General features: G+C 45.4%; 1 protein-coding gene across 3 annotated transcripts; it reads right to left on the bottom strand.

Annotated features, from left to right (window-relative positions):
• Positions 1–44,657: 44,657 nt before the first annotated feature.
• Positions 44,658–126,741, bottom strand: SPR (G protein-coupled sex peptide receptor). Of its 3 annotated transcripts, none has more exons than XM_089550591.1 (4): positions 126,682–126,741; positions 106,234–106,280; positions 88,838–88,892; positions 44,658–47,459 (listed from the first exon to the last, which is right to left on the bottom strand). In XM_089550591.1, exons 3-4 carry the CDS (start codon positions 88,878–88,880, stop codon positions 46,294–46,296), a joined length of 1,209 nt encoding a protein of 402 aa, XP_089406717.1. In that variant the 5' UTR covers positions 88,881–88,892; positions 106,234–106,280; positions 126,682–126,741; the 3' UTR covers positions 44,658–46,293. The 3 variants fall into 3 exon arrangements, with proteins under 3 accessions (XP_089406717.1, XP_089406720.1, XP_089406718.1); XM_089550592.1 differs by lacking the exon at positions 44,658–47,459 and adding an exon at positions 64,387–65,549; XM_089550594.1 differs by lacking the exons at positions 88,838–88,892; positions 106,234–106,280; positions 126,682–126,741 and adding an exon at positions 76,604–76,740.
• Between the last annotated feature and the right edge of the window lie 17,438 nt (positions 126,742–144,179).

The raw sequence follows: 144,179 nt of genomic DNA, 5'->3' as shown, positions 1-144,179 counted from the left end.
TTCAGCTGACGTGCGGCAGCGAAATGAAAAGGTCGCCGTTGTTCCATATATGCACACAATATCGCATAACCTTAAAAAAATAGGAAAAAAGGCAGGTGTTGATGTCATTTTCATGGCCCCCAAGTGCCTTTCCAGACTGTGCCGGAGAATCAATGCAACAACAAAAATTAACCCCGGTTTTACCACGCGGCACAGAGATTCCTTAGTCACGTGTGCTGAGGGAGTAGTCTAGTCGATCCCTCTTTCTTGTGGGAAGCCGTACATCGGCCAAACAGGCCGATGTATTAATGAAAGATTAATGGAACATCGAAGGGATCTATCTGGTTCATCACCCAGGAACTTGCCAGTGCACTGTAAGAATTGCAAACTTAACAAACGAGGTTCTAATGAACAATGCACCCCTATGTTCGAAAGAACAACCATCCTGAAGAAATGCCCCTACCAGCTGACTCACGAGATAATAGAAGCAGCCAAGATTTCTAACCTCAAGAGTGAATGCGTTAGTACACCTTCCGTTTCACTTTCAAACAAAGAGATTGCGTTCCTGTCTGGTTTTATGTGATTTTGACCTGGTTTTTTCCGGTAGTTCTTCCTTGGTTTTTACTTTTGCTTTTACTTTCCTGTTTTTGTACCTCTCTTTTATCTCTTTTAGTCTTCGTGTTAGCACTTTTGCATCTCATTTGCCACCACTTTTTTATTTAGCCGTGTTAGTTGTTGGCTATCATGCACTATAGATGTTTCGCATCGGTCATCATCATGCTTTGTTACCGCGATTTGTGCTTTTACCACTTTTAAAAACGATTTCTGCCCACTGTTTGTTACACAGGAAAAAAAGGGCAAGTGAAATAATTTCTTCTCGCTGCTTCTTGTAATCTTTCTTCTTTTTTGCGGTCTTGGTCACCTGTCTACTGTAAGCTTAACTCTTGAACATTTTTTCATGCTTGTGGCTTGACACGTGCTGTGATTTTGGTTTTCACCCTAGTGGGCGGTTCCTTGAGGGTATATATGTAGAGGTTGGCGCCTTTCTCAAATAAAGTTGCAGTTCAGCGCTCGTGTGTGTATTTCCTCGTCTTGTGTCCTTGTGTAGGATGCGCTGTTGAAATTATTATTAGTGCTAACTCGACTTACAGCAGCACTCCATCAAGGACGCACGCCTGTGGCTATAGGTAAGATGATGATGAGGATGTCCTCAGGCTTAATGGCCATCGGTAAGACGTTTATGCTAAAGTGCCGAACGACGAAGTGACTAAGAAAGAAATATATTCTTTCGTTGACGTTGGAACGAACACAAACTCCTCTACCAAAATTAACGCGACTTGTAGCAGCTTTAAAAGAACGCACGACAGCAGCCACGGGTAACAGGTGGCAGAAGTACCGAATGACAATAACGCGGGTACGTCATACAGATTTCTTTTTGGGTGGGCTTTTCATGAAATATAAAATTTTTAAGCGGGCGCATGGCATCGTGAAGAAGCCGTGTGCCCACTCATGAAGAAGTCTGTTCTCCGAGGTGAGTATCTATGCAGCAAACCACAAAGGAAAAAAGCGCCGTTTTTGTCAAGCCTTCCCCCGCAATGCACAGCCGCCACGGCTCACGGAACAATTTCTTTAGAGTACTTTTCCGTTGACTGCACTTATGACACTTCGGGGCAACATTGAAAATGAGGCAGACAGGCGGATGCAACAATTACGAAAAAGCTAATTTTATGGACATTTTAGAGAATTTCAAACCTACGTCCCCTCTTAAATCAAATATTCGTTCCACCTGGACGCACATTATCATTATAGGGGACGAGAGGGGAGGTAGAGTCAAAATAATTTTACTCGCAGCCGAACACGACCATTAAGGAGGGGAGGAAAAAATGCAGTACTCTGCTAACAAACAACCACCATTTGATAAAGCGAAATAGGAGGGCAGTATATTAATTAATTTGTCGTCGTAGATATATGATATATTATATGATACGTGCTATATTATATGCATAGGTGATAGTTACTCTTCTGATCAGTAAATCTAACATGTTGCTCAGCTGGGGCGTGCGTTTCGTTTTTTCTTTGTTGCGCATTTTTCCCGGAGAAAACAAAAACAACTTTATAATAGCGGATATTCTAAATTCCGCAAGTGCGCTTTCTCGCACAGCAATGTTGCCCAAGACAAGATGGCTGGCCATACGTTTCCAGCTGAAACACAGCAAGAAGGACTAGTTTTTTGTTTGACTTTTCAAAAATGCGCTTCTTACATTCTATCCACACCCTTAGTGCCTGTCCTCTAATCCTCGCAGTTTTTTTTTTCAGAGCAGTCCGCCATCTTGTCTTTTGCAACATAGTTATGTGAGAAAGCGCATTTGCGGATTTTCGAATATCCCCTATTGTTTTGAAAATTCAGAACGATTTCGTGACAGAAGATTTATTGTGAGCGTCTCCGTATTTTTGCGTAATTTCTTGCGTAGTTCTAAAGAAACAGCTGAACTTGGTAAGAAACAGCACATAAAAATGATGGCCTGAAAGAAGGTTTCGCAGTTCTCGGGCAAATTGGACCGTAATTCGAGACTGAATAGAAAGGACCTAACTGCTGCAAAAACTGCACAAAAAATGCCTATGCGTGAGTCCCTGAGAGGTCTGCGAATTCTATAGCAGCTGACAAAAACAGAACACCTCCAAAAATTTGGCGGCCAGTGCCAGAGCATACCCGGCTAAAATAACTAAAAAAAAATCACTGTGGCCCTTAATGAGCACTGCGCTTCACCTCTGCCCAACAACAAAAAAGGAAATAAACGGACACACTTTGATGCGGCCTTTACAGCCCCGAAAATGGCGATCATTGCTGTGCATGCATAACGACCTTTGGAACAAGCTTGTTGCATTAGACCTCTTGAAGATGCCTCCAACACATGGAAGGTCCTGCTTCTAGTACTTTGCTAGCGTTTGTCTTTTAGCATATTAGGAAAGGGAAAATGAAATGGCACAAAACAGTGCGCAGAAAGATTTATTTTTGTGCCAGCCGACGGAAATAGAACCATGTCTGGTTGCGTACTTTAGATTAAAAAGAACAATAAGATACGCAACCTACAGCGAGAAGGCTGATGCAAAGTCTTTTACATTACTCCTCAAGAGAGAGCGAGAGAGAGAGAGAGAGAGAGAGAGAGAAACAACTTTATTGCCATAGATTGGCGGGATTTACGGCAGGTGTGCTTGGTGTGGCCCCCAGGTGGGGGCGACTTCCTGGGCCCACGAAATGAGTGCCAGTTGGATGCTCTTGTCTGCCTTCTGAGGAGTTGGTTCCATCCGTCTTCGGAGGGAGCTGGCAGTAAGGTTTGAGGAGGCGGATTTCCCGCGCAACCCCAGAGGATGTGAGCCTGGGTGGCGATTTCTCCCTGGTAACAATTTTGGCAGACGGGGTCGTATTCCCCATCCGTGATGAGTGAAAGTCTAGAATGGCTAAGGATGTGGTGTGTGTGCAACCTGCGTAGCAAGGTGGCTTGCGCTCGATTCAAGTCGGGGTGTGGAGGCGGGAACTGGCGTCTCATCTTTCTGTAGAGGTTGGTAATTTCGGCAAAGGTCTGGGGAGCCTCTGCAAGAGCGTCTAGGCCGCCCGGTTGGTTAGTCCTCGGGATAGTCGGTCGACCCCTTCGTTTCCAGAGTTTCCCGCGTGGGCGGGTACCCAGACCAGGTTGATCTTATGGTCGGGAGTGCAGCCGCGAAGGATGCGTGCAGCGGGGTGGCAGATAAAACCTGCCGAGTAATTTTGTATCGCTCTTTTGGAGTCGCTGAGGACTGTGCGCGTACGTGGGTCAGCGATGGCCAGCGCGATGGCGGTTTCTTCTGCCGCTGTCGGAGAGTGAGCTACTACTGTGGCGGCGGTGACGAGAGTAGATTGTGGCGTGGTTGTACTCCTCAACGACTATAGCTAGAGAACGAATTCTCCTCAACGACTATAGCTAGAGAACGAATTCTTTGGCCCTGTCGTTCTACTAGCGACAGCCAGTTAAAGGGACCTCAGTTCAGATAGAAAAGTATTGGTTGTTTCGGTTAGCGTCGACAGTCTGCGTAGGAAGGAGAGGGAAGGGGTGGCCTTCATGACATGAAAGGCATGCCAGCAATCGGGCGCACGAGGTCGCTTTTGCGGAAAGCAGGAAGCTGTTACTAGAATACAGGGGTACGCAGGAGCGGCGTCCAGCAAAAACTTGTGCAACATATGAGTTCACCTTAAGAGTATGACGCGAAAGCATTGAGGGGCCCCTATATACTGTAGCATGAGGGTCCCCTGGCGCACACTTTTGCTGACACCGGCACGCTTTTGCCATCGCAAACTGCTTTAGGACACATCATCGTCCTCATCAGTTGGCTGTGCTGATTAGTAATCCTAATTAAACAAGTGCACCTCTAATATAATTCACCTACTGTGCTATGTGAGATGCTGGTACAAGGCTTCCATTAATCCCGCTAAACAAACGTTCCTCAGTGGTGTAGAGGTTAGCGTGCCCAGCTCCCGACCCAAAGCATGACGATTCGCTTCAGTTTTACCACTATTTCTTTTCAGTAAGACTCCTTTTCTGCGTCACTAGCCTTTCGACGAACCAGAATTTTGTAGTCAGGGCAACGCTGAACTTTAACCTGATCAGTACCTTCAATGCTATGCGTTAAAACATCATGTGCCCTCAATGAGTGTTGTATCGCGAGGCGCTCAGAGACAGGCGATGAACTTTGAGCAACACCGTGTCAAACGCACAGGCCTAGCTATCACCAGTGCACTCATTCTCATGTAGGTCTGGTAGTGTAGATTTTATTGGATACGTGATAATTACTCGATTGTTTAGCGAACAAAAACCAGGAGCAAACAGAAGGCAACAAAAGAGAAAGTGAGAAGCTTTGTTAGGCTCAACAAGAGGAGCGCCAGAAATTTAAAATATTTATTTGTGCATTCCTTACAAAAAAAATTCAGGGCATAGGACAAAAATCCTGTCAGAAGACAGCTTGACGGGGCCCCTGCGCCCTCAACAATTGTTTGCATACAGCGCAACAAAAATGAATGGCGAAGTCATGTACTGAAACATAGTGACGTGATTGTCACAATCAAAACAAATGAGGCACACAAAAGAAAAGAGACTGCTACAAAGATAAACCAGTTTCGACCTTGAGCAGTAAGTTCAGCACATGCGTCTTTAGTTTGGCTTGTTTCATGCCGGATAGATGTGTATCTTTTGACATTAATTCATTCAAAAGCCTGCTCATACGATTGCCAATGCTATTCCATTCATTGCCCGTCTCTGAAAACGGAACTAACCATGATTCCTCGTTGCGAAGAGAGTATTGTATTCGTACGGCAGGAGGTCGTTTCATATTACACAGCGATAAAAACGCCTTGTTAATGAACTTCGATTAGGCATGTCTTGTTCCGGTGTTACCAACCGGTACTGTATAATTTAACAAACGGTTAAATCTTGTAGATTTGAAAAGGAGGCATTGAAGGGGCATCCCAAAAAAGTTCCGGCAACTTGACGGATTTTTCGCTATATATGAACTCTATTAATATTTACCTCTGATGCTGCACTCCAGACTAAATAACAGTAGTCTATTTGGGAAGAAAAAAGGCAGTTATATATCTGAAGTCTTGCAGGTAAGACATGCCGCAGTTACATAGCACTCAAACTTCTTTCGGCAGTTTTGCAAGAATATATTTCACATGAGAGTTCCATATCAGACGTTTGTTAAACATGTCAATTAGCACCTTACTAATAAGGAAGTAATTTCTCATTGACATCCACCCGAGCGCAGCCATACGGCTACAAAGGAAAGCTATGCGGCTTTTTTAGACACTTCGTAGTAAAACAAAATTTCGTCCTGGAGCGCAGCCGTATGCCTGCCGTATGGCTGCGCTCGGGTGGATGTCAATGGGTAATTACTCCCTTATTACAAATATACTTTAAATTGGGGGATTCCCCTAAAGATGGGACCATTAGCACCTTAGTCTCTACAGTCTGTCTGTACCAGTCTGTCTGTACCGATGTACAAGTTTTTGGGCCGCAGTAAAAAAGATTGCTTTAGTTTTTTTTACTACTAATATACAGTGAGTTCGCTTGGCTCCACTGTGTAACTTCTGAATAGCGACGCAGGCTGCATTGTAGAGATTATAAATTCAGCCACACCGAATGAAAACGCTCGTGTCGTCTGCATAGATACTGAAAGAAGCGCGGTTTGCGATGTTGCAGTGTTTTTTGTATATTCAAATTAACAACCTTGTGGAACACCGGCTTTCAGGAATTCAGATGTAGACCAGTTCTTATTACAACAAGGCAAGCAAGTGCGAGGGCACAGCCGTGCTTCCAACACCACTGGCGTTCATGGTCCTGAATGTTCATCATTTGCTCCTTCGCAGCGAACATTGTAGGTTAGCTCACTGCTTGAACGAAGAAAAATATACTCAGACGCATAGTCAAGGCTTCCTGCTCTCTGCTTCCGCGCGTGGTTGTGGCTGGTTCCATACCTTCTTTCCTGCTGCTAGCGTTACTACAGCCGCCGAAGAAGTGGCATATGGGAGAATTCCCGGCCATTTTTAGAACTGCATAATCTGAGCTACTTAAACAAACAAACGTGAATATGATTGCGATTACAAGTTCATACCAGGGTAGACAAAATAATACCTAACGTTATTAAGCTTGTGCGCAGGCAAGGGATGGAAAAAGAGGGGCTGGTTACGATATATATGACAGAAGACAAAAATCACTGAAACCGAGGAGGATAGGGGAGTTGTTTTGTTCATAATTTTAGTGTTTTTATCAATGAGAGTTTAATACGGCGCTTATTTTGTATTATTCTTTCAAATATAACTGATTATAAAGCAGAAGAAAAAACAACCTCTTGCCGCCGGTGGCATCCGAACTCACGATCGACCTACGAATTTCTCGTCCGGCGCTCTACCAACTGAGCTGCGGCGTCGGCTGCTCAATCTTCTGCTTTCGGGTATATTTATGTGCAGTGCAACTGAACCTCAAAAGTGTTCACCAGCGCCATGCTGGCGGCAAAGCTTGGTTAAGCTTGGCCACAAACGCCTGTCCATAAGAACATTTGAAATACTTATAAAATGCTATTTTATTAAACATAATCCTTCTGCCTATCACCTTTTTAAGTGAAAGGAGCACCTTCGTATTTGATCGTTCTTTAAAAAACACTCTATCTAAACATGTCATTGTCTTTCTCGGCTTTTTCGTGAGAGTGTCTTTATTGCGCCATTTTTTCTCTCAAAAAAATTTATGCGCTATCACGCCCTTATACAAGTTTCGTTGAACAGCACAGTTCACAAATGAATGTTTTGGCGCTTCATAAATGTCAGGTTAGTGCAAGGTAAAGCAACCTCCCGTGAAGATTCCTGTTCAAGCTGTTAATGTTTCATGGCTTATGAAGACTGTATTTCAGTAAAGAAGCATCGAATGAATGGAACAAGGCTTACTATTATAATATGCGAGAGCCTTGAGCAGTGTTGCCCAGTGTCACTTGACATTACATTCTTGCATGTCCCTAGCTTTCTTGTGGGAAGAGTGGTTTGTCTGCGCCTTCCCTTGACGGAAAGATAATCAGTGCATGCAGCCATACTCGTGAGAATTGCAAAGAAGAGAGGGAAAAAGGGATATTCAGCAGCGGAAAGAAAGAAGCTCTTCAGGTGCCGCCGTAATAACGCTGGTCCCGGGCGTTAATTGCAGCTCGAGACAGCCTTCCCCGCCTTCGTAGCTCCGCATTCATGCGCTCCCCTCGGACTAAGGCACCATGAAAACTTATTGTCGACGTGTTTGCCATACGAGGCCGCGCACCCCCGAGTCTTTCTGACAGGTCCCGCCTCTGAGGAAGCACGCGCTCAATTAAGGCGCCCCCTTTTTGCCGCGGGCGCGAAAGGGCTGCCTCCCGTTGCCAGCGGAGACACTTTTCACAGTCGTCTGTTATTTTCGTGTTCTTTTTCAGTATGCGTCCCTCTGCGTGGTTCTCCGGGCGACCACCGAATTACACATATGTGGTGGACTCAAAAGGGCCCCAGAAACATTCCCTGTTCTTTTTCCTGGCTGCTCCCTGCGAAGAGGCACCTGCGTGTCCTGAGTAGCATTTTTCCTAATGTGACGTTTTACCATGCGTTCACCAAGGCAGCACTAGGGCACAAACTGGCGGAGAAGAACGACATGGAGTAATTAGAATCCGGATGATGTTTTATTGCTTACTCGGAATAATATAAGCCTAGCGTTACACAGACTGAGTTCTCGAAAGCAGAATTTCCACTGGGACTTCGTATAATAATTACGAAAAAAAAGATAGTACTTTTACATACACAGCGGGTATAATAGTAATCAAGAGACAATTGTATGTTTTGTGTGTCGGCAATAGCGTAATTAAAACAAACTACTACGCACATACACAAAATCTTACACTGGTATATGTCCGAGGCGCTTCGTTTTCCAGGAAAACACGGTTGTGCCCCACTCTTGCACCATGAATATACAGTATTTCTTAGCAAAAGGGTTAAACTTCATTTCAACTCGAAAATGCGCCTAGGTGGTTGCAGCTCACGAGACGGGAGACATCGCACGTAAATTAGCAGATCTCATACTTTTTCTAAAGCGGAGTCTTAAGATCTTCATTTTAAACTGATTTTATCACTTGTTATCCAGGACGGGCTTAACGATAAAGGTGGGAAGTGCGTTTGAAAGTGTCAGGACAAAACACAGGCCTCTTTGCTACTATTGTAGCATGAAACTCAAGGTAACGGAACCTTGCTCGAAACTTGCTGTGGGCTTAAAGGTTGCTGGAATGTTAAACGAATGCTTTCGCTAGGTACCAAGGCAGGCAGTTGACTGCGGCAAATATTACTAACTTTGCATAAGTATTTCGTGTCAAATGGAAAATATTGGTGCTCGAGTAGTTTGCACCTAGAACTTTACTAAAAAGATGGCGCCACAGTGTTTCCATTTGATATTTCACATATTTTAAATCGCCGATGGATTTTCTTGGGCATACTGCGGACGGAGATAAGCCTTTTTATTTGTTTATTTATTTATGCAAAATACCTACAGCGGCCCCACTGGGGCATTGTTGAAAGGGGGGAAAGCAACAGATGAAATACAGCAATTGCGGCAAATGATGCAGCATAGACAACATTATCTTCCAATATACTGATGCAATATAGGCTGTAAAAGACTCCGATATATAATTTTTTGGTGAATTAGTGACTATGGGGGCCATTATAAAAGCACTTTCCGCCTCCGAGCAACTTACGTCGTGTTTAATTTTTGGGAACGCTATACTAAAATTCTTATTGCGAATAAGTTGCTTAAAGCACGCTAATGTAATTTTCCTTAGCTCCGCTGTGGCGCTAACGTTATACTCAAACCCTCTATTACATCTGGGCACGTACTACACACATTTCGTATTCGCTTTATAAGTTTCCTGTTGCCGAATTCGTGCTTCTTGTCTCCATCCTGTCACGGCGAGCTTCCAGTGTCGCTGCGGGTGGCGCCCGGCGACTGAAGCGGAGGAGTGGCGTGTCCAGACTTGTTTACTTTGCGAATGCAGTGGGGGTTCGCCGATGGGAGCACTTCGTCTGCCGTCGTGTCATGACCTGGGCACAGCTGGCGGCTGAATGCTTTCGTCTTGTCCAGCTCATTCATGTGCGCTCCCTGTACTTACGTGCCGCGACCCTTCCTACTTCCTTTTGTGTGCACGCTGCCCTCTCCCCTCCTCGCCCGTGTCGCATGCAGGCCTCACTTGAAGACCCTTCACCTTTCAGCAGTCTCGGTCTATAGTGTGACTCCTCTGAGTGCGTTCAATTTTGTATTGAACACAAACCAAATAAAGAAAACAGACGCCTCACAGTTGGGAGGTCCTGAAGCTGAGTGCTTTGCTCGCAGTTTGACTTTGCCCAATCTTATATTTAACGTCTAGGGCAACTGAAAAGAGTGACAAAGACGCTGTGTGCAACTCAGGAGATCCATGCACTCAATAAGAAAACAAAGACATGCGTCTAGATGCACTGGACGCAGGATGACACTGAGAACGCTGAACAGAGAAAGGTAGAAAGCCTTACACACCAAGCTAGAAAACATAATGCATCCCTCGCCAAGTTTCCTTCTGATGCCCGCTCCGCTCTCCCCACCTCAGCATCCTCTTTAAGGAAAAGTACACATGCCATCATTTCCCCGAGCATTTTTCCTCTCCCTCATAACTTCTCATTTCCTCTCCCCCGTAACCGAGCCTTCGAGCACCGAGCCGAGCCACGGTGCTTTAGTGGTCATCCACAGACATTGACATTGCGCCGACGTAACTTCATGGCAGTCAGTGCCGAGAAGCCGCTTCATCACCTTCACGTCGCCGCGTCACGGAACTGAACCGACGAACCACCAAACCACCCAAACGCGGAGAAATTGAGAGACGCGTCCAGGGACTATGGATTGCGTGTACCTACACATCACCGTTTCACCTCCGTGTCCATTCGTCGCTGTGTCAGACACCAACTGGCACTAATGCCTCCAAAAGCATGCTTTAAAACAGTACGTTTTCGTAAAGTTAGGGCTGAGTAAGTCAACACACGGGCGGTTTCATACTTGGAGGAAACAGGGGGCTCGTGACCGCAGCGCTTGCCGGCAGCCAGGGAGAATGGTGCATGCGCAACAAGCAAGACCACCTGCTTTTTCCGCGCATGGGCCTGGTACCACCCATTCTCACCAGCTTCCTGCCCTAGCGGGGACACGCCCTCCCAGTTTCCTACCAAGTGTGAAACGGCTTGTGCGTATAGCCTTCATCCTTTACCATCTTATGCGGTACGGCTTCGCGAATGTGACATTCAGCAGCTGCGAACTGGTACTGGTTGGTATCGTCTGTTGGATGCCGTGAGCGCAGTGTTCGGGTAGCCAGGCGGTTACTCGCATTTGAGACCTCGTCGCGACTGTTATGTATGCTGAATGTTACGATCGCCGCGGACATGGCGAAAACATGCTGTTTACATCGTGCGCCCAGCGGGACTACCGCGATAAATATGGCGATAAGGTGAGCAGCGAATGTTTGCAATATTTGCTGCTCCGCAAAGGGTTGAAAACATGTTTCTGTCAAACGGAAAAACCGAGACGCCAGAGCAGCTCGTGGTATGTCCATCGCCGTCACCGTAGTGCTTCCAAGGCTCTTAATTGGCCTAGTTGGTTGCTTTAATTCGACATAGTGGCTAGCGCACAAAGAAGAAGCACCCAGAAGGAATCCCGACAGGACAAACGCTAGACTTGCAACTGAACTTTACTTCGGAAAGGACGTATCTATACAACATTTTATCTTCCACTCTCCTTTACTTGCGCCGCTCGTGCCGCCTACAATTGCAGTCGCGTCAGAGTGTGATAATGGAACCTAAAAAGTGTTACAAAAAGCCACGGCCGTTTATAAAAGTGATAAGGCCGGAATGCAGAAGTGAAGAAATCATGAAAGAAGTATATACGATGTAAACCCGAGGGAAAATATAAAAGGTTAGCACAAAATAAACAACGAAAACGCAACTGAGATGGTGAACGAAGTTTGCAAAAGGCAAGGCAGAGGCTAAAACAGACCTGTGTGTAGGCAGGCCAGGGCAAAACAGAGAATTGAAACAAAATCGCGAAAACCAAGAAACAATTAAACCAAAAACAACTAAAACCACCCCAACCCGTGGAACGAATTTGAAAACAACAAAAGTGAAAAGGACACACGAAGATACGAGACTACTGCCGCAAATACACAGGTGCAGGCCAGAAGGCAGACGAGAATATTGCTCTTGGAGGCAGGGGTATTTAAACCCGCCAAAAACCTAAGGAAGGCTAAGTGGAGCAAAACATTAAACACCAGCTGACTGGTCACGAGCAAAAGGAGTGGAAGTTCATAACCCATGGGGGGCTGCGTACTGTTCCAGGAATTTTGTTTCTTTATTGGAGAGCGTGACGGAGGGCCTGCTCACGCCCTCATTTCCAGCCTATTTAATGTAAAGGGAAACTTTTTAAACCATCTTTTAACTAAACAAAAACCTTCGGGTTGTAGCCGTTTTTGTTATATTTTGTCACATTTTTCTCACCTCGGATTGTGCTAGTCGTGAAGCGAGATCGCATTTCTTTCTTTTTTTCTCAAGATGACAGCAAAAAGAAAAAAAAAGCTATCGTAGGTTAAGGAGAACAGACTGCATTTCGTCCCCTATTTTTAAACAATGTGAATTCACTCGTATGCAGGGAGACAGAAGTGGTGCTCACAGGCATGTCGCCTCTCGCCTTTATCAAAAAAGGCTTCCGATATTTCCCGGGCTAATCTATCTCTGCGTCCCGTCAGAATTTTGATTTTGTCAAGCCGTTGTTCACAGTTCTGATCGTTTTCATCCTTGCCGGAGCGGCAATGGGCGGGTGGATTCATGCATGAGTCTGATGCGTTTTCCAACGTTTTCAGCGCCCGTCCTTCTCATCTCGACTTTGTCCGCGTCTTTTGTACGCTCATTGTTCTGGAAAATATGCACCAACACACCCAACTCGCCGCATTATCCAACGTTCCTTCATGTTCTCTGGCACTTTCATTACGCCCACTTTGGCCAACCTACGTACACTTTGCCACAAGAAAGGAGATCTCATAGACGACACCCGTGGCGCACCGAACGAAGGGGTTAGCGTGTTTTTTTCCAGAGCCGGTAGTTGCAGGCCCACTACTGCTTACCTTAGGGCACATTTTGGCCATTTTACATGGCGCAGAGAACACCATCGGGACGCCATACTTGTTGCCCACCGTTTTTAGGTAGTGGGACACCTTTCGTTTTCCGGCACCTTTGGCGTTCCCGAGTCTTTCTGGTCTCCAAACCTTCTTTTGCCTTCCCTTGAATTTCTGTAGCAGTTCCTCGGTCACAGCTGTCAACATGTGGCCAGGGAACCTTGCTTAGCGCAGTCTAGATACCTCGCCCCGAAAGCTCTCTAGGATCATGTGAGTACATGACTTGCCAAGTGCGGATTCAAAAGAAAGGGTCGCAATAGCCCTCTTAACATTTTTTGATTGGGCTGAATCAAAAGGGAAAAATTCTTCCTTGGCTCTAGGGCGGTAGCACCAGCACACACACCATTCTCAGAGCATGAAGTTCTTCAGGCCTAAAAATTGGAGGCAGTTAAGCACAGGTAACTCGTAGTTAAAGAGAGCGCATTTCGATGTTGTCCAGAATTCAAAAATATTCATCGCAATTTCTTCATAAAGGCCTTGGTCACTTTTTATGCGAAGCATATTACTAGAGCTACACTACAGCCCGTCGAGCGCGGCGGTGGAGCTACCATTGACCTTTAGCGTGACCACGTGACACCACGTGACAACATGACGTCACAGCAGAGGAGAGATGGGCTGCCGGCTCGCGCGGTCGGCCGCGGCGGTGGAGGCTCCACATCAGAGGCGCGGCGGCTGACCACGTGACAACATGACGTCACAGCAGAGGAGAGATGGGCTGCCGGCTCGCCCGGTCGGCCGCGGCGGTGGAGGCTCCACATCAGAGGCGCTGCAGCTGACCACGTGACGCTACAGCAGCGGTGTAAAGCTGAGCTTGCCTCGCTCTCCGGGCACTTACGAGGCGGCCAGGTGTTGGGATGCCGCCTAGAAGCAGGGCTGATTTGAACGAGAAGCGAAAGCTTCAGCGTGCCACAGAGACCGATGATCCCGTATATAGCTGCCACGGCAATCCTTGCTACACTTCTAGTGGTTGTATAAAATGACCAAGTATTCAACCAAGGAAAGCCATGTATTACCAAGCCTAGCCATCAATTTGCTTCGCATCTGACTGGGCTTAACCTTAGCTAAGCCTCAGCCATATTTTTTTAAAATATTACTAAAAAAACTATGTACATATCTAAAAATCTTCAAAACAGTGGCTTTGTCGGTTTGTGAAGCCAAAATGTTGCCAAATGAGGCAAGCAAAATATTACTCAAAACTGGAGCGACACATGATCCGATGCAAATGCCCTGACGCTGTAGAAAGCACCGGTTGTGAAGCTGGATGAAAATAGCTATGATATAAAATTGTAAAAGTGACATAAAAATGTCTACAAGTAAGCCGGCCGTATCTTTGAAGGCGATTGTACCATTCGTTTCTATGCACTCTCTGACAGCAATAAACAGGCCATTATGTGGCATAGAATGAAACAGATGTTCAACATGTATAGAAAAGGCATATCCAATCTCTGTGTTTTGGACATACTGGTTACATCTAATGAATTCTTGGTGGCAAATGGATCATAAACAGCCAGATTATTTAAGTGCCTAAGCATGAGCCGACTTATATGTTGCTTCCAGGTCCCTTTCTTCCTAACAATCATCCTGAAAAGTGCATCGGGTTTATGAGTTTTCACCGCGAAAATCAAGAAACAGGCTATTGTGGACTCAAGAGTTCACAATAGCTCTTGCAATGTTCTGGAGCTCCAAGGATTTATATAAGACCACTGCCTTGGTCTTTAAACGAGTTGCGGACGCTTTAACTGCCACAAAGTTCTTCTACATTGCTTGCATCGCCTTCTCGGTGTAAATATCGGATGGTACAACGACGAAGCAACCTTCTTTGCTTGTAGGAAGGACAGTCCGCTGTTCTGGAATACGCCACTACTTTGTCTATCAGTGCTTTCCCTTTCGTGGTGGGTTTCTTCAGTGTGGTCCTCACCAAGCTGTCAACACCGCCAATGACGCACCTGTCTTCATTATCTTTTTCCGCTTTCTTTGCTACGCGGCGGTTAAAGGACAACAGCCCGTGAATCGGAAGTTAGGCTCAAAGTAGTATTTCGGTCCCTTTTCAAGTACGTCCGTGATGCCTTTTGGTAGTGTAACATTGCCGAGAACTATACCGGCCCCTTCCTAGCATCCTCTCTTCCAGAAGGCTTCACACCAGTGTGGAGGGATTGTTTTAACATGCACGCCCATAACAACTCAGTGGACCTAGCTGCTTGCCGCCGTAGGGACTGCAGCTTCCTCTAGCTTCCTACTCTAGCTTGAGAGCCCAGAACCCACCAGAAGCCAACGCAGCACCGCAACGAGAAATCAATGGAGCCACCATCAACCTTTTAAGCACAGCCATCCTCAAGAAGCCTCCACCCACCAAAAGTTCACACAGCTGGGGAATTAAAAAGCGTCGGGAAAATCAATTTCAAATGCGCAATGGGAACAGATTGTTCTGAAATGAGAAATGGAAGAGAGAATTGTAAAACTTGTTTGTCTAACGCAGATTTTTCGCATCTCATTTTATGATCGCCTGCCAATATTTTTCGTTTCTCCGTACTTTTATAAAGATGTTCCACTCTTCGCTCCCATTCTCGGCCATTCCTTTGGTCAGCAGGTTCAGTAGAGGTAAACTAGAGCACTAATAAACTTACTGCTCTTATTGACAGATTCATATTCGTGATCAGTATACCATGCTCTAACAGGGCGCCTTGGTTTAATCGGCACCTACTTCACTTAAACTGTAAAAAAAAGCGGCTTTACACACGGGCTGGCAAAAACAGGCACTTCGGTTCCTGGAAACGATACAAAGCATGCGATAACGAATATTAGTCGGCGTTGATATCTGCTCGCCGCCATTACATCCACTATTTACATCAGTGCTAACAAATAACCCTCGGAAGTTCTGGCAGACAATAAGCTCCTCGAATCACCTTGATGTAACCAAGCAGTGTTGAGGGAGGCACTGCTCCTGTAGTTAAATGCGCCGATTTTCTCAATAACGCATTCACATGAGTTTTTACCATCTCTTTAGCTCATATTACTATGAATAATTCTAATACCTCATGTCCGAAATGTTTATAAGCCAGACTGGTATGTTCACTAGGGAAACTTAAAAGCACATCAGCGTGTGATCACCTCGGTTTTTACTACAAAATACTCACGGATTCGTCTGAAGGTATTGATCGTATCTTGTTCGCTATTTTTTCACATTCTCTTTGATTTCATTTCATTCTACGCGACTGGCGGTTAGCCAAGGTTGTGCCCATTTTGAAATCAGGTGGACGTTAATCTCCTCTCAGTTATCGATCCAATTCATTAAGCAGAACAGCCTGCAAACTCCTTGAACATGTAATTCATTCGCACGTAATTAGCTATTTAAAATAACATATCATCATTAAGTACCAACATTGCTTCTGTAAAGGCTGTTCGTGCAAAACGCAACTTGCTGGATTCATCCATGAACTACAGTGAGCTGTTGATGCTGGTATTCAAGTCGACTCCATATTCCCAGGTTTTTCTGAAACCTTTTACAGGGTGCCTGAGAACCCGCTATTAACCAAGTTAACATTGCTTAATATTCACCATGTCGTTATAGCGTGGATTAAACATTTCCTCTCTTCCAGGTAACGGTTTACCGCTGCAAATAACTATAATTCGTCTTTCAGCCAAGTATATTCCGGCGTTCCACAAAGAAGCGTGCTTGGCCCCTTACTTTTCCTGATATTTATTAACGATTTACCTAACTCGATTTCTTCCCAAATTCGACTTTTCGTTGGTGATTGTGTAATTTATCGTAAAATTTATTCCAAGGATGATCGCCTAGCCTGACCTCGACTCAGTGACAGCGTTTCTACCTGGCTCATGCAACTTAACCTTTCGAAAACAAAATTTCTGTCTTTTAATTACCGAAAGTCGTGAATTCAAACAGCGTATTCTTAAATAATACTCCAGTCGAGTTGGTAAACGCAGACAGCTAACTCGATCTTCACCTTCCTTCAAACCTAACCTGGAATCACGATATTTACCTTATTCTTGCATCCGCTAATTGGTCATCAAGTTTTCTAAAACACAAAGCATGCTTATTCCTACCTTCGAGCACATGCTTATACCAAACTAATTAGACATAAAATTGAGTATGCCTCGGCTATTATGGACCCTTATCAAGCTTATTTCATAAAGAACATCGAATCTTTGTAGAATCGCGCAGTTCAATTTATTTACAATGATTATTCACGTCATACCTGCATCACAACCTTGAAGAAGTGCGCAGGTGTTCGTGAATTGTTTCCGCCGTAAAGTTGCACGTTTGTCAGATTTTCAGAAACTGTATGATCCCGCAGCACTTGATAAGGACTTCTTTTGTTTTCCTTCTTCCCTTTTGACTGACGCGATCATCATTTTAAAGGTAAGCGCGTGTCATTTCGTACATCTACCTATGCCCATTCATTTATACCACGCATTGTAGCTGACTGTACCGCATCTGTCGCGACTGCCACTGATCCGGATAAGGTCAACTTTCTTGCGTTCAATATTTTATACCAATGCATTCACAAAATGAACAAGGGAGGGGAAAACCTCAGTTTGCTAGAGCCAACGTTTCGACAAGGGGACTTGTCTTCGTCTGGGCAAAGCGTTCATCATTGGCAGGGATTATATAGGGCCTTCGCTCCGAGGAGGAAGGCCCCGGGGGTGGGGAAGGAAAGTGGTGTGGGAGGGGATGCGTGTCAGGAAGGGGAGGGAGGTGAATCATCATTCGCTAGGCTACAATAGTGCAACAACCTATATCCGGGTGGTATGCAATGAACAAAAGGCTTTGAAGGGGCTGCGACGGGAGGGGGGGGGGGGGAAGCGCTGGGTGAACCTGCAAAACTCAGATAAAAGGATTAGTCAGTGTGGTACAGGGACATGATAAGAAGGGGAAAAAAAAAAAAAAAAAAAAGGGGGGGGGGGGGGGCTGGCACTGGAAGGAGAAAGGAAGGGGGGCATTTCCCAGGAAGGACTAGGCAGGGGGGCGGGGGAATGGCTCGTGTTCAGAGAAAGCCAAAAAGTGGGGGCAGAGGGGGTAACAGGAGTGTCTTGGTTTCCGAGAACTGGTAGCAGGGGATTAGGAGAAAAAGAAAAAAAAAAGAAAAAAAAAAAAGGTGAACAAAGGAAGAGGGTGACAAGGCCGGAAATGGGGTGGAAGATATGACTTGGGAAGGGTGCAAGGAGCGACAATATACTTATGTGAGGTTCTAGGAAATAGTCTGACCACGTGCAAGACATTTGTTAATTTAAAATTATGCTGAACCTGGAATGTACCTGAGAGATTCCAGGTTTCCTCTGGACATGTTGATCCCTGTTGGTTGCAGTGTTTTAAATTTGTGGATTAGGAATGCTTCTCTGTATTTTCTGTCCCTAGTCGATTTGAAGCCTGACTGAAGAATGAACAATTTGAGTTCGTCGAATTTGTGATGGCGTTGATTAAAATGGGTCGACACTGCCTTCTGTTCATTCCGTGTTGTGTCAGCCCGGTGCCCGTTTAATCTGGCACTCATTGTTTGTCCGGTTTCTCCGATATATTGTTTCTGGCAGTAGGAGCACTGGAGCATGTAGATAATATTGGACGATGTGCAGTCAAAACTGGTCTTTATATCGAAACTGAAATCGCTTGCCGTACTTTTAATCGTAGTGTCCCTTTGTAAATGTTTGCATGTCTTGCATCTGGGTCGAGAGCATGAAGTTACTGTCGGTGGTGGTTTCTTACCGAGCCTAGCATGCACCAGGATGTCCCTCAGGTTTGTGTTGCGTCTGTATGTTACCCTTGGTGCGTCGGGAAATATTTTCTTGAGACGGTCGTTACCAGTTAAAATGGGGTGGTATTTCCGCAGGATATTGTTTATGTTTGGAAGCGCGTTTGAGTATTTCGTTATAAGTGCAGGAGGTCGTTGACTGTTAGCTTTTGTTCGTTTTTTAAGAACTACATCTCGTTTCAAAGTGGTTGCTCGTTGGAACGCATTATTAAGGGTTGTCTGTGGATGGTTTCTGGTGATTAGTGTGTTTTTTAGCGAGTGGAGGTGTTTCAGGTAGTCATCGTCGTCGCTACATATTCTTCTTAGTCTCGTTGCCTGTCCTACGAATATACCTTGTTTGCAGTGTCTTGGATGATGGCTAGTGAAATCTAAGTATTGTTGTCGGTCAGTAGGCTTCCTGTAAAGTGTGGTTTTGAGCTTGCTATTTTCTAAATGGACAGTGGTGTCAAGGAAATTGACTTGCGTTTTCGAGGAGTTGAAGGTGAATTTAATGCTGGGGTGGAATGAATTGAAATGTGTGACGAATGCCTTCAGGGTCTCAGCCCCGTGCTCCCATATCATGAAAATATCGTCTATGTACCGCAGGTATATGAGTGGTTTTTTTAGAAATGAATTTAGAAGTTTAGATTCTAGTAGCCCCAGGGTAGTCAACTTGCACCACAGACACATGCCACAATTCCGCCAACTCGCAGCTCACGCACAGGACTCGTTTAAGCTCAACAATTTTTTGCTGGACATGGAACATTACCAAAAAGACGTTGAAATCATCCACCACGCTCAGATCCATCATGACCCCGAGGCACTCCTGGCCAGAGATGGACTTCACCCTAACTTTTTTGGCGTCCAAGTAATGGCAGACAACATAAAGTACCGGCTGAGAAACACATTTAGGCGGACGCTACAGACCACTCATGCTCCCTCTCCCACTCTGGCCAACACTCAACAACAGACCACCCACAAAAGAGACAACACCCCTGAACGAACACAGCCTGCCCCCGCTAGGACCCAGGACACCTCCACACAGTTCACCCCAGAGACTCGCGACGCTGGCACACAGACGGTAACCGTGGATCCCACACCAGCGGAACAGCACGTAGGAATCACACCGAAAGTAGCCACTAAACAACAAAGCGACCACTTCACACAGACACCTAAGCGATTAGTGACGCACACTAGCACCCAGATTGTCACCGACGCGGACCTCGACACCGATACGACCCCCAAACAGAAGTCCCCTAAACACACAACACCCGTCAAGAGGTCCACTCGGCACAAGCGCAGATGACTCACATCTGGCAGCACCAATCGCCCCGAACCCAAAAGACGAAATTTCCTGGTCGCCAGAAAAATAGCCACTAAACAAACTAACTACCGATTCCACCTACACACTTACAAATCCTACTCGCAGAGCAGGACAATACCCAAAGGACTTCGAGTTAATGTTAGGTGCTCCCTCGGTGCGCTCAGGCCTGAACTCCTCGCTCGATGGGAAAAGGTTTCAAATGACGCATCCCTTTCATTCATAGCTATTTTAAAAGAACATTGTCAAGAGCAGTTAAATTCCCTTGATGATCAACTTAGTAAGATAGAACTAAATTCGGGCGAAAGCCAGGCACTAGCAGATTTTGTAGCCAGAAAGGAACGCAAGCTGCGCGATAAACAGCAGCATAAACAAATTAGAGATAAATTTCCGCTAGATACGAATACATCTGGACAGTTTAACAACCGCCCTCCAATTTCGATACAGACAAAAGATGCGTATTTTCCGCCGCAGGACACTGACAGCAACATTGTCGATATTTCCAATTCCCTAAGTGATGGCGACAAACGGATTCTGAAGCATGGCCTTACATTTTGTCCAACTAACAATAATTTTAACGAGTATGAACTTCACAGAGACCTCACAGAATTTGCGCGAAGATTGCGAATTAAGGAATTCTTTGCCGAAAAAGCAAACACCCCAATTACTAACCTAGCTCTTTCCTGTAACACGTGGTCAACACGTGCTCACCCTACTGCAGTAACCAGCCTTAATCCCATCCCTCTCAAAGCCGAAAGCACGTGGACGCCGGAAGCGCAGCAGAGTCCCGAATTAGACTTGTACATTAAATCTGTCTCGAAAGAAATTATAGACCAAACAAAGCAAGCTCGAAAACGCAGAAACGTTACCCCAACGGAACAGGCTACTCTGAACCACTTAGCTTCTAGAACCGATATAGTCATTAAACCTGCAGACAAAGGAGGTAGCATAGTTATCCTGCCAGCCGAAAAATACAAAAAAGAAGCTTTTAGGCAACTTAACAACCCTTGTCATTATAGGAAATTAGATTCAGATCCCACTTCAGAGTTCTGCAAATTGATTCTGAACAAACTGGCAAACTTACTATCAAGAGAACTAATCACGCAGTCCGATTACCACTTCTTAAATCCGCTAAACAAACAGGCAGGACGCTTTTACCTACTTCCCAAAATCCATAAGGTTTCCGCAGAAGACTTGTTTACCGCAGATATCCCCGGCAGACCTATCGTTTCAAACAATAACACGCCCACAGAGAACTTATCAATTTTCCTGAACAACTATCTTGCAGATATTCCCACCCACCTCCCTTCCTTTGTCGAGGATACACCGCACTTTCTCCGCATAATAGAGTCTCTGAATGACGCTTCCATTATCCCAGCAGATAGCATACTTGTCACACTTGACGTCGCCGCTTTGTACACAAATATTCCCATTAATGAAGGTGTCGACGCACTCTTAAAAACTCTAACTCAAAGTCCTCACCCGCACGAAACTGAAGTGTACCTCACGCTACTTGAATTGGTACTAACACTCAACTACTTTGAATTCAATTCTTCTTACTACCTTCAAGTATTTGGAACAAGCATGGGCACTCCCTTCGCACCCACCTACGCGAACATTTTCATGGGGCTACTAGAATCTAAACTTCTAAATTCATTTCTAAAAAAACCACTCATATACCTGCGGTACATAGACGATATTTTCATGATATGGGAGCACGGGGCTGAGACCCTGAAGGCATTCGTCACACATTTCAATTCATTCCACCCCAGCATTAAATTCACCTTCAACTCCTCGAAAACGCAAGTCAATTTCCTTGACACCACTGTCCATTTAGAAAATAGCAAGCTCAAAACCACACTTTACAGGAAGCCTACTGACCGACAACAATACTTAGATTTCACTAGCCATCATCCAAGACACTGCAAACAAGGTATATTCGTAGGACAGGCAACGAGACTAAGAAGAATATGTAGCGACGACGATGACTACCTGAAACACCTCCACTCGCTAAAAAACACACTAATCACCAGAAACCATCCACAGACAACCCTTAATAATGCGTTCCAACGAGCAACCACTTTGAAACGAGATGTAGTTCTTAAAAAACGAACAAAAGCTAACAGTCAACGACCTCCTGCACTTATAACGAAATACTCAAACGCGCTTCCAAACATAAACAATATCCTGCGGAAATACCACCCCATTTTAACTGGTAACGACCGTCTCAAGAAAATATTTCCCGACGCACCAAGGGTAACATACAGACGCAACACAAACCTGAGGGACATCCTGGTGCATGCTAGGCTCGGTAAGAAACCACCACCGACAGTAACTTCATGCTCTCGACCCAGATGCAAGACATGCAAACATTTACAAAGGGACACTACGATTAAAAGTACGGCAAGCGATTTCAGTTTCGATATAAAGACCAGTTTTGACTGCACATCGTCCAATATTATCTACATGCTCCAGTGCTCCTACTGCCAGAAACAATATATCGGAGAAACCGGACAAACAATGAGTGCCAGATTAAACGGGCACCGGGCTGACACAACACGGAATGAACAGAAGGCAGTGTCGACCCATTTTAATCAACGCCATCACAAATTCGACGAACTCAAATTGTTCATTCTTCAGTCAGGCTTCAAATCGACTAGGGACAGAAAATACAGAGAAGCATTCCTAATCCACAAATTTAAAACACTGCAACCAACAGGGATCAACATGTCCAGAGGAAACCTGGAATCTCTCAGGTACATTCCAGGTTCAGCATAATTTTAAATTAACAAATGTCTTGCACGTGGTCAGACTATTTCCTAGAACCTCACATAAGTATATTGTCGCTCCTTGCACCCTTCCCAAGTCATATCTTCCACCCCATTTCCGGCCTTGTCACCCTCTTCCTTTGTTCACCTTTTTTTTTTTTCTTTTTTTTTTTTCTTTTTCTCCTAATCCCCTGCTACCAGTTCTCGGAAACCAAGACACTCCTGTTACCCCCTCTGCCCCCACTTTTTGGCTTTCTCTGAACACGAGCCATTCCCCCGCCCCCCTGCCTAGTCCTTCCTGGGAAATGCCCCCCTTCCTTTCTCCTTCCAGTGCCAGCCCCCCCCCCCCCTTTTTTTTTTTTTTTTTTTTCCCCTTCTTATCATGTCCCTGTACCACACTGACTAATCCTTTTATCTGAGTTTTGCAGGTTCACCCAGCGCTTCCCCCCCCCCCCCCCTCCCGTCGCAGCCCCTTCAAAGCCTTTTGTTCATTGCATACCACCCGGATATAGGTTGTTGCACTATTGTAGCCTAGCGAATGATGATTCACCTCCCTCCCCTTCCTGACACGCATCCCCTCCCACACCACTTTCCTTCCCCACCCCCGGGGCCTTCCTCCTCGGAGCGAAGGCCCTATATAATCCCTGCCAATGATGAACGCTTTGCCCAGACGAAGACAAGTCCCCTTGTCGAAACGTTGGCTCTAGCAAACTGAGGTTTTCCCCTCCCTTGTTCATTTTGTGATCGCCAAGGACCATCTACCGCACCCTCTCTCTACCATGGATACCAATGCATTGAGTCTTTTTGCCTTGTATTTTATTAATGATGATTCACGTTGTTTCACTTTAGTGCTGTGGTTGCAGTCAAGTTGTATCGGCTGTTTAGCTGGGAATAATTTTTCACTGCGCGCTGCTCTGCTCATTTTTCTTATTTTTTTCGCTTATTTTGTTTTCATTTTCGATCAAATGATGATTTATTAGTACTGCGTATTTTATTACAAGGTCCTATAATGCGTTTTTGTTTGTTTCTCTTCTTTATTTTTGGTTTATTCTCTATTTTTGATCAACTGCTTGTAACCCCCTCCAATGTAATACCGTCCGCCATGAGGGCATTTAGGGGCATTTGGTGTAAATTAATAAATCAAATAAATTCAGGTGAGCAGCATCCAAAAACTGCGACGAAACTAAGCGGAGATGAGCGAAACATTTCCGAAAAACTACAAACTTTACTCTCTTTATTGCGATAGCCTGAAACCCGCTAGTCCTGCGTCTACTCTGTCATAGCTGCTGAGCATGAGGAGCCGCCGATATTCCATCTGTAGCAATATATACTTCCGTGGGAGCCCCTTTCACTTGCGGGGTTTATCCCCTACGGTGCACACGCGCGTCGTTCATTCTGGCTGCATTTAAACTTAATGCTTGGAGCTATATAAACAAGTCTGCACAAACCAGCTCATGAGGTTACGCGCACCTTGCACCACTCAGTCGATACCTTAATGACAGTCGATGCTGGACGACTCTGTACGGCATCGGCTCTTTCCTCTGATGAGGCTTTTAATGTCACCGCATTACAAACTTGAACCCCGAGTGGGATTAAAACCTCCGCCTGCGCAAATGCAGGTGCTTCACATCCCGATGGCTTAGACCACGCGGCGTTCGCCGCAGCCTCTCGCGCTGAGAGTTCCAAATGACATTTAGAAGTACAGAAAGGTGGGCAAGTTGGTTATTACTATCCATGGTAAAACAGCGCGGAAAAAACACGAGGACGGAACACTCGTGTTGTCGTGTTTGTTCCGTCCTCGTGTTTTTTCCGCGCTGTTTTACCATGGATAGTTCCAAATGGTACGCTGCTGTTGCAAATCGTCGCCTTCGTCAGCTTTCACTCTTACCTCCGTGTTTCCAGATGCTCGGTATAGTGCGGCCACGGTAGCCGCGAAATGGAGCCGGTTGAGCCAAGAGCTAGAAAGGCTCGCGTATGTCTCCAACGGCAGCACTATAGTATATAGCCGCTGGGCGGCATATACTATAGTGCTGTGAAGCTGTGAAGGCGGCATCTGCGTCTTAACGCATCGCTAAGGCCGAAGAAGACCAAGCATATCCTGTGGCACCTCAAGCAGCCAGGCAGTCATTCGCGCCACCTGGATAGAAGAACCGACGTGGCTGACATTTGAGTGCGGCTACCCTCTTTCCTGGAATGCATTTCAAGCTGACGGTTAATCTCCAGGACGAGGTGGAGTACAAGTATTCCCATCATGCATATCGTGCAGCAAGGATTTAAATGTACTTGGGAGGAAGGTATTGACAGTGGACATAGAGCACTTTCACTATTTTGGCAATCAGAAAAGAATACTCGAGCATGAATATTGCTTCGAGAAAAAAAAAAAGCGAAGCCTGCAGAACGTCACTAGGTAGAACATAACACATAGTTTCATCTGCATTGTGTTTTGCGTCATGTATTCTTCGTCGGGCTCTGTTTTTATTTATGTATAAAATACTTGGCACGAAAAACGCTTCTCACTATGCTCCTTTGAGTTAACGGGTATATTTATTTTGAGCATAAGTTTTCTTAGCTCTCTTAGATTTCTTCAATAAATTTACAAACGAAGCTTTTTGCGGAATATCGCTAATGTCAAAAAGTAAGCACTAGTCCTTGAGCACAACAGATTGATGTGTACAGCAGTAGTTTACTCTTAAGAGTGTGAACAAATGCTAAAGACAAATCTGAGGTGCCTTTCAAGGCTAATATAAATCACCTAAGGCGCAAAACGCACTTAATTTCGGTATTCACTTTGTTTCTTACCCTCTACAAATGCACAATACATACATCTATAAAAATATAGCTGAACCCGCCGCCTGAAGGTGCCAGCTTCACACACTGAAAGGGTGCCTTGAATTTTTGGTGGACAGCCAAAAGACAGGAATATAAGAAAACAAGAAAGAAATAATCTTAAACGTTCGAATAGGTATAAAAAGTCAGAGCTTCCACAAAGAACAGCAACAACAGACGTTAAAAATGAAACTCCATCAAGTAAGTTACAGAAACAAAACCAAGAAAAAACAAAAATTAGAAACAACCAGGGTTTTATAGCAAACCAAGCATGGTACAAAATAAGAACTAAAATACTTACGAAAAGGGGCCATGAGAATTGAAAATTCGGCTCATTACGAAAAAAAACTAAGGGAAATTTTTGAATTTCACAAGGATCAAAATTTATCCAGTATAGTTTGGTTTAGGGTTGGTTTAAGGGGTTTAACGTCCCAAAGCGACTCATGCTCTGAGGGACGCCCTAGTGAAGGGCTCCGGAAATTTCTACCACCTGGGGTTCTTTAACCTGCACTGACATCGCACAGTACACGAGCCTCTGGAATTTCGCCTCCATCGAAATTCGACCGCCGCGGCCGGAATTGAGGCAGCGTCTTTCGTGTCAGCAGCCGAGCACTATAACCACTGAGCCACCGCGGCGGCCGTATCATGTATGTAATTCAATTCATTCGATACTGGTATGGCAACAAGTGAGGAATTCATTCCTATAGTGAGTTTTCTTCAGTCTACATGAGGCGATAAAACAAATGCATTCATAGAAGCACTTCCTTTTGTTGCACGAATAGGCGAGCACATATTCAACACTAACAGTCCACCGAATGACAGTAAATAATTGTTGAATTGTGGCTGATTGGTGTCGAAGAGCACGCGTTCAATAAAATTGCACCGAAGCTCTGTACTGCGCAGATCTCATAGAAGAGGGCAGTGCTGGCGTCATTCTGTAGATCACACTCCAAAAATCTGCCTCCATTCTTCCGTCTTTTTTGCTGTCTCGCCACGCTGGTCTAGCCCATCGCCTCAGTGCGTGGCCCCGTTTGTTGCCCATTAGTTTCGTACACCGGAATGCGCTGCTAGACGCAGCTTATTTCGTCCGCTCGCTTGGGCCCGGACAGCGAAAAAGAAAACACTCTTCTGAAGGGCACAACAAACCAGCGTGGTCCTTATTGCCGAACCGGAATGTATTGTGGCAAACCTCCAGCGTGTCCCGGAGCTGAATGCCCTGGAGGCGTCCGCGGGAACGCACTCGTGTCTAGACGTGTAATCTTTCTCGGCCAGCCGGACTCAGCGCCATTGCTGCACGCCTGGATGGAATGGCTCCACGAGCGACGCGCACAACGAAGCCCAGCCCGACAAAGATGCCGAGCCGTGTTTCTGTAGCAGCAGCGACGGGAGCAGCCCATACTGGGCAAGCGGCTAGCTGTACGCGCTTCGACTGCGTAGCTGCAATGTGCCGCGTTGTGTACGAAGAAGGCGGACTCAGCTATATCTCTTGTGTGCGTATCCTTCACTATTTTTTAGTTCACTGTCACACGCACGCACTCGGAATTTCAGCCATGGATTGTGCCGGAAAAGTGCGCTCTCAGCGGACCCTCACTATTCGTGAATGCTTCAATTCAAGCGACAAGCAGGTCAAGAGTCATTTCGGGGAAGCTTCTGCAGTGGAGTGCGGCTGTCTTTCTCCATCAATCGTTTTCATTTCGTAATAATATTTATTTTTTATTTGTGCGAGAGAAAGGTCCTATTGGCTGCCAGGGGCTTGTGATAAATACACCGCAGGAAATATGAGAAGTTTTTTAGAGCGATAGCTCTTGTCAGCTGGTTCCCCAATATCGCGCCGCGTCGCCATCGTCGTCGGCGTCCGCAACGAAACCTGCCTCTTGCGAGAGTATTTATTTATTTATTTGAAATACCTTACAGGCCCATTGGGCATTGTGTAAGGGGCGCGAAAAAAAATATAATACAGTGCATTAATAACCAAAGAAAACAAAAGGAAACGTACGATCATGATAAAAAAAGAAATAAATCTATACAGTGCATTAATAACCAGAGGAAACAAAAGAGAAACATAGAGTCATGATAAACAATATATCAACAAATTAGTAGAGAAGAAGAAACGACGTGGAAATAACAACAGGAAAAGAGAGAAAAAAAGAATACGCGACACAAAATAAAGCCCTACAATAAAGGATAATGTGCTCACCGAACGTGGGAACAATGAGTAAAATAGCGCGATTAAGGCAAACACGGAAACATGGCAGGCAAACATAAGTAAGAAAACATCCGAATGGCACGAGTGTAGCAGCAAAGCAAAGAACAAAAAATAAAAATAATAATAGTCTTGAACGTAGGTGTGCTAAATGACAGTTTCAGTGAAATGTGGGATGAGTTGAGAATGGAAAGTTTCTAGATTAGACGCGGAAGCGATGTTGTCTGGCAGATCATTCCATAATCTGATGGCTCGTGGTAGTGCAGATGAATTGAAAGCCAATGTTCCACCATATATTCTTGCAAACCTAAACTGATTATATAATCTTTTCGACGTGCGGGATGAGACATCGAGTTGAAATGAACTAGAGACCTCGGAGGAAAGCGAGAGTGTAGGATGGTCTCGTTGTTTGGGCGTCCGCAGTGCGCCTCGACGGCGGGAGGCGGCGCGTTCGAAGCCCACCGGCTCACACCACCGCAATCCACTGCAGAATATCACTATAGTCCCGCAATGTCACCTGCCCTGCCATTTGCCACCTGCCTCGATTCGCAGGTGTCAAAGTGGAAAGGAAAACCTCCTCGCCATATTTCGGCGATGTGAAGAAAGTAGCTATGTGGGTGTGTGGAAGGCAAGCGGTGGCAAAATTCAGACAGGGGAGATCCCCCTCTTCACATTACAAAAGAGAGGAAGGGAAATGGAAAAGAGGCTCAAAGACAATGTGTGGCCTACAGGCTTGGGCATTCGCCTCGGCTGCGGGAGGTTTTGGTTCGAAACCCACCGGAATCAGTGAAGAATATCACAGCAGTGCTACGAAGTCCATATTCACATTCAGAAGAAAGTAACTAACACGTCTGTGACAAATTCTTCGCAATCACAACACAGCTAACGCTCAAACTTTTCCGTTACACACTCGTAGTCGTCGTGTTAATTTTTTTATGCTGATAAATTTGATTGATTTTATTTGAAAATTATGTGCTGTGTGCATCAAGAATCCGAGCAACAAAACTGTGTTAGATGAGTGTACTATGATATATCACAATATTTAAATGACAACATAAGGCACAAATGTGATACTTCATTTATCGTTGTAAGACGTGTTTATTCAAAGGAGCTAGGATGCGAACAATAATGATGACAACAAAAACCCGGCACTACGAACCTGATCGCATATTCCATTAAAACTCGAGCGGTACACGCTGCGGAAGGCTTGACGTGATGAGCGCTGGCCGTGCGCAGCGATAATCCAGCAATTTGCGTCTTTGGCGTCCTCAACTGGCGACAAAGCCCTGCTTCCAATGCTGAAATCGCAGTACCGGCGTCCACAAGCGCCATGACACAAACGCCCTCGACAAAAACTGCAGTAAGATTAGCATCTGATATAGGAGGCCTTGAAAGTTCGACGGAAGCGCACTTCCCGCCTCATGAACTGCGGCGCCTAGTTTTCCACTTGAGTAGTTTTGGGGTGACGTCCCATGGGAGAGATAAAGCGGCGTAACAACGAGCGTGAACGGCGGCTAGAGAGGGCAGATGGCCAGAAGAAAAAAGACGATTTGATGGCGGCTCTACACAAGAGCTCTGCACAAATATATACAGTAGCAAAAGTAATCAGAACGTTAATGAGAGAAGAAATAGAGCACAGGTATGGGACATCTCGCCTGCAAAGAAAGAATGGTTGGTTTATTGAGGTTTAACGTCCCAAAGCGACTCAGGCTATGAGGAACGCCGTAGTGAAGGGCTCCGGAAATTTTGACCACATGAGGTTCTTTAACGTGCACTGACATCGCACGGTACACAGGCCTGTAGAATTTCGCCTGCATCAAAATTCTACCGCCGCGGCCGGAATTGAGGCCCCGTCTTTCGGGTCAGCAGCCGGGCGCATTAACCACTGAGCCACCGCGGCGACCAGAAAAGAAAGAGAAAGTGAACAAAGGCTTAGGAGCAATGCAAATGGGAAAGCAGCTGGGGAGGATCAGGTAACAGCAGATCTCTTGAAGGATGGAGGGGAGATTGTGCTAAGAAAACTAGCCACTCTATGTTGCAATGCCTTGTGACCTCGAGCGTACCAGAAGCTTTCAACAATGCTAATATTATCTAAATTCAAGGACTTCAAAAATTACAGATCGATCAGCTTACTGCCCGTTGCCTACAACGTAATCACAAATAGAATCAGGTCCTCCGTAGACTTCAAACAACCAATTGAGCAGGCAGGCTTTCGTAGAGGATACTCGACTATAGACCATATTCACACTACCAATTAGGTGATAGGGCAATGCGCAGAATATAACCAGTCCCTATATATAGCGTTCATTCATAACGAGAAAGCATTCGACTCAGCGGAAACCTCAGCAGTCATACAGACATTGCGTAATTTAGGAGTAGAATAGTCTTATGAGAAAATACTGGAAGATATCTATAACGACTGCACAGCTGCCATAGTCTTTCATAAAGTGAGCAATACAATTCCAGTAATGAAGGGTGTAAGGCAGGGAGGGAGACATGATCTCGCCAATGCTATTCACCGCATGTTTACAGGAGGTATTCCGAGGCCTGCATAGGGAACAGTTGAGGATAAGAGTTAATGGAGAATACCTAATTTGCGATGAGCTGATGACACTGTCTTGCTAATTCACTCTGGAGATGAGCTGCAAAGCAAGATAAATGAGCTAGAAATGCAGAATAGGACAGTAGGTCTTCAAAACAAAAATAGCGGCAGCTTTTTTTTTTTCTTCTTAGAGGCAGTCATTCCCAAAAGCTTCTTCAGCTCTGGGCATAAGTGCTCGCTGATGTCTTTGGGTGAAGCCAAGATCGATCATCAAGACTTGCTTTTTGCGCGCTTTTACCAGTACAGCATTGTGCTTTGCTGTGCACTGCGAAGCTGTATTGTAATATTCGACTGCTGTGGACCTTTTGTCGAGGCGCAGTGATGCACCTCAACATCACTGCTTCCAATAGGTTCTCGAATCTTAGTGCCTATCTGTTCAATGGTCGTGGGAAGATTTTGATTCTGAGATGTTGGTACCCGTTTAGTTTCTACGTTTTTCTTTCTTGAATACTGCTCGAGTTGATTCTTCTCGTTTTCAGGCACTTTCGTCCTCAGCAATGCAGATTCCGCACTGAGGAACAAATTTTCTGCTTTTATTTCCGCATTCTCTTTCTCAACAGCTGTGACTTTGGCGATCATCTCTTCAAAACAATATTCAAATAAATCAAGGCTGCTATTTACATCCCTGTACTCCTTTCCTCTGGTTTCTTTCAAAATCTTCTGGTTTCTTTCAACATCTTAACTACTTCAGGTTCCATAGCAGCGAGCAATACAAAATCAAAATTGAGGGGGCACTTTGACTGTCTAAAGTGCATAGAGGCGAAAGCGTTTTCCGCACCACTTTGACTGCCTATGTGGAAATGGTGACGCCTCACCTAATTAATGACTAATTACTAAGTAATGACAAAATACTAATTAATGGCTAATTACTGGTCAATGACTGAATACTAATTAACTGCTAATTAATGACGCTTCAGCTTCGCCTCTAGGAGTGGAACGCGACAGCGTGTTGTAGCGCTGCCAGGGACTCCACGGAATCCCACCACCCGTTCAGCGTGATGCCTTGTCTTTGAACGCGACGCTTTTTGAGGAAAGAAAATGGTGCAGTAATTCTCTGTCATCTCGGTGGACATCACCGTACAGAGAGGGAGGAATTGTGAGTGAAAGAAGAAAGAGAAAGATGGTCCGTAATGGAGAAAATGAAAATTTTATCTGAGGAAAGAAAATTACGCAGCACCTGCCTCACACATCTCGGTGGACACCCGTTAAAAGCGTGAAACCTCTGCTGACAAGCTTCTGCTGACCGCCTTGTGTCGACAACGCTGAGACATTAAAGGTTTTCGCCTCAAAACAATGTAAGAGACTGCAAGACACTCTGGCAGCAGCAAACAGCGTGACAGAACAAGAGTGGAAGTACCGAGAATTCACTGCCCACCTGCAATGCGAGGAATGGATGCACGTCTTCAGCTACCCAGTTCCGTTGGTTGCTGCCGGGGCTTCCAAGTAAAAGGGTTCGGTGTTTGCTTCATGTATATGCCCGGATGCGCCTGCACCCGGTTGGAAAAGCCAGGTGACGCAAGCCGTGATGTACTGTCGGAGCCAAGTTCACGTGGTGAGCTGTCGATTATAGGCTAGATGACAATCGGAGGTGATAACAGCAGGCTAAAGTAACCTGCAAGGTGAGGAAGGGATGCAGATCTGCACTGCACAATTCCGTCGGTTGATGCTGCCGCTGCCAAAGAGCAACTGTTTTGACGCGTGTGGATTGCAGATTAGGCCTATGAAACACATCTTAGACATTATTGCATCTGTACTAGAACATACGTTTAATCTAATCGTCAGTAACGGTACCTTCCCAATGAAACTCAAGTCTGCGAAAGCCACTGTTTTGCCCAAAAGGCGGAGGAATAAATGAGTCTGCCGATTATAGGCCGATCTCATCACTACCGGTCTTCTCGAAAGGCTTAGAAAAACTAATACACTGCCGGATCATATCTTTCGTGACAAAACATAATATCATTACTTGCGTTCAATTCTTTCATAAAAATCGTGTCGACTGAAACTGCTCTACTAACAGAAAAAGGAAATTATTCTTGAGTTTTTCGAACGAGTGTTATGCCCATTAGGCATATTCATTGATTACTGTGAAGCGTTTGATCATATGATCGCATCACTCTACTGGAAAAACTAGGCCACTATGGCTTTCGTGGCACTTTCCTTCAATCTTTAAAGTCCTATCTCGAGTACTAGCAGCAGAGGGGGGTTGTAAATAATAAATATTCTGACATGAAATTAATTAGCGCAGGTGTACCACAAGGAAGTATCTTGGGGCCTGTGTTATTCTGTCTTCAAAATAATGCCCCATTACTATTAGCAGTAAACTTCGTCATCTATGCTGATGACACTACCAAGCTCCTTAGTGGCTCGAAACCGGCCATTAAGGACGCAAATAAAGTAGTCATAGAATTATCATCCTTGAGTTCCGCAAATTCACTAAATATAAGTACAAAAAAAATAAAAGCCGTTCTTTTTCGACCAGAAAACGTAGGCTAAGCCAATTACCTGCTCCAAAATTAAACGATCAGTGATTGACATTTTACCTGTAGTTAAGTGCCTTGGTATGTTCTTCGATGAAGACATGTCATGAAACTCGCAAGTAGAGTCAGTAACAAGAAGGGTATCTGGCGCGTCTGGTATTCTTTCAAAATTAAGATCACATTTCTCAACAAGCATTAACCTTCTAAAATATAAATCATTCTTTCTGTCCAGTCTAGACGATTGCTAATTAGTTTGGTGTTCAATTACTGTTCCTTTATAAAATTTATATTCCACAAAAGAAGGCAATTCGCGCCACCGTAAACACATGATTTGACAGACACAGACAACCACTTTTTACTGAACTAAACTTACTTCCCATTTCAGACATCTAGAAAGCGAAATTGCTCAGGTGCTATGAAACCGGTGTGAGAGGTAATAATAACACGTTAGCTAACACCACTAACCTAAAGCTTAAAACAAATAATACTACCTGACATGCCGAAACTTGCGAAATTCCAAAATCACCAACAAATTACGGACTTAAAACGCTGCGTGATCTCCTGCAATCATTCTTAGGTATAGGTAGAATTTAAAAGAAAATTTTTACTTATGTATCCTCGTCTAATTTGTAATCTTGCATCCTGTATTTTTATTAAAAGACATGCTGTTGGTGTTTCATATTTTTCACATCCCCTGTTATAAACCCTCATGTAACGAAGTTTTACACAAATATAGATGTATTTACACTAATTCTGTGAAAAATCATTTCTATCTATATTTTTAGTTTACAGTTCTGTTGCAACTGATAAAAAATTTATTTGTTAAATTTTGTTGTATGCCATGCTGCCATGCATCGAAAGGGCCAGGGGCCTAGTCAAGCCCATGCAGAGGCTTTTTGTACACGGCCCTCAGCATTTTTCGATGCGGAAATGATTTGATTTGATTTGTTTGATTTGCAGTAAAATTAAATAGGAGAGGCTTGTATTGATGAGTTGTGCGCATGAACACTGTTTTATCGTAATTAACAGACATCTGCATCCGTCGCACCGAGATAATGCCTTCCTAAAATTGTTATTTAACCTAACGTTATCCTCAGTGCCTCACTTGATCCTCTAGAGCAAATATCTTGAAATATTTTAATTTCATAACGGCAAGAACTGGGCAGTGTCTCTTTATAACCCTCTAGAAACCTCAGTGAGAGTATATATAGTATTTACGCGATTCCTTGAACAGTACTTTTCTTTTCTTGCAGCCTCATGGCAGGGCTGCTTATTTTCACTGCGGACTTATTTAAACGCATAATATCGGCTTTCATAAGAATAGGGACGACACCAGGATTTTAGACCGTAATGAGGCCGACATGTTAGGCAAGAAATTTTGCTGGGATTTGACTCTGCTTAGACCGATATGTGGCGTGCGGGAACAGCGGTGACGTAAATTTTGACGCCACAAGCGACCCCACAACCACAAGACGGCACAAATCTGTAAGCTATGAACTACAGTTTCGGGATGGCCGGGACCATATTTTTAGAAATGATCCTGTCACATTTCCAGGCTGCTGTCGTGTGGGGTATGGTAAATTATGGTTGGGCATAGATTTTGGTGCAAATAGATGACCTGGACAAATTTTGGCAATGGCCCGTGCGAAATTTAGAAGTGGGCAATGTGTCGGGCACGCTCAATTATGGTTGTGCATCGATTTTGGTCCACATAGTTCAAGGTAAAATTCTGAGGGTCACTGGGCGAAATTTTTGGATGTGACCCAGGCCAAATTTGGATGTCGCCACCATGTCGGGTACGATCAGTTATGATTGGAGACAGATTTTTGTCCAAACCGGTCAGGGTCTAATTTATGGGGTGGGCCGTGCTAAATTTTGGAAATGACCGAGGCCAAATTGGAAGTTTCCATCATTTCGGGTACACTCACTTGTGACTGGACAGTGATTTTAGTTCAAATCAACCAAGGCCAAATTTCGGAGATGGGCCGGAAGAAATTTTTGCATTGGTCCGTGCCAAATCTGGAGGTCGATATCGTGTCGGGATTACCCAATTATGGTTGGACATCGATTTTATTCCAAATCATTCAAGGTCTAATTTCAGGGATGGCACGGCCCAAATTCTGGAAATGACCCACCAAAAATTTGGAGGCCACCACCATGTCGGACATGATTAATTATGAGTCGACATTGATTTTGGTCCAAATCGTCCAGCATTAGATTTCGGAGGTGGTGCGGGCCATATTTTTGGAAATGACCCTGACCTAATTTAGAGACAGTGCCATCATTTCGGCAAATGTAAATGATGATTGCACATTGATTTCTGTCCAAATCGGCCAAGGTCAGATCTCAGGGATGGGCCAGGTCAAATTCTTGCCGCTTGGCGTCACAGTTGCTATGGCAACATGCGATGCAGAAGCAAGATGCAAGATGTACAAGCAAGATTTCTGCTCCGCTCTGATGGTCGTATGAGTGCTTTTGCATTAATATCTGACCGCCACCATACGAAATATTGTCACGCAGCGCAGACAGTAGTCAGGAAAATATGAGAAAGCTTCCTCAAATAACTTTATTTTGCTAAACCTACGCCCACTTCTAGAGAACAAGTTGGTGGCGGAGATAGCAGCAAGTCGGCCATTGAAGTAAGAACGGTCGTCGCTTTCGGTCGAACTCATTTTATAGACCCCGGCGCGAGCTTTCGGGATAACGAAATTAAGACGCAGACCACAACCTGGAGCGTCGTAGAAAAAGCTTCATGTGATCGTGAAAATTCCAGAGCGTTTTGTTGCGTCGCAAGCAATAATGAACGTGATAAGCTGGGCCCTGTGAAAACACAAAAAGAGGTAAGAAGTCCTAGAAAGCTGTTTCGTCATTACAGCACTTAATACTGGGTAACAAGTACTAAAAAGATAGTTTGTCTGGTGCTCTCTGTCATGTTAGTGACTTTCTAAAACTAAAGATTTAATGTAGAGAGAGGGTGTGGTAGATGGTCCTTGGCGATCACAAAATGAACAAGGGAGGGGAAAACCTCAGGTTGCTAGAGCCAACGTTTCGACAAGGGGACTTGTCTTCGTCTGGTTAATATGTTATATGTGTTATATGTATCCATTTTGTCGAAATAATGTATTTTCCTGATTTATGAGGTATGAAGACATCAATTCTGCCCGTGGCATAGAAGGAACTATAACGATTGAAACTAATGCTCATATTGCTCGCAGCATGTCAACAGACAATGCTTTTCAATTTTAATGCGGAAAGGGGCCGCCGCTTTCTAGAATTAGAGGCAACGTACAAATTGAGCTTTAGGGTTCAGTTCAGTTACATACAGCTAAAGAACGAAGCGGAAGAGCTCCCTCAATAGATGCGGCTGTTTCTCTTGATGTTGTGGTTGATTTGTTAATCGATGGCTAAGCCCCTTCTTCCCGCCTTCCCTCTGCGATGTCACGCCTCCAGGTTAAAAGGGACTAGCCACAAGGCCGGGAGACCACATTGGCTGCACGGCCTCCATTGAGGTGCATTCGTCTCTCTTTGTTACAAGGTTGCATCCTACCGCACTGCTATGTGAACCGACCATCCATCTCCTTCAGGGTTTCGAATTGCTTTTCGCCCATTTTTCAACGTCCGAAAGACGTTACATATCAGTTAGAAAGATTGCAACATCCCGGGCCTTTTTTTGTTTTAAGTCTCTCAACTGAGCTTTATTAATATCCCGTGTAAGAAACTGTTAGGCTGTATTTTAGAACACCGAAAGCAGAGAAACAAATTGCACATGTTCTGGACAGCATTTTCGCAGATGTGCTTACGGCCACGCTCTCATTCACTAGCATCATTAGGTGGAAATTTTAAACCCGCTATTGCCAAGCAGCAGAGCGGCAGCTGCGGTAATTACAAGCTCGCGAGGAAGCATTAATGAAGGAAACGATTGCAGCCAAAATGGGTTTCATTCATGAAAGCCGAAGGAAAATTTTGAAAACCGATCGGTGTGTGGGTTCTAGCAGCTGTGTGCCGCAACATACAGCAGTTGTTTCTCTTTGCTTAGTATATGCAACCTTTGCTCGTTAACGCCCAAATCAATCGTTAAGCTGGTGGCGAGAGCTATCTGTTTCAGTCTGCAAACTGCTTAGCCTACTGAGCACTTTCGCTTTGAAAAATACGCGTAATTTCGTGAGACTATTGCAGGAGTCTCTTGAATCAAAACGCCACTAAAATGGGGTGTAACGGATGTATGCTCATCTTTCTTTTTTTTCGTGGCTTCCCATTTTTCTCACAAGTCGGTTGCATCGCGGTCCCTTACTCCTGTACCTTTCATCCTACTATATTCCTAGACTTAGAGTGACCTATACGCTATGCAGGATGTTTTATTTCCCCGACTTTGTGGTGTTATTGCTCTTTCTCCACCTTCACGATCTGTTGCTTGCTAAAGGAAAACTCCCTTCAAAAATATTTATGACGTCATAAGATGTGACAGTAGAATCTATAACGCTGTTATGAATAGCCCATTTCCTCTGTCGAGGCTGTGTACGTAAACATTTCCTAGCGCTTTCGTCTTTGTCAATTGATTACGGGACCTGATCACTTGCAGTGTGTCGTCTAAATGTAACAGACTTACTCGTGTCTGCGTATTTATTTGCATGCTTCCCTGCCCGGCCGTGTTCCTCCCAAAATATTCTACCGCTACAGCGTTAACGCTCCAGTTCAGCAGAAAAATCCGGAATCGGGCGAAAAATCCTCATTGGTCGAAAAGCTGGCTACGGCACACGTGGATCGGCAAGCTTGAAATGTGATTAAAATACCAAAGAACTGCTCATTAAAAGCTGGCCACATTACACAAACGTCACAAGGTGTATAAAAGAAATAAATTGCACGCAAGAAAGAATCGGGGTAATTACTAATGATCCTGTAGTGTACCACGGCCCCTACCGTGTCGTCTGCCAGTCCTCTCCAGTCAACTACATTATTGAACCGCTTTCGCCGCCCCAAGATGCGCGCCGTCGTGGCCGTGAAACAGTGCACGTTGACCGTCTCAAGCCGTACTACGATCCGCCTACCGTCTGTGCGCCCTAAGTCGGCAGGATGCCTCCTTTTTCGCCGGGGGATAATTGTAGTGAAGCAGCCGCGCTCGCTCACTGTGATGAACGGTGGTAGTGAAAGACGACGACGATCCTTAGGTGTGAAGCTCGCTCGCAGCCCGAACGTTTGGCTGAACCTTTGCTGAACGTTGCAGAACGACCTAGGTTCTGCTGAGTCACAACCCCCATCCTACAATCCGAACATCTGAGCCTTCGGTCGCGAGGCAGACACGCTACCGCTCGGACACGCAGGCATTTTGGTACTGCTTGGTAGAAGCAAGGCTTCATATATATGTCGTGGTATTTCCAATAATGATTGTGATTGTGAAAGCGGAAACAGCGTTCTCTGCGTGGGCAAGGGAACCACTGATGGGACCTACTAACGGTGTCGCCTCATGCGGTCAATGGCAGAACGTAAGTGTCCCCCAAATTTTTGTTCTATTTCTGCAAGCACTGCAGTTTAAAATATTAAAATTTGCTGTTCGCATGCATAAATGCCATGAAAAAGTAAAGAAACGAAAAGTGTTGCACTATTTGCGAGGCTTGGCTTGTTAACTCTCTGACAAACGTTGGCAGCACACAGTAGTCGGCCCGCCAAACACGGTTTATCAAATTGCGCATTTAAACTACATTTATTGCTATGTTTGGAGGAATGAAGCAGACAAGAAAACCTGGAAGATAATCATTACGGGTCGTCTTCGCAAACATAGCGAGCACAAAGTATACGTATAACTGCATACCTCTGAGAAGCCGCGTGCCGCTTGGACTCACACCGTTCTTACAGGAACAATCATCTCCTGGAACTTGTGCCTCGCGTACACCTCTCGCGGGAGTTTCCGCGAGGTGACGCCCCGCTACCTCCCCTCCCAGTTCACTGAGTGGCAGCGCAGAGAGTGATGCAGACAAGTTCCAGATAAAACGTGCCACCCATCTCCCGGGCAACTGAGCGCCTGCAGACAGCCAACTCCGGCGCACCTCTGGCGCATGTCTCAACTCGTGCCGACGCAGCGGTTCTTACCGGTTGCCCGTCTTCCTAGCCTCTGCGCCGGAAGAGTGCCGCACCCCGTCGCGCCCCCGTTGTCGCACAAGTCCGGCGGCCGGTCCGACGCTCATTAGTCGTAATGAACCTTCTAATTTAGAGCGCGCTGAGGAACGCCTCGCAGTTATCCGGCTCATTGTGCAGTCCTCAGTGCATCGCTCATATAGAGCGGGTCCATGCACGTGTAGGAAAGGCAAGCAGCTGTTGGGCGTGATACGATGAAGGCTGGCGAACAGCTCGAAATGGCTCACTAAGGTGCTAAGTGAGGAGCAGGTGAGAGCTTCACTTTACTGATGGCCCTAGCTGAGTGGAGCGTGCCCGGCGAGGAAAAGCCATTCCGGGCGTGCCTTCTTTTATTTCTGCCATGGCCCGCTTTCATGCGCCATCAGAACGTAGGGCATTCGCTTTAAGAGCCGAGGCGTTGAGCGTAATTTCCGGAACCAGCGCTGAGTTGCGATATTGCAGGGCCGAGCACACCGCACCAATAAATGCCCAACATCACCGCGAAATTCCCCTCGAAAATGTTAAGCTCGGTTTCCTCCAGAAAGTTCAGGTATTCTATGATTACCCCTACTTTACGGTAATTAGCTCTCTGGTCGCTTCACAGGTAGTTAAACCTTTACGCTAAATAATATTTCGCACCTAAGTGCATATGTGTTATTGTTGCTCTTTCAAGCCTCCCTTGTACTGTGCCTTTAGCACTTTAAGAAAACAATAAAGTTATTAGTTTGAGTTTTCGCGGAAGGACGGGGTTATGTATCCGGTAGGCGACATGTGTCTTTTACGAAACAAGAGAAGACAAGGAACAACTGAAATAGACTGCTAAAATAAGCAGCCATTTCTGATGTCTTTCACAGCTAATCGGAAGAAAGAAGAAACAGCACTGCAGTTGCGGAAAGGCTTCTGAAGCACTGTGAGTTCGTGGGCAGAACTAAGAGCTCCTCTCATCATCTTCCCTAGCTTGCCGCTCTGCTTGTGGGCTCCACCTGACGAAGCCCTCCTGCTATGCGGGCCGGCGCACTAGGCCAATCTTGCCAGCAAGAGGGCTTCGTCTTCGTCATGCGGCGTACCCGTGCAGAGCGCCAAGCTTCGGAAGACAATGTTGGGGGCTCTTAGTTTTGCCCACGATTGTACATAGAAATGAAAGCCGGAATTAGGTCGTTGCTGGCAGTTTAGACAGGTCAGATTCTTCGCTTGGAATAAGAAAATAAATCAACGGGTAACGAATAAATAAGTAATTAGGGACAGCTCTGATACTCGGGAACGTTAGTGGCTGCTCATGTCGATAACAAAGCTAAATACAGGACTTTTAAAAGACAAAGCTAAGATAATAAAAAAAGAGCAGTCGACGCTGAAAAGCATTTTGTAGTTTCAAGTATTTGAAACCCATTGCAGCGTACAGCCCCTGTCAAAAGCATAGAGCCCAAGGGGTTTGCTTCTAGGCTCTTTAACGGTGCTCCCTAGCACATCTAGCAGTCCAAAGCTTAGGAGGATTGAGGACGCCAAGAAATTCTGGTTCAGAGAGGTTGCGGTCGCTGAGGATGCATAATTCATGCAAGCCTGACGGAAGAACCCTTTGGGTTGTGTACTTCCGATAGAGGGCTGTACATAAGCGATGAAACGCGAGGCTTTCAGAATGGAACATTTGCAGACTTAGTGTTTGACAGGGCTGCTTTCATCACAAAGCAAATATTAGGAGCTTTTCATTTCAGAGAACCGCTGGTGAATCGTAGTCAGGTTCGCACGGCATGTGCTTAGGCATGGCGCGCATTGGCTCTGTCTTTACTTAAGGTTTGAGCAAATGGTAAAATGTCTCTTACAATGATGTTTTGGTCTGGAAAAATACGTGAATCGCCGCTTTTAACTATCAGCGTTAGGAGGTGGGGTGGGGTGGGGATTTTTTTCTGCTGCGGTAACTGGGGAGATCACGGTTGCTGCAATGCGGGAACTGTTTGAATCCATTTCCTTGTGGCCGAACGTAGCTTTGAAAGTTGCGCAGTTGGAGACAGTCAGTTTTCCTTGGTGTGAAAGGACAAAGAAAAATATGAGGGTGAAGAAATGTGAAAACCCAGCCGTAAAATTCGTTACATGGCCACGTGCTTAGAGTACGCGATATGACACAAGGATTTAGCCTCATTGTATGCGAGTTGTGCAAATAGTAAAAATCCCTCTTATGTTCCTAACTTAGCCGTTAAATGAAGAGTTCCGGTTCCGCTTGAACGTATTTGTGCTGCGGACTGCACGCAGAGAAAAGAAAAGCTATAACGCCAGAAAGGCCGCTTCTTCTTCGTTCTTCGGCGTTTCTTCGTTTCTGCCAGGCGTGTTTTTAGTTTACCAATGTCGATGAGGAGATAGTATGAGTCTTTAGTTTACCTTTGTGGTGACGCCCATTTAAGCGGAGGTGGTGCGAAATATCGATTCCAGTTATAGCGCCTAAATCATTTGGATGGTGGGTTTGTGGAATGGCGGAGGTACCAAATGAAGGAGGCGACCCTGCATGTGTGGAGTCTGGATAGAGAGCGTTCATTCTGGCTCGAAGTTCATCATCGCGTAAATGTCGTCTATTGTAAAGGCATGCCATTGATTCCCATGCAGTAAGGCGGTGACTAACATGGCACTTCTGACTTGTTGGTTTGTCATGACGGAGACATTCAGAGCACCAGAGGACAACGAAAGGAAAGAAAAGACATGGAACATATGAGCACTTGCTGCGCTCTTGCGATGTTGACCGTGATGTATCTTCTTTGTGAAAAGTAACCAGGCAGGCGCAAAGGGCCTGTAGGAGCGAGAGCGTGGAAGTGAGGTGGAATTGCATTTGGCGGAACTTGCTGCCGAGCGCTTGCTCCGAGATTATCACTGATGACGTTGCTTTGCATTCTCACGATCTTTGCGTGGGCTAAACACCACGCAGCATCTACGCAGCGAGCGCAGTGAGTGTGCAAATCAACGTAATCTGCGCTAATCTCAGCGCAAGCGCTTTCCATCAAGCACCGGAGAGCACAATGCCAGTTTACGACAGCGCTCACGCTCCTGGGTCGTTTGCACCTGCCTGGTTACTTTTGAGAAAGGCGGTGCCAATATTCTGTTCCGAGGTACGAAATAGACTGGTGAAAGTCGGCGTACCAACATTCTGTTCCGAGGTACGAAATAGACTGGTGAAAGTCGGCGTACCAACATTCTGTTCCGAGGTACGAAATAGACTGGTGAAAGTCGGCGTACCAACATTCTGTTCCGAGGTACGAAATAGACTGTTGAAAGTCGGCGTGCGCCATATCTATTCTTTCCGTGTGTGGTCGTGCGCTGTAGGCTTTTGTAATGCAGACGGATTTCAGCCGCAAGCGGCGCCTACACAAGCACAACATGATTGGGTCAAACGTGACTCCGCGTGTGAATGTGGGTCGCAGACTGTCAAGTATTACGCTCGCCTATCCTTTCATTCAAGGCGGGTGTCGGGCGTGTTAGCAAAAAGAGCAGAACAAGGGTAGAGCCAATCGGCGTGCTGCGCAGTACCTTCCATATAGTAATGACAGCGTTCCACCAATAAGCCTCTGTCATTGTCACTCACACTCGTTCGCGTTGCCACGCCGATAACAACGGTTAAGCACAGCCAGGAAGCGTAGCCTTGTCTGGTTTCCCTGAAAAACTGCCAGGCGATGAAGAGAAAACAAATAGAAGGGCAGGATGGAAAGACTGGTGGGTGTTTAGGGGTCCCCAAGGGACAATCAAAAGAGGGAAGAACAAAGGGCAGGAAGAAGAACGAGGCATTGATTTGAATAATTGAAGAGAGAAACGAGTACAAAATAAATGGAGAAGAGACACAGATGAACGACCCAAGCGAGGGAAGCACGTAAGAGGGGAGGAGTAAAATGTCGTGCAAAACTAACAAGTAGGCGATGAACAAGGAAAGTGCGAGAGACAGAAAATGTTGGTTGCATGCAGATCAGCATAATGCGTAGGAGCGCGGATGCACGGCGGGAGAGTACTGCACAAAGTCGAAAAGAACAAGTACAAGCGGAATAGAAAGAAAAAAACGTCGCTGCATAAAGCTGAAGCGGCAGCAGAGAGAGCAGTTTCTCTTTGTAACAGCGCTGCAGCACTGGGTAGTTTGAAGCCAAAGGTTATCTTCCTTTTTAAAACACAGACCGTTAACGTATCTGAGACAACGTCTACAAAGAAACACTTTTTTTTTTCATTATTGCTGCGTATGGAAAGGTTCCAACAAGAGATGTTCAATGTCGTACGTAAAATACCAGCATCGTCCAGCTTGCATGGCAGAGTTCCTATCCTGCAACTCTCTTTGCTTTAAATCCTCCGCGCCGCTGATGTCTTCAGTGCTTCAGCTGCTGAACCGGTTCCGCACATTGCCTTATGCGCAACTAATGGCTCATGTGTGATGGACAGGTTTCTTACTTATACTACGATAGACGCCTTGGGGCAGAATAGACTTTAAATTTGATCGTCTGCTGTTCGTAAATACGATTATATACCTTAGTGCACAGCGGTGGTAATGCGTTTAAGCTTCATGGAGATGCGATGGCTGTCTTAAGAAATGGACCTACAAACAGGAGCCCAGCAAAGGAAGGCCATAACTATAAATAATGCGTTAGCATTAGAACAGTTATGTGAACGAAAACCTTGCCTTCTATGTATGTAGAACAGAGCATGCAGCGGAAAAAAAAACATATTTATGGCCCTGGGCCGGATTCGACCCCGCGGCGGCGGGAACAGATCAGTTTTACTTGCCGCTTATTGAGGACACTTGGCCAGAGCCGAATCCATTTTCTCCGCCTGTTAAACTGAGAACCTTTCACGCTGTGGTTGGGAAGCCACGTCTTCATCAACTTTCATTCGTGTGAGTTACAGTCCAACCGCACACGGCCACTTGCACCTGCAGCTCAAGCTCGAACGAGTATCCGTTTGAAGCTTATAATAAGGGAGCTATTACTCATTTGCATCCGCCCAAGTCCATACAGTTACGCTTGATTGCATTTAATTGAACTCTTGTTCAACTTGACACCTCATTTTAACAAATCTGACAATATCCCAAATCACTTCGAAAAGTTTGCGAACTTGGCAAGCAGCCTCACTCTCCGCGTCTTAAACTGCCATCTTTGCGTGCAGTGGCAGTAGTTGGCTCAGCTGCTCAGCGGTATCACACGTTCGATACCGATCAATTCTACAAGCTGCAAGGTCCAGGACCCAACTGCCAGCTGAAGGTGCACTTGGGACTGGCTTGCATGTAACGCCCACGGAAGGACAGTAAGCCATGCAGAGAAGCAGCAGCAGTGATCCAAGACAAGCTTTCGAAGGAATGAACAAATAATGCTTTATTAGTACCATGCTTATAATACAGTACAGCTCTCTCTCTCTCTGTCTGAACAGCATGGCTTCTATTGTACAAGCGCATTGGCCAACTTCGCCACACATTCTCTTCCCTTTTTCTTTCATAGACACATCAACAACACAACAACACTTGGTGAAGACAGATACTTATGAGATTCGGATGCTTAGAAGAACCCTTGAAAGCAGTGTCTTATCACTTTTTATGAAGGCTATGAGAGGCTCCCGGCTACACAGGGCGACAAACAAATGTCGCGCCGCAAACATTTGAGACCTTTCGTGGAATTATTAGGTTGGCATTTTGTACAGGGGCTTAACCCTTTGTCGTTACAATACGAAAGAGGCAAAAAATAAGTGGCGCAATTTTTCGCCTACAGTCTTGTGTAAACGCGCAGTTCGTAGACGAGAAGCAGAGATAATATCCGCAGACTATTGCCAGGAATTCGGTGCAGCGCCAAGCCAGCCCCGCTAAACCTGGCGGTCTATCACGTTCGGTTCTGCGACAACTCGGTTAATCCTTTTCTTGCTTACGTCACGGACGATGTGACCGTGCTATTTTTAGACGTTCAAAACCATGCGCCACAGAGGATGAGCCAAGGGAAGTAGAGAGCTTGTCCCGATGTTTTTCAATGATGCGTTTTACAGTAATAAGGTAGGTCTACTGGAGGGAGGTGAAGTGGCTTAAACTATTCTTTACTGAATCAACAAGCGGCCCACTGACGGACTAGCGTCCACCAAGAAGCTTTAAGCACGCTGAAGCCAAAACTTGACAAGTGCGGTGCGGCTTTTGTGTGAAATACGCAGAACAAAAGCAATGGCAACAAGTAATATCAAGACGTTTCTTCTCACAAGGGTTTCACAATAGGTAATGATATGCCATGCCCTCTTTGGTCGGAGTAAGGATATTTGTATGCACGTTGAACACTGGTTTTCAACATCAAACATTAGACATACCACGCGTATCCACTTTAAACATCTAGTATGGCCGGGCACAAGGGTTCCCGACCAATAAACTGTACATTTGAGCGAATGCGCAGGTCATCCTGCACGGGACAGGTGCTGCGCGCTAATACAGGCAAGTTAACGTTCCAGAGTAGGTGATGTGGAATGCCCTGATAGTTTTAAGTCAATGAATACTAGGAAGAAGTATGAAATTTTGAGAAAAAGACACAGCAGTAACTATGCCTTCAGAATTACGCCCCTGGCTGAAAGCTGATGTCTGTCGTCTACAGGTCATGTCCGGTGCTAACAGCAGTAACAAGCAAGTGGAAATGTTGCTGAGTGGGTTTACGAACAAGGTGTAATCTGGGAAACTTTGTAAGGCTCAAAAAGTAGGGTTTCACGTGGTACCCTACCGTGCAATGAAGGGCTGAAGTAGTGCCATCGACCTACTTGACAGCTAAATTCTCAAAAATAGATGTTTGGGATTATATATGTGGCACATTTTGTTGCTGTTCAAAGGTAGCGCGTGCACTTTGCAGAACAAGAGAGTTTCATAAGGTACGTTTCTTAGGCATACCCTGAACGAAGATTTAAGCCTAACTAAACATGTATATTAAATAATTTTCAAGGTAAGAACTGAGTGTTTGAAGTTTTATTCCGGAAAACGTGGTTAGAAATTTGCGCGTAAGATAAGTATTGTGCTCTTGCTGAAACGAAAAAGCGAATTTGAACATCGCCTGCCAAAACCATCCCTTTATTCATTTTGCCCTGTTTTATTGATTAGAGGTAGTTGAACCTGGCGATAATCTGAGTACTTAAGTCAACAGCTTGGCGATGTGGTGCAAAAAACATGCTTTAAAGAAAAGCAACTGCATAAAACGAACGTGTCGCTTTGGCCGTTAAAAATGGCTTCTTTCTTTGAGGCATTGAGAAGCAGAACAGCAATTGCAATCCCATTTGGATTCCGACAGAAAAATTACCGGCGTTAGATACAAACGTACGGTCTAAAGCAAATAAAAGTTATCTTGTTCCGTGCAGCTTCTGCCTTTTAGCACCTGTCTTTCACCTGGCCTCACGGCACAGTACCGAGAGAAATAAGGTGGCCACGCTTGTGGAACAACAGAAAGAGAGGAGTAAACAATTTGCAATAAAAAGTCACGGACACCGCGCGAGAATGCACTCTTATCGCGCCATACTTGGTGACAACGGCTGACATCGACGTTCGCCTCACAGAATGGTCTCATTCGTCACCGTGCGGGGCCCGTTGACCAGCGAGTAACGCGACGAACCCTGGGCCTTGTTGACGAACGTGCCCATAATGAAGAGATCCTTGAACGTCTTGCGGAACTGCTTGCTCATGCCGCAATAGATGGCGAAGTTCACCGGGTAGCTCAGCATGAGGAAAAAGTTGGTGAATAGGAGCGTTATGTTGAGGACGTAGTACGAGACGAGCTGCACCCGGAATGCGTTGATGAGCACGTGCAGCACAATGGTCACGGCGAGCGGGATCTCCACGGCCAGGAACACGGTGACCACCACGATGAGCATCATGGTGGTGCAGTTGCTGTCGCGGAGCTTTTTGCACTCGCTCTTGCGGTTCTCCTTGAGAAGCTTGGCGCGCTTCTCCTGGGCGCGCTTGAGGGCCCGAAACAGCAGGATGTTGAGCACCACGAGCACCGTGCATGGCCCTATATTGACGAAGATGACCTTGAAGGCGTAGTAGGCGATGAAGTACACCTTGGCGGTAAAGATCTGCGTGACCCAGTCGGCGACCAGCATCTGGCAACCGTAGTGCACTTCGCCCTGCCACCTGAACCGCACGTCCACGAACACCGTGTCGAGGAAGCGTGGCAGCTGGTGCGCAAACGCCACGAAACCCACCCAGCACACGGTGCGGAGCACGCGCGGCACGGTGCACCAGGTGACCGCCGTCGTCGGGTGGCAGACGTAGAAGTAGCGCTGCCCGGCCAGCACCAGCGTCAGCCAGACGGAGGCCGTGTGAAAAGCGTTCGGGATCACTTCGTTCATGCTGTTGTAGGCGTAGCACGTGGACGACGGGCCCAGCACGGTGGCGTAGTTGCCGAGGGTGTATATGTAGAAGAACCACGGAGAAGGGATGAGGAGCGTCATCATGTCGCAGACGGCCATTCCCAACAGGACGATGTTTGTGGGCGTCCGCATGTGGCGCTGCGCGAGCACGACCACGACAAACGTGTTGGCGATGATGGTCACCACGAGCAGCGCCGGCATGGTGTACCCGAGAAGAGGCAGGGCGAACTCGATCGGTGGGCCCCGGTTGGTCAGGTTCACCAGCATGGGAACCTTGTCGGCCGGAGGGATGAGCTGGCTCTCGTTGAACTCCTCCGTAAGGTTTGTGACGTTGTCGGCGAATTCTGCGAGGTACAAAAGACGTAGAAAATATAAAAGACGTAGAAAAAGACACTTCACTCATGCTTAACCGTACGTTGACGTAACCTTTTGTACAGCGAGTTTCTCTTTTACTCTCTTCACAAGTAGTTAGATGCAGCAGGGCCTGAATTAAAAGCAAGCTGCGTTTTATTAAAAAAAGCTGATTACTAGTTAGAGGTAGAATTAGGCTTTAAAAGAGAAGTGGATTCCTAAAGGGACAGACTGCAGCGAGGATGGCGTGAAAATCGACAATTCTTTCCGGCACCTGCGAGTCCAACATTCTACCTGAAATAAACTGAAAATTGGGATCAAAAATTGATTTATATTGCATGCGATAGTTTATTAGCGCATTTTCTTAGCACACATGTGGCCTTACTATGCGCTCTGCTTTATTTCAGGGCATTTTGCCAGGATAACGCCAAGCAGCCTTTGAGCCTTCAAAGCGTGAGGTGGAATTCTAAACGCGATAAGTTCCATCGTTCCTATTCTATATTTAAGTAAGGTAAGGAAAAATTTTCGCATGAATGTTAGATTTTGAGATGAAGAATATTAATGCTCGCGCCAATGCATCTTTATGCATTACTGTTCAGATTGCTTTCGTTTATATGTCCTCTTCTGTTATCTGAGCCCACTCACTCTTCAATATTTTGCACGTCTTAAAGGGCAAATAATTCCTACTCTCCAACAGTACATCTAGGTTATGTAAGCCTGATTATGGAAAGGTTTCGAGTTAATATGCACAGCACGTCCTTTAATAAACAGCACTACATTTCTTGTACAGAAGCGTTTTGAAATTTACATCCATCATACCGCCGCGGGGGCGCAATGGCTAGAGCGCTCGGCTACTGAGACAGAGTTCCCGGGTTCGAACCCGGCAGCGGAGGCCGCGTTCAAATGCAGGCAAAATGCATAAGGCGCACCACGTGTGCTGTGCGATATCAGTGCCCGTTAAATATCGCCAAGTGGCCGAAATTTATCCCGGAGCCATCCAGTATGGTGCCTCTCCTTTTCTTCTTTCACTCGCTCCTTTATTCCGTCCCCTAGCGCCGCGGTTCGGGCGTCCGCCAAGACGTCAGACAGCTACAAAGCCATTTCCTTTCCTTAAAAACCGTATTGCGGGCTCGCCGACCAACTGTTCAATCACGAACTTTGTTCTGGAAAACTTTCTACAGAACAAAGAAAATTGCCAAGCTTTAGTGGCGCGCCAAATTATAAAGCTATTTGGCTTGAAGTGGCGCTTAACTAGAAGGCACTAAATTGTTTATCGTTTCTTTCACTGAATGAAAGGGGTATTTTTCAGCAAACCTTCCTTTGGGCCAGTTCGTTACGTACCTGAGACATAACTAAGGGTAAGAACCTCGTTCACATTAGCAAGACACGCACAGAAAGCAGTGTCCAAAATTTTATGTACGTCTTGTGGCTCTTCAGTGGCTGTTATGCCTCAGGTTGATAATTTTCGAAAGATATTTGTCCTTCTCTTGTAGGATCATTGGTTTTGAGGACAGGCAGAACTTAGGAACATTTTATGATATTTTTCCCGTTGGTATCCTTCCTCATGGACTAGACCATGACGTGTACTGCCTAAAGGATCCTAAAAGGAGCCATCCTCGTTTGAATGCGAGTGCTTTAGATCCGCATGTTAGGGGCCAAGAGGCGCTATTAAGTACCGTTAGCGGTCTCCACATCCGCTGCCTTAAGCTTCCTTCCGTCACTCAGGAGGCACTGGAGAGCAAGGTAGGCAGTTTTCGGTGTCTAGCTAAATTCTCATTCCACCGAAAAGGCAGGTTAATGTGTCCAGAGTTCCCTTCTGACTCTTAGAGTAGCCACCATCAGTGCAAATCTATTCGGCTTGAAATAGTTTTCCATACGAATAGATCGCGTTGCAAAAGACGCAGCGTGCGTTTGCAGTTTATTGAACCTTGCGTGCAGGCTAATGCATTCGAGCTCTCTTACATGTCAAAAACGGATGTTTTCGTTAGAGCTCAAAGGAACTCAGACAACGCTTTACGCGCGCGTGGCAAATCCATTGAATACGAACGAAACTATGGTTGAACCAAGTAGAAAAAATAGTTTTATTGTCCGAGGCTTTACAATTTCAAAGAAACCCACAATACACATTGCGCTCGCAATGCTCCGAAACGGGAGCGTGTATTTGCTGTTTTCAGTGGTGGGCGTTTATTGCAGAACAGGAGATAAAACATTTTTTACTTTGCACGCTGTGTGGTGCAAATACTGAATAGCGGCAGCTTTTCTTACTGCATTCGAAATAAATGTCGGCAGCAGAAGTTGCTGTTTATAGCCCAGCTCGAGATAACCGAGTATGTTATTTTTACAGAAACGAAATGGATGGTGGATGTGCGAGAGAAATTCTGAAATTTAATCCGCAACAGAAGAATGTTGGGGGGAGGTCAGGCTAAAAGGGCGCTAAATATAGCTTGCGAGCCATGACCTCCCAGAACACACACCAGCAGAACAGCGTGAACCAAAAGCGATGCACATGCTGACACACAAGCAGGTGAAGCTTCATGACGTTAAGTTGCAAGACAAAAAAGGTTGCTAAACACGTTGAGAAATACAGACTGGAAGTAACTGAAATCTATGGTTCTGTGAAGTTTCCGCTTCTGAAGGTCGTATTATACGCCCTGGGGCTAGGCAACACTAGCAACCGCTCCCAAACGAGAAGTTCCACTCAGTCTTACGTCGGGTGTTTGAATAAAGGGGGGAGGGGGCAAAAATGGCCCATTTATGAATCCAATTCTCACAACAACTTGCAATTGCACATTTTTGTCTCGGGCAAACATCAGGATAACAAGAAAGCAGCTAAACGGTTGATTTTTACGAAAGAAAAAAAGAAACTGGACGGAGTTGTCCTCTCTGACAATATTTTCTTTCTATTCACAAGGAAAACACGCATTATTTTCGACTGTGGGGCTGGGCCAAGCTACAGTCCTGCCGGAAGCTGCCGTAAAAGACTAAATTTTCTGTGCGTTCCATTTTTTTTTGCCTACGTGGCCACCACAAAAAAGGGTCATAAAATTTTAAAATAGACAGGATACCACTTTGGTGAGAGGAGTGTGCCCAGCGCCTAGAGCAACAATGAATTCTAAAAAAACTAGTCATATGAGAAAAGCAAGTGCATCGTACAACTCAGGATGAATGGAAAGTGTTTGTACTCAAAGCAATGAACTCAAGAGTCAAGGAGGGAAGAGTAAGTCAAACACACTTCATAGAACAGAATATTACTATAACAATAACAATAAGGACATAGGTGGTTTTTCATAGCGAAGAAACCTTTAGGACCAGGCAAGAAAAGGGTGATCTTTTACGAGATTCTAGAACTACCCGGCACATACAGCAAACGTTGCAGTGAAGATATATAGTAAAATACCCTGTGTTCTAGGAAGTTTCAGAGAAATGTTGCTCCCAAGATGTGCTCTGCTGATTAAAATGATGGCTATTATTATTCATTAATTCAAACCACGTCCTTCAAGCGTCAACTTTTTTTCTCAATATTTCTAAATAAAACACTATATGCTGATGAGTTGCTGCGACAACTTGCTGCGACATGATTTCAACCGGCTTCTTTAGAGCAGAACAGTTAACATTGGTCAATAAACGCCATAGACTTCATGTCCCGAAGACCAATAATTCGATGCCTTTGAGGGTGATCTCCAAACCACTTCATTCCTTTATGACTACCCAACAATTATAGAGAGACACAGCCCCAGAAAAGGGTGCTTTTACGTAGTTGCATATAGTGCTCGAAGTAACGAGATTGAAGCACGGTTTTTTAGGTTGTAAATACTCCAATGACTATTTATTGAAGTGATGCGTGCGAACAAAGAGCACGTCAGAAAGCCTGCGCCAGAATAAAATTCACGGTGCCACCATAATGAACCTTGGGGACTTAACCACGCTTCTCACTGCAGTCACAGCAGCTGGCAAACCATTGATACAGATTAGAAGACAAAATAACAGCCGCATGCTCGTGACAACTCAAAAGATGGACTAGAAGAAGAAAAGAGGACCAGTTTCAGACAGCGAAAATGTAATGCCCTCTAGGGTTCTAACCTGCTAGGTGATTGTGGTGAAAATGCAAAGACAGGGAACGGTCCCCAAAATGTTCGACCTAAAAATAAAGCGAGGACAAACGCGCTTTAACGGGCGTTGTATGCCCCACCACCTACATTTCGTTTTGCGCACGTTTAAACGCTTATTTGCGCTTGTAACATGGGCTGCGAATACGTCATAACAAAAATGACTATATAGTGCTTTATGTCGCCGCTTTTAAGTTAATCAGTTAAATTATTTCGCTTTTCTCATAGCGCTTGATGAAAGCGCTACTTTTATTCAGTTTCTAGAATAGCGGAGAACTGTCATAAACGTGCGGAATGAACGAATGCATTTTCTATTCGTAAACAGTACAATTAATTCCATACACAATGCAGCAGCTGTTTTTCATGGATGCAACAGGGTTTTTGCTTTGAAAAAGTTAGACAAGAGTGATGAGGATGCTTTTCGCATACCCATCAAGAATAAGTACCACAATGTGTGGCTTTTAAAGGGCGTGATGGTCAGACGAAACTCAATGCCAAAGAAATAAATTTCAAACGACCTGGACTGCAAGAAGTAAGAGCACGCGAAAGGTCGAAACATACGACCGAGTAGGCCCTAAAATACAACAGAAATGTTTGTCGTCCTTTCGGTGCGGTAAATTTTTCTTTAATATCGCGAAGTTGTCTGTTGCGGCGACATAGCTGGCTATGCCATTACGACAGAAGACTGTTGAATAAAAGAGAAAATTCTGTTGTTACTCCAAGAAATTCTGTTCTCATGTCCCAAAATACTACGGGAAAATATTTTACAACAGCAAATTTTCTGTCGTGTTTTTCGGTAGGGATACACGTACACTGAAAAACAGTGAGCCGTCACAAAGTCGCGTATTAAGAAGAAGGAACACCCGCACGAACTTTCCAGAGTGGGGCCAATTTTTTTATGTTTTGTGCGCTCACGCTAGAAAATTTACTATCGTCATCTAGAACGTCGAGATACAGAAGGACTAGCGCTTTAGGAACTGGCGACTATAGTTAGCCCATATAGCGTTACATATGATAAGTGGTTGTAGAGAATAAAAGTTATTACATAAGAGATATGTGTGACACTGATATTCCTGAGTGATGTACTATCGCGCTCAATATGAGTTGCAACGCGCGGTCATCGACCGAGGCTCGTTCCGTGGTGTGCCTCCTCCAAACAGTCGCTCGGAATTCTGGGAGAAACTTTTTCCTGAGCGGGGGTGCTGTTGTTTCCTGGAACAGCAGTTTCCCCCAGAATTCCGAGCGTCTGTTTGGAGGAGGCACACCACGGAACGAGCCCCGGTCGATGACCGCGCGTTGCAACTCATATTGAGCGCGATAGTACATTAGTAGCAGCTTCTTATAATGAATAGCCTTACAGCCCTCACGTATTCCAGTTATTATTGCTCGTTTAATGAATTAGAACCCGTGTGACAAATGAGGAAATAGATTCCATAGAAATGATTTCTTGCGAGCATTATTACAGCCTAAAGAGGCCTAAAACACGCATTAACGAATTCAAGAAGTGGGTTGCTTATTGGATGCAGTTTACCTTCCGTCCTATCTGTTCAACGTTGAGGTCTTTGTACTGTATTTGATGGTAACATTGATAACATAATGTAATTTTAAGTATAGCTCAGACTACATTTAAGGGCTGCTGTAAATATCCGAGTACCCTGGCAACTTATAAGATTTAACATTATACCACTTAAAGGTCGTCATACGGCCTGAGCTTTGCAAAGAGCACATGTATATTTTCGCTCAGGAACAACAATTTGCAAGTACCACACAAACACGTTTTCCTTTATTTACAAAAGTCACGTAATCCGAAGTGGTCGTAGTAACGACCGCAGTGCGGAGATAAGCGGCTTATGTGCAGTGCGCGTTGCACGATAAAGAAATCTAGAATGGTCACCATGCGTGCACGAAAAGTTCGCAGTGGAAGTTGACGAGGTTGGAGCGAAAGTGATATGTGTTGATTAAAGGACGCATTTACTTTCAATCGCGCAATCATGAACTAGACACGGTGACACTTTGTAGATTTAAAGTACGTTCACACTTGCTCACGTTACGATGACTTGACCATGGTTGCCATTGTGCATTATGTCTACATATTACATCAAGTGCTATTTACTGGCTACAGTGCAAACAGAAATAGTTACTCGTTTTTCATAGCACCACCCGAGATAAATTTTGGTCCGTATTCAATTTTTGCGAAAACATATCTGCTATTATGTTTTAAAGATGTCAGCTCCCAATGAGCCACTTACACTGCCTTATAGCGGCGTTAAATTTGATTCTTCTACAACTTTTGAGCAGTCTAAGAAAGAAGGCGTGACAATATGTTTTTCTGTTATAAAGCTGCCGTTGTGACCACAACAAATTGGAAAAAAAGCCTTTTTTTTGTGACCGCTCTTGATTGACTGTTTGATTCAGCTTCAGAACCAAGTCGGAAAGCAGTAGAAGATAGGCATATTTCGAGCGCAATTGGTCCCCGCGAAAAGCTCCTTTTTTTTTTGGCAGCATCCTTTGACGACAGCAGCTTTCATAACTAAGCTACTTTTTGAGCCGTAAGCCTTTCCATCGTTTTAAACGAAACGCAACTGCCAGTAGTGGAGGACCACATGTTATTTATTTATTTTTTTACTTTAGCATGAGCGCGATCATAACAGCCCTGGTTACTGTTGATGCTGTCGAGCTGTAAGACTTAATTTTTTTTTCACTGTTTGCCAAATGAAAAACAGAACTGATTTCGCCGTCTTTATGTAATGTAATTTCATAGCACAGTTGTTTAAAGTCGAAGATAAATGGTTGCAAAGCAGACATCGGTGCAAATACAAAGTTATTTACAGCAATTGTGCGTACATAGAAGGTCGTAAAAGACGGAACACTGACCACGCGTCGCGATATAAAGGGGCGTAAAATATGAATCCTAAGCGCATCCAGCTTGTGGACAAAAACACACTGTATATTTTCCAGGTACACTGTTACCGTTTGCTTGTTCTTGGTATAACATTTAAAAATATGCCGGGATGATGTGAATGGCAAGTAAGACGCATGACACACTTTCTCATTAGTTCTGCAATACAGACATGTCGAGAATATCATATTAGTGTAAACGACTTCGTGCGTGAGTACAGTTTTGATATATACAAGAGGAGTTTACATTTAGAGGATCACTGAGGACAGCTTCATCCAATAAGTCTTCTCAATAAAAATTGATATCTGGCCATTTCTGAATATGCCGACGTTTTTCTGGCCGCGAAGGACGCATCTATCACCGAAAAGATTTGGTGAAGGAATCATAAGAGTAGTAACAGTAAGCGCAGCGTCGTTGATCAGCGCCCAAATATTGTTGTCGACGAAAGAATTTTACATGCTAGATCGGTCGGTGATGACGACAAGTGCATTTTGTCTCTTGCTCTTTTCTAGCATATAACAGTTGAGTTTTAGTGGTTTTTAGTGATTACAACGGGGTTTCGATACAGGCCAACTTTAGCTTTCATCAGTGTCCCCTTAATATCAGGACCTTCCCCTTTTTTACTGCAGCGCTAGGAAGAACCACTTAGTGCCATATCACCAGTGTTGTAGACGCTTTGCCATGCTGCGTATCTCAGGTGACAGGACACATTATTCACCGGGGAAATTGTCTCCAAAAATATCAGGCAGTCACAGGCTTGGTGCAGAGAAGAACTTCGGGTGTGAGGGAAAGGAAGACTGCCTAAATAAATGCGAGAGCAGGGATATATATTTGCATTCAAGACATACTTTTGTCTCCGAAGACAAGGAATTTCATAAGCTCTTGTACAATGCTTTATTTAAACTACCAGAAGCTTGTGGAAGCTTGCGACTTCTTTCTAAGCAAACTAACCTTCCCAGAGCCTGTAGGTAGGCCTTTTCTCACGCACTAGCGACCTGAAGAGCGCGAAAAGTTTTGTAAATTGATATGCACGAGCATTAAAAGGTATATTCTGTGGTGTGTATGGCTACGCAGACATCTTATTATGACCTTCTCCCAAGTAGCATAGGGGACTTATGGGATACAAAATAGGCTAACGATGGTGTAGGGGGAACTCTGCAGGCATGTGTACATGCCCTTATAATATGGTATAGACTTTTTGTAGAATTTTTAGCAACTTTATTACCGCCCTTTAGACTTCTTTCTTTCTGTAGATAATCTATAGGCTCTCTATGGCCGAAAGACCGTGACACCATTAATTTAATTTTGTCTGTAGACAATCTAGAGACTATCTGTAGGCGAAAGTCTGAAAATTTCAATTTTCCTTTTCTATAGAAACTCTGAAGACTATCTATTATCTAAAGTCTATAAGAATTTCAATTTCCTTTGTCTGTAGGCAATTTACAGACTTTTTAAAATCTAAAACAACTGCAGTTTCCATTTGACCATACACGATCTATAGATTTCCTTCAGGTTAAAGTCTATCACATTTCCAATTTTCTTTTGTCTACAGGCAATTTTTTTACTTCCTTTCGACTAAAGTCTATCGAAATTCTAATTTCGTTTTGTCTATAGATAATCTAGAGACTGCCTTTTGAGTGCATTTAAGAATTTCAATTTCTTTTTGCCTATCAGAGGTCTATAGATAGTACATACTGTAGACTGAAGTTGAAAAGAAGGCCATTTGTCGGAATGATTGGTGATGGCCTTTCCAGCGGTCATGGTAATGTGCTACAGCTGCATTGGGGATCATAGCCAGAGATCGGCAAATGCCCTTAATTTTAGTTTTCCTCCATCACCCTCACATTTGAATCACGACCCTCCCTCACCCTCACTCTTATTTTGAAAAAAGTATCCGGCCCTCTCTGGTCCTCAAACGCAAAACTTGCTGGCCTTCTGTCGCCCTCTCCCTCTCATTGGCGACCTTCCCTCACACTCACCCTCACTGATAGTTGTTCCAAAGCTCGATATTTATTCTAGTCGGCAACTACTGGCGATATTAGTGAGTAATAAACACACAAGATAAGCCCTCAAGGCACTATTCGACGAGAGGCTAGATGCTTATTCCGGTGTGTGTGTGCGTATAATTTAAGCTCATACGTGAGACAAAACTGTAAGAGCTAAGAGTTGAGCCACAGATATCACTCTGAGTTGACTTCTTTCCCGCACGGCATGCATACATGCGCACAGAACTTATATTATCTTTTTTTGTTTTTAGGTCCCATAATTACCATTCACCGATGAGATTGCGACAGCATCGGGCCTTATAAGTAAATTTCGTTGCGCCTAATCTCGCGTGATTTTTGTGCGGCTTATTGCACGCTAGAATGATGGCGCTTCCACGCGCACGGATGGAACTAAAGAATATATTTCCGGTGACGCTCGAACGTTGTTGTAACTTCGCAGTCCTGTTAGCCATATATGCCTTAAGCAGCGGATATCCAGATTATTTGTTTTAAGAGGAAACTTCAACGAAGCTTATATTCCGCTACGTAACGAGAAAAGACGATGTGTCTCGTGTCCACCGCTTAGTCGTACAGCTTGCTGTCACTTATCGACTTGTGTCGACGAAACTTTTAAATCCCCGCCGCGGTGGCTCAGTGGTTACGGCACTCGGCTGCTGACCCGAGAGACGCGGGTTCGATCCCGACCGCGGCGGCCGAATTTCGATGGAGGCGAAATTCTAGAAGCCCGTGTACTGTGCGATGTCAGTGCACGTTAAAGAACCCCAGGTGGTCGAAATTTCCGGAGCCCTTCACTGCGGCGTCCCTCATAGTCTGAGTTGCTTCGGGACGTTAAACACCAATAAACCAAACCAAACTTTTAAATCGTATGCGAATTGCGCTCAGCACCTTTACCACCTTTTTTGCCGAAGCTGGGAGGGTCTAGCGGTAGTCTGTGTAGCACTTGTGAACGTGTTCCATCCTTTAAGTGTTCACATGTTGATTAAGATGAGGATTCAGCACTACATACAGAGGGAAACTCGGCAGCGGGTGACCGCAATTTTGACAGGAGTCCTGCAACCCCTTCGCTATTTCGGGAATAAAAAAAACTTTCAGTGAGGACAATGCAACGTCCTCCAGTATATTGTTTTTAAGAAGCCTTGAAAGGCTCTTTTTCGTTACACCGTGTCGTATGTTTGACATGGAAATAAAGAACATTTTTGATAGCAGGTAAATCGAGCAAAGGCAGCCATTCCCGAAGTAAGGGTGCCCGCAAACTTTACTACCTCAAATGAATACGCTCTTCGTAATAGGACTTGCTCGAGACAATTCCATTCCATCTTACGATTTCCCAAGGCGCTTAACTCAGAAAGTTTTATCAGAGCTTCCACAATTCTCCTTATAGCTTCCTGAATGTAAAGGAGGAAAGGCGAGTGTGATAATTCAAGGATGTGCCCATCTCTCAGAAACACCGTTAGAACAGTCTCAAAGAGCATTGTCTTGGGCGCGATTAAGATCTACCATTTTTATCTTTGCCGTTTGCATTCACATGTAAAATTGCTGCGACGGAATAGTAAAAAACCCAGTATTCTTAGAGCGAGATCTCTAATTCGCAACAGCTCCAAAATCCGGGCTATCGCTAAAGCATTGACCTTGAATGAATAAACACATATATAAAAGGAATCTTGCCGGAAATAGGTTCCGAACCCGTGGTGGCTAGAACAGGTAAGCTTCGCTGGCATCTGCACGAAAGCACTAAGCTATCGCCGCAGCCAATCTCACCGCGTGTTATACTGCAACTCACTCTCACGCTGTGCTTTGCACACCGTCGTAGTCTTCAACTTTCATCTGCGTCGCGAGCAGACATCGATCAGAGCTTTATTAGCCTGAATCTAACATCTTCGCTAGACGTGCGGACTACCCGGCAGAGCAACACCATGAGCCAATCAGACTTAACACATGATTTCGCACGTCTACTCGGTTTAACTAAATTGAAACTCTACTGCGTTCCAATCCAACATACCTGCTGCATCGGTGCCGATGACAAACTGATGTCACCAATAAAATTTTTCTAAACACGAATCCAAATAAAGACTTTCTGTTATACAAATTTCTGATTATTTCAAGAGTGTGCAACCTACTATTCAGTGGATGACGCGGTGCGTGCGGACAATAAAGCACTAAGGTTTCGGCTTTTTTTTTAAACATTACGGTTTTTAAAGCGTAAGTTGAACTAATCGCTCACTGTGCTCTTGATGCCAAAACAAGCTGCAAATGGCAAGCATGCGAGTGGTACATATGCGACCGTGAAATGGATTTTTGTTTAACGTTTTACGGCAGGACGACGTAAAATAATTGGGGTTATTCGGGCTACAAGCAACTCAGTGCGCGGATATGTCGGTTTCGTCGGCATTTTCTGTAGTGGATCAGGTTTCCAACAAAATTCAACTTAATAATCCACTCATTGTAAATCTACACAACGATGTTTTATGGATTTGGTCTCCGAAACCACTGTAAGAAGAGGTGTGTGTGTTGAACAGATTACTTGCGCAGCTATATGCTTCCTATTCTCGTTTGTGAGCGGCGTTATACGCAGCAAAAACCATCGGGCTCTGTGTTGCTGTGTAGTTCCTAACGCGCAGAATAGGCAGTCGGTGAGGAACTAGCGATGGTGAACCACTCCTCGCGAGCTGTGTCCCAGCTTTTTCGTGCTGCGAGGTAGATACACGGCCAGGAAAATCGTTTACGCGTGAAGGACGGCCGAAACGAAACTAAGCTTTATTTGGCGGCTTATGACCTAGATTTACTTGGTGCCTCCTCGAACGCACATTCGCGTTCTCAGGTGAATTACGTTTATTTTGTTTAATCTTTGTCTTATCGCCTGCCCGGAACATGGACTACTGTTTATTGAGAGTTGTGCATCGCTCGTTACGCGCAGACACTCGCGCGGCGCGCATCGTGGACAGTGACACTCGGCCAATAATGTTTTGTAACGACATAGACTGGAGCACGCGACGCTTGTCAAACTTGCAGTCAGGTGGCGCTGGAGGAATGCTAATAGTGTGATGGTTCAATGAAAGTTGCTGCCTGTGCGAACGGCCAGCGTGCACGAACACCGCGAAGAGCCTACGAGCCGCATCCCATCTCCCCTTTCGTTGGTCACCTATGGACTCGTCCATCACTGCCATCCGAGCCGCTGACCGCCGCCGCTGCCCTGCACGCTCTTCGTTTTGAAAGTTGCGTAAAGGTCAACTCGACAAGAGGCAGCTTACATTTAGTTTCGAGAGGCTCCTTCATGAACCCTGCTCACGCGTGCACAAATATTTCCAACAGCCTTTGTGCGGGAGGAAGAGCATGTGTTTCTCATCTCAGACAGCAACATTACCGAAATGCCAGTGTAACTCGGAGCTGTTATCCGCAAAATAAATGCGAATTTTGCTCGCACTGAGTTAATATGGCTGCGCCTGCGGTCTAAGGCATTCTTTCACTAAAACAGTTCCAATTTGGAGCATGTGCGTTGCTTTCATTTAGATTTCAAGTAGCCTTAGGTGAGCTTACCTGTATGCAAGAACCACCTATCTACTACGCTGCTCGGGCTATACATTAAGAATATCTGAGTCATTTTAAGATGTATTTCACCATGACGATAACGCGTTTCTTCTGTAAAGCTAACGCCTGCGTTTGAAAGGCTGCATCTGCTAAAGGAATGCGCTGCTTGAGTTTTCTAGATAATGCGCGTGGCATGGAAGCGCTGCGATCCGCTTATTTCTAAGAGCACGCTTATGTAAGGCAATGGCCTCTCATCGATGTGCTTCAAGTTATGAGCGCAAAACTGGTGAACTAGGTGCAGTCTGCCGCGTAGCTTTTTCATGGTTTGTACCAGTTTGATCATCGGCGTACGTACTAGGTTTGGCACAGTGTATTCTTGAAGGCGCTTGTTTGAAAGCGGGTATAAGTCTAAATTATGAAATATTCTCTGTTGGGATTCCAGTCTAAGAAGCATTCAATATGCATTTTATGGGGGCGCCATTCTAAACAGCTTGTAGTGAGTCAATTATTATATTCGTCACAATACTTCGTAGTCTTCTCTTCCAATATAAAAAAAATACCTTACAGAAATCCGCCTTGGCAGTGGGTATTCAGGGCAGAAGAAGAGTGCTGCAGAGGTTATGGGTCTTTGTGACAATGTTTTATGAAAGCTACTGAGAATTTTTCATGCGTATTTACTCAAATGAAGAAGCCGGCACGATGGCTGAGTGGTTATCGTGTACCTCTGCTGGCCCAAAAGACACAGATTCTGTCGTGACTTCGGCGGTCGTATTTTGATGGAGTGAAATCACAGAGGCTTCATTGTGTACTATGCGATGTCAGTGCACGTAAAGAACCACAGTTGGCCGAAATTATCCGCAGCCCTTCATTACAGTGCCCCTTATAGCCTCACTCGTCCTGTGCCTTTGATCCCCATTTAACCAAACTAAAACGATAAAGATTGCTTTTCTAGAATGGAATTACCAAGGAATGCCTTGAGTTGAAAAGTACGCGTATAGGGATACAAATATTTTTTTCGGTTAGCCTCATATAATAGTGTTTTGCTCTGAACAGGTCAACATGCCCAGATGGTTGAGTGCAGACAACAGGCAGCAAGAATGCTTACGAGAAACTAGCTGGACAGTTACTTTCAACTTTCAATTCTATAACGGGGTACATTTTTCATGGTGCATATATTACATACTCCCAGCCATGATAGCTTGCAAATAAACTAAATTTGTAAGGATATTCATCGTCATGTCATTTGTGAAAGCCATGTTTTCAAGGGTCATAGACTGTCTATAGGCAATTGTTCTACTATAGACAGTCTATGGAGAAAGGCATATAAAGCTGCGAGGCCATAAATCTAGGGAATTTTTATATAGAATTGATTGACCTTTGTCTACTTGACCTGCAGACTTTTGTCTCTAGAGTGCCTATGGACCGAAATCTACAGAAAATGTGTGGCCATAAGTCTATAGATCGCCGATAGACTCCATAGACCTGCGTCTATTAAACTTTCAGTAGTATTTTGGCCATAGACTATCTGTAGTCGAATGTCTACCGAAAGTCTAATAGATACAGATCTATGTTATATGTAGACCTATATGTATAGATATATCTGTAGACTTCTATAGATAAAAGATAAATTGTTTGGCCATCAATTCACTGATGACCTATAGACTAGTCTATAGAAGTTCTTCATAAAAAATCTATAGACTTCATGGACGAAAATTAATAGATTGTCAGTAGACTTCCTGAAAATATATTTGTAAGGGCATTGCAGTGTGGAAAAACAAACAAGCTTATTCAGCAAAATCAGCCATCCCAGCACTGTGTTCTAGCGCACATGATTGGTCTGCCACGAGCACAAATATGTTGCATATTCAGACTGTCTCTGATTTTACGGTTACAAGCAATGTAGACGGGCAAATTAGAGACGCGTGTAGTCACCGATTATTCCTGCCCCAATAAGATTGAGAGCGTAATTTTTTGTTTTTCATCGTTGCTTCCTTGTCAACAACAAATCTCCATATGTAGCATATGGAACAGAATCCCGCAGAAAATTACGATTGTGCGGCATCATGAATGCTTCTTTCAGGAACAATTCGTGAGTGGTGGTGGAATGTTCCAGAGAGCAAATGAATTTATCCCACGGATGGAGCACAATGAATATCTCATATGCTTCATGCAAGCGCAAAAGAGAGCTTGTCTCTTGTCAGCAAGATACTAGTTACTTTCATGTCACTTGTCGCTGTGCAGGAGTCGAATAGATCATTCCGTCTATTTTGTACTAACATTCTCACATATAAATGTAATGAGCGGTGAGTTATAGAAAGGAGATATCTGAAAGCCCACAGACATGATATGTATAAGGCGTGGTTTTAATGACTGTGAAGAAAGCTTAATTAGTTACTGCGCTCTGTGTGTGTACGTGCTTCCTGTCTGTGTCCCTGATTTTTTCGCGCTGCTTAATCGTGAACGAGAAGCACTAACTAGCCCGCCAGAAAACCATTCTTGAGCTTAACCAGATCGCTAATACGCCACTTATATCGGAATCTTTGGTTCATCATGCTGTATTACACTTCAGTAATGCTAATGCAATGCTGATTCCGAAACTCAAGAAAAAAAAAACTTTAACACTAGTTGCTGTGCAATCAAGAAGTGATAGCTGTTTGATAAACGGGGTAAAATATTCTAACAGAGACTTGCAGATCACCGAAAGTTTGTAGGTCAGAACTCGAGGGAACAAGAATAATTAGCAGAAAATAGTGATCAGACTCGACCTTTGGTGATAGTTGCTTAGACATCAGTAAGTGCGGTTAATAAATCAAATTTGTTCACCAGGTACTGGCCTTGTGACGTCTATCAATTTCTTTGTTGCTGTCGGTTCATTTTTTTTTCTATAGAACGTTAGCTTTCGTTCGTGTTTTAGAGCTCAAGCAGAAGCGACCATCACTTCTGTTGTGCATATTGCGAACATTCTGCAGAACGCGCTGTGCAACTAAGTATGCCGGAAATCGAAAGATCAAAATCTATCACATGGTCACGTCAGCACACCCACCCTGTGACGTACCGAAGAAGTCCGCACGCTTCTCAACTCCCGCCACGTAACTGGGGACCCAGTTAATTAGTCTGGAAAAAGGGACGATGAAATTTCTAGCCTTTAGCTGCGCTCCTTTGAGCTGTTTGGCGAGCATCTTTTAAAACCAGGACGCTGCACCGCGGTAATCTAAATATGCGGCGCCGCTGCCTTCAAATTCATCACGAAATGTGTAAAATATGATCCACTAAACTAGTCCACGACCGGCATCCTCGCTGTATGTTATGTATCCTCAATTTCAATTCAATTCAATTCAATTTATTCTCCAGTTATACACTGGAACGTTCTCCGGGCTAAAAGGACCGACTGGGCCTTGACTGAGTCCCGGAGTTTACATTTACTCCTTACATTTAACATCAAGAGCTCATTGAGAATTAAGTTGTTGTAAAAGCGGCAATGGCAACTTTCCATACAAATCGAAAGTAAATGCTCCACTCACAGCACGAAGAGCAGTATTAAAATTCAGTGCACGAATGTTTTAAACACTGTTCTAAGAATTTTTGACTATGAGGTGAAAGTGTGGAATGAAAAACTGCGCGTCTCTCCAAGGAACAATGGTTGGTTTTTATCCGCCTGTGAGTCCTCATATGCGGCAAGCATGCCATACAACCACGAAGCATGTTGCTTTTATTGGCATTTTTCTTTCCGTATTACTTATTTCAGCGCAGAATAAATACACGTAAAATCTATTATAGTAAAAAGAAATATTTGCACGTCTCGCTCATAGTAAAAGTTCCTCTCTCTCGCTGAGTCCTGGAAATAATGCCTCTATTGTATGGCACCTCTGACAAAGACACATATTTGTCTTGAGCTCAGTTTTTATGGTAGGTATACCAAATCAGGATTAGAATGTCTGGAAAGACTTCATCAACCGTATCGCACTCTACCGCTTACGATATATTATGTTGCTTATCACGCCGGTGCATGCACCCTTCTGTCAGTATTTTTCACGCACGAAGCCGCGGCAGTCTAACCGTGGCGACAGTGGCTAAGCTGCAGAGCCTAGCTTCACAGTAATAGTATAAACGTAATTACTGGCGCTCTTTTAGAAAATGATTCTTTGCTTAGATGCCAAAATCGCGGTCTGAAGCAATCGGCGCAGCGAGGTCAATCAGAGTTCCCGCTTTTCGGAGAACATGTTCAAATGTGTCAAGGCATACCGGTACTCTGATCCTGTCGAAGAACACTTGCGCGGCTGCCTAGGGCTGACACATACCGCTGGGAATTCAGCAATGGCGGATAGACATGCCCTTTGGCCATCCTGGAAAGGCGGCGCGCCTACCTCACAAGCGTGGGAAGAGCTTACAGTAGAGTCTCATTAGCCGACGGTCTGGGACCATTCATCATCGAGTACCGGGAGGAGCCTTCTCGTCTGCTCACGACCGATCCCATCATGAAAAGATCCTTGAAGGTTTCCCGAAACTGCCTGCTCATTCCGCAGTAGATGGCGAAGTTTACAGGGTAGCTTAGCATAATGAAAAAGTTGGTGAACAGAATGACTATGTTGAGAGAGTCGTACGACACGGCAGGCACGCGCGTAGTGTTGATAAGTACGTGAAGGAGAACTGTGACAGCGAGAGGTATTTCAACCAGAAGGAACACAGTGACCACGATAATCAGCATCATGGTAGTGCAGTTGCTATCCCTCAGTCTTTTGCACTCGCTCTTGCGCCGGTGCTCTTGGAAGAGTCTCAGCCGCTTGTCTCGGGCGCGCTTGAGAGCTTTGAAGAGGAGCACGTTTAACACCACGAGTAGCGTGCACGGGCCGGTGTTGACGAAGACCACCTTGAATGCATAGTAGGCGATGTAGTAAGCGTGCTCGGCGAAGAGGGTTTCGACCCACGCGGCTGTCCGCATGCTGCAGCCCCAGAGGACGCGATCTTCCCAGCGGAATTGGACGTCCTGGAAGGTGCGGTCAAAGAAACGCGGCAACTGGTGAGCGAAGGCGAGAGCCAGGATCCAACACATGGCGCTGGTCACGTTTGGCACTGTGCACCAATCTCTGGCCCGGGCCGGATGGCAGACGTATATGTACCGTTGACCAGCTAGCAGCAGCGTCAGCCAAATTGATGCCGTGTGGAAAAAGTTTGGGATCACTTCGTGCATGCTGTTGTAGGCGTAGCAGGCGGGCGCTGGCGTCAGAATGCTGTCATAATTTCCCAGGGAGTAGATGTAGAAGTACCAGGGCGACGGTACAAGGAGCGTCATCATGTCGCAGATGGCCATGCCCAGAAGTACGATGTTTGTCGGCGTGCGCATGTGCCGCTGGGAGAGCACCACCACGACGAGCGTGTTGGCGATGATGGTGACAACCAAGAGCAGAGGCATGGCGTAGCCGAGCAGAGGAAGCGTGAACTGTATCGGTGCTTCGCGACTCGTCAGATTCAGGAGACCGGCCACGTTTTCAGCCAGAGGAACTGCGGTCTCGTTGCCCTCTGCTTGTGAGAAGCCTTTGATATTTTGCCCTGAAAGGAAAAGAAAATAGCACTGTAACCACCGATCGCGATACTTCTCCAAGCAAAGACAACCAATGACACAAGCAGTGAATGTTTTGCGAGCGTAAAAAATAGACACAAGACAGGCAGCTGAGCCGTCGCCATTCCCGAGATCATAATTCAATGAGTTCTGTGTGTAACAATAATATACCTTTTGAGACCAGCATGTGCTGTGCACCATTGTGATGCAGCTCAAGAAATATGTAAAAGACACCCAGTGACTGGCTTTTATTACAACTGTAGCGATTCTGTGTAATAAATTCGACGAATATAGATCGGAATTTCTGCATTCACACAGTCCCTTCATTAGAAATTAAATACTGTTTTTTTTCTAATTATTATTCTTCTCTATATGATGAATAGCGAATTTATGCATGGCTGATCAGTTGCACGTCAAACACATCCCAAACAGTAGCTCGCAAACAATGCGTTGCACTAACTGTAAGCTAAGTGTACTATTCGCTCCCTTTCCGGATCAAAATTGCCGTACCAAAACTCCCATATGCCCCACTTATTAATCCTTCTAAAGCACTTTCCCATTAGGCAGTGAGGTTGCGAATGACAGCAAGAGAATTTTTGTTTCCTCGTCATATCTTTATAGAAACTATCTTCTTTATACTTTTTCTATAATTCACGCCGACTTTCACACCAAATAATAATTTTTCCGGGGCGCCACTTGTCAGTGCAGTAAGACAAAAAGAGAACCTAAACGAAATTCCTAGTTTAATTCGGCATCAGCTTTTCCTGTTCCTACGCTAACCTTATTGTTAGTCTATTGCTACAAAAAAAGACCTTGGTTCAGTAGCAAACTCAGCTTAGCAAATATTTTTGAAAAAGCTCTGGCATAACATTCTGAACTTGAGTGTCGCGTGCTAGGAGTTAAGAAGGCAAAGGACAATGCGGAAGCTCTCCGAATATTTTATTTACAGAAAACGATTTTTTCGGCAATTAATGTCGAATTTTCTGTCACAGCTGTCGTTTCCGTTTTTGTCTAATGTGTGTTTCGCGAACGATGCTTTTGCTCTGCAGCTTTGTCCGAAGCGAGTTTTTTGTTACTTTTAGTAGCCGTTTCAGCGTTACGCTAAGACTCAATGACACCTACCGGTGTTTTTGTAGTCTGAAGCGCTTGTCTTTGCAACTGTTTTGCTATATGCAAGAAATTTTAAACCATGAATCAAAACAAACCACTTTTCCGGCCTATCTCACAACAAGGCACAGGAAACAGAACTGGCTACTTCCTGACGTTGTAGAATAATACAGCAAATACGATCCCTCAGGCGCTTTGTACGTTGGTACAGCCTGGGTACTAAGAACAGAATGGGCAAAAAAAAAGAACTGAAAAGAAAATTGTCCAGCCCGCAAGCCTTAGAACGATGTCACCGTACTGACATAACGTCTACTAAAATGGGCAATACTGAACGAGCTCTGCAAAACATAAAACAGAAGAAAAGCTGCTGCCCAAAATGACATGCGGCAGCTGTGTTTTGAAGGCCCAACTTCCCAATAGAAATGGCAAATGACGCTGGGTTTACCTTATGTCTACAGAAGGCATCTTGTGCCATCTTGAGTTTTGCCATTAACATGACCTTCGCTAAGGATCAAAAGTTAACTGCATTCTTTCTGCCTACATTTAACAAGAAGTGGCACCACGCAGCACACAGTATAAGCTTTTACGCTGACACTCAGACGTGAAATTCCCCGTCATGCCCTTTTGTTGTATGGTTTGAGCAGTTTGCGTTTTGCGAAAGCTCTTGCTCATATTTTTTGACGAAAAGAAGGGAGCTGTATGAAAGGTCTGGGGTTAGTCTCACGGCTGTAGTCACTTGAATGTTACACTGAATCGAACGCTACAAAAATAATTAGGCAAAAATATGCTTAGAGTTATGCACTTAAAAAATGACAGTGCATTTGCTTGCTAAATATTAGCAGCAGAAGCTATTTACTATGCTCACAGTTCTCCGTGCTGACTTTAAACTAAGTTCTTGTTCAAAAAAATGAGTTTGTGAAATACGAAATTAAGCTTACCTGATGATTATCTTCGAGGCTGTCTTGCATAGTCTTGCATAGAAACTGGCAGTGTTAGAAAGCGTTGTCCGCTGACTGCTCGTTCTATCGTAGACGGCGCAAGAGCCACTGCTGCCGCTACCTGAAGCAAATGCAGTGCCACGCCCCCTCGCGTCTGTCTGAAATCGCTGCCACGAGAGCTCATGAAGCCTCGCTTTTGTGACACACAGCGTCTCAATTATCCGCATAAAATCAGTGTGGCTTTAGTCGTCTTGCCAGTAGCGAAAACGCATAAAAGGCAGGATATAAGATTCTTAACAACACAATCCAGACCAAGTTCTTGTCCGCTGTGAAATACACCACTTTGTTTGGCTACTGCTCAAACCAAGCTTGCATTCATCCCGCAGTCGAACAAACATGTATTCAAAGTGCATTAGAAATTTCGTGTTTGGGGATAAAATGCATGACATGTCAGCAGCTGGAACATCTTGGCAGAAAGACGCAATGTTCAATGCTTGCTTTTGAGAGCGCTAATAACACACTGCTCGTGTCCTTCTAATGACTGTGCGTTCTTCGATTTCTCACGGTTATGTCAGTTGACGCTAAGCCGACTGTTTGAACCTCACAGCATGCACATACCTTTCACTTTAAAACCCAGCAGAAGCTGACCGAAAGTGTAAGGCGGGCTGTAAAGTATATGTGCACCAGAATCGTATTTCGGCCAGAAATCTCCGATAAGCAAGAAAACGACTATGGTGTTTTTTGTGCAAGAATCCACGCAATAACAGCTCAAAATTTCGAGCCCTGAGCCATGTGTTCAAGAGAGCGTTCAAGACAATGAAAACTTATCTTTCAGGAGGGAATTTATCCATATATTATAGCGTTTCGTTTTGTTCAAGTATTTTATTATATTGCTCTTTAAACTTTTTTGGTCGACTTCTTGGACAGGGTCGTTATTAGTTTTTTCACTCATTATAATTTCTCTCCGCACGTCAAATTATGTTATCTCCATGTTATGTTACCTTCTGTTATGTTATCTCTTATGTTACCTCCATCGTCGAATCTGGCACTTAGCGAAAATGGGGCATCTTCTTCAAGCTTGTTCCAACATTCCGTTTCCGGCGTCTTGCATCCAAAAGAAAATAGAGCGTCGCTCAGTGTTTATGGGGCCTACAACGTTAGCTTCTCATGTGACAGGACACATTCCTGCTCGCTGGATGGCATGGCATTCGGGGCGGGTATTTCTAAGAAGGCATCCCCGCTCTATCCTCACCTGTCGCTGCTCGCTGTGCGAGAAAGCGGATATATGTGGCTCGACGAAGGGAAGCGAGTCGGCGTGGACAAGCACCGATGCTCGGCTCACTGCGCACTCACAGCACCATCAGCGCCGCCTCGAGGCCCGAGAAGAATCTCCCTGCCTTTGCTCTACACGGCCGTGACAGCCGGGAAAGATATCTCGTTTCTGCATTTCTTGGGCCCCCTCTTACGTTGTATGCATGAAAGTAGGAAGATAAAGGAGAAGGGGCCACTAGCGAGCATCGCATGCTGCGCCCCTTTCAATATGTGCATTTGGCCGCCGGAATTCTGGCCCTCTACTCTGCCGTCCTAAACAATAAAAGCAAAACTACTCCTTCGGCAAGGTGGGGAACGTGATCCATCTTTCCGACCAATTGAAACGCCTCGGGCGGCGGCGGATGCAGGACTACGCAGCAAACAAAAAGACGACACGCTCCAGCCGCGTGCAACGCCTCCGCATCAAGCGTGCAATGCAACCCATCGCGCGCTGCCGCTGACGGAGCTCGAAGGAAAGGAACTCTCCGGTTTCTCTCCACATTTTGCTTATACGGCGCGATTCCCTTTCTGTGGTTCTTTAATGGGAGTAGAATATGTTACAATAAAAAGACGCAAGTCAGGCAAGTTGTTTACACCACAGAGCATCTGTGGAGTGTTCTAACTAACGCTCAGGGATAGAGCTATGAAAAAGGCAGGCACGCCTCTATTCATTGTACACATGTATGCGTCTGTATAGGTCATTCCTGCCTGGAAGCTGCTCGACGCACACTGTAGTACGTTTAGCTTGTATGGGCTAGAGTGAGACGAATGACTGGTTTATGCCAACAGGATGGCAAGGATGTGGTGGTCGGATTTAAAAGAACCTCTCCCGTCAAGCCACTCTTTGTACTCGGAGGTCATCTACAATAAGGAAGAGTGAGGTCTACAGGGTTCCCTGATTTTTAGTAATGCAGTTTTTTGCCGATTCAATTTCATTTCCCTTGATCAGAGCGAGTATGAAGTTTGTGAAAGGAGACACAAAACCAAAACTGTAGAAGGAAGGCCCACAGAGGCTACCAGAAATGTGTGAGGGGCAGTCGCCGGCGTTGTGTGGAGCATCGTTTAATATTTTCACGTAGTTGTGACGGCAGTCACGAGAGCAGAAAGACAGTGATGATAGCTTCTAAATAAAACTCTTTATTTGGGCTGACTTGCACCCACAATGGACTGAATCACTCGGCGGTGGCGAAAGCAACAGGCGTGCTCGGCGATCGTAGAACAGAATGCCCGCCGCTGTCGGCCGTGCAGAATTTAACGCTACAGCGAACATTAGGGATACGACGTGCAAAAGTACTACAACATTCTGGATCAACGGAGAATGGGGACCCCTTGGATGCGATCAATGGGGATAAATCTGGTCGTGTCTTGCATCACAAAGCGATAAAGCGGCGTGCCGCCAACTTTGAAGAATCAATAAACACTACACAGGTCCGCAGCATTACTCCCCTCTCAAAGAATAATCGAGCCGATGCTTTAGAACAGATATGGCGACTACAAACAAATAGAATTGAATATGTAAAAATAAACACCAACTGAGGAAACACAGCGTCCTTTGACACGCATATAGGGCTTTAGATGGACGACATGGACAACTTCTGGTCGTACTCGGCGTCGCTGGGATCCGGTAATTTGGTCAGGGACGACTTCATAGCGAAGTTCATCTAGCCGACGAAGAACCTTGTACGGGCCGGAATAGGGGCGCAAAAGCTTTTCACTCAATCCGCCGCAGCGAATGGGCGTCCAAACACAGACTCGCTCTCCTGGCTTGGATTCCGCGTCACGTCTTCGTAGGTTGTAGCGTCTGGCGTCGGTGCGCGGCTGGTGTCTGATCCGTAATCTGGCAAGTCTTCGGGCTTCTTCGGCGGGTTGAAGGTAGGCGGCGACGTCGACGTTATCTTCTTCGTTAACATTGGGAAGCATGGCGTCTAACGTGGTCGTGGCCTCCCTGCCATAGACGAGCCTAAAAGGCGTCATATGGGTGGTCTCCTGCACTGCGGTGTTGTAGGTGAAGAGGATGTAAGGCAGGATGATGTCCCAGGTCGTGTTTTGGCGTCGACATATATGGCGAGTGTGTTGGCGATAGCTTTATTTAGGAGCTCGGTCAGTCCGTTGGTGTAGGGATGGTACACATTTGGCCTCCGATGGCTGGTTTGGCTGTAACGCAGGATCGCTTGCGTCAGTTCCGCCGTGAACGCTGCTCCTCTGTCCATGATGAGCATATCGAGGGCACCGTATTACAGAAAAATGCACCGAAAGAAAAATTTGGCGACTTCTGCTGTTCTGTTCTGTAGAGCTTTCGCGTTGGTGTAGTGGGTCACTAAGACGATCCAGTTCTTACCAGACGTTGACTTCGGGAAAGGGCAAAGCAAGTCCATGCCGATCTGGTGAAAGGGCGTTCAAAAATTCTGCTGGTCGGGTGGGAGGAATCATGTTTGAAAGAAGAGAGGCGCGAACGGGACGAGGACAGAAGGAACGCAAAGCAGCAGGACAGGCGCCAACTATCAATTCAGGTTTTTTGCACCGCACCCTGCACCACACCCCGTCAGCTGTTGGAAATGAAATCAAAAGTCAGCTGCGTGATCCGCATGTTGTTTCAATTCTTCGTTATGTTAAAGACTTTTTGGTTATACTGCAGGACGTTCCGGAAGCTAATTTAGCCACAGCTGTCAAAAGGACGCTATTCGTTTTCACCACTCACAGCCAGGGGCTCACGTTAACTTGGGAGGTAACGGCTAATAGCGAACTGCTGTTCCTAGACCTACGCCTAGTGTTTAAGGAGGATCACCTATGCTGGGCGTACACTCCCAGATCTCAGAAAGGCTTGTTACCTTTTGACAGTGTTGATTCAAAGCTCCTTAAAAGAGCGATAATCACCAAATCCCTGCAGAATGCTTTAAGCAAGTATTGCTATCACATGATGTCTTTGAGCTTTGGCGCCCAGGTTCAGAGGTTGAAAGAAGCTGAGTATTCAGCCCCTTTGATTGCGGCTGTTTGTGAAATGCTCCTGCAGAAAGTCAAGCGACCTCCACACCAAAATTCGGAAACAGGAAACAAACGATGCAGTTTTTTCTTTACATTCGTAGGGTATCCCATTGCATCAAAAAAGTCGCAAGTAAATACTAGTTTGAGGTTGTCTTTTCTGCACCTTCCGAACTTTCGAAAATTTGCTCCATGAACAAGTCAGACGAAATACCAGTTTGCTAATTTAAACATAAAACCATGTTCACCATATGCATATCACGAGTGGTGTACCAGATTCCTTTAACCTGCGGACTTATCTACATAGGGTAAACTGGTCGTTGTTTCAACAAACGCGCCACTGAACACTTGCGGAATGTGCGCAACAGACAAGGTAATTTCTTTGCAGACCACTGCAAAACCTGGAAAAATTGCCGTCCAAAATTAAACAAGATGTAGAGATAAAGTAAAAGCGGGAAAAATTTGAGGCTTACTATATAAAAAAAAAGCAGGAAGCTTGTGCGTCACCAAGCCGTCCATCTCGATCAGTGAAGCAGAGGTTGCTTTCCCTGAAGGGTTATTTTAGGTGTTACAATCGCGATTCTCACGTGCTTTTGCTATCTCCTCGAATTTTAATCCATTGCAGCATATTCTTTCACTTTGACACCCAGAGTGGCTCTCGAAGTTTGAAATTTTGTTTGCTACTTTGTCCCGAGTTCCTGTTGGTTATTTTGTTTTCCATTGTCGCTTGTTTGTTATGCCAAGAGTACTGTTTCATATGCGCGGTGTTTTCCGCGTTCTTGTTGGCCATTTTAGTTTTTAGTTTTCCTTTATCACTTGCCTTGTGTTGTTGGTGCACGAAGCTCAGAAAGTTAAGGAAAATGTGTGCCATGTTTTTTTTTGTTTTTTTTTTTTACACGTGCGCTTCTTCTTAGTCAGGGAGCTTTAAGGTTAGGTGCTTTTTCGGTGACGTGTCTATTGTACTGAGGTGTTTTTCTGCCAGTAACCTCGCTCGCCTGTAATCTGTATGCTGATTGCGGATGGCAGCTTTGGTTGCTGAACGCTTTCCTTCTGTTTGGCTTCTGTGATACGGCTGGGGGCTGCGTATAAATGCATGGTGGTGGTAAAGAACCCCAGACAAGAACGAATTTTTCTTTATCAACGAAGTGTCTGAGAAAGCTGTACAGCTTTCCCTTGTAGCCGTATGGCTGCGTTCGGGAGGATGTCAATGAGTTATTTCTGCTTTATTATAAATGCAGGGTGTGGTGCAATAAACCTGAGTTGATAGTTGGCGCCTGTCCTGTTTCTTTACGTTCTTTTTTTGTCCTCGTCCCTTTGGCGCCTTTTCTGTTTCAAACATGGCTACGAATCAACTAGCCCAAACCAAAGTACTTCTAGTGGGCGGGTTCTTTCGTCGGTGACAATCTCAGCAGATTTTCACATAGTGTGCAACATCGGCAGACAGTCGGGGCTAGTAATACTTGTCTTGAATGTGTCGGAGTGTGTGAGAAAACCCGAGATGTCCTGCTCTCAGCTCGTCATGTGAAACCCGTAGAACTTCGCGCAGACTTCCAGGTATAACAAGGAGGAAGGCCGTTTGGTTTGCTGCGAAGTTCTTCTTCACGGGGACATCATTCTGTACACAGAACGAAGACAGTCCTCTCTTGAACGATGCGGGGTGTGGAGAAACCTTACCTTCCAAGCACTCGTTTAGGCGTTTTAGGTCGGGTTCTGAGCGTTCCTGCTGTGTAACAGAACTAGAGCTGATGGGTCCCAGGAAGACGTCCTAATCGTCGTCCGGCGGCGTGCATCTACAGGGGCTCGTGACAGGGAGTCACAGTGCTTGCGTCCGGTCTTGTAAACGACGGTGACGTCAAACTCTGAAGGCGCAGGCTCCATCGACCGAGCCAGCCGGAGGAGTCCTTCAAGCTCGCAAGACAGCACAGTGAGTGGTGATCGCAGGCCACCTTGAACGGTCGTCCGTACAGGTCGGGGCGGAATTTTGACGTAGCCCAGACGATGGCAAGGCACTCCTTCTCGGTTGTCAAATAGTTAACCATGGACAAGGAAAGGCTATCGTGTGCGATTACTTTCTCCAGTCCGTCGGTGATCTGAACGAGGACAGCGCCTAGACGAAATTGCTTGCGTCGGTAAGAACTTCAGTCTCGGCGTTTTCATCAAATTGTGCGAGGATCGATGGGGACTGTAAACAACGCTGAAGTTCATTGAATGCTTCGAATTGCGGCGCTTCTCATTTAAATGGCACGTCTGCCTTTATCAGTTAGGTCAGAGGCTCGGGAATGCACGAAAAGTTCCTGACAAATCGTCGGTAATACGTGCACAGTCCTAGGAATCTGCGCAAAGCTTTCTTATTGGCCGGAAGTGGAAGTATTTCGATAGCGGCTGTTTTCAGCGGGTTCTTGCTAATGTGGCCTGTAAACTGCAGCTCTTCATAGGTAAAGTGGCACTTCTCTGCTTTCAAGGTTAGGCTGGACGACTTGATTGCATCTAGTACTGATCAGAGCCTTTTTACACCCGGTAAAGAGCTCCAGGCGAAGACAGCGACGTCATCTAATTATAACAGACAAATTTACCATTTGAGGCCTGCTAGCACTCTATCCAACACTCGTTGAAACGTCGCTGGTGCGGAACAGAGACCAAATGGCAGCACCCAGAACTCGAAGAGGCCATCAGGAGTGAAGAATGCGGTCTACTGGAGATCTCTTTCATCCACCTTAATTTACGAATAGCCAAGCCTCTTAATTGGGCTAGTTGGTTGCTATAATTCAACATAGTGGCTAGCGCACAAGTGAGACGCACACGGAAGGAATACAGACAGGACAAACGGTCCTGTCTGTATCCCTTCTTAGTGCCTCTTCCTTGTGCACTAGCCACTATGTCGAATTACGAATAGCCGCTCTTGAGGTTCATCGATGAGAAATACTCGGCGTTACAGAGCCGGTCCAGTGTGTCTTCGATGCGAGGGAGGGGGTAAACGTCCTTCTTTGTTATGTTGTTCAAGCGGCGGTAATAAAAGCAGAATCGCAGCGCGCCGTCTTTCTGCCGTAAAAGAACAAGTGGAGTCGCCCAGAGCCTCTTTGATGGCTGAATGACGTCGTCGCGAAGCATTTCTTCCACTTGGTCCCGGATGGCTTTTCGCTCCCGCGGCGACACGCGTTAGGATCTTTGGCGGAGAGGTCGGGTGTGCTGGTCGATTATAATGCGATGCTTGGCAATCGGCGTTTGTCGGACCTCCGGCGATCACGAGAAACAATAGCTGTAGCTTCGAAGCAGGTTGTGGATCTGACCTTGTTTGTTCCGGAGCAGGGCTGGGTTGATGACGAAAGTGGGCGTATTCTCTTGGTCAGACAAAACTTCTGTGGATGGGTCAGACAGGGCGAAGGAGTCCCGTACGTCAGACATTTCGTCAAAGAAAGCAATCGTCGTTACTCTCTTAGCGTCCCGGTAATCTTCGCTGAAGTTAGTCAGCAGTACTTCAGCTTGACCATTGCGGAAATGTGCGATGTCTCTTGAGATGCCGATTCCTCGGTCTATGAGCAATTGCATGTTCCCCTCGATGATTGCTTCAGTGTTATTGACTTCCATAATGTCTACGGTGACGATGAGCTTGAGCGAGGTGGGATGCTCACTGGTTCCTCCGGGACACTCAGGGCAACGTGACATTCCAGAGTTCTCACCGAAGGGATGGCCTCGTCCGTCGAAAGCGTGATCAGCTTGGATCGCAAGTCGATGATCGCCTGGTGCTCATTAAGGAAATCCATGCCCAAGATCACTTAGCGGGAACATTGGTGTAGCACAACGATGGTCGCAGAATAGGTATGTTCCTTGACAGTCACTCGCGCTGTGCATAATCCTGGTGGCGTTATAGGTGGTTAAGGGTGCGGTGCGAATTTGTGGGCCATCCCAAGCGGTCGTGACTTTGGTCAGCTGCGGATAGGGATAGGATAGGAATATGTACAACACAAAAAGGGTAGCTAGAGAGCTACCCGCTTCGACGACGGCGGCTTCGGCGGCGGCTTCGGCTAGTCGGAGTAGTCGTAGTTGAGTCTCCAGGTCGGAGCTCAGTAGTAAGGCATTTCATTGGTCTTTCGACTTTATGTGTCGTCCCTCCCGGGGGGCATGAGGACGCTCCCATAGGGTGTAGTCTAAGGCGGCCCTAAGCTCACAGCTTGCGCGTTTTTCTGAAAACTGTCTTGGATATATAAAACTCCAGAGGGCCTGGTTTGGACATGTGTAAGTTTGTAACCGGTGTCAGCTGATGGCGTGGTATCTGTTTAAGGATCTATCCGATTGAGGAAGTCTAGCTCTTTAAAAACAATAGTGTTGTGTATTTTCTCTGTATCTCACCATGCAATCCCTGTCTGTAAAGACCACCTCGCTCGGGTCCGCCCGGAAGGAAAAGCCTCAGGATAACTCGTGGGCCGTCTCATTACCGGGTAGGGATTAATGTGCTGGTGTTCCGACTAGCACAATTTTTCGGTATATTAAATGACGGCTTACAATTGTATTCGTCGGGTGGGAGACCGGACTGCTGCTGAAATTTAGTATGGCAACTTTGGAGTCACTGATGATATACTTCCCTTTTGTGCCTACACAAGCCAGTGCTATGGAAGCTTCCTCTGCAGTCTCTCGGTTACCCAACAGTATAGAGGCATTTATTTTTAGGAGTTGTCTATTTTTGACGACTGCGAGCTTCATCGTGTTCTTACCAAGCTCATTGGCATCCACGGAGACCATGTCCTTGTTTTTGAAAGAGCAACGCCGAAAGCTGGGCAAGTTAGATTACGTTCATAAAGTAAAAATAGCGCAAAAGGAACTCGAAGGCCGGAAAGAGAACGACGTAGACAAGCGCTAACTCGCAACTCGGGTTTATTGCTGAATTACGGAATTTATACATCACTTTGAAAAAAGCCTAAAACAAGCAAACAAGCAGCTCTCCTCCTCGGAAGGCCCAGTCAAAGAGAAAAAAGTAATTGCAATCAGCACGAGCCACTCACCGCTATGCAAGAATCAATTCAGCAAAAAGATACGTAATCGAAAAGGATATCAATGCAATTGGGAGACTAAAAATCAATTTCACAGTGTCTGCCATGGTAACAGTGGGCTCGCTGACACATAGATTTTGACATTTCCTTATATTGTATGCCTCCATTATCTCACGTAAGCGCTGATCAAGATGTCTGAAAAGTACGGTGGCACTAGAAAAAAACCGGTGTACTTTTTCTTTCTCCTTTTGCTCCTCTTTTTCGCTACATTCGCGGCAATGCTCAGGAATATTCCCTTAATGATCTTTTAGGGAATTACGGTGTTCACCCAGCCTAATGTTAAGGTATCACCCCGTTTGCCCTATATATACAGTTCCGCAAGACAACGGCAGCTTGTACGCTACACCCAAGCTGCAGGGCACAAAAGGGGCGCCGTGCTTAAAGGGCAGCTGCAGCACTTTTTTGAGAATTTCGCGATAATCAAGGATTCAAATATATGTAGGCTGTAGGTAAAGCATGCCAAGTGTTTGTGCGCTGGCATTGAAAATAGTGACGTAATCGACGATTGAAATTTGCGCTTCTGTTCAATGCACCAAAGTAGTGCAGAAAAACTCAGCGTGACGTCACGGAAGGTATGAGTTCAAATTACCGCTGTCGTCAGCCACACGTTAGACGCTGCCAAACAACTCTCGGCAGGGTTCACCTTCGGTGGGGTTGGTTTTTTTCCATAAAAGCAGGCGTTTGTGCGTTGGAAGTGTACCAATACCTTCGATGACGTCATCAAGCGCCTCCCACTTGGCGTTGTGCGCTGCGGAGAAGCTTGAAGAGCGTCCGGATTTTAATCGGCGATTACTTCGCTATTTCAAGTGCTAGCCCAAAAAGACTTCGCATGCTTTACCTCCAAGTTTCACACATTCGACCGTATTAAGCTCGTTTATTTCTAAAACTTATGCAGTTTCCCTTTAACGGTGCAACCACGCCTATTTCGCTTGTCGCCATCACCTTCTTGCCTGTTCCGAATTTGTGAGCACAAACTCTTATTTGGCCCGGAAAAAACCACTTGGACGCCATAGCATCTTCCTGCCTTCTTTAGCCCATATGCCATCCTATGCACATAGGGCACCACGCAAACCTTCTGGCGCTCCCGTCCAACATCTTGGGATTTGTGTACCCCGTTTTCCGGCTCGAATAAGTCGAGCAGTTTGTGCTCACAAGTTCGGCTCAACATAATGGCTCAACAGCCACCATAGTCATTAATAAAGTCTACAATAAAATTTCATTAAGGAAGTGTGTTAGGTAGAGAGAAATGATCTCTTCAATGCTGTTGAATGCCTGTTTAAAAGACGTAATGAGAGGCTTGGAATGGAACAGTTGGGGATAACAGTTAATAGAGAATACCGTAGTAATCAGCGATGCGCTGATGACATTGTCTTGCTAAGTCATTGAGGAGAGGAACTGTAAAACACGATCAATGATTTAGACAGGCAGAGCAGAACAGTGAGTCTAAAATCAATTGAATTGAATTTAATTGAATTGAAGGCTAATTTCAGGCAGACAAGGCACAAAGTACAAGTCTCTGTAACAGGCTTCCAAAAAGGCACAGATGCCTTACGAGTGTCAGTCTCTCAATACACACAAGAACTCCGCATACAGTGAGGAAGAACAAATGAATAAGTTACATGCACTGAAGCGCGGATAAAAACGGTAACATAATACAGGCATTGACATAAAGCGGGAATGGAGGTTTAGACCAGTGAATATAATGCAGGCATTCAAAGCAACCTGACATAATTTAAGAAGTCAAGTTCCTACTAAACTGATAAGTACGCATTAAGCTTTTTCTTGAAGACTGCTAACGAAGATGATTCATTTATTAAGGTCTCAATGGCAGGGTGGTGATTTAAGGAATCTGGTATAACAAATGGTTGTTGCTGTATACCGTAATTCGTTTGCATTTTATCCTTGTTGTAAGTTGCGTAACGTGTTGTATTCATGTTCTTTGGGGGGTGAGGATGAAGGATTTTCGAAAAAATTCTTTGATTACGCCTGATTGCTTGGAATATGGGGATTGCTGTTCTGTTTTCCTGTTAATGAGGTTTTCGATTGTTAATACACTGTTCTTCTTGAAGAGCGGAGCGGAATAACTCGAGTAGGGTGCGTTCGCTATAACGCGTAATATGCGTTTTTGCAAAATAAATAACTTATCTATACTGGTTTTCGTCGTCGTTCTCCAAACGGATAAACAATATTGAAGGCGTCAATCCAGTAGAGTATAATGTAGCTATTTTTTTCAGTGGTGGAGGGAATAGATTCTTTAGGTTATTGATAATACCTATAGATCTCGCATTACTGGTTTTTATGTTTTCAATATGATTGGACCAGTTCAAATGTTGTTCAAATAGAACTCAAAGAAATCTATGAAATGCGGAGCGTTGGATAACTTCTCCATTATACTTTAGTACTATGATGTCATCGATATGCCTACCACGATGGCGAAAATTAATGTATTTTGTTTTCTAGTGCCTAATTCTAATTTCTCTATTCTAAGCCACTCAAACATTCTTTACCCAGATATTAGCTTCACGACGCACCACGCAAAAGTTTTCACAAAAAAAAAATAGTGTCATCGGCAGATAAGATTATGTCCATAGTTAGGGGTACGTTAGTGATGTCACCGATGTATGAAATGAACAGAAGCAGACCGAAAATTGACCCTTAGGGTACACCAAATTCGATTTCTTATAGTACGGATCACGAACTAAGTATTTTTGAGTACTGTAGTCTGTTAGTGAAATAGTTTCTAACTAGGTAAAGAGCAATTCCCCTTATTCCATACGCATTTAACTTTTGCCATAAGACGTCATATTGATGGAGTCAAGTGCCTTTTTAGAGTCCAGAAATATTCCTGTCGTATGCAGTTTATTCTTAGAGTTGCTTACCATTTTTTCTTTAATGTGTAGCAGCGCCTTTTCCGTGCACTGTTGTTTTCGAAAGCAGTATTTTTTGTTATAATATTTACAGCGCAGGAATTTAGAATACATTCATTATTCAGTCTTTGAACCAATTTTGAAAAAAAAAAAATGGCAGCATTGAAATTGGCCTGTAGCTGTTATCACCCCTTTCAACTATTCGATACCTTTGCAATTTTTAAATAATCAGGAAAAATGGCAGTATACAATATGAGATTACAGATCTATGACAGTGCTTTGCTAATGTACTCCACGACTGTTTTTATAGGCGCTGCTTTAATGCCATCCACACCACAAGCTACCTATTTCCGTCTCATCTGTAGGTGCGAGAAATAAGGACCTACTTATAGGAGTGGTAATATAATATCTTTAAAGACGGTTGCAAGTGTGTAAAGTGTTTGATGATCCACTTTTTAGAAAATGTTGATTAAGCTTATTCGCGAGTAAATCTCCTTTGTATATTGTAATAGGAAGAAAACCAAAGTAATATAGAGCAGTTCCGTACGGGCACCGCAGTTTATAATTGGCTGCGAAGCGCTGGAGCTGGGAAGGGAATACGTCTGCTTATGACAGGTAGTCACCGCAGATCCGGATGGCAAGAGGGAAATAAATAGAAGAATAAGTAGGGAGTGGATTGCATTTTGCCTGATCTCTCATATCATGAATGGCAGTTTACCAGTATCCCTCAAGAGAAAAAGTATATTAAAGCTGTACATTGACGGTATTCACCAATGAGGCAGAAAAGTGGAGGCTAAGGAAAAGGACTGGACTTAAATTGAGGACAACGAAGTGGGCATTGGGACGGAAAATGATAGATGTAACTTAAGGGACAGGAAGAGGGCAGAGTTGGTAAGACAACAAATGCTGGTTAGTGATTTCTTAGTCGAAATCAGGAGGGAGAAATGGGCCTGTGTAGGGAATGTAATGCGAAGGCGAGATAATCGATCGTCATTAAGGGTAACGGAGTGGATTCCAAAAGAAGGCAAGCATAGCAGGGGGTAGCAGATAGTTTGGTGGACTGATGAGGTAATGATGATAATAAATTATTCACGTTTGGTACCGGTGTATTGAGCTTATTTTCGTGATTACTAGGCGCGTAAGTCTACTTCAAGACAAAAAAAAAAAAAAACAGACGCCAAAACACTTTCCGTCTGTACGCCTAATCTAGTTACTTCTAAAAACTCGATCAGTCATTCCAAGTAATCGCAACCAGGTTTGCACTTATGAGTTGAACACGTTGTGCTGCCGATCCCCTGTGTATGAAAGCGTTTCACTGGTGAGTAGAAATATTTCCACCGTCCACAAATTTTCCTCGTAGACCCAAGTTTATGAATGAAGTTAATTGCCGAGAAATAACCACTTTTTCCTGAATAACGTTAGCTGACCACAACCGATACCGAATGTCTTGCCGAGATTACATCAAAAGACTTGGGTGCGGCGAGGCAGCTTTTCACTAAAAAAAAAGAATACGAAGATAATAACGGTCACAATCTGTCACTGTCAAGCCGTATCCAATTTTCTCGACAGCCATTAACAAATACTTCGACCCATGCATCGGGCATGACCGAGTAGGTATCTTTGTTGTGTTTCTATGGCAAAACACTAAACCGCAGGAATTTCCTAATGTGCGAAGAACACTTTTAAACAGGCTGCCTGTGCCGGCTGCCGGCCCACTTCGAAAGCTGCGAGATGATTTTAATGAAGAAGAGTAGAGTTTGCTTATAAGAATGCTACTACTTATGATAATTATAGTTTACTTTTCGCCAGTCACTAGGGTACAACATTTCCGGGCATGCCTTGCTGGGCAAAAGCCGGAAGCAGGCGGAAAATCTCTTTTTACCTATAGAAAGACATCATATGAGATTGGAAAAGTAAAAGGAAAAGAAAGAAAAAAAATGGATCAAGGAGACACAATAAAATTAATTTGAGAAGAGGAAAAGGGCAAGTGGTTCGCTCGTGGTTGCCCACTAAAACAGAAAAAAGAGAAGGTAATGAAATCGCGGTACCCTACGAATGCGAGAAGAAAACGCAAAGAAAACGTCGGTAGCATTTACGTCTTTTTTTTTCCCATCAAAATACCGACACGGTGTATTTTAAGAGGTTTATTTTTACTGCCCTCTTATTGTTCAGAGCCCGTATCTCATTAAGCAGTCTATTAAATATTGCGGAGACATAAAAGCAGCGCTGGCTTTCTCCATATTTAGTTCTCGTAGTGGGTACATGATAGATGGAGACAGGTTGAAAGTTATGAGTACATTAGCGTCCAACTCTCAATTCGCAAGCCCACATATGCCTGACGACGGCATATTGAAGAAACGCATTGTTAAATTTAGGGAAGCTAAAACAAAGAAACAAATCTAACGTAGACAATGAAGCGCCACGAGTTTTATAATAATAATAATAATAATAATAATAATAATAATAATAATAATAATAATAATAATAATAATAATAATAATAATAATAATAATAATAATAATAATAACAATAATAATAATAATAATAATAATAATAATAATAATAATAATAATAATAATAATAATAATAATAATAATTTTATTGCCACAACACATGGTGATACATACAAACTCGGGCCTGTCAAAGCCTCTAGCGGCTTGAAGGATTAGGCCCGGCAAAGTCGGCAGGCGGACGTGCAATACAAACATGAAATATGAGCATAATATTAACACAACATATAAAAACAATAACGCGAAATGAGTACTGATCAAGGTGTAACAGTTCAGGTAAGTGACATCAACAAGAGATAAAAATAAACTGCAAGAGCCTACGTTAACACAATAGTAATTTAACACTTCGGGCCTGATCATGAAGATTTAGACAAATAAGAACCGTGTTACAATGACTGAACCATGATTTTTAATGCTTTTTTATGATGTTGCGGAAAGCACCTCCTCTGGAAAATCATTAAAAATTTGGGGAACATAAACACAGCGCCTGGCTTCTCCATACCTTGTTGAGGAGCGTGGTACCTTAAAACGAATGGTACTACGTAGGCTTCGGGAAGCTACATAATGGACTTTGAAATTGCTGTCCCAGAAATCCCGTACCACTACAGTCTGTAGAAAGAGCGTTCGAAAGCATGGAAGACCAAGGGCTGTGAACATGTTATCGGATACAGAAAAGGGGGCGTTATATGCTATATTTGTCGGTATGTTTCTTAATAAAGTGTCAACTCTGTTTTGCTATCTGGCTGAGCAAAAAGTAAAAATAGTAATTCCATATCGGAGAATGCTGTACACCAGAGCATGCGCAATATTTTTTTCGATGTGAAAAGGAACAATTGATTTTATATGGAAAAAGAACCAGGCTGCGCTCCTTAGCTTATCGCAGACGTGTGATAGCTGGCTGTGCCAAAACATATCACTGTCGAAGAAGACTCCCAAGTATTTAACCGAATTCACATAGGTGACCGGCACGCACCGACAGGGCAAACAGTTGTGAATATGTAGAAAAACCGGCGCATCTATAGCTAGTAGTTTTAATGGGGATCTGAAGCAAACGAGTTTTGTTTTTACCGGGTTAACTTCCAAACAGTTATTAGTGAACCAAGTTATTGTTTTGTGTATGTTATTCTGGAGATCAGTAATGGCCGTGTTGTAAGAAAAGTGCTTGAAAAGCAGAACGGTGTCGTGGACCTATTGAAATAATAATAATAACGCCCTTATTCGTGTCATATACTGTAAATGACACTGGAGGCCAGCAGCCTTCTCCCGAAATGAGGGGATGCATTAAAACGAAACACTTCTTTTATTATTCGCACGATATTGGCAAATCGTGACTGATTGCTGCTTGTAGAAAGTTCATGAAAAAAAAACGAATGGCGCCGTCAATGATACCAAGAGGAAGCAATGAAGCACGCCTCTCCGCGGGGCCCAATAGAAACGCGGCAGCAATCCGCCCCAGCAATCCGCCCCAGCGGCCTTGTCGGCACATGCGCCATTTAATCTTAAGGCCATAAAGCTCAAAGCAGGCGCTCTCCAGGGTAAGCCAGATCCGTTCCCTGTTCTTTCAGAGCTCTACGAAATCCCGCGGAACAATGAAGCGCCGTTAGACAGTAGCGGATGGACGAGGCATTCCCGTGTGCGCGAGTGTTCTACGTGCGATGGTTGCGGTTTATGGCTGCGTCCGCGCGAGTCACGTACGAATTCAATGTGGAAATGTGTTCGGGCTGCCAACGTCGTAGCCCGGATAGCAACAGCTTCTTCTGTGTAGCGGTAGAGGTGAAAGGAGGTCCCCGCGTAAGCCGTTGTCGCCCCAATCAGGGTTTCGCACGTGCGCTACTTTGTTAGAGCGATGTTACTTGGCGCGGGGGCATCCTCCGGGAGCCACAGATACCTCGGCCCCTTTGCCGCCGCTCGCTGCACACTTCGTGATCAAGTGGCTTTACGACCGGAATGGAGAGCATGCCCGACTGCCTCGAAGCGTTCCCTTTCGGGGCGACTTCTGACCAACCGCCCGGAGGTGCCGAGAGGGGCACATTTATGGCATTTGCAACGAGCTGCCCGGAGGTTGCTTCATATATTGCACCCGACGTAAATGTCCACCACTCGCCAGCTTCACAAAGGACACCGGCAACCTCGACAAAGGATGTTAGAAATGGCAAAACATGCGCTCAAAACATGTAATAGGTATATCAAGTTGAAATTTTCATTGAGCCTGTCAGCAGGAGCCGTTTTGTGGGCACCTTCTATAATGCATATTCTAATATTTGGAGAAGAAGCGCGTGAACTACACTTCACGTTGCTGCACGGAAGAAGTGAAGAATTGCCAACAACGATAGGCATTAGGACGCAGGATAAGATTGCCTACATTTTTTAAAGGTGAAAAAATTGGAGTTTAAGGTAGTAAAGTACAATGAGAGCGGAAAAGTACACTAAACTTCTACCTGTCGCAAACGAGATTGTTGTGATGAAGAGAAATACGGACAGGGAGATTTACCTGTGCCCAAGCGTGTACAACCAAGCCTCACTAGCCAGTCAGACGGTATTCTTTTCCAGATGGAACACGCATGTCTTTTCAGGCTTCCATGCTTTTCATTCACCAATTGATCCTAACAACTCCGCAATAATTATTATTGCGAAGCAATACTGCTTGCACTTTTCTGCCATCGATGGAGGTTCATCCTTCGCTCCGGCGCAGCTGCGGTGCGCTACCACGTGACCGCGACTCGTCTAATCGATGGAGGCTAATTATTCTAATCATTTAAATTAATTTAATTTAACAATTGAATTAATTAATTTAATTAATTCAAGTAATTAATTTAATTAATTTTACTTCATGCCGAAGAAGAATCTGAGTAGTGCGGAGCGATATAATCACAAGAGAAGAAAACGCCGTGCGGAAGAAACGCCGGAACAGGAAGAAGAGCGGCTTGCTAAAAGAAGATTGCAGTATGCAGCCAAGAAGAAAGAGCAGAGCATTGTGGTGATTCGAGACGGTGACATCGTCGCTAAGCGACGTGAAGAACAAGAGATAAGAGTTGGCGAGTTCGAGTCTGCTACGCGTGAATTCGAGAAACGAAACGACCAGCAGAACCAAGCGCAGCCAGGTGTTATTGCTTTCGCAATCAGCCAGGCTTAACCAAGCTAAGCCTTCAGCCAATTTTTTTTCCTGCCAATTCATATCCCTCAAACTTTTGTTCATGACTGTACACGAACGAGCATGCATATAGAGAAGGGATGAAAAGCGGATACAGCTCTACCTCACTTTAATGCCTTCGTAAAATCTTTTTGACACCTTGGGCTAGTTTTGCTGTCGAACTGACACAAAGTATTTCAATTTCCGAAAGCTGATATCTTCCTAGGTTTGAGAATTCTCCACCACGCCTCAACTATCTTAATATTTTTAAAGCTTAATAAAGCGAAAAACCCGCTCGTTCGGCGGCTGAAACAAAGCATCTTATACGGAACGCGAGATCCGCACAATGCGGGCGAAATACTAACGATGATTCGTGCGGGCGATGTAAACAGTCAGCTCACGCAGCTGTCGCCTCCTATAGTTCAAGCAGAATTGCTGCCATGCCAGCTAGAGGCCAAAACAATAGTTCGTAAGTTTTGCTGTCTTGTGCTTCAATCAACCAAGTTTTTATACTCAAGTGACACCTGGAGACAAAACCAACTTTCGCACTGCCAGCCATGCTCTTCAACTGCAGATAGATTTGAAGTTCAAGGAGTATATTTATTTTTGCGCTCATGCTAATCATGTCTTTTGGTGGTTAAGCTTTAGAATGATCCGCACTGTTTCTTAGTTCCTGCATTATATTGATGAAAATCAAAAAGCAGCACAGTAAACTTTTGCATATGTCCCTTACACCTTCCTGCTGCTGGCAAACTGCGCTGACGAGCTGAGACCCGTAAGAGCAGTGACGGCTGATCCTGCGGGCATGCGGGATGACACAAGCCAGTGCGGTCTTGAATTCAGAGCTTCACCCTCCGGCAAGTGTTCCCAAACATGCTTGAAAATTAAATTTATTCCCCGTCTCCCTGCGTGACGCTGACGACTAAAAACACTTTGCTTATTTCGACGAGTAGAATCGAGTTTGTCTACTGCTTTCCCCCACTGCCTGTTTCTCCCGTTTCCTTGTTGATTTTCCCGAACCTTAAGCCGCGTCGTCTACGCGCCAAAGATATCGACTAGGCGCCCCTTGACGTTGCTGCTGCTGCTTATGCATCAGTACAGGGGCGCAGTAACAACTGCACCGCCAGGCGGCGCGCATCATCCAAACTTCTGGGTGGAAGGGATGTGCGCAGACCTACGGCTGGGATACAGAGGTGACGAGAAGGATGGAAATGGCGGGGAAGGGGACCAATGGTTCACGTCTCCTTTATTCCTCTATCGCGAGGAGATCGATTGCTTTCTTTTTAGCGCATACACGCTCCCGCTCTCTTCTCCGCCTGCTGGGCCTCTTGGCTGCTGAATATTTATCAGCCGCTCCTGGCGTGTGTGCATCGAGAGCACGGGGGCCCAAAAAGAGAAGCGGAGGGGGGCAGCTGATGCTGTCGGCGTAGAGCGGCCTACGCACTTTCGAACCGAGCGCCGCCGCGAATTCCGCCGTCATGTAACCAAAGCACAGCCAGCGTGCCGTGCACTGCTCCGCTTCTGTGGTTCGGACCCGCGGCGTGAATTCTGCAGCTGCAGCATGCTCGAACCAAAGGGAACGACCAATCTACAAGTTACTGTTCCGCAGCGGTTAACTGACACAACCCGATCTCTCATTCCTCTCTCATTTTGCTATTTACGCACTCCTCTTGTTTATCACCTCCTTCAAATAGCTCGGTGTCCGCCATTAGCGAGAAAATTACGGCGTTTGCGGCATACTTCTTCCGTTGTTTACTTCTGCTGATAGGGCACACATACAGGATGCATACACATCAAGACGACGCAGGACTTCGAAGCCAGACATCTGGGAACGCATTAGCGCCGTCGTTTCGGGTGATAAGGTGACGGCACGTGGCCTATGATATTGTGTATGGGGCAACCAGAAAGTGCTACGTTAAAAAACCTGATACATGCTTTAAATTTTTAATTTACTGACGGCACAATTGCTGCTGGTACTTGCTGTGAAGCATTCGGCAACTATAGAGAGTCTCATTTAGGCTTCCTACGGTCTAGGCTGTAGGCAGGACCCTCTGGGAGGACAAACAGCAGCAACCAGTTTGAATGACGGGAGGAAATAGAAAAATGCGTTTGCATTGCCTCCATCTTTACTCAGTTAGATAAGTACCTCGTCGGCTCGATTGGCGGAGTCTGGTGTCGCACTTTGGAAGGTTAGATTTGAGATGTATCCAGGGTGAGCACGTGTGTGTGTGGTTGGCGTGTTTATGAGTAACCGTGACATGTAATGGCTCATCTTGACCAACAGATCGAAGGTCGGTGAATCGACGCCGAATGAATATATGGAATTTTTCGCAGTGGACTATGTAACGTGACCAGACATATCACTTGGTCATGGGAAGTCAAGATCATGACTCAGCAAAAAGCCTGAGAGAGCGCGAAATCCTATACGAAGTGACATCACCAAACCGGACTTGACAAACGGAAGTGACTTTATTAATCCAGAAATGTTCCGACAACGCGTCCATGGGCTCCGTGTGCTATGGCAACCCAGGCAGGGCATTGTCTAGGCTTCCGGTAATTATTGACGAAGGTAGTAGTTTTTATGCACTCTGCTCGTCACTGCTCCGTACACCTGGCGAAAGTTGTGCTTCAGAGTGCGGTAGCGTTCGCTCAGGACGGCTAACAGCAAGAAACAACTTTCTTCGAAGCTGGGTGAGCAACTCGTTCCTACGTTCCAGGGAGACGCTTTTTGTATAAAAGGAACTATCGTTCTTCATAGGCCATGCCGTTCGCGTGACGCATTCCACTGCAACGGGCGCCCCATTTCGTGCAAGCGGCCGGAGGCTGTCACGGGAATATTCGTCCGCAACCACATTTTCGTCGGCTGCGGATTGACCCCATTGCACTTGTCCCTTTTGGGAAATCAGGTTCTCAGTAATACCCACCTAAGTGCTGTTATACTGCCTGCTGATGAAAAAAAAAATAAACCGCGTTCTTTGTGACGATGTAACGAGTTGAGTAGAATTATTTCTTGTTCGAAGCTCCTGTAGCGTGTTCGATACAGCGCAAATTTTTTCTTTATTGATCATTCAGTTTGGCCCTATGTGGCCGGAGTAGAGAAAAAAACGCTTCAAAATGTTTTTGCTACACTAGTGATATAACAATTTTGCCCTCTTTCTCAAATTAAACACATATTGCTAACAGCGTGGTGTCATCTGTGGCCGGCTGCTGTGCAAAAATATTGCGCGTTGAAAGCGTCACTTATTCTACTCAAAATTTTACTTCAGTTAGCATTATGATGAAGTGCTCATTGCAATTCGTAATCAAAAGCGGGTTCTTGTTTCACGAAGCTGCCAGCAATGCAGCAGTATAATTTACAGGCCTGTATAGGTTACCAGACAAGAGCACTCACCGTTCTCGTAATCCATCATGATCTCTTCATCCGCCTTTGTCATGAGGATAAGAACCTGCGAGGAAACACTTAGATGTAAGTAAAACATCAAGGCACGTTTTTCTTTGCAGAAAGTGACAGCGCGACAAGTGATCTCATGACAAGCGTCGCATTCACAGGTTTTGTAGGTAGTTGCAATTTGCAGCTGATGAGAAATTTATGTAAGTTCGTAAAAAAAGTGAAGGCACAATCAAACGCCCACATACAGCAATACTTAGTATATAAAAAAATATGGTTAAAGAGGCTGCGCATGAAAAAATTGGCTTGCGGTTTAGCATATATAAGCACGAAACATTGTTGGAAAGCACAGTTTTTTGCAGGCGGACACCACCCCGACTTAGTTGAAAGCGCGATTGAGGTGTCCACTGACTCATAGAGCCACTTACGCGCGTCTTCCAGTTTTTCAACGTCAATGCCAATTTACCTCATCTACGAGGTGGCCTAAGCTCCAGTTACGCGTTTCTGCTGCAAGGTTTCTAACTCCAACGCGTATTGCTCTAGTGCCGTATTTCTGCCACAACGTTGTCCACACGAACGCATGCAGCGCACATCTCTCTTTCACTACGGCCACATAGGTCAAAGCACGAATGTTATTTTGATAGCAGTGTTATTTGATGAAGAAGATTATGTGCAATGAACGGCGCGAGAGTGTTTTGCAGTTTAACACGAGGCGTGATAGGCTGCGGCCGTAGCTCAGTGCTTTCATGCAGTGGCCAACGAAGCTGCACATCGCCGTGAATTCGAATTCCAGTCGCAGTAACATTTCTTACTTATTTATGGCTTTCCCAAGGTCCAACACAAGCTGAAGTTTCATACAAACTGGTGAGCCGGTTGAACCTCGTGAAGTAGTGCTTTCGCACCAAAATACCTCATATTATAAGAAGGACTCGTAAATTTGATTAATACAGGTCAGACATCAACACAGCAATGTTCATGCAATGTTTTAGTCCTCAAATTCAGTCGTTTTCGGCATACAGCAAAATAAGACCAATAGTGTTGCCTCTAGTATTAATGGATACTAATCCAGGGCATAATTGTCCTAGTACGGACATATACTCAAATTATCTTCGTAAATTATATGATTGGTCTTGCTCCGTTTACAATGATTTATCTCATGAAAATTTTTCCCTCAAGGCAAGATGTCAGGTGCTTTGCTACACTGAGTGAGCTGAGAGAGACGAGATTGTTAGTCTTGCAGCAAACGAAATAATTTTTTTCCCACAGGTTTGATATTCAACGGTTTCGCGCCGGAAAGGCCGCGTAACTTTCCGGTGATTTTTGCTCAAATTTTGTTAAGGGCACTTACTTATTCCTCTTGTTTCGAGACATTTTTTCGATATAATTCATTAACTCTTTTCTTACAGTGGAAAAGTGACCGATTTTGGAGTGTTCTTAAACTAAAATCTTCAAGAATTGTTAAATGAACTGCACATTGTAAAACATCAATCTGCAGCTAATTAATAATACTTCCGAACGAACATATAAACGCCAGAGGTGTGTAACCAACAACACTTGAAAGATTTATTAGTTAAATTTGCTGGCAAACAAAAAAACAATACAATCGAGAAAAAAACAACCCACTGCACTGAGCAAGAAGTTGGTCACAAGAAAATTGAAATATTGAAAAGGTTGTACACGTTCTTAGCCACTATTCTTCTTATTTTCAGATTCGTGCATAATGAGTGCAGATGCGTGCATAATGCAAGAGAAAGCAGTCTCTTGAAGACATGAGGTGGAGGTAGATGTGGTATGTGGGGCACATTACACTTGTTCAGAGTTCTGTTCTTTTTCTTTATGGTAGGACTTGCAGGTCATAATTTTTCCTTTTTTTTTGTGTTGTCAGTGAATGGGTTCTGTGGCGAAAAGTGAACGTGATCTTTCTTGAAATCAGCAGAACAAAAAATCTGGTGGTGCATTTGGTAAAATATTTTGGCGGTATTTTGCAAAGAGCCCAACAACACCAAAAGAAACACCTCTCATTATTTACAAACCAAGCGCACTGCACAAAATTCAGTTTCAGTTCAGTTTCAGTTCCGCAATCGGAACTGAAATCCGGCCATCGATCGCGTTTGCCTAACTCACCGCTACTGATTTTTTTTTCTTGTAAGCCAGCCTGAGAACCGCCAAATGTGCTCAGTGTAGCCTTTCGCCTTTGAGGAGCGCGCGGCAAAACGGACGCCCGGCTCAGCGACCGGTGGACTACGCCCAGGCAAAACTCCGTTTCTCGCGTCGCCTCCTCGCTTGAGAAAATGAGAAACGAAACTGGAAGCAAGGAAATGGAAACAAACTAGATAGCGCAGCTTGTCCCGGAGCGCCATCTTGAATTTTTGGTGGCAAGTTGAAAACGTGGGTCATGTATGACCGACGCCTACCGCACGGTAAGGGAAGATTTAAGACGCTTATTATTTTCATCTCGCTTGAAGCATCGACTGTTCTCAATGATTAAATATTTCACCGCGAAGGATATGAAAAAAACAAGGAAAGGAAGGAAAGGAAGAATTCTGAAAAATATACTATACTGCCCGTTGGCTTCGGTTTATTTCAGAAAATTTATATTTGCTCATTCTTCATTTCTACGCATTACCTGTTATATGGTACAATTTAAGAATACCTGACGGGCTTGGAGCAATGCGGCAGAGCATAATTTGCAAGGCAACAAAAGGGTTCAGCTTTAGGACAGCGCAGTCAGCAATGGATAGAAAATTGATAGATGTAACATTGACAGACAGGAAGCGGGCAGAGTGCGTCTGGGATCAAACACGGATTAATGACATCCTGGTCGAAATCAAGAGGAAGAAATGGGCTTAGGCAGGGCATGCAATGCGATGGCAAGATAACCGCTGGTCGTTAAGAGTAACGGGCTACATTACAGAGAAGGGAAGTGTAGCAGGGGCGGCAGAAGGTTAGGTGGGCGGATGAGATTAAGAAGTTTGCGGGCACAGGGTTAACAGGACATGGTAAATTGGAGAGATAGGGGAGAGGTCTTTGTCTTGCAGTGCACGTAGCTAGGCTAGTAATGACGATGATGATGGTGCTAGGATTCATTCTTGGATATATAATAAACTGCGACAACCTTCGCATTCTTAATCTTTGACTCCGTGGTGTGAGCTTTCAGTGCTCAGTCAAATGAGCTTTTTCACGGCCACCCTACACTGCCATGCTCACGGATAGTATATACTCCATGCTCACATATCTTGGTAAGCAGATGGGGCCGGTGTTTGCGTGCAGATTCCCTGCTTTTCTATCACTAAAAAAAAAAAAGAATCTCGTGCTGATTACTTATTCCGATACTGTAATACTTTGGTTGTGTATCTCTGTCCATCATGCGCGGGAGTAAACCTAAACCACACGTAGACAGAATCAAAGCCAGGGTTGCTAAACTACATATGTGAAAAATAAAAGAAATGAATCTCTACGACACAAGTAGCTGTTCTCTCCATAGCTGCCCACCTATGAGTTTCTGTAGAGATGATGGGAAACTGTTAACGACGGCAACAAGCCGTAGGCCATCCTTTGCTCTTTACTACTATATTTTACTATTAAGCTACTGTGCTCATGAAGTTGGAAAGCAATAAAGTGCCACAACCATAACATTCAAGTGTGCAAAAAGAAAAACGATCTTCTAACTGCTGAAATTGCTTTCTCACCTTCTGCAACCTATAGCAAAGTTCGTCACATTCGACTTGCCTATTTTTTCTTCGACATTTTGGCAAATGCCTTTTTGTTTAGCTTCCTCTCGTTTTCAGCACACTGAAGCACAGAGCCTCTTGAGGTTGCAAAGAAAGACGACACGCTTGAAAGATAACAGAGGGCAGACACTGGTGCGCTGGCGTCTCCACAAACAGCCCTTTTTAGCGTTGCGTTTTTTTCCCTCTTCCTTTGCTCAGCTCTTTGTTTTTTTCCTCTCGAAAGTCATCTGCACGCTGGCCTTTCAGCTACTTTATATATTTCCTTTTCCGGCTGGGTAAGTCACGTTTCGCGTAATTTGGGCTTCAACTTGGAGTTTTTATAATTTTGTTGCTTTAGGACTACGTTGCAGCCGCGTCTGCTTGTGAGGCACTGTTCACTTCGAGCGGTTTTCGGGCAGCGGTGCACTGTATCGAGACAGAAAAATTTGGCTGCACGGGACGCCCGCCCTGTCCCTTCTTCTTCTTCCCTCCGCGGGGCTCAGCTCTGTCAGAGAAACGCAGCTGAAAAAAAAAAAAGAACCAAAGCAGGCAGCGGGAAGCTATTCCCGGGTGTTCGACCCCTTTCCCAACGTCTTCCTCTCCATTTGCTCCGAAGCACAGTAGCGGCGAAAAATTCCCCGTCATTTCAATCTGGCCTGTCATTCCGACGCCTGCCTTCGAAGCTAGAGACGCACCGCGTTGCGAAGAAGTCTCTCCGGCGTGAAATTTTCGGAACAGCTCGCAAGGGCCCCTGGAGAAGCCTCAAGACGCGCGGGAAGCCCCATTAAGCACCCACCACCGGAAAATATGAAAGCCAGCCTCTCGCGGCACCCTTCGGAGCCGTGGCTCCATAGCTGGCGGAGAAATGCTCTGCGTTGTTTCTGTTTTATCAACCATCCCTGCCGAAGTCGAAAACTTTTTGTACTGCATAGGGCGCGAAGGAAAAGATCCGCTGCTATTGTGAGCCTCTTTTTTCATCCTTAACGTGGGCGATTTGAGCATTACGGCGGCGCTCTTGACTGAAGAAACGGCAGCTTAACTTGAAATGCGTTTAGGATCTGCACGACAACAATTCTGACTTGCAGTTGATAGCGCGTAGAATTCTATTCTCCCGTTGCCTTCCGTTTTTATATGCACAGGTCGAACGTCAGCTGCACTGCCGCGCGGCGCTCGAGATGGTAAATGTGAAAGCGTTGGAAGAAAGGAGCGCACCTTAACGCGTCCTCGGGTACGACAAAAGAAAACAGTGCTGCTGCATGGGCGGTTAGGTTCAGAGCTCTGGCGCTCTTGGTGCTACATTTTGTTCTTTGAAGAGCACTATTTACTTAAAAGCGCAGTGTAGGCGAGAAGTGTAAACAAACAGATTGAACACGGGGACTAGGACTACATGGGGATCGCATGGAAAAAATTAATAATTAAGATGTATGCACTAGAGGCACTGAACACGCCATGCCAAAAAAACACACATAGTGGAATGATTACGTGTTTGCTAAGTTATTTTTATGAGATTCTACATTATTCATTTGCAAGAAGCGGAAAAATATTTTATGCAAGTTTATTCGCGCTTCTTTCCTTCCTGATCCCTGCAGCTGTTATTAAGCTCATGAATTTTTGACTGCAGTGCTAGTTCGGCTGTTGAAACTCCGAACATCCTTCGTTTCTCGCGTGCTTTAAGTTAGACTACAGCCTGGGTTTGTCTTCTTAAAGTGCTGCACACCTTTTGCGTACATTTATCTGGGGACAGCAATTCATAACTGGTTCACTCCAAGTGGATCGAACAAAAAAAAGTAAACAAACGTGCTCTTGCGTTTTTTTTGTTTTTTTTTACAGGGAATACCACAAATAGATCAAGGGCTATTATTGTGCATATCCAAGACCTGCAGTGCCACGTGATGTATTCGGGGTTCTGTCTCAGATTTCTCCGGCACAATGTGAAAAACCTGTTTTTCCCTCCGTCTCTACGCGGCTGACCATAAGGCATAGGGACAGCACTGACCGGGCGAGGGGTTCAGCTCCCTAACGGAGGAAGCGAAAGTACCGATGGGAGTGCCACATGGACGGTCACCCGGGTATCCGTGGAGCAGGCGAGGACCTCTTCTGAAACCGTCCGATGTCGCGAGTTTGTGGCCGCACACTCTCGTGAACTCCCGCGACCAGCGCACGGAGAAGCTCGTAAGGTACTGCCGCCGGACTTCTGGTTCGCGGCAACCAAGGGAGAGCAGCTAACTCACGTTTTCTCCCCCGGCAAACGCCCAGGGGTGGCTTTACTCCAGGGCGCCAGTCTTCATGCAAACGTTGGCCACGGAAGTCGCGCCCCCTGCCCAAGCCCGTTAGGTGGAGAAGCATTCTTGAGTAGCCTTCTGGATGGAGGCAGAAGGCTACTCGTTGATGTTTTGTAGCCAGCTGACCCACTCTGTGTATTATTTTCAAGAACAATAAATGGCATCTGAGATACACGTGTAGCCGTTATTCCGTTTTTGTTCCTCAAGCAAAGACCCGCCCGCGGATAGCGGGGAAGACGTTGAAACCGCGGAATGAGATGAAAACTAACACCCCACATTCCCACAACGTTTTGCGCCGCGCGCTCCGTATCTACTATGACACCTCCGTTCTTGAACTCAACCATTGAGGTGAACTTACATTCACGCTCACACAGCAGCCAGACAAAAGTTTTTTTCTTTTTTTAAAAGAGCGAACTGTTGGCCTAGAGGGGACACTAGGTGTGATATCCCAGCACAAAATGATAGAGTGCGACAGAGGGCGAAGGAAGCTTGGAAAGCAATTTTCCGCACTACATAATAAAATAAGAAGCAAACACTCGCATCTTTCTTCCATTTACAGTAGACCAGTTCACTTTGCCGGTCTAATACACCCCTTGCGTTGGCGTAAGGGCGGGAAAGGGCGGAGTTAAAAGCGGTGTCTATGATCGCCGCCGGTCGAGATTAATGAGGGTGCTCGAAATCGCTCCGCCCTATGACCACATTCTCTGAGGCGCAAACGACTACATCATCGCCAAGCGAGAAGGCGCACGCGATGCACGGCTCGCCTTATTGGACAGCGCCATGCCTAGCTTTCATTTTTTCTTGCGTCGGGTGAGCTCGGCACCTGGGTTTCAGACACTTTATGCTCGCCCATGGCCCGTGTGTCTGATATCATCCCGCTATCAAAGATGAGGCCGTCTTGAGCTGAAGTGCCTGATCCACCCTGCGATATTTTTGGAAGCGACTGCGACTCGGCATGTTTTCGTAGCTACTCAAGATGGCGCTGGCAAACATGAGGCTTCCATGTATTCCTTCCGTACCTAGCAAATCTGTCACCGCCCCCCCCCCTCCCCCCCAATGCGTGTTTATAGCGCATTTACTTGAACACACTCCTGAACCTTACCCGTTCCTTTCTTTACCGTCTCTGACCTTTCCCTGCATGGTCAAATTTTCCGAAGCCTATGCCAGTACGAAACATTCGCTATTCACCTGTTCCGCTGTCATTTAAAGTCTTCCATTTCTCACACTCCTCTCCTTCAAAGTGACCAGAGTGGCTAACCTCGCACCCGCTGACGAACCAGTTGGCTTTGGTCACCCTTGTGGACAGTATACTCGAGGTTTATGATGGATCGTAATGAAGTTGTTTTTTTTTTCTCTCTTTCTGCATTTGCTAGGATATACGCTGTGAGGTCCCAAAATGAAAGTGCAAATCTCAGTCTGCCAATTACTACTCACCGGCTAAAACGCAGGTAGCCTATAATTCTCGTTTGCCTTGTGCGCTGAGGTAATATGCTTTATCCTAGCAAGGCCAAGATCCTTAACGATCTTACGGTCAAGTAAAAGTGCCATTTCCGTCTACGACTGGTATCGTTTTTCCTTAACGCTGTATAGCGGGCAGCTAGTTTCATTTAAGGAGGAGGAAGGACTACGCCGAACGAGTAATAAGATTTCTTAATTCGATTGGTTGCAGCCGAGGACAACGATGAAAGACAGACTTCTTCACCCTGCATAAGCTCGTTAGCAGAGTTACTTTTTATTAAAAGGCGTTTCTACTTAAATGCGCAACACCAATGTCAATCGTGTCATAAAACAGTCGAAGGGAGGCATTCGTAGAAGCCTGAGCAATAAATCTAAATGTGCGGCGACCGAGAAAGCCGGCCACCTTATTATCGACATGCTGGAATTCTCGCTTTCTGACTCTCCGCACTCTCCAGACCTTACAAATGTATTTGAACTATTTAAATCATTTTTAACACGATAGCGTTGAGGCTCCTGTTTTGCAGAAAGTGCGTCGTCGTCCGCATTGTCGTCGCATTGTGAGCGAAAAATCTCCGCGAAGAAGCAACCTAGCTGAGCCACGTTACCATGTGGCGTCATCACAACCTGCCCACCGGATTCTAAGCAAACGGACCACCGTGGCAGGTGGAAGTTGAATTAATAATTGGTTGCCAGAGGCTCCTCTGTGTCTCACAACCCCCTTCGGTGGCCTATCTGCCAGCGCAACGAAGCGGCACATCGCTTAATCGCTGCACCACTGCACCAGCAGTGTTATCAAGACTCCCAGCGATCAGGACGACCCATTTGCTACACATTTGTGGGTGGCCCGTAAAGGCCACCAACATCGGAGATATATTCGGACTCTCTTCACGAAATCTGGTTGGGTTTGGTTTGGTTTGGTTTTATGGGGTTTAACGTCCCTTAAGCGACTAAGGCTATGAGAGACGCCGTAGTGGAGGGCTCCGGAAATTTCGACCACCTGGGGTTCTTTAACGTGCACTGACATCGCACAGTACACGCGCCTCTAAATTTCTCCTCCAAAGAAATTCAACCGCCGCGGCCGGGATCGAACCCGCGTCTTTCGGGTCAGCAGCCGAGCACCGTAACCACTGAGCCACCGCGGCGGCTATCTTCACGAAATCTGATGCGTCCCAAATGGCTAAAAAAAGATTTCCTTCCGAAGGAACGTATCGGCTATAGAGCTTGCCGATTTATCGCTACCAATTGCTTACTCAGTCGACCCACACGTCAGATCAAGACACGTACCCAGAATTCCTCGCCATCTGGAAACACTTTATTACCGACTTCGCGTGAACACTGCATTTACAAACGGCTGCGATACCGTTTCGGTCAAATGAACAGTCCGCTTTGTGACAGCTGCGACTCGATCGAAAAAGTGGAGCATATGCTGCTTGAGTACCCTGGATATGCTGATGAGCGTGCAAACTATGAACATTGCATGGAGAAGCTCTCCCCAGTGCCTCTGACAATGGACAGTGTTTTAGGTCCCTTAGGCCACCATAAGAAGCGAGACACGCAATGAACTTTTTATTTGGATATCTAAAGGACAGTGGACATATTGACAAGCTCTACTTTTACCTTGCATATTAGCCTCAACCGTTTCTGACGCTGTGAGCTTTGTTGCCTCATATGTTGGACTATGCACTTCATCATTTTATATATGACATCATTACTCTCCGATGCACCTTAGTACGTCTTTAATTGCCGCATTTTATCTTCCTCCCTTTTTGCTTTATTTTACCTGCTCCCCACCGCTCTCCTTCTGCATTTATCGCCCAAATTCTCTTCCTCACGCAGAATAGCGTGTCAGTAATTTTTCAACGCCGGCTAAAATGTCGGTTCTTTAATTAATGTGCTTCTGCCTGTGAATTTAGATGATTATTATTACGATAACCATAGTTGACTATCCCTGTGGAATGTTCGCTATCTGCGGGCTCTTCGAAGTCCGGCCTCAGAAGACAGGATGGCTCAACCACATTCAAGGGAAATTACGCGGGCCCACATTATACTTGCCTTGCAGCGGTTCGATTCAATTCAGTGACTGCGTTAGTATTTGCTCGTACGATTTGTAAGCACACGTGTCAGAATTAAACCAAGAAAGTAGTGGGGACGGGTGGAAGATCGCTGCCGGTTGCCATAACCCCCCCCGCCCCCCCGCCCCCCCCCCCCCCACCCCCTTCTACTCGCTTCCATGGGACCATCTCATTGCAGTGTATGAAATGTAGGACTGAAGCGGTCCGTGTTTTTATTAAGGGAGCGATGACACTCGGGAGTGGCGTCATTTGCATCAACGGGTTCATTACAAAAGTTGTAGCACCGGCGCCAACACGAAACGCCAAATTGACGGCGAGGAAGTAGCCCCGCGGAGAACAAATGATCTCGTTAGCATATATACGAGGTGCGGCCAGGATTGCCTCCTTGTATTTGGTGCACTGCAGAGAGTATTTCTTTTGGGTTAGCTGTGTTTTGGTGCGCAGTCTTGTGGAAACGAGGCGGTCAATTGGCAGAGTAGAAACGAAGCAAAAATGTGCTATCTGTAGAGCATACCGCGTGCGTAAGTTTGACCGAGAGAGAAAAAAATTACGCTATGCAGCGGCCATTTCGGGACTCCGTTCTGAGCGCGCCCTGTATGCATACATTATGCACCTCGAAAGCTCAACTTTATTTCCCGTGTGTTGTGGTAGACACACTCCATTTAATGCCGTGTAGAAACTAGCCGAAAAGTGGGGGAGAGAGAGCCGTTTTTTTGGAGGGAATAATATTTGGCTAGGTGCACCGCTTTGACTTCAGCGCCGCTGCATATGATTACCCATCCCAGTACGCAGTCTCACCTAGATAGGCGCGACCGCTAGGGCCTGAATGGGATTCTCCATGGCGTTTCGTATACAAACTGCTTCCTCCACAAAATCGAATTTTAACAGCAGTCGACTATGTTTGGCTTGTGGAGTGCGCGAGAACCTTGAACACTTGGCTTTAAGCTGCCGTAATTTGCTTAGTCCCGCAGGACAGTGGAGATTCATTTGGGCGTCCTACAAGAAAGTACCCTGTACCTGGTGCGTATGCTTTCAACCTGCGTCACGTGTAACAAAAGACTTGTTAAATCTGCTTAAGGGCACGGGTACGATACGAACCTCCTGAAATTCCTGCGTGTTTGTGTAATCCCGCTAGTGTTTTGTTGGTCCCCAAGCAACTCAGACTATGAGGGACGCCGTAGTGAAGGGCTCCGGAAATTTCGACCACCGGGGGTTCTTTAACGTGCACTGACATCGCACAGCGCACGGGCCTCTAGAATTTCTCCTCCAAAGAAATTCAACCGCCTCGGCCGGGATCGAACCCGCGTCTTTCGGGCCAGCAGCCGAGCGCCGTAACCACTGAGCCACCGCGGCGGGGCACTAGTGTTTTGTGTGCATCTGTTTCGCTTCACCTTTTTTTTTACAGTGGAAGCCGTTAGAGCTACGGTTTATCCATGTGGACTTACATTCTACCGTGTAATATACAGCATCAGCCCAACACTATTCACTTTGTGTTATTTAATTTAGCTTTATTACTAATTCAATTGAATTTGCCACCAGCCACAATTGGCAGGTTGTAGAGAGGAAAATGGCCATCTCTACGTTTAGGAGAGAGAAGAAAGATAGAGGGAGAGAGGTGACGGGTAGCTCAGTGGTTCAGGAGGTTATGGCGAGAGTGCACGAATGCGCAACTGGAAGATAGAACCAAGGGGGTGGCTACCGTGAAAGGAGGCGGTCGTGACGAGGGCTGAGAAATGGGCAGCCTGAGGGTGGTTACACGGCAGAATGCAGGGCTCTAAACCAAAGCTATAAGAGTTTTTGCTGATTCATGCGCTAAGTTGGTAGGCATAGCTCCGCAATTTTTTTTTCTCTCATCTGGAGTAGCCTGCCAAATAGACTACCAGGCAGGTATCTCCAGTAGTCATTTATGTGTGCGTCCTTCTCCTCCTCCATCCCAAAAGAATTGCAAATCTCTCTTGATGAGCAACCGGGCATTGGGGTTAAATCTCTCTTTCCTGTTTATAAACACTAGCTATGTTAGGCTCTTATGTATGCCCATTCATTTCTCCTCAATTTCTACAAAAATGTGCAGCACGTTATTTGTTGCATTGTATAAAAAAAAATTCGTAGTTATTTACAGTGGCGTGCGCGTCTCTAACTTGAGAAGGGTTCAGTATGTAGCGCTAACATCTTGTGCAACTCAACGGGGCATATTGAAGCACCTTGAGCCAGCAGCCTCTCTAGTCAGCGTCTGTCTGCTGCTGCTTAGGCGGCTTCGGCATCGCTCCACTCAGTACCTAATCATGTTGAAGAATGCAAGAGAAATACCAGCTGTCGTCTCGAGGCCCTTCGAGCGGCAGAGATTTTTTAAGCTCAGTGGTATGCGCCGTTTGATGTCACGTGCGAAGCAATTCATTCAGGACAAATCATGTACTTCGTACAACCGCTTAGCAGATATATGACAAGGATGTGAAAGCAATTTGAAGCACATCTGGTAATCAAATTTTTTTTCCACCCATGCCTGTCTCTATTTCTCACTTTTTTCGATCAGTGCGATGAGCTGACATGAACTGCATAAGCCGTGCCTTGGGAGCGGCATCCCGCCAAATGTTTTGGATAAATTTCTTCTGCACATGAACACCTGTCTGGGGCTGTACAATAACACCGTCAGGTTAGAAAGAGTTTGCGCTTTACGAGGGCCTTAAAGTCAATTCTCATTATGTAAACTGGCAGGTAATTAAGTTCGGCAGGTTTAAACGTTTCTCTTGCTTTGATGCTTTGGGACAGAGGTGCCAACGTGTCGGTTATTCGCCTTGCTGACGGTTACCAATGTAAGAATGCCAGTCTACGTGAGATGTTGAGGGGCGATTTCTGTTCCCCCCCCCCCCTTTTCAATTTCCACGTGTCGCTTTACTCTGTACTCAACATCCTGTCGTCTCGCTCACTCGAAGTAATTTCCGGCTTCAGATCATATTTCTTCTGAAAGGCAGTTGAGCGTCAATAGTAGACTCATATCCTCCTACCGCTTCCACTCCTCCTCGCTCCAGCACGCATGGTAACAAAACAAGAACAAACAGGAGTACTTATGCATGCATAGAAAATCTCGAATTCAAGAGTTCGTTATTCGGTTGAACGGATCGATCTCCAACGGCCTCCATTCCTTTTGTTCCATTTATTTTCTTGTGATCACAGGAACAGGAGACGCTCACGCCCTCTTCAGGCGCGTCAGTGCCCGTCAGACACGAAAAAGGCTTTGTTCACTCACACAAAAGAAGATGCAAATGAAAACAAACAAGCTCAGAGGAAGAAGACATAGGCTTAAAGGGACGAATGGCAGTCTTTGAGGCTAACGGGCAACGCTAAGAGCCGCAGCCTGCCCAGATTTCTGGAAAAGAAAAGCCTCCACGACCTACTTCAGCTTATAAACAGATTCATCTTGTGCCACCTGGAAAGTCCTCGAAAAAAAAAAGTGAATCAAATACTTGAACAGAGCTGACGTTTGAAAAATGTGAGATCACTGCACAGCAGCTGAGGACTACAGCGAGGCTCTCTCGAGCGGAAACAATTTCTAGGCCCGTACTTGGAATGAGGCGTCTAGAGACGAGGAACCCCATTGCCCAGCCGAACCCTTTCGAGGCGCGCTCAGTGGTACGGTTGACGTATTCCGCCTTTTCTGCTGAGCCATACTGAATGCATATGAGGCTTCTGGGCGCACTGAAGCTCAGTTTGGAGCCGTGATGTCATTCGCTGCTTAAAGTTTGCCTGCTTCGACGAGGCACCGTCAACACGCATTGCACGGCAGCTTTTTTATTTCATTTTTTTAATTTGCTCAACCCTACTGGACTTTATATATGTGCCTCCACCTCACAGCTGTGTGTGCTTCGATGGCGCTAACTTTGACGGGAACAAATAAGCTTAAATAGTGAACTCCGTTATGCTTATGGTGTCCTAAGGCGCGTGCTGCTTTGGCGTACGCGTCCAATGAGTTCTCAACCCAGGCGGCAAGAAGTATCCCCCCTTTCAAGTAAGGAAAGCTGCCAAGCAAAGTTGGAAGGCGGAAAGGAAGTTTCATTGTTTTTGTTACGTGTCAGGAGAATGCGTTCTTTACCTGCAAGAACGAAAAGTCGCGAGGCAAAACGCCAGTTTCAACGGCGACTTTCGATAACTCTGTACTGAAGTCTCAAATATGGGACTTCATCACCATCAGAGCCTGACAACGTACACTGCAGGGCGAAGGCCTCTCCCATGTCTCTCAAATTAACAATTTTCTTTGCCAACTGTGGCCTCCTTATCTCCGCAGACTTCTTAATCTCATCCGCCCACCTAACGTTCTGCCATCCAGTGCTACGCTTGCCTTCTTTTGTAATCCACACCGTTACCCTTAAGGAGAGCGGTGATCTGGCCTTCGCATTACATGCCCTGGCCAAGCCCATTTGTTCTTCTTGATTTCGGCTAGGATGTCATTAACCCGGGTTTGTTCTCCCAGACACTCTGCCCGCTTCCGGTCTGTTAACGTTACACCTATCATTTTTCTTTCCATAGCTCACTGCGTTGTCCGGAACTTAAGCTGAACGCTTTTCGTTAGCCTCCACTTTTCTGCCCCATAGGTACAGGTGATATATAGCTGTTGCACACTTTTCTCTTGAGGGATATTGGTAAACTGCCATTCATGATATCAGAGAACCTGCCATATACGCTGCACCCCGAAGATTTTTTAATCTCCTAGTGATTTCCCTCTCATGATCCGGGTCAGTGGCCACTACCTGCCCTAAGTAGACGCATGTCTTTACCACTTCCGTCAACTCGCTACCAATTGTGAACTGCTGTTCTCTCGCGAGACTGTTGAACCCTACTTTGGTTTTCTACATGTTAATTTCACTATACCATTCTGCTCTGTCTGTCTAACTCATTGATCGCGCTTTGTAGCTCATTTACTGAGTGACTTAGGAAGGCACTGTAATCAGCGAATCGCAGATTACTTAGGTGTTCTCCATTAACTCTCATCGCCAACTGTTATCAATCCAGGCCTTCAAACACCTGTAAACAGACAGTCATGAGCATTGACGAGATTGTGTCTCCCTGCCTGACACCGTTCCATATTAGAATTTTTTTGCTGACTTTATGAAGTACTATGGTAGCTGTGCAGTCGTTACAGATATCTTCAAGTAATTTCGCATAAGACTCTTCTACACCCTTAATCGGCTATGCCTGCATGACAGCTGAGGTTTCAACTGAGCCAAATGATTTCTGTTAATGAATGAACGCCATATATAGGGGTTGGCTGTATTGTTCGCATTTCTCTATCACCTGACTGAGAGTGTGAATATGGTTGATTGTCGAGTATCCTTTACGAAAGCCTGCCTGATCATCTGGTTGACTGAAGTCTAAGGTTCGCTTGATTCTATTTGCGATTAACTTAGTAAATACCTTGTTGGCAACAGACAGTAAGATGATTCGTCTGTAATTTTTCACGCCCTTGATCTCTCCTTTCTTATGAATTAAAATAATGTTAGCGTTGTTCCCAGCTTCTGGTACGCTCGAAGTCATAATACATTTCGTATACCTGGTGGCTAGTTTTTCTAGCGCAGTCTCCTCTCTGTGCTTCAAAAGATCTGCTGTTAGTTGATCATCACAAGCTGCTTCCCCACTTTGCATTGCTCCTAAGGCCTTCTTTACTTCCGTTTTCGCTAGTCACGAGTTATCCTATCGCTATGCTCTACTGCCGCTCTCATTAAGGTTCTGATTACATTGGCTACTATAGAGATTGGAGTAGAACACTTGTGTAGAGCCGCCATCAACCCTGGCAAATTGTGACCAAATCCGATGTTCAATCACAATTGGGCGCACCCAACACGACTGCGAGCTCTAAATTTGAGTGGGGCCAATGCCAAAATTAATTCCGCCCTCTTCCAAAATTGGACCTTGACCAAATGACCATCGCCATTTGCAACCACAATTGACCGTGCTCTACACGATGGTGGCCTCTAAATCTGGTCCGGACCATTTCCGAAAATTTGGCCTGGGAAAACCCTAAAATTTTACCTTGGACGATTTGGACCAAAACTGATGTCTAACCATAATTCAGTGTCCTGGTGCATCCCGAATTCTGCAAGGTCCCGGAAGTAGAGCATCGCCTTCTTGTTATCGCCATATAGGAGAGAGATCAAAGCTTGCGGTAGCTGGAATGCGACATTGCTCCCACCGAAAGCAAAAACATACGAGGCGATAAACGAAGCAAAGAAGGGAATGAACTTTAAGGTTGATTTACTCAGGTTTTTATTGCAATTGCTATCAGACTCCCCTTCCTTATTCCGTAAAGAATGAAGCAGTGTGATTCTGTTTTTTTTTTCTTTTTCCACATGAATCCTTAGACGTTGAGGAGGGCAAGAAAGCTCTAGATTTTTGTACATTAGTTCTTTAAAGTTCTCTTTATTAGGAACGTTTTCTTTTAAACATGCAAGGTGGAGTTGGCCTTTTATTTGGTCAGGTATTGTATCGGTAAAAATTCCAATATCTTCATGCGAAGAACTATGCTTTATAGAAATATCCTTATATTATTTAACACAACAGATGTGATCTCATCAGACAGTTCATTGAAATGACTGGAAAACAATAGTAGTTAATATAAAATGGAATTCTAAAATTGTCATAAAAAGTTTTATCTTTGAGCGAGATTTGGTTACATTTTATGCATAAATGCACTGTTATGATTGCTGTCTGTGTAAAGCCCAAATAAAAAATAAAAAAGCAGAATAAGTTCCTGTCACGCTTGGCTAAAATGGGTAAAAACCATCAAGCATATCATACACAGCATGACGAATGGTGGGCGGTTCTTTCGTCAACAACAAATTAGGGAATGGAAATGTTATCGAACCTATAATTCCTAAACTGAGCTTCCTAATAACGAGACGATGCATGAATATATAAGAAAAGTTATCGTGTTATACACTTGATATCTACTATTGTATGATTATTCTGGTGCAAGTAGATTTGGTTGCATATACTTTGTATAGAAGTGCTTTGTGCAATTAGGATTTTTTTGTAACACCTCAGGGAAAAACGTAACTACTTTTTGCTGTGTGTGTCAAATTTGTATATTATTGCTGTATTATAGTATCGTGTCATGTCTCTCAATATCAAATGTTCTTTTTTTTTTCTCTGGCACTTATGATAACAAATTTTGTTGTTTCTTTACATTTCACGTACCGCTGCCCATGCCCTCGTGTATTAAGGGTTGCGGTCCGGCACTATGAAGGCGTTATCCGTGCCGAAACACTCAGTATTCTCACAGTAAAATAGGTGTGACGCCTAAAAACTTCACTGTTGCTCTTTAGCTCTTATTTAACAAATGAAGCAAATGAGTGCAGAACGGGCCCATATTTGCTGCACATCAGCATCCAGCGTCGTCTGTTCGCTGCCACCAGCGAACCCAGCGTAGCTCAGTGGAGATATTTTAAACTTCGATTTTTGAGAACGCTAGGAAGCCTCGAGCTGCGAAAGAAATGATCGTGGCCGGCTCTTTGCAATCGCTGCAAAATAATACCTATAAAATGCGTGTTTCCCTCCCAACAACTATTACCGATGGCCATACGAAACAACAGGTTGCACTGAACTTTCAAAATTCTCGCTGAGATTGTGCATGCTCAGCGGCACGTGTCAGTTGATAGCCGCCGTGCAAACTAGAAGAGTTTCTGCAGATTTACTTGCCTTGAACAATGCGGCCGCAGACTCCTCTTTGTTGTAAATCGTGTACCATCAACTTTCAGCCCATTTTTTTCTGATACCGCGTGATGACATTGCTTTCATTGAACGCATTTTAGGCGAAATTGCCTTCATTTGAGCACACAAGCACATGGGAAATAGTTACTTCTCATAAGGAAAAATATTGTGTTTCTCACCGATTAGGAGGTTGAAGTCTTCCTGGTGCGTTGTCATGCGTGACCGCCTGTGAAAAGAGAGAGTGAAAAACAATCTAATCATTCTGATTGGAATTCAAATGCAAAAAGTGAACATCGCCGAACTTCCACTTTACAATTGTCGCCAGCTATTCGTCCCTGTTGCCAGCTTTCTGTCTCTGTTTAGTTGCACACGTCTGTTATCAGATGAATGGGTAAATAATTTGAAAAGCGTATCATAAGTGTACTTTGCATAGATACAATTAGCACAGGTAGTAAATTGTAAAAGTCACGTATAGGTGATCGTGTGGTACCGGGAAAACTTAATTTTTCAAAGCATTCCGTAACAGCGAGATGAAATCTGCATGATGAAACTTCTTTCCACAGTGACTCATTGATTACTCACCGGCGGTCTCCATTAGACTGTGTAAAATAACATGCAAATAACATTCACAGACAGGGGCTCAGTGCAAAACAAGAAAGTACTACCCGCCGGACGCCTGATGCTGCCACAGCGCTCAATTTGATGCATCGACAGCATATGTGTCAAAAAAAAAGCTAAGGTGAAAATTTCTCGGCAATAAAATAACTGCATCTTTTAAGAAGTTACACCGCGTGCTCGAAAATGGAAATAATTTCAAAGAAAACATGAAAATAAAAACTCGGGCACTTCGCTCTAGCTTTACACTTGCTAAGAATCACTGCCATTTGTTATATATACTTTAGTACAACACCCTTAAAACAGTACCATGAAGAAACCCCCCCCCCCCCCCCCCCCGCCCCGTCAATGTTGATTGTTATTTTCTCTATGCAAAATCTATAGTTACTGTAGAGAAAATTGTCTGCCTGACAATGACATTTCATTGAGCCACAGTGAATGCTTTTTCGTCTACGCGTGTCAGGCATGACAATTTCGAAACGAACTCACATTGGAGATGGTAGTGAGAGGACAAGCAGATGTTTTCTTGACACATACAAAGTTAACAAGGAAGGGGAATGCCTTTTATTTTCGCCAGGCTTTTCGTTCTTGACCATAAATACTGCCGACAAATGAACAACAAACAGGAAGAAGGACGCATACGAGCCTGGGAAGCCTCGTGTACGTCCTTCTTCCTGTGTGGTGCTTATTTGTCGGCTGTATTTCTGGTCACGTTCCACCAACTAGCTCAAAAACGAATTCTTGTACAGCGTATTTCGTTCTTCCATGCTGCTTAATGCCTTTATCCTAGTTCTTCCGGTCAACGCAGCCAGTCATACAATGCCACTTGTTGCAGCAGGACGCGCGGTCTTTAAAGCCCCCGTTCGCTCTCTCCCCACGCTCCACACCACCGGGTTCATATCTGCTGAGCCGGCCTATTCCTTTTCACAGTTTTGTATTTCAACCTGTTAATCTTCTTTAACAGCTATCATGCCTCGAGCCTCGACAAGATTTAGGCTCACCATCACTGTATAATTCCCAATTTACTCCCTCCTTTTCCTGACCGGGCTTTGGTCCTCACAACGAAGAGCCTGTTTAAACCCCGTCAGTGATGAGCGCTTTGCCCAAACGAAGACAAGCTGTCTTGTTGTACGTTGGTAAGAGCCCTGAGGCTTTCTCTTCTCTTGTTCACTTCGTGTCTTTCACATTCGAAATGCACGCTTTAAACGTACAAATGGGAATCCACTACCCCGCGCCACATTATTATCGCAAATGGCATGGATGGCCTTGGAGGACCACGCGACCCAACTAAAACACAGAGGAAACTATAAACTTTCTTTGTTCCGTCGTTTCGGAAACCCTACTGAAGCGAAAATGGCTGCGCTCTGAGCCGGTTATTGCCGCTCTGGGAACAATGTTCAATTCAAAAAGATAACGCTCACCAAGACTTTTTTTATAAAAATAGTCGGAAGTAGAGAGATAAGAAAGCGAACTCTACGTGCCAACAGATATGTTTTCGTGGTGTTTAGCGGCATTGTATGCAAGTTGAAACTATTTTTACGGTTTTTCTTCAGCCAGTTGAAAAAGCTGCGCTCTGCTATCTCAGAAGAACGGCTGCGCTAACTTTAATAAAAAAAGAAGACTCAAGACAAGTTAGCGATATTACTTGCAGGATTTTATGTTACTTGTTCTGAAGGCAGTCGGTGTCGCTCAAAATTATCTTCCTCTCAGAAACTTTTGTTCGACGTTCAGAACATTTCCTAATAGGCTAAGGGCCAAAAATAAAACCGTCAAAGTTTTCTGTAAATAAATAAAAGAACGGACATTTACATGGTTCAGAAATGAAAGTGGATTACATGTGTATGTTTTGTTAGGATGCACACTTCGACTTGGAAGCTGAAAAAAGTATTCGCGAAATTACCTGCATGAAAGCAACGTAAAATCGGCGTTTTCTTTTGGCGAACCCAAACATGGACAATAAAAATTTATTCCAGGGGTCCTTAGCGTGTCCCGAACCTATTTACACATCCGTATAAGAAATATATTCTCACAGGGCCCGCATATACTCATCACTTCCAGAGGTAAAAATACCTGCACGCGAGTACACGAAGTCATGTTTGTTCAACCATTCGCCGACATAAAGGTAAGCTAAACACGGATATAAGCGTTGGCACATTTCCTGCATTCCTAGATTAGATACAGATGTGCTCTGCTGGCCTGGTCCAGAGTACTGCTCTGAGCGAATGAAGTTGTTACTGCTCCTAACTCTATGCGGCAGCTCACGGCCGCACTGCACCAACGGTTAGGTGAGTATTCAGTGCTGAACATGATCTGCGAAGCCAGATGAAATTGCCGAAGCCAGATGAAATAAGCTAGTAGAAATAAGCCCGGGCCAGTCTATTGTCGTTATTTGTTCTTGTGTTAGCCCCTGACGGACAAACAGATGCAGCTAACTTCGCGCGCAGTACTTTAAGACGAGGTCCAGTATCACCGGCTGTCTTCTGCGGCCAACTTTTAGGGGCCTGCATTCCAAAGGCACAGATGACAGGCATGTGTAGTTCGATGTCCAGTAGTAGCCAAGAGGCCGATGCACCGCGGTCGCTGCGGTGTCTATTGGCTGAACGTGACAGGTCTGCAACTGTCGGCGCAGATCACTCGCGCTGTCAGAACGTGCACCGGAAGGGCTCCCACAGACTCGCATCTTGCTCAAACATATGCTTCCACCTTCCAGTTTCACTCAGTGCCTCTAAAGCGCGGCGATCGATAACGGTGTGCTCGACGGCAACTGCTCTTGCAGTTAGGGTGCCCACGGACTCCGACGGCTTTGCCCCAGAGAAATTCTCTCATTCCACTGCCGCCCTAAAACCGGTCGGCATTAATACTTATTGCACCTCAATTGATTCGTGTTGAAACTTTTGGATCACTGAACGCAAGTCGTTATGTACACCACTAAACACTCCCCTCTACACTAAGTACAACCAAATAGGTTATACCGAAATTCTTCGTCAAAGAAATCTCTTCCCACTTAGCAGACGTGGGAAGTCTGTTAAGTAAGTTGCCTGAACCAAAATTTTAACTTAACCTTCGCATCTTTTTGCAGTATGGCCTGAAATAACGCCCTTCATATGACTCTTTCACCACTATATATAAATATTATGTCATTGTTATATTGGCGTATGATGTAGCCGAAGAACAATGGACGCTGTTTAATATTGCAGTGCGCTAGCCATTCTGCATGCGTTTTGCAAAAAAACAAAGAAAAAAATGCAAACTTCATGCAATAAAAAAGGAATTCTGTTCTGAGCCCACTACAAGCAGTCGTCATTTTATCTTCTCGTATTTTGCAGAATGTTGCACTCGACGTTTGTTAACACGTAAAAAGCGAAATCTAAAAAAATGTACTGACCGCGGTCCACTGTCTTCCTCAGAAGCGCTATTTGCACACTTCAAAATAGGTACGACATTCTTTTCGGGATGCTGAATTAGTTTTACGAATGTTTGTTTTAATCAAACACTTTGAGCTGGTCGTTTCACATGTGGTTCATTTGGTATTATTACCACAACCGCGCATACGGTCTTCTGGTGTATTCGCTAAACTTGGAATTACAAGGAAATCGGGCTAATAGCACCGAAGCTGGCTCTGATGCTAGCTATTTACTTTTTTTCCAGGATGGTGGCAAACGGTCATTTTCCATTGATGTCTCCGATGCGCTTGAAAAGATTCGTTGGCGGCTATCGAGGGAGGATAAGATCCTCGGAAAAGGGACCAGCGAAAAAAACACCCCGGACAAGAGTCATCCGTCTTTTTTTCGCTGGTTCTTTTTCCTAGTAGATACAAACGAATTGACCCAGTAATCCATTCTTCTGAACTTCCTCGAACTGTGGTTGCAGCAGTCGGCGGCCCTCTAGGCTTACAAAGCACCGTTTCATTACCTGAGAGCGCCGTGCTTGCGTGAATAATTGTGCTTCTTATCCCTTCCCTTCTTACCCCGTAGAGCGTGGTAGCCAACCGGTACACGCTTTTGGTTAACTTTCCTGCCTTCTCTCTTTATCTTTCTTCTTCAAACTATGGTGTCAGAGTGGGAAAGCTATATATATAGGGTGCGCCACGAGAACCGCCTCATAAAAGTGCGAAACCAGGTTTGAATACCATCTCAAATCTTAAAACAAAAGCTGGACTACGCGTACAATGGTTTGGAAGGTTATTATGCGAAAATGGATACTTTAGTGTTCTTCCGTCGTTGCATGCTAATTTTCCCAGAGCGCAGCTAGCCACTGGAGGCGCTCTCTATAAAGGCCGCGCATTACGTAAGAAATTAGGACTTTTAACGGCACTCGCACCAACACCTCTCAGCTCGTAGACGTAAAAACACGTTCAGAATGAGTTAGCAGCCTCAAAATGCATTTAGACGCGTTGTTACAGACACTTTGGACAAACTAAATTTCTGGTTGGACAGATTATGATATGCAGTGGAAAGGGGCCTTCCCACAGCGTTGGGTAGCCAAGCGGAATCGCCGTCTCGTTAACATCACCGCCTTCTTAATTTCGCTCTCGCTGGCGGAAAGTCGAAGAGGAAAAAAAAACGTCTGCTAGAGGAGCCCAGAACGTGCAAGTTATCGTTCAAACACGCGCCTACACGACTTCGACGCAGCGGCCTAATGAGCTGGCCTTGGCCGCAACATACTGGTCCAATAATGAGTTTTGGGAACGAGGCCACGTCTGAGTTTAACCAAAAGATGCGCGCGGCACTTCGTGGTGCATGTTCATGCTAAGGGCTTCACTCTAAATGCCATATTATGCATTTTGTTTCAAAAGAAGAAAAAGCTTGTGTTCGCCAAGCAAGTTTCCGAGTCAGGCCTGACGATAACTGACACATAACTGCTCCCCTTTAAATGCCATATTATGTATTTTGTTTCAAAAGAAGCCGAAGCTTGTGTTCGCCAAGCAAGTTTCCGAGTCAGGCCTGACGATAACTGCCACATAACTGCTCCCCTTTGATGGCGTGTGGTGCTCAGGAAAACGATACAGTGAAGGGCGTTACGAGCACCGTGTAGGATGAAACAATGATTTACTAAGCTAGGCTAGGCTAATGAGTTTCTAAGTGCCAAATCTATACTCTAGCTTATGAGGCGCGCTGCAATGGACTTCTTGGGATTAGTTTCGGACCTCTCGGGTGTCCTTATCGAGATCCGAAACCTGAACAGAGCATAATTTTCCCATTTCACGCTCACTGAAATGCGGCTGTGATCGGTCCTGCGAACTCTTGATGCGCAGTGGAACGCCACTGCGGCAGAAAGCAAAAAAAAAAAAAGATATTTTGAGATCCTGCGAAAACTACGCACTAAGACAAAGAAACAAAGGAGGCAGGAAATGGTCCAAGATTCTTGAAGAATTGTGAATGCGTTGCTTAATCTGTTTGCAACAAAGATAACTGCAAGAAAAAAATTTAAAAAAGAAATAATAAAGCTTATACAAACAGACAATCAACAAGGACTGTTCCGGATACCGTTTTTAATGATGATTAGAGCAGGAGAAAAATGACTGGTGGTTTAGCATTGCTATAAGCACGAAATACTATGCGAAATCACAGTTTTTAGCAGGTGAACACCACCGCCAGGTACCTTAAAGCGCGAATGAAGTGTCCACTGGTCCAAAGAACCAGTTATGCGCGTCTTGAACTTTTTCACCTTCAGTGCCAATTTACCCAACGTACGACGGCGGCCAACGACCTAGTGCCGCGTTTCGGTTTCTGCAGCAAAGCTCTGAACGCGTATTGTCCTGGTGCCGTGTTTCTGCCACAGCGTTCTCCACGCCAACGAATGCAGCGCACATCAATCTGCCGCTATCGTTCCATAGCTTACGCTCGAATATTAGTTTGATAGTTGCATTAGTTGATGATGCGGACGGTGTGCAATGCACAGCGCGAGAGTGTGTTGCCGTTTAACACGAGGGGTGTTTGGCTGCGGAGATAGCCTAGCGAGTTGAAACCTAGTCGCGGATATTTATCTGATTTATTTTCATTTCTTTCTTTCGCTTCGCAAAAACCCGGACACATCGCAAGCCCACAAACACTGCAAGATCTTGATCGGGGTTTACCCATCGCAATGCTGCTTTCGCACGGAAATACCTGTGTATTTCATGCTTGCCACGAAAGGTTAGCAGAAAGAACTTGGTGTACTCAGGGATGTCTGTTAGAGTCAATGGCTTTGCTTGTGCAGCGTGACCTGAAAACTGTCTCTTGGTCATGCGAACGTCTTCGTCTGCTTCGTCTTCTTTTCGGGTGCTAAGTCTATTGAACCCGACTGATAAGTACAAATGAAAATATTTTTATGCACACTGTCTTAACGATATGCTTTTCCGTCTTTGTTTTTTTAAGTAGCGTCGTGTATTGCTACCCCACAAATTTCTCCTTTCTCCGTTGGCACCACCACTTTCAAATCAGCAGCACACGTCTTCAGGCCTTTACCGTTCGATAAGCATCGGCTGTGAAATTCAACGATGATTTTCAGCCACGTACCCGCGCGTGCAATCTGCAAGGAAAATCTACCGGAACTTCTCTGCCAGTGACCGTTTTAAAGTGCCACTGGTGGCGTTCGTTAAAAAAGCCCACACCGTTTCTGTGCACTCATTCCAACCTGAGGTAGGTAGAGAAGGAGCCGCACGACAACGCTCTATCGATCTTGGTCACAGCGTATCTCCTCCTTGCACGACACGCCTTCAGTCAAGCGGCATCCTAAGCGTGTACAATAGGTCCGACCGTCCAGAGCCTTCGCTCAAATGGAGAGTATGTCGTGGATCGAAGGAGTGCATTTTGTTCTGTTTTGTTAAGCTGAGCGACGACGTCTGCCTGCCTTTGTCCACTAACGGCGTTCAAGCTTGCCCATCCTTCAATTAGTGGACATCTGTGCAAATAGACGCCGCCGCACTTTCGCTAAGTGCACCCGTTGGGGTGTAAAGTCCGTCATTAATGATATTCATGTTTTCACCATACCTTCGGGTCTCTGCAGCGATGGTTTGCTTCGAGTTTAGTTTTTCGCACAAGATTAGTATTGACGCCAAACTAGAAGAAAACAAAAGAAGATGCTGCCAGGTGTTTTGAACCAGGCTTGCAAAGTGGGCCTGTGTGTCTCCTGAATAGACAACTTTAAATCTTAGGTTACTTGTTGCATAGCGTGGTGAGAAACCAGCACACAGATATAGAGGACGGTGGGTGCAAGCATCACAGGACAGGTGGTCCACTTTCAGTTAAGACTTAAAAAGAATGCTTTCTGCTCTCACGAAGAGAGAGACAAATCTATTCCTCAGCACGAAGAAACGAACCCGCGCGAATTGTGACGAGCCATGGTAAGGATTCAAAAGGAAAAAAAAACAAGAAAAAATCAGGAACATTTTTTTAAGTACAGTGGTTTAAAAGTTCTTTTTTTTTTCAGGCCGTTCTTTTCCTCTCCGCATGCCATCACATTTTTCAGGAACTGGGCAAGAGCCGCAATACTTGAGGAGGAGCGGGGGAGGAAACCACTTTATTATCATAAATTAATAGCCAGCCAAGATGACGCAATAGATGCGGGGATAGGTGGACAGTCCTAACGTGGCTGAGTGAAGCAGGTTGATCTCTCAAGCAGTCGATGTAGAATATCACCTGTGGCCCCTGTATAAGTGCCCAACCGCAGCTGGCAGGTATCGAGTATATCGAGTATATCGAGTATATCGAGTAGCCTTCAGAGGCGGCGCAGGCAGCCTAGTACTTAGCGTACTGCTTGTACATGCCGCTACCTTATTTATTCTTTTGGCTACAAAACCTTTAGTTTACTATCGCTGGATCTCGCAGGCGTGGACGGTGTCACCTGATGTCCGCTTAGAGAAGCCGCACCAGACAACGTCTTCTAAATAACCTCAAAAGTAAAGGAGTTTGTTCATATCACTACTCCAGACATTGATTCTCAGAATGGTGCAGCTACGTGGATACATTAAAATTCGATTTCTTCCTTGACATGCTTCAAAACATTGAATATACTTTTTTGGGCTGTGAATGTGGTGGAAGGGGAAATTCCATTTGCCTATACATTTCGGCTAACGGTTAACAATCCGCAGTTCTAAGCTTTCCATCAGTACAAGATTTGTGTGCGTATTGGGCTTGTCGGAAATTCTCAAGATGTTGGGCTTGTCCGAAATTCTCTCTGAAATGAATGCATGGTGCCCTACTTCAATATACTAATCAGTGAAATCCAAGAGAAACGAGGGAAATATGAAGCAGCGCTCTATCTTGAAACCACGCTGGGGAAGCTACAAACGCCACCATTAAAATGTAGCAGTTAACTTCAATAATGCACACTTCAGATCATGTCGTGGACTTAGCCACCATTTGCAATGTAGAACTCTCGAACTTACGATACAAAACTCCCAGTGCTGCCAATGTAACCGGTACGTGTAAATTAAATACTATCTGTTACACTAGTGCTCCAAATCTGAGAGAGGCGTGTGAAGATGTGCACTGCGAGTTGCTGTATATCGTTTTTTCACATTCATACCACTGTTCTCCCACTTTCCCAGAAAGTATGAGCGTGCGCATCCTCTAAACCGCACTCGGACGTCTACTCGAGCTGTCTCGGAGGGGCAATACAAGATCTTCGAAAGCGCTCTTTTGAGAACCTCATCACTTTTACGGTAAGAATTGCAGCACCAACGAGTGCCTTGCATAAAAGATGTCAAGTCAGCGAAGCTTTCTTAGCTGAATCGTCCCTCTCTCTCCCAGGCGTAACGTCATGCGGCATTTTCATAATGCCCGAAATACCGACATCTGGCCCATTCCGAAGTTCCGCAGGGTTGCGGCTCTGTGTGCGAGCTGCGTAAGCTGTGTGGTTTTTCGTGATATCCGCGGAAAGACAGGTCAGAATGAATTTTGTATGAGTTCCTTCCAACATGAAGTTTCATCAGATCGCTGTTCATTATTTATGAATCGCAACTTCTAGGCAATAAGGAGAGAGACGAGTTACGGAATAAGAGCAAAGCACAACGGGGATGCCGTACCGCATTAGGGCTGATGGATTGGGTCCGAATCAAAGTTAACCCGCCGTGCCTGCTGAGTGTGTTTGGCGTTCGTCTGCTGACCCCTAGGTCTTGGGATTGAATCCGGGCCGCGGCGGCCTCAAAATACAAAAACGTCCTTGTGCTGTGCAATGTCAGCACTCGTTAAAGAACTTCAGCTGGTATAATTGCAGTCGGAGTCCGCCACTTCGACTTTCCTCATAGCCCATGGGTAGCTTCGGGACGTTAAACGCCACATACCATACCATACCATACCATACCATACCATACCATACCATACCATACCATACCATACCATACCATACCATACCATACCATACCATACCATACCATACCATACGATGCCATAACATACCACTACCGCAGATCAATGTGAAATACACGAAGGAGGTGATCACTGAGCGAAAGGGTACAGTACTTGTGCAGGGCAGTAATGAAAGTACGAAAACTACGAGTTTTAATAATTGCGGCAGCGCGTGGAAAATTTTCCTATCTACATTTTTGTTTTCGAGTCTAAAAGCTTCATTTCACTGAATACGTGCAAGCATGCGACAGTAGTACAACCTGAACAAGCCTGTTTAAAAATGCGCTAAGTATTTTCCGCGCAAACAGACCCTTGCTGATTTCTCTCAGGCGGTTGTAACACTGGAACGTCCCATGCATGCAAGACGCTAATCGGGAATGATTAAAGCCGGTATTGCGCTGTGCATCAGAACTAGAGCTTCGGCACAATTTGGAACTCGCGAGCATGCCGGCTATAGCCTTTTGCACTAGATCTTTCGTTTCTCCAACAGGTTGCTAAAAAGAGATTGTTCGCGCATGTTAACGACGGAAAATACAAGTGGCGGATGAGGCAAGATTACTTGCAGAAACGTGAGTTGACAGGCTACTTGCGCTTGCAGTGCTAACAATGCGCGAGGAAGAGTCCATATTATTGAATGTGTTTACGCATGTAGTAGCCAAAGCCTTGAAAGGGATTTGAAAAAAGTGATATAAGTTATGATTAATACAGGCGTAAAATTAGTGCATTCTCCCAAGTGCGGCAGAAGTAGATGTACAAAAGAAAAGTAAATATGAATGGTTTCCTTTTATACTAACATTGGTTACTGCCGAATTAAGATGCGTAAAGCCAGGCTGCGGCACTCTACCACTATATTTTCGCTAATATAGTTTGTTAGGAGGGACACGCGATTAAAACACCGTGTATTGTTCAGAAGAAGAGCCGCAAGTAACACACCAAGATGCCACTGCAAATAGCGAGGCAAATCATTCTGAAAGACTCAACGTTTATCACCTTTTCCCGTAAAGACCGTCTGTATTCTTCGGAAAGAGGGGCGCCAAGATCATTCCCGTATCGATATGTTTTTTAAGGAAGATGAGATAAGACCTTCAGCGTCCCAGCCGCCATCTCGACGCGCACACATGCCTTGTCACCCGCCAGCGGAATCGAAAACAGGTAGTGCTGTACCGGCAAAAAGTAAAGTCTGAACGTGAAAGATATCCGCTCTGAAATGTAGTGAAAGACGTGCACTGGCATTGATCGTGCGCACGTGTCTGTACACGTCTCCCGCCGGTGTGCTGTTTCTCACACTCATTTATCCTTTGCTTCTCACCAGGTTTCGACTTCGTTGGAAGTTGGCACGTTGAGGAGCGTAAATACGCGTTCGGCACGGATTTCCGCGCACCCTACGCTTTCTTTCCAAGTTAAGACGCCGCCGTCACGGCAAGCTGTGTCCGCAGACTTCCGGCCAGCCATCGCAGAAGCACATTGGTATGCATTTATGCGCAACGCGAACTGCACACCGACTGCAGCTCTCCAGGGCGTACAGCGTCTGTCGCTGCGCCGGTGGGCCGCCGTCCCAGCGCCGTTACTTTGACGAGCCGGTCTGAGGCAGCCAAGCGAAAGGCGGAGTACTGAAGCCTTTTCACAGCTTGTTGCCTTTTCCTTGCGGCTAGGTAGGTGACAGAGGCACCGCACCGTACCACCACCTGCTTATAAAAACTGGAGGTTTCACATAAGCTGTTCGTAGCATCTGAGAATGCGCACGGGTTTTAGTAATGCTTACGATACACCTCTCGCTACAAATACATAGAAAAACAGAAAGCTTTGCATTAAGAAGGCCCCTCAATAGAAAAACGTTTACTTCGCAGATAATATTGTTGATTTAGATAGTGCATTCTGAGTCAACACCTAGGCCAGAAAGCTTGTAAAATAGATCAGAAAAATTGAAAGCACAAGATCACTACAGCTACCTCCATTCCACAACGACTTCAACGAATACCACGACCACTCCTCCTGCTGATGCTGCTGCTGGTGCTGCTGCTGCTACGATTACTTCTGCGATTGCTAGTATTGCTATCTAGGCAGCAGTTGCAACAAGGTTACTCAAGGAAGAAGGAAAGTATAGGAAGAAGCACTTTACAAGACACTAGCTCTAAATGTAAAGTGATTTCGAAGTGGAAGCTTGGGCGACTTGGTGACGGTTCGATTGTAACATAGCGCTAAACAGACACGGACACAGGGAGAAAAACAGTATGGGTGCTAACTTACAACTGAAGTTTTATTGCGTGAAACCAGGCAATGTAAGTTCTTTCTTAACAGAGAAGAGGAAATATAAAGCCATTGAAATATAGGAAGCACTCAAATAGCGTTATCGTCGAACCACATTTACGAATTAGCAGACGTGAAATGCATTTCCTTGTCAGATAAAAACACACAGGCAGCACTGACGCACATATCTTCTCATAGCGAACGTATATTGAATGCATCTATAGTTTTCCTTGTAAGCTGATCTTTATGGCAATCAATGACAACAGAGCTTTTAACCCTTTTTGCGACATAGGGACAACCCTTGTCCCACCTGCAAGGCTGTAGCAAAACGACGATTGTGAAAACTGCGAGAGAGCTGGGTTCGCTTGGCGCCATCTAAGAGAGATGTGTTTAACTATTCTATGCTTTCTTTTTTTTTCTGCTGGGTGGCGCAAGCGTCCCGTATGTGTTGTAGTTTGTTGCTTTTTTTCGGAGGACGGAGCTGTGCACACACGATTTTCGAAGAGCAACATTTTTCTTCAAAAATGCCAGGTAAGACGCCCATTGTGTTCTCCGTGCTTCTAAATATGTCAGGCTCATATGAGTAAAATTGTACAGTTCGTACAATGTTGTAAAGAATTCTGTGTTCGAAAGTCTGCAGGCATATGGAAGTTCATTAGGCTTAGGCTCTAGAAGCATGGCGTCGTGTGTCGTTCGTTCTCGAATGAAACGTATAAATTTATTATGTATTCATTCGTCCTTGCAGGGGAACGGAGTCTCACCGCTGAAGAGGCATTAGAGGTGTTTTTTAGCCTACCTGACGGTTCGGAAAGTGATGTGTCAAGTGATTCGGGTGACGAGTTTACCCTACCATCAACCTCGGCTTTCGCTCCGATAGAGTCGTCGGAATGCGACGAAAACATCGAGCCGCCGCGCAAGAAAGACCCAAGAAGGCATACACACGCAAAAAGAAAACTAAGAACGCGCACGCTAAGCCCATTCATCATGACAGTGACCATGAAGAGGAAGAAGACGATTCCCTATCAGCAGGATGGATAGCCGGGCAGCCTTGCGACATTCCAGTGAGCATCGCAGAAAATTCACCGTTCTATACTAATGGGAGTTCCACACGAAGTCCGTTTTCAAGGAAACAACCACTTCCCACAATCATCTGGCACAAGAAGGAGATGCAGCTTGTGTTCAACCAAGCGCGCCGAAGTGCGCACCAAGCTCATATAGCACAGGTTGTAACGTGCCATTATGTATGCAGTGCTTTTCTCCCTTTCACTCATCAAAGTGAACCTAAAATCACGATGCAACTTTCTTTTGTGGTACCCCCTCGTGAGCATTGGGACACATGCTGTCCCACCTCCCTTTATTCCTTCTCGTGTGCAGCGGGACACATGTTGTCCCACCTTTTGTGCTAAAACCATTGTAGGGAGAGTGACGAAAACTGGTCTGACCGCCTTTTCTTAGCCTCAATAAAGTGTCCTTGGATCAAAAAAAAACATTTTTTTTTGCGTGTGACCTCATGCCTTATAAAGGGTTAAAGTCCGGATAACAGCCAGGACACTTCTTTGTTTCTCCATCTTTTTCTTTTGTATTGATGTGGCCAGCAAGATGCCCTTTGACACCATTCCTGACATCATTGTTATGTTCTCGCAACCTGCCACTGAGGCATCTCCCTGCCTGCCCTATGTATTTCCGGCCGCATTTCAACGGAATAGAATAGATTACATTCTTTGCACATGTGACATACTGGTCCTTATGCTTCTTTTTACATTTTATGGCTTTTACATTCTATGGGTTCACGCGATTACACAAGTTTGATAATTTGTCGGGAGCGGAGAACACCAACTGTACTTTTGCACGACTATTTATCCTCTTGAGGTTGTGGCAAAGGGTGTGGCAGTATAGAATAACTCTTTGCGCTAATCTTGTTGAAGTGTGATACAACCAGTCCATTTAAGAACTTTGTCCCGAAGCTATCTTTACTAGATCGCTGCTTTTAGTACTGCCGTACTCGAGTTATTACGAACATTAATGCATTATTCAGAGGGTAAGAAAAGAGGCGGAGTATTTCCGAAGTTGTCCAGGCTATTTCATGCGCAAAAGAAAAAGACAAATGCCAAGCCGCTGCTGCACTCCTATTCTAGTTATATGACATTTGACTCCTTTCGTCTTTCATCATATTTTTAACAGCTACATCGCGCCCTTGCTATTGCCTGCATCTGCCAGTCGGTATAGCGAACTATAAGCGAGGAGTAGAATCACAAAAAAGCATATATTGCCCACTCATTTGGCTGACATGCAAAAAGCAGAAATATAATCCTGAAAGTCAGAACTTTATTACTGTTAGGCCTCGGTAATACCTGCACTATGTACTTAACAGTTTCAACCCAAGGAGTGCCTCCGTTGCAAACAATGCGGTGTCCAGTATTTAGCGCTCGATCGTACCGGGCCATTACAAATGTACTTAAGTCGTTGAAATAAAACGAGTAGTACTTGTCTACTCGCTGTATTCGGCGGAGACTGATTAATTTAGCACAGCTTTGACAGCACACGCCAATAACTTTCACTGGAGTTTCTGTCGCCTTTATTAAGGCGAAAACCTTTAATGTCTCATCGTTGTAAGCAGCAGTTGTCGACAGAAATGTCACGCTTTTCAATTGGCCGAAAAGGTCGTGACGTCACAGTGCGCGAATTTCAAACGGGGCCAATTGTACTTTGGCTAGTAACCATGCAACCAATTAAAGGGATCGTATAGTGATGCTCCAAGTAAGTGGGACTGAGCTTAGTTAATTGCTTAATTACCGAATTAGCCTAATTAACCTTTCCAGTCAGGCCATATAAATAAATAAAACCGTGTAGGAAATTGGTCGAGTTCGGGAATCGAAACCCGGTCTTCGGCGTGCGAGGCGAGCATGCTATCCACTCCGCCATGCCAGCTCGATGGTTTGGAATGAACAAAGGCGCGTCTAGTGAATACGGTGTCTTCGCTCACACCCATCCTCCTCCCTTCCCTTCCGGCGAGGTTTATGTGTCCACCGAGATATGAGAGACAGATATATTTCCTTTCCTCAAAAACCAATTTACCGACGAACGAGGTAGAACCGAATGGGCAATGGCGTTCTATGGACTCCCTGGCAGCGTTGCAAGATGTTGTCGCGTTCCACTCTTAGAGCTGAAGCTTAACATCTTAACCACACATCAGTGACCACACATTAGGTCAAAAAAGTGCCCCCCTGAATTTTGACGGGTGTTCACCGAGATATGTGAGACAGTTACTGCGTAATTTCCTTTCCTCAAATACAATATTCATTTCCTTCATTACGGGCCCTCTTTGTCTTCTTTCACTCCCACTTCCTCCCTTCCTCTACGGTGCGGTTCAGGTGTCCACCGAGATGACAGAGAATTGCTGTGCCATTTCCTTTCCTCAAAAAGCGTTGCGTTCAAAGGGCAAGGCATCGCGCCGAACGGGTGGTGGCGTTCCGTGGACTCCCTGGCAGCGCTACAACACGCTGTCGCGTTCCACTCCTAAAGGCGAAGCTTAAGCGTCATTAATTAGCAGTTAATTACTATTCAGGCATTAATCAGTAATTAACCAGTAATTAATGATTTGTCATCACTTAGAAATTAGTACTCAATTATATGTGACGCCACCAGTGCCACAGAGGCAGTCAAAGTGGTTCGGAAAACGCTTTCGCCTCTACGCACTTTAGACAGTCAAAGTGCCCCCTGAATTTTTTGCTTACACCTAAGGCACTAGGAGAGCTGACACAGAGCAAATCCTCAGTGCTCCAAGCTTTGAGCCAGCCATTGCCGCAGTTGAGGAAAAAATAAACGCTTAAGAGATGTCTCCATTGGGACTGGCGCCCGGGTGGGTGTTAGAAAATCTGCTTAGGCGCATTTAGCCGAGTCTTGCACTGTATGTGGCAGTGGCCACGTACGTCCTCCCTGCGTTTCTTTCGTCAAAGGCCATGGTCGTTTTTGCTTTAATGCGTTCTCTCGCTGAGTGAGCATGTGGTGCAGGCACGTTTATCGCAGGTCCAAAGCTGTTCATCCTCTTTGGAATTATTTAGATCTGTAAAAGCAGCCCGCGGTATATCCTTGTTGGGAAAATTTGTTACCGCGCTGGTCTGCCGGACGACTCTTCACGGTTTCTTCTACGTTAGAGACCGTTTAGATTGGCATGGAAAATTTTGCGTCTGGCTGCTGCAGTCACGCAATGCAGCTTATTAGCCACAGGAGCACAAGCATTTTTTACTCTTCTTGCTAATGCTGTAAATTTTGTTATTGTTTTTGCTGCTACCGATAACGCTGCTGTTACTGTTGCCCTAAAACAAATGGCACAAACATACGCCGCGACAAGTATTCTACAGAAGCTATTTTTCTCCGTCTTTTACTTCCTCCTTTCCTTTGCTTTCTTGTTCTGCCATGGACAACTGAATATTGTGGACAGTTAGTACTCTTGCACAAACCCCCAAGTATGCAGTGTGGCCATGAATATACACAGTGTCTTTCTTCCAACCAGCTACTTAGAGGCTTACCACTGACAAGCTGCTGACTGCAGTTTTTAGCCCTGGTGTCTAGTCAGAGAAGTTGCGTAACTAATCTGAAAAATAAAATTACTAGCAGAAATATTTAGGGTTCCTGAACGCTCATAAAGACTTTTGCTGTCTTTATTTTTAATTAGCTGAGAAGTCTCTAGATATATCTGGGAGTTCTGCGCCAAGAAATGAAGAGTGTTTCTCTAAAATTGTTTCGCTAAGCCTCTTGAACAGATTTATGCAGTAAAAAAAAAATGACGGTCGATTTGTGTAGTTACGCCAGCTGCGAATTTGGTGCGCTAGTACTGCGGTTTTCACTTCGGTCCCGGTGTTCTGATCCATGCTTCGTGGATGGAAGTTGTTCACAGAGAAATAATAGGTTCATGCCTATATATGCAGACTGGATCATTCTCTATTATAAATTCAATGATGCTTTGGAGTACGCATACAACCCGCGCCTGGCGCAGTGGTGGAGCGCTTAAGCGATTCGCGACTGCCCTGTGATGGCAAGTGCTGCCAACGGTAATACTTGTGAAACTCAGGTTACTTTTTCCCAACAACATCTTGCGACTAATTTTTAACTGAACTTCCACCTTCCACGGCGGGCAGTTTGGCAGGCATTATGTGCATCTGTGCAGGTTGACCACAATCCAGTCTCCAGATGGCAGGTTGCTACCTAGCAGAAACCTACGTCAGGCAAACACCTGGAGGCGAAATGCGGCGAAGGGTCACTGTAAGTGCTATCCGGGGCGTAAGAATATATTCAGGTGTTCACACTGACCTCCCGCCACATCGGCGAGCGCACACATATAATGTTTGCGCTCTAGTACATGCTCTGACTAGAGCGGCGCGAGGCGCTGCGGCATGAAGGCGAAGTTGAAGGCTGGTTGCGGAGCGGCGGGTGCAGCTATAAGCGACGTGCCCAGATTTGAGCGGCGTTTCGACCGTTTCAGTGGCGTTTAAAGATAGCGTATTGCAACCTAGAGACCATGTCTGTTTTGTAGTTATGAGTTGCGAATTGTTTCTGAGAAGTCTACGTAGCCACCGTCCAAGGAGACGGATGCAGGGATTGTCATAACTGTTGCCCCGGTCTGGTTTCCTGGCTATCCGCAAATTGAATATGAAGCTGCGACAACGTGTACTTTGTGCCTAATCTTGTGAATACACGAAATAACATCTCCCAGCAAGGTTGATTATAGTACTAAATTTGTTGGTTGCACAGAATTGCTATTCAGGTCACAGCAGATTAATGAATGAATATCGCGCAGTTTACCGTCACGAAGCGAAACATACGTATATGCTATATAAGTGAAGCCGGTGCGTATGGCTCGGGATTAATTCAGACCACCTGGGATTGTTTAATGTGCGCTGATATTGCAGAGCACAAAGGTGACTAATGCTTTTCGACTCGATCGATACGCGGACGACGCATCCAGGATTGAACCTGTGTGTTGCGGCATAGTACCCGAACGCTTTGACAACTGAGGTAGGTGACGACGTCAGCAAACAAATGAACAGGTGCTACTAACGGCGGTCTGGGCCCCCCTAGCCTGTGTATAGCTGTTCACTTTCCGAAGAACCTCTGGTTCACTCGGAGGGCCCATGGCCTCCAGCAGTTTGGATCCACTGTGCATATTAGTGCCAGAAAACACGGTTGTATTAAAGGCAGAAAATCTGCTGGCAATGTTGAAAACAAACATGGAGGCGCATAATTCGCACGGCTTTCGAATGATTGGTGCAGCATTTTGTCACAGAACATTATTAAGGGCAACACAGTTTAGCAGGCGCACCGCAATTATTCGGAGCTGACATCAATAAGGTTCAGTTTCCAGCCTCAAATATTTTATGTTTTTGCTTGCATGCTCATCTAGCACTGCTTGAGATTGTTAGCTGCTCAGCAAAGTCGGTGTCGGTGTAAAAAATGGCCTTGGCGAGAGGAAGGCCAGCGGAATTTTAACAAATTATTTTCGCGTCGGTCAGCTAAAAGGGTCAGCACTAGCCACTAAAGCCTCGCACTGATGTTTTCTTTCCGCTCCCGGCGCTTGCGCGTATTGCGGGGGAGTTCTGCTACCGAGCACGAGAGCACGGGGCCGATTCCCGGCTTGGAATGAAGTATTTGTGATGCAGGCCAAATGCATAAAAGCCTTTGAGATTTCTGTATAATCAAAGAACCCAAGAAGTAAACCATCTTCTCTGTACGGAGGACCTCATAACGCCCAAGGATATAGAGGCATCTTTAAATAAAGAAATAAATATAAAAAGAGCCTTTGAAGGTGTCTGATTGACAGGGTTCTAGTAATAAACCTTCTTTTTGGACTAGTTAGTTCTCAAAAACAGCTTTATGCAAAAAACTATTAAGTACGGATCACCACAAAGCCATGCTTTAGGCCTCGCACAAAGAAAAACTGGTGTTTTTCCATACATGAGTGCCTACGGCATCCCCCCCCCCCCCCCCCCCTTACTCCTTGCGGATGTAAACATTACCTCCCAAGATGTTTCTCAGAGGCAGGGGTGTTTTTATGTATTTCTACAGCAGCATGCTCTCGCTGAGCCTTGGTAGAGTATACGTCTGGTGGTCTGGCCTGCAAAAACCTTCATGCGTCAGTCATTATACAAAGGGAGAAAATACTGATGGCTTTTTTTGTGTGCTAAGTAATTGCACAATAAAAGAAACAAATCAAGCAGACACGGTAGCCTGAGATTGGCATCTCAAGCAAGTTCACATGCTATGTATGTTATAATCTTTTTGTAAGTTTAGAGGCGCATGCAGTAGTTAGACGAACAGGCACAAAAAGAACGTGCTTGGGCAAGCAGCAAGGAGTGCGTGAAAGGGGTACCCGTCCGAAGTCTACTTCTGCGTGATTTGGAAACCACATATACCCATTACCAAATTGACCTGGAGGAAACTGTAAATGCGTCTAGAAGCAACCAATTATCATAATGGAAGCGGTGCCGGTGCAACTACGCTCAAGCTCCGCTCCGCCAACACATGCCAATGCTCTCCTGCCAACGTGATCTGACGTGCTGCGGCCGTAAAGGTAGACTTTTTGCGTTTAAAAAGCAACATGCAGTGTTTTCTCGTTCTACAGTAGGCCCCGTTATTAAGGACATACACCTTCATGGTATTTCCGGTACTATAGCAGCCGGATGGCACACTTTGCGACGGGGGCATCAGCGACAGCACGACTAACAGTTTTGTCCAATACAGAGTTTGGTTTCTCTCGGTCCGAGTGCAGCCTTTGTGGAACTGCTTTACTTGGTATTCATATAGAATGTTTACCGACGGTAGAGTGCACATAAAGCGCAGAGACGATATGAACAGTTGCGAGAAGTTTGGAGGCGAATGTTCCAATGTAGACGTACCTATGTCACACAGCTTGTTTTGCAAGTGCACTGACCAAAGCGCCTTCGTCGTGAGGAGAAGCATCAAAGCAAAGAAAAATTGAAAATAAATCAGAGGCCTCAAAATGCAATTGCCGGTAGAGGTTTCTCATCTAAGCGACACCACTGCGACCGGGCGTCCAACAAGAGAGAAGAAGATAAAGCAGCTGGAAAATGAGGATATTTACTCTCAGATCTTATGGGGACACTGATAGCTACTTCATCCAGTACTGGGCCTTAGTAAAATAAATTGTGCGGCTATTTCTAGCCTCGTTTGTGTTCGCCCGGCAGTGAAAGACAGATTGCTGAGAAAATGGAATTCAATAAATTTCCATTCACTCGACTGAAACTCTTCACGTGCCCCGTTCTGAAGTTTGTGGCCGAGCCCTTGAGATCCGCGCCCAGAAACCCTCGTCGGCGCACTGCGGAAGTGGCTGGGGACATTGTATGTCCGTTTTTTTTCTAGTTTATAAAATCTCCGTTTACAGTAAAAGTGGAACGCAGTAGTCTGTCGCTAGAGGCTTACCTCGATTTCTCCTCAGTGTCCCCTTAACGCACGTATGAGAATGTTCGCCTGCAGGAAAGTAAAAAAAAAATGTTAAAATAGTGAGGCGCTGCAAGCAGTCGCAAGAATACAGTGAATACACTGCGAAGTGATATCATTCTACGAAGCAAAAACAGCTCCTTGCTTTCCAAGTTACTTTGTAGGACTCTGAGAACGGTTCCTCTGAAGAATTCGTTGCACTCCGCTTTTCTACGTTAGATTTTTTTCTATAAGAAATTATTACCAGACTTTCGCAACAATGTTGCCAGTGTAGAGGACAAATTAGAACTTGGGGGATGTCATTGATCTTCAGTAGTTCATCCCTCGAATGTAATAACTAATCTACTATGCAAGGCTGCGCAAGCTCTATGTTGCGCCATACTTTTACGCTGTTTTTAATGCACCTGTACACTGGAGGTGAGATAATTTCAAAGAATGCACCTTCGGGCATGATGAACACATCCAGAGATTCCAGACAAGCGCATTTTTAAGTGTGAAATTTCTGCAAATGCATTTTTTTATATATTGCGAGGTACCACCTCAGCAACCAATAAATTAAATGAGGAATACTTATCACCATACCCGATTACCCCTCGTCGGGACGCTTCAGGTTTTGTGCTGTTTACTACAAAAAAACGCACAGGATTGATTTTTCATGGCAGTTTCAACTATCTCATGCGAGCGCAGGACAAACTTTTAGTAGATTTTGCTATGCATCGTAAGGTTAGACCATTCCTATAAATATGTTCATCACAGTATTCTATAGTATTCCAAGGTCTGTTTGAGCAGAACACACAACTGCCTTGATAAGAGACATACACGGCCGATATAAATGCTTCACATCGCACAAGCGATCGTGAGTGGTCGCAGCACTTCGGTAAGAATTCGATCGCACACGATAAACATTGCGCAAGATAAGCCAACCAGCGTCATAAAGTCGCAGACATAAACATTATAAGGTTGAGTGGTAGGCGGCGCTAACATAGTGCAGGCGCTTTAAGGAGTAATTATTACGCTTGCAGCCACACAAATATCTTCTCAGTAAAGTGAAAATAGTAAATACGTAATAAAAATCGGACCCTTCGCGCTTCTGCTCTTTAAGTCAGTATAGTGGTTCCTAGTAATGTAAGGAATGTCCAACAGGTATCAGAAGAGTGGAGAGGCAGAATCGTCGTCACAGTAGGAGTGTATAGAAGGCCGGCCCACTTCAGCTGTACGCCAAAGATCATCAACGTTCTGTTATCAGATTTCTTAAAAGTGAAGCTGTAAAACTCATTGAAATTTATCGTGCTATGTAGGCTAGCATGACTATGTATATTTGGCACTGCAGACTGTCTTAGAGTGAAGGTGAAAATTCACTATAATGCCACATTCGGGACGTCGGAGAACATTGCAGCTGTGGATGTGTTATTACGGTAAAGTCGCCATGTGATTGCATATAAGCTTGCTGCAGCTATGGACATGAGTTATCGTTTAACATGTTACGTTATTTATCACAGAGTCCACTTTTAGAAAGGGTCAGAAAGATGGATACTACGGCAGATGACCGCGGAGCTGAAAGCGTGCTGTGTTGAAGTCTATGGTATGGCGTGCATCTCCGCACCCGAAAGCAAAAAAGTTTCGGAAGAAACCATCTGCTGCGGAGGTTATGCTTACCCTTGTGTGGGACCAAAAAGGCGTTAATTTGCAGCACTCCACACTTAGGGGGATCGCGGTTACTACAGTCTCTTATCCATAGCTGCTGAAGAGCCATCTTAAACCAGCAATATAAAGATAGTGACGTGAACTGATCCTATCGCGTCCGTAGTGATTACGAAATGTTCTGTCCTTTGCAGGGGGCACAGAGCAGTAAGATGTTCAGATCGGCTAAAGAGGGACACCAAGTGGTGCATGAGTTGCCACGCAACCAAGTAAAAGTGTTTTTTTTTTACAAAGGAATTTAGGTGCTTTGTAAGCGTTTAAAAACTTCTTACCATCGTGGGGGAGATTATACTGAAAGTGATGGACATGTGTGCCTCTTTCGCTCAATAAAGATACGCTTCTCAACCGCCCCAAAAATATGAATAAAAAAGTTACAGGCTTCACTTCATTGTTTCACTTTCTTACAGGTAGTGCTGACGTTCTGAATTCCTTTTATACAAAGGTCAGTGGGTTATCGAGCAATGCAACGATCATCATGGTAAAGCAAACAAAAACAGAACCTTAAAGTAGAAGACATTCTTAGAGAAATTTCATACTATAATGGTTACCATGATTATGCCGCATCATGCAATGCTTCTCTCAAGACCAATCCGTGAGAGCTCGTGCACTGCTCCAGCGAAGAAAATGAACTCATTCCTACGATGGCACATAAAAAAACAGAGCGGCGAAATCCGCTGTCGTTGCCAAATTTCCTAAGTTGTAAACGCTAAATGCATTTAGCACAAGCGGGCATGTAAGCTGAGTGCGATGAATAGTGACCGCTTTTGACCTTTCAGCTGTCTCCAGCACCTTGCATTTCTGTGGAACTTTCAGACGCGGGGAATTATTGTAGTCGCGGAAAGGTTAATGTGAGGTATAAAAAGAACTCCTTACTACGCTTTTTCGAAAACGGCAATAAAATGCGTTCAGCTGCTCTTGTGCGACAAGAAACTACGAAATAATAAATGCTGAAAATATTTCATAGCAAGAGTGAAACTTAATTCCTACGCTGGTCTTCTTCATAAGTTTTACTCTTTCGTCCAACTGCACCTTGGGTCGCAGACATTCCTAGTCCCAATTCAGCGGATCCGCTACGCTCCCTTGACTTTTCCCTTCCTCCCGAAACCTAGATCCCACATCTCAAGATTGGAAATTCCTCATTCTTGAAGTTGTTCCTGGTCTACTTATTGCTCTCTCGTTCTCGCCTTGCTCGGAACTTTAGCTTCTAATAACTTCCTAAGTGCAGCTCACGCCATTTTTGCGGGTTTTTGCCGCTGGGAGCGCAGCTCACTTCTCACTCTTCAAGAGCGCGCCTCGATTGCGAAACCAATGAAAACGGAGAGAGGTATGCCAAGCTTTTTCGCTGAGCGACCAGGTTGTGCACGCTGGCAAGGCGTGCCGGTTCAAGCAAACTCCTTGGCTTCTCCGCCAAAAGAAATCTCAAATGAAGGCACTGCGCACGAACATTTCTTAGGCGTCTTTTCACTAGTGCTTTAGACAGTGCTCTGAGAGTGGCGTGTATCTGCTGGGGAAATTAATATTAGCTGAATGCTTTGAGCTTGGTCGTTTTAAGCCGTTCGGGGACACTGCCGTTCAGTGCTGCAAAAGTTGAAGGTTTACAAGGCAGAAATGTACTCTGTTGTTTATTCGGTAGGTGAGTGTGACTGGTCTCGGAGATCGTTGTGGGTCTGTAATATTGGTTTGGTTTGGTTTATGGGGTTTAACGTTCCAAAGCGACTAAGGCTATGAGAGAAGCCGTAGTGAAGGGCTCCGGAAATTTTGACCACCCGGGCATCTTTAACGTGCACGGACATCGCACAGTACACGGGCCTCTAGAATTTCGCCTCCACAGAAATTCAACCGCCGCGGCTGGGATCGAACCCCCGTCTATCGGGTCTACAGCCGAGCACCATAACCACTGAGCCACCGCGGCGGCGGGTCTGTAATATACATGCTTTCTTTTTGTTGGAATGTTTTATCTTAGGTTTTTCAATGAAGGCCTGCACTAAAAACGAAACGGCTTTTTGAGATATATAGATGCGTTCTGCCGCATAGTGATACCATTTTCGCAGACAATTACAAAACAGGTAATTATTGTTAACCGCTAAGTTGGTTAGCTTCTGGTAGTTAACTTTGTCAAAGTTGGGCGCTGGTTGTAACGAGAAATTTGTAGTGGACTGTTTTTAATAGCCGCATAAATTTTGAGGAATTCGAAAACGCGATTGCCGTCGACGCTGTGGCGCAACAAACTTTGGCCATCTCATGTAGAACGGTACGCGCTTCCGAAAAGGAGCAGTGTTTGTAGAGCACGAACCAAAGCTCCCTAGAATAAGTCCCTTTGTGAGCGGTGAATATCGCAGGGCTGGCGGGAGAGGTAACGTCACGTGATAACGCCGTCATAGAGCGACGTGCGCTGGGGGGCATTGCTTTTCGAAAGCGAGTGTCTTTGGGCGTGAGGTTTCTGCAATTTATTAAGCCGCAGCGCCGAAGGTTATCGCGTTTCAGAAATTCGAAAAATTCAAGTCACTACTACTATCGGCAGCTACAAATTTGTAATTCCCACCAGAAACCTAACTGTAACAGTAAAAAAAAATTCTAAGGACGATTAGTGTTCTTCCTAATGCGAAATTTGAGCACAGGTCTGTCCAGGTGTCAGGCTCTGCGGGCTCATTGTTTTGCTTTGCTGGGTCGTCGACACATCTGGCGACGATACCAGGAATCGGGTGAATTGTCTTCAGTAGTAAATGGGTAAACTAATATTTAACGGTTGCCTTTTCAGGAATTTGAGTTAGCCGCGTAGTTCGAATTAGACGCAGCCGGTTTTTAGAATTTTCAAAACGCGATTACTCTTGGCACTGTAGTTTGACAAATTTCGGCTTTTTCGACTAGTCACGTGCACTGGAGAGGTTCCTTTGCCTGTATGTTTTTCATAAGCTCATTTATTTGGCATATCTCTCGGTCGGTCGGATTTAACGTCCAAAAATGACAGGTTGTGAGGGATGCTGTAGGGCTCCGGATAATTTAGACCATCTGGGCTTCTAAAACGTGCACTGACATCGCACAGTGCACGGGCCTCTATAGAGCACTGCACGGACTACATTCTGAGGTTCGAGTCCGACCCGAGCCCGAGACTCAAAGCTCGAGGCCGGCCCAGGCCCGTGGACCCGGGCTCGCCAGGCTCGATGCGATGCCCGACCCGGGTCCGGTCCCGTTTCAGCCGTAGCTGAAGTGCTAAACTGTTTACTGAGTGCAAATAGTAGACGGTTTTAGCGTAGCCGGACAGTAGTTCGGTAAATACCGCGACGCGTTGACGCTGCTAGCGTCCAGGCTTACCTAGCCACATTTGCCGTTAGGTAGCAGTGGTCGTAGTTGCCGTGTTTGCCGTACGGTAGAGCTAAACCTATCTAGTTTTATGTTACACGAGTAAAGAAATAGCAGGAGAAGACGCTCGTATCTCAAGTAACACTGAAAAATGTTGGCTTGGTAAATACAAAAAGAGAACATATGGTGGGTTCGCCCGCTTGGAGTTTTGAACAGTGATCTTGTCTGGGAATAGATAGCACCTTCGTGTGGGTCAGTCCGTGAGGCCTCATGGAGAGGTACAGCCAAAAGGAAACAGGACGAGCGCTGGTCGTGTTTTCTTTGTTTCTATGTCGTCCTTTTTTTGGGGGGGAGTGGCTATTCTCCCGGCAGCCGTGAGAATTCCGCTCCCACAATTCTCACGGCACTCGCCTCTGATTGGCTGTACACGGTCACATGATAAATGCCGGTAGAATAAGATTTTGTTATTCTCCCGGCAGCCGTGAAAATTTCGGCAACGCAATTTTTACGGCTGTGCGTGATCAAATGATAATTTAAGAAGTTTGTTGCTCTCTCCCGGCAGCCGTGAACCCTGAACATCTTTTCCTACCTTTTTTATTATTTTAATAAAACTACTACCACCGGTTGAGCGTTCCTAGACTTCTGCGGGCAGGCTCCTCTAATTATCATTCATGGTTTCAGCGTTCCAGTAGTTTATGTGGTTGGAGGAGCAATTCCAGCGTTGGTGCAGAAGTCGACCCCGTCGTCCGCGGAACGCTGCGGGCTTTTCACCTCTCGGTCCAGCCATACATGTTGCCTCACGTACTTTTCTTTTTGCTCCGTAAGTGCTAATAAATTGTATTATTATTGCTAGCACTTTTAGGCGTTGCGCGAAGTTTTCGTCTAACCAAGAACCTGAAGAACGCGTTTCAGCGGCCTTGGGCGCATCGCGCTGCAAATTATCGTCACACGCGGTAGTGCTTCCCGTTTACTATTTATAGGTCGACTGTTTAGTACTCGGTTCACAGAAAAAAACAATGACCTTGAGTAATTACGTGATATCCTGACAGAGGTCCTCACCCGGCAGCCGTGAGAATTGTGTTTGCGAATTTCTCACGGCACTCGCTTCTCATTGGCTGTGCATTGTCACGTGACCACTGCCCGGCAGCCTTGAGAATTGTGTTTGCGAATTTCTCACGGCACTCGCTTCTCATTGGCTGTGCATTGTCACGTGACCACTGCCCGGCAGCCGTGAGAATTGTGTTTGCGAATTTCTCACGGCACTCGCTTCTCATTGGCTGTGCATTGTCACGTGAAAGATGTAAAACAAAGAACCATTGTGAAAGAGCTTTTCCCATCATCTGCACTGCACATATGTGCATTTCACACATTGCAGGCCTTTCGCAGGGAAGTGAGCGTGCAGAAATTAGGCATTACGAGAGGAGAGCAGGAAACAGCTCTGGATATCCTACAACGCATGGTGTATGCAAAAAATGAAGAGGCTTATGAGGAGCTTTATGCCACGCTGCGGACATCAACAGCAACTCCAGTAGTGGAGTACTTTGACACCAACTGGCACTCCATTCATGCAGAATGGGTAATGGGTATGAAATGGGAGTCCGGGAACTTCTTCAATTCAACAAATAACCGAGCTGAAAGCATGAATGCAAAGCTGAAGCAACTTGTTGAACGTTTCAGCTCTCTTGAGATGTTTGTTGAAAAGTTCTTTTCAATCATCTATGCTCAACGAAATAAAAAAAAAACGCATAAAGCAGCTGTTATGCTACAAAAGAGAATAGTTGTGCCAAATGAAGACGAGGCCAGTGAACTGTATTCAAGGTTGTTAACACCGTACGCCTATGATCGCGTTCAAGCGGAATTTTCTGCATCTATCCCCGTAAAGAAGAGTACTGATGCACTGACTGAGGCAAGTAAATTCTGTGCTACGGTGGAGCACTGCACATGCCCTTTCAGGAAAGCTATGTTGCTGCCTTGTCGCCATATTTTTGCCCTGCGAGAGTCTGCAGGTCGTTTAAAATATGACAGAAACCTATGTGCTTAACGGTGGTGTTTAGATCAGTACGTGGAAGGTTGTGGCATGACAGCCACTGATGATTATGGTGGACAGCCAGTGCAGGTGAGCACTCGAAAAAATAAAAAAATTCTTTCTGCGCACCAGAAATTTAGAAAGGCAGCAGCCATTGCATCTAAGCAGGCAGACCGTGCATCAGAGGGCTCAACAGCAACATTCACAAGGAGGCTGAAAGTTCTAGAAACCATTCTGGAATGTTGGAATGCTGGGAATGAAGTTACCGTAAATGAGGTAGTACAGCCGGAACAGTGCAATCAGCAGGAGTTCTTCGATAATTGTGAAGAAAGTATTCAGCCTGAACAATTGCAACAGGAAAATGTTGAGACGCCGATTGCACTGGGCACTAACACCAGGCCAGATATGAGCAGCGCGCATCTCTCGCATGAAAATGGTTCACTAGGCAGCTCTGACACTCCTGAGGTTGCCTGTCAAGGTCAGCAGGGAATTGTTGGAAATTCCAATTCATTGTGTACAAGTGCTCAAGCAGAAACGAGGGACACAAATTTGTCACGTGAAGAGGTCCTACACGGCACAGCTGACACTGCTGCGTCTTCTGGCTGCCAAGGTAAAACCGTCCAGGATGCAGACACACTGGATATGATTAAAGTGCCAGCTCCAATGAGAAAGTGTGGTCGGCCAAAAGGGCAAGTTTTGACCGTCATTGGCTTGCCAAAACAACGAAAAAGGACTGACAGGCCTCATGGACAGCTTACTGTGAGGGAGAAAAAACTGAAAGTGTTGATGTGGCTAACAGGGGCAGGCAATGCAGCTGATGCTATGAAAGGGAAGCTTCTCGATGAAGACTCAGTCGAGCAAAGGCTTGAATATGTCCATAGTGGTATTCGCAACGACTGTGTGGACATCAAATTTGTGCGGCGTTACTTTGCCGAAGATGGATGGCAAGCTGTGGAGATGGTTGTAAAAATCAAAAAAGAGCAAGAGTGGAAGTGTAGTGAGTGCAGCACAAATTTAGAAGATGAAGACTCAGTAAGCTGTGACTGGTGCCTGGCTTGGAGTCACCTGGCCTGTGTTGGACTAAACAGCCAACGAAAGACCAAGTTATGGAATTGTACAGTCTGTAGCAGCACAGCGACAAATCAGTAATTGTCGTTATGTTTGCAATTGGAAATTGTGTGAATAAACTGAAAAAACTGCCCCTCTTCAATGTAATGCTCCCTTCGTAATGTCAATACTTTGAGTGGCTGACTCGCTTCTCTTGGTCGTCAAAAGACTTCTTTTCTACGCAGGCTGCCTAAACAAGGCACACGGCGACGTAATTTACTTGGAATAAAATTCTGTGCCATCGAGGATGTTTGTTTCACTGGAGTGTCGGTACCTCCGTCAGGATATCACGTAATTACTCAAGGTCATTGTTTTTTTCTGTGAACCGAGTACTAAACAGTCGACCTATAAATAGTAAACGGGAAGCACTACCGCGTGTGACGATAATTTGCAGCGCGATGCGCCCAAGGCCGCTGAAACGCGTTCTTCAGGTTCTTGGTTAGACGAAAACTTCGCGCAACGCCTAAAAGTGCTAGCAATAATAATACAATTTATTAGCACTTACGGAGCAAAAAGAAAAGTACGTGAGGCAACATGTATGGCTGGACCGAGAGGTGAAAAGCCCGCAGCGTTCCGCGGACGACGGGGTCGACTTCTGCACCAACGCTGGAATTGCTCCTCCAACCACATAAACTACTGGAACGCTGAAACCATGAATGATAATTAGAGGAGCCTGCCCGCAGAAGTCTAGGAACGCTCAACCGGTGGTAGTAGTTTTATTAAAATAATAAAAAAGGTAGGAAAAGATGTTCAGGGTTCACGGCTGCCGGGAGAGAGCAACAAACTTCTTAAATTATCATTTGATCACGCACAGCCGTAAAAATTGCGTTGCCGAAATTTTCACGGCTGCCGGGAGAATAACAAAATCTTATTCTACCGGCATTTATCATGTGACCGTGTACAGCCAATCAGAGGCGAGTGCCGTGAGAATTGTGGGAGCGGAATTCTCACGGCTGCCGGGAGAATAGCCACTCCCTTTTTTTTTTGAGTTACGCCTCTCCATGTTGTCTGCGAAGAGCACCGAACTTCCGAGAGTGAAATGAAAAAGGTTGCGTTCGGCGTACATTTTTTATTAGTCATTTTTAACTGCCCGCGATGTCTAAATAGTAGACATCTCATTAGAACTGTGTGCTTCTGCAGCACCGCTGGGCCGCGCTTGTGCTCAGTAGCTGCTAAAGCTCAATTATTCGTGTTTAGAATGTTTCGGGGATTCTCTTTCAAAGTGATAATCTTTCAATGGGACAAGAAAGTGCCTCCAGTGCCAACTCTACGAAGAACAAATCTAGGAAGAAATGAAAACTCGAAAAACCTCGTGATGAACATATCACTGCCACCTGGGTCATGTCAGCCAGGAGGGGCGTGTTTCTAGAAATCATGCTTTTAGGCCTGCCTTATGCGGTAATGTTGAATAAATGTGCCTTTCTAGCGTTTAGTGTTAAACAGCGCCGACCAATATGGTTAAGTGCATGTTGCGCGAGCTTGGATCTGCAAGTAGCCTTTGAGAACTATGAATATCACCTCCTTTAAATGCCATTTGCCCCGCTACATGTAGCGCTGGTTAGCTATACAGTGATCACTGCAAGGCATCGGGGAATATCCCCGCGAATCACTTGCACTTCGAAAGTTAATAGGGAGAAGGCTTTAATGAGCACTTAATGTTCCTGCGGCGACAGTGTTTGTAGGGGCGACCTGGAATAGCTAATGAACGTTCAATATTATCCTGCTGTTCTGGCTTACTTCCGACTGTAAACCGTTATAAATATAGTTTTGCTATTACGTACAGAGCTTTTAATTAACGTACAGAGCTTTAATTCTTCTCCATTTAAACAAGCAATCTACACGAAAGAAGAATTAGGAACTTCGTGTTTTACTTGATGATTTAAGTTTCGCATTTACAACATTTTTTCTCACTGAGCCATGGTTTACTAACCATGGTGGTTTTACCCTGTATGAAAACAACACACTTTCTTGAGCAGCCGCCACGGTGGCTCAGTGGTTATGGTGCTCGGCTGCTGACCCGAAAGACGCGGGTTCGATCCCGGCCACCGCGGCTGGAATTTCTTTGGAGGCGACATTCTAGAGGCCCGTGTACTGTGCGATGTCAGTGCACGTTAAAGAACCCCAGGTGGTCGAAATTTCCGGAGCCCTCCACTACGGCGTCTCTCATAGCCTTAGTCGCTTTGGGACGTTAAACCCCATAAACCAACCAACCAACTTTTCTTGAGCAGAAACTCGAGGAGGCGGAGGTGTTTGTGTTTTCTTAAAAGATGACATGAGCTACGAAGATGTAGGCAACTTGTTCCAATGCGCGCCTGCTGTTGAAGTTGTTTGAGTAAAGTGCGGTACTTCTTTAGCGTCATCTACAGAACACCGGATGCTGATTTGGAAGAATTTTTCGCGTATTTAGACTGCATTGTCTCGTTTGTCAATGACCACCATTTTACGCTCATACTCGGGGGTGGCCTCAACACCGACATCCGAACAGAAGCCTCATAATGATTGAGTTGTCCGCACTTTTTAATTCACGTTTTTGTTATGTGATACCTGTTTGCACGCGCGTCGCTGTAACCAGCGCAACTGTGATTGGGCTGTTTATAACCAAGATGTCGAAGGAATGTGTATTGATCCACTGGAAGACTACGTGCCAATTTTCCTGGCTGCTGAGGGATATAATGAAGTCCAGCATAAGGCAACTCTTTTTAAAACTGTGCAGGAGATTATCCAACGCACACTGAAACACTTTTGGGAAGAAATCAGTGGGATTGAATAGAAAAACAATTTATCATGTATTTCAGCTGACAGCGCTTGTGATTATTATTTAGGGACATTTTGTTCGGTCTATACAAAGCATTTCCTCTATAAAAATTTACTAAACCCTAAACGACCTCAACCCCCAACTACTCAGAATGATAAGGGAAAAAGAAAAATTGTTTCAAAGGTGCTTGAAAGACAGAAACTAGGTATTGCTACAAGACTCCAGACGGTACGGAAAAAATCTTAGTAGTGCCTTAAGACAAGCGAAACGCGACTACTTTCACAATATTTTCGACGGGGAGTGGATTTAAAACATATTTTGAGTACACCCTCTTAAATTATATCCCCCTGTATATTGTCACGTAGCAATTGGTACAGGTAGCGCCGCGTCCAGACGGCAGAGGAACGCCAACACCGAGATGATGCCAGCGCACACCGAGACGGCCAGGATGGAACGTCGAGCTTCGTCTTCTTCAGCAGCGAACCGCGTGGCGCACGAGCTGCGTGCCGAACAGCCGCCGAGCGGCTATTGTTGTAGACGCGGCATTACCCTCCCTCTCGGAAAGAGCATCGGCCCGATGCTTTAAGAAGAAAATAGGGAGAAAGAAACAAAAAAAAAAAAAACAGAGTAACGCACAGCACTGAGTCACTGAATGTCTCGCGAAAAATAGGGCTTCATCCGCACTACATGAACAATCTCTGGTCTCTGCTGACGGCGAGTAGTCCGGGAAGCCCCATCAGGGAGGACTTCATAGGTTACGTCGCTTAGCTGACGGAGAACTCGGTAGGGGCCGAAATACTGCTTGAGCAGTTTTTCGGAAAGGCCACGGCGTCGAATGGGAGTCCATACCCACACTTTGTCGTCCGGGGCGAACGTCATCAGTCTGTGGCGGCGGTTGTAACGTCGGGCGTCACGGTCTTGTTGGTTCAGGATGCGCACTCTTGCAAGTTGTCGAGCTTCTTCTGCGCGAAGCGTGAACTCCTCGGCGCCAACGTCGGGGTCGCGGCCATCATGGGGCAGCATTGCTTCCAACATTGTCGACACTTCGCGGCCGTACAACAGACAGAAGGGCGTCCTCCGCGTGGTTTCCTGTTGAGCCGTGTTATACGCGAAAGTAACATATGGCAGGATATTGTCCCAAGATCGATGCTCAACGTCAACATACATGGACAGCATGTCGACGAGAGTTTTGTTGAGGCACTCGGTCAGGCCATTCGTCTGGGGATGGTAGGCGGTTGTATTCCTGTGAGTAGTGCCACTCAGCCGCATGAGGGATTCCAAGAGTTTGGCAGTGAAAGCGGTGCCTCTATCCGTGATAATTAGTGCTGGAGCGTCATGCCGGAGGACGATGCGTTCCACGAAAAATTTCGCAGCCTCGGCTGCTATGTCGCGCTGGAGGGCCTTGGTTTCAGTGTAGCGCGTAAGGTAATCAGTAGCGACGATAATCCACCGGTTTCCCGAAGATGAAGTTGGAAAAGGGCCGAGAAGGTCCATGCCAACTTGCTCAAACGGGAGTCTGGGCGCGCTTCCGGTTGGAGAAAAGTTGGCTTTGTACAGCACGTTGTTGCGCAGACAAAAGGAGGACTGGGTTCTTGCGAAGGGCTGGGGAACCTCCTCGGTACGTGCTTCCAGGAAGTCGATGAGAGGTTTCAGCGCCGGGTCCTCACGTTGCTGACTGGAAATAGTCGCTGCGTCTACGGCTGCGATGAGAGGAAAGTCCGGTTCGTCGTCGTCGCGCGCAGCCTCGACTGGATATCTGGACAAGCAGTCCGCATCGTTGTGCTGGCGCCCTGATTTATAGACGATGGACATGTCAAACTCCTGAAGGCGTAAGCTCCAACGCGCAAGGCGGCCAGAGGGATCCCGTAAGTTCGTCAACCAGCAGAGAGAGTGGTGGTCGGTTACAACTTGAAAATGTCGGCCGTACAGGTAAGGTCGAAATTTTGTCACAGCCCATACCACGGCAAGGCATTCTTTTTCGGTCGTGGAATAATTAGATTCGGCACGAGACAGAGTGCGGCTGGCGTATGCTATTACGCGCTCAGCGCCGTCCTGCCACTGGACGAGTACAGCACCGAGACCCACGTTGCTGGCATCTGTGTGGACGAGAGTCTCCGCACGAGAATCGAAATGACCAAGGACAGGCGTGGTTTGCAACCGTCGCCGTAATTCATCAAATGCCTGCTGCTGCTGTTCTGTCCACGTGAATGGGACGTCCTCTCTTGTAAGATGCGTCAACGGTGCAGCAAGTCGGGAAAAGTTGGCAATGAACCGCCGGTAATACGCGCAAAGGCCCAAAAAACGCCGGACCGTTTTCTTGTCCGAAGGAGTGGGAAAGTTGGCGACGGCAGCTGTTTTAGCAGGATCCGGCCGGACTCCACGATGGCTGACGACATGGCCCAGGAAAAGGAGCTCCTCATAACCAAAGTGGCATTTCTCGGGCTTCAACGTCAGGCCGGCAGATCGTATAGCCTGTAGCACGGTCAAGAGGCGCTGGAGGTGTTCTTCGAACGTTGGCGAAAATACAACAACGTCGTCCAGGTATACCAAGCACGTCTGCCATTTCAGGCCCGACAAAACAGCGTCCATCATTCTCTGAAATGTTGCTGGAGCTGAACACAAACCGAAAGGAAGGACCTTGAACTCATAAAGGCCATCCGGCGTCACGAACGCTGTCTTCTCGCGATCCCGCTCGTCAACTTCGATCTGCCAGTAACCACTTTTTAAGTCCAGCGAAGAAAAGTAGCGCGCGTGCCGCAACCGGTCAAGAGAGTCGTCAATGCGTGGTAACGGGTAGACGTCTTTCTTGGTAACCTGGTTAAGCTTCCGGTAGTCAACGCAAAATCGCAGACTACCATCCTTCTTCTTAACCAAAACCACAGGCGAAGCCCACGGGCTCCTCGACGGCTGAATAACACCATCCTGCAGCATCTCTTTGACTTGTTCAGCTATGGCTTCACGCTCCCGCAGTGAGACACGGTATGGGTTTTGCCTAATTGGTCGGGTACTGCAGTCTGTAATGATGCGGTGCTTAGCGAGAGGCGTCTGTTTCACTGCCGACGTAGACGAGAAACAGTCTTGGAACTGATGCAGTAGGCCGACTAGGCTCTCCCTATCGGCTGGGGGTAAGCCTGGGTTCACGTCGAGGATCAGCTGAGGTGTGCAAGAATTGGACGTTTCGCTCTGGAGGGCAAGGCAGTCGTTAATTTCGGCGATGCCCTCGAAGTATGCGACCGCAGTGCCTTTGGCGATGTGTTGCCGTTCGGTCCCGAAATTCGTTAGAAGGACATCTGCCAGGCCGTTCCGTAGCGTGACGATACCTCTGGCGATGCAGACCCCATGAGAGAGTACAAGCGCAGTGTTCTGTTCTGCTACGCCGTCAGCACTGCACAGGTCGTCACAAATGACGGTAACGAGGGCACAGGATCGCGGAGGGACGGTCACATCGGCGTCGATTATGCGCAGGGCCACTCTGCGTGGTTCGGTGTCAATTGGGATCGTTCCAGGGGTCGAAAATGTTACCAGACGATCAGGAAGGTTTATGATGGCACCATGCTCACGCAAGAAGTCCATTCCGAGGATCAGGTCTTTGCAGCAGTGCGGCAGAACAACAAAAGTGCCAACAAAAGCAGAATTGGCAATGGTGACTCGAGCAGTGCATCTTCCGACAGGCGTCATGAGGTGACCCCCAGCAGTACAAATTTGAGGTCCATCCCAGGCTGTCTTTACCTTGCTGAGGCGATCCGCGAGGTGCTTGCTTATGATCGAAAAGTCCGCGCCTGTATCGACTAAAGCAGTCACTGGGTGCCCGTCAACGTGAATGCGGAGGTCGGCGCTAACTGCATCGGTGTCAGGGAAACTCGGGTTCACAGAATCGTGCTGCGGCGGCATCGGGATCTCGGCATCGCGCTCCGGCGGCGTTCGGGGGTCTTCGTTATATCCGCTGTCAGCAACCTTCCCCCCTGAGGTCGCCGCTTTCAGTTTCCCCGGCGCGGGCTTGGAGACCGGCCCCGCAGTCCATCTGAGAAAGCCTGGCGGCTGGGCGACGTGACGCGTGCGGGAGACGGAGATCGGGGTCGGCGGTTAGAGGTGGTGTCATGGGCAGCAAGGTACTCCTCTATTTCGTGGGGTCGCTCACCGAAACGGGGACAAGGAGCGTCACGTGGGAAACCCCGGAGGCCGATTTCACGGTATGGGCAACGGCGATACAGGTGGCCGGCTTCCCCGCAATGGTAACAGAGCGGCTGCTGATCAGAAGTGCGCCAAACAGCCGCCTTCCGGGCCGGTGGACGCATGGCAGGTCCTCGCTGAGGCCGCTGGTAGAATGACGGTGGCGGAGCGGTTGGCGGCGGCGGGTGGTACGGCAAGCGTTGCACAGGTGGCAACTCGGAACGGAGAGCCGCGGCGTAGCTCATGGGGCGTGGCTCCGGCATGACTGGAGGAGGCGGTGAAAATGCTTGACGAATCTCGTCGCGCACAACCTCGGTAAGAGCTGCAGCCGTCGGGTCAGACGAGGCAAGGGTCAGTTTCTGCAGCTCTTCACGGACCACAGCGCGTATGAGCTCACGCAGCGACGCGCGCGAGCTGCGTGCCGAACAGCCGCCGAGCGGCTATTGTTGTAGACGCGGCAATATTCACCTCTGGTACTAAACAGTAAAAATAAATAATGAGCAGCCGAGAGACAAATTGTTGGTCTGAAAATTTAACAAACTGTTCACATCTGTTATTGATAGTAGTTCTAATGTTAGCGCACTGAGTCACTCTAAGCCTCTCTTATAATCATCCATATTTCTTAATCCAGCTGGCGAGAATGAGGATCTAAATGTGTTCATTCAGATTAGAGACACAATGTCCTAGGACATCTCTAGCTCAAAATGCAACCAGTCAGATTTGTTTTCGACCTTATCACACAATGTATAACCTACATTTATAAGCTCGTTCTAAACACAGGCATGCTCCCGCGGAAGATGAAGCAAGTTAAGCTAACTGTGTTGCACAAAAATGGAGGGAAAAATAACCTACGGTCCTACAGACCAATTTCAATATTACCATTGTTTGCGAAAGCACTGGAAAAATAATTTTACTCCGGATGTCCACTTTGATTGTAACTCGCTGGTTCAAGTTTCACAACATGGTGGTCTTCATCAGGTGTGTCCACAGAAACTGACCTACTCTGTCAAAAGAATTATCTTAGCCCAATATAGAGACCTAAAGTTAACACTGGGGGTTTCCGTTCATTTTTTGAAAGCCTTTGACAAGCTAAACCGTATTACACTCAGAGAAAAGCTCTTCTATGGTGTGCGCGGCCATGCAGCTGAATTAATAAGCAGCTATTTGAGGAATCGATTTCAGTCTGTCTCTGTAAGTGAAAAACCTTCTAGCTCGGAGATAATTAAATGTGGTATGGCTAAAAGCAGTATTTTAGGGCATCTGTTATTTATTGTCGACATTAACGATATTGTAAACATTGATGAGTAAGCCAAATACGTAATTTACATAGATTACATGTCTTTTTTTTTACGGGAACCGATAGAGGCGACCTCGTGAAAGTAGCAGACCGAACACTTAGCAAATTATAGTCATGGTCACTTAAAAATAAATTACTAATCAATTATAACAAAACCAATGTGGTCCTTTTATGACCGAAATCAACATCATGTAATATTCTCATTGTCCGGCGTATCAATGACTCCGTAATTGAATTTTTTTGCACTTTCAATCAATTGGGATATTTTTCCATGAGTTCATGCTATGAGTTCATACTTACGACGTGCGACGATACTTTCTCGGGTTTTAAGTATACCGCGAAAATGTCGACATTTGCTAGAACCACATCTCGTGCGCTTACTATAAAACGCACTTTTTGATTCAAATCTGCGTTATTTGCATCTAGTCTGGGAAAACAATACAAAAAAACTCTGCAAAAGCTTGTCATTACGCAGAAAAATGCATTACGTCCAAATGCAAATCAGACCAATCACGCCCACACTTAATTACCTGCCGCAAAGTATCAAGTAATTCAGGTCAATATGCTCTATGTGCACAAGTATCTGTCAAATCTGGAATCAGAAATGCATAAAAGGCGCATAACACTGCAAGAAATAGCGAAATTAAGAGAAAACAGTGCAGCTCGCCCCACTGTACATCCAGAAATTTAGTCTGCACTGAGACCTCAAACAAATTGCGGCATGCGGGTGATCTGTCTCAGTCTCTCATAAGCACTGAATAAACTACGGCTCACTGCAGAAAATCTGCGTGCGTGGCAAAAAAAAAGAGTTTGCAAGTATGATAGCTTCAGGCAATTGCGATTGATGTTTGAGTGTATCAGTTTTCAAATTATATGACTAGTTATCAGTTTGCTTTTCTTTTCGTTTTCCGCCACTAGATGATGATCTGTTGGTGATATTTTCTTTGTCGATGATATGCTGTTGGAGATAGACAGCTGCCGCTGCTGATGTCGATGTTTGTCTTTTGAGAGATGGGGCTTGTCAAGCTACAAAACCGCGGTGTTTTTCTCGCCTTCCTAATCGCAGTTTGTTAAACAGTGTTTTTCTTTCTTCTGTTTCTGGCATGTAATTTTTTTTATTGCGG

Source organism: Amblyomma mixtum, chromosome 6 (assembly GCF_055824585.1).
Source record: "Amblyomma mixtum isolate Tamu chromosome 6, ASM5582458v1, whole genome shotgun sequence".
Classification (NCBI taxonomy): Eukaryota; Metazoa; Arthropoda; class Arachnida; order Ixodida; family Ixodidae; genus Amblyomma; species Amblyomma mixtum.
This window is presented reverse-complemented; position numbering and strand designations above follow the sequence as displayed.

What these genes read in the sequence shown, in the direction of transcription:
- SPR (XM_089550591.1), bottom strand. Translation starts at nt 88,880, where the DNA reads ATGACAAAGGCGGATGAAGAGATCATGATGGATTACGAGAACG. An exon ending in CATGATGGATTACGAGAACG is followed by an intron (nt 47,460 to 88,837) that starts GTGAGTGCTCTT and finishes TGTACCTCGCAG; the next exon opens with AATTCGCCGACAACGTCACA.